The 103,149-nt window shown below is 40.9% G+C and overlaps 4 protein-coding genes across 5 annotated transcripts; 1 reads left to right on the top strand and 3 right to left on the bottom strand.

The window, feature by feature from the left end:
• Positions 1-305: 305 nt before the first annotated feature.
• LOC126564483 (T-complex protein 1 subunit beta) lies at positions 306-2,093 on the top strand. Its single transcript, XM_050221542.1, has one exon. The coding sequence runs from the start codon at positions 410-412 to the stop codon at positions 2,012-2,014; it is 1,605 nt and encodes a 534-aa protein (XP_050077499.1). The 5' UTR covers positions 306-409; the 3' UTR covers positions 2,015-2,093.
• Positions 2,094-3,513: 1,420 nt separating this feature from the next.
• LOC126565893 (lysosomal thioesterase PPT2 homolog) lies at positions 3,514-4,515 on the bottom strand. The gene is made up of 3 exons (XM_050223103.1): positions 4,377-4,515; positions 4,058-4,310; positions 3,514-3,986 (listed from the first exon to the last, which is right to left on the bottom strand). The coding sequence occupies exons 1-3, from the start codon at positions 4,509-4,511 to the stop codon at positions 3,514-3,516; spliced, it is 861 nt and encodes a 286-aa protein (XP_050079060.1). The 5' UTR covers positions 4,512-4,515.
• A 12,271-nt stretch (positions 4,516-16,786) lies between these two features.
• Positions 16,787-102,708, bottom strand: LOC126564195 (pseudouridylate synthase RPUSD2-like). 2 transcript variants are annotated; one of them, XM_050221164.1, is made up of 11 exons: positions 102,017-102,708; positions 41,401-41,490; positions 37,318-37,405; positions 36,937-37,159; positions 31,882-31,969; positions 27,271-27,491; positions 25,481-25,671; positions 25,123-25,329; positions 24,737-24,990; positions 19,071-19,226; positions 16,787-16,874 (listed from the first exon to the last, which is right to left on the bottom strand). In XM_050221164.1, exons 1-11 carry the CDS (start codon positions 102,602-102,604, stop codon positions 16,800-16,802), a joined length of 2,181 nt encoding a protein of 726 aa, XP_050077121.1. In that variant the 5' UTR covers positions 102,605-102,708; the 3' UTR covers positions 16,787-16,799. The 2 variants fall into 2 exon arrangements, with proteins under 2 accessions (XP_050077121.1, XP_050077120.1); XM_050221163.1 differs by lacking the exon at positions 31,882-31,969 and adding an exon at positions 35,336-35,423 and having other exon boundaries at positions 102,017-102,706.
• LOC126565334 (uncharacterized) lies at positions 68,787-69,556 on the bottom strand. Its single transcript, XM_050222507.1, has 2 exons — positions 69,512-69,556; positions 68,787-69,446 (listed from the first exon to the last, which is right to left on the bottom strand). The coding sequence occupies exons 1-2, from the start codon at positions 69,554-69,556 to the stop codon at positions 68,787-68,789; spliced, it is 705 nt and encodes a 234-aa protein (XP_050078464.1).
• Positions 102,709-103,149: the final 441 nt, after the last annotated feature.

Raw genomic sequence — 103,149 nt, 5'->3', positions numbered from 1 at the left:
TTTGAACATTTTTGTGTTTTGTTTTTTTTTGTAAGACCTTGAGCTCATAGAGCTTTACCAGCATCCTACCGCTAGTAAATAAGATAAGTTATGTCGTTTTATATCCTTAACATTACGATTTTCTCTTAAGTTTCATGTAAATATACGTTATTTGCATAAAATCTAATAATATATAGAAATTCAAATTCCACCGTGCATGTTCGAAACGTTTCCAACCCATACTTCACGTCTATTGTGTCCACTTCAATACTTCCCGTCACGCTGTTCGAACCGCATTTGACAGCCGCCGTCAAATTCGCCGCATTGCTTTTTGCTAGCCTTTTTTTTCTTTCTCGCAACAACCCCTTGTGATTCAGACGAGGAAGCGTGTTTTCTGGCAAATTCCGGCTGTAATTTTACTGTTCGTACAATGGTGTCTCTCAATCCCGTTCGCATTCTGAAGCATGAAGCCGAGGAGGAAAAGGGTGAAATTGCCCGTTTATCGTCGTTTGTCGGCGCGATTGCGATCGGTGACCTGGTAAAAAGCACCCTCGGTCCGAAGGGTATGGACAAGATACTGGTCGCCCACGGACGGAATTCGGGCCAGATCGAGGTAACGAACGATGGGGCAACCATTCTGCGGGCGGTCGGTGTGGACAATCCGGCAGCGAAAATTCTCGTCGACATGTCGCGGGTGCAGGACGACGAGGTCGGCGACGGTACCACATCCGTCACGGTGTTCGCTTCCGAGCTGATCCGCGAGGCGGAGAAGCTGGTGGAACAAAAGCTCCACCCACAGACGATTGTGGCCGGGTGGCGTCAGGCGACGGAAGTGGCCCGTACCGCACTGCAGGGTGCTGCTGCGGATAATTCAGCCAACCAGGAACGTTTCCGGGAGGATTTGCTGAACATTGCCCGTACAACGCTTAGCTCGAAGATTTTGTCCCAACACAAGGAACACTTTGCCAAACTAGCGGTTGATGCGGTGCTGCGTCTGAAGGGATCTGGCTCACTGACCGCGATCCAGCGCATCAAGAAGCTGGGTGGTTGTTTGGAAGAATCGTTCCTGGATGAAGGATTCCTGCTGGACAAAAAGCCCGGCGTTCATCAGCCGAATTCGGTGAAGAACGCTAACATCCTGATCGCCAACACACCGATGGACACGGACAAAATCAAGGTGTTCGGTTCGTCGATCAAGGTCGATTCGATGTCGAAGATTGCCGAGCTGGAGGTGGCTGAGAAGGAAAAGATGAAGGAAAAGGTGGACAAGATTCTGTCGCACAACATCAACGTGTTTATCAACCGTCAGCTGATCTACAACTACCCGGAACAGCTGTTTGCCGATGCGGGCGTGATGGCGATCGAACATGCCGATTTTGATGGTATCGAGCGTTTGGCGCTTGTTACCGGTGGTGAAATTGTGTCCACCTTCGATAATCCCGATCTGGTGAAGCTGGGCAAATGTGATCTGATCGAGCAGGTGATGATTGGCGAAGACACACTGTTGCGGTTCTCGGGCGTCCCATTGGGTGAGGCTTGTACGGTGGTGATCCGTGGTGCAACGCAGCAAATCATCGATGAAGCGGAACGTTCGCTGCACGACGCGCTGTGTGTGCTGGCGGCAACCGTGAAGGAATCGCGTGTCGTCTACGGAGGCGGTTGTTCCGAGACGCTGATGGCAACGGCCGTCTTCAAACTGGCCTCCGAAACAGCGGGCAAGGAAGCGATGGCTATTGAATCGTTTGGCCGTGCCCTGATGCAGCTCCCGATCATTATTGCCGACAATGCTGGGTACGATTCGGCACAGCTCATATCGGAATTGCGTGCTGCTCATTCCCAGGGCAAGCACACGATGGGACTGGACATGAACAACGGTAAGGTAGGCTGCATGAAGGAGTTGGGCATTACGGAATCGTTTGCAGTTAAGCGACAGGTGCTTTTGTCCGCTGCTGAGGCGGCCGAGATGATACTGCGTGTGGACAACATCTTGAAGAGTGCTCCACGCCGTCGTGTACCGGATCGTGGCTACTGCTAAGTTCGATATCATCGTATCGGAATCTTCGTGCATTTTAGTTTTTCCTCTCTTCATTTCACAAACATACATCTTGCTCTTTGTGTGGTCGGCTCCTTCCTTCCCTTCGTCGTAAGGATGGATTCATTATTTGCATCGCTTGATTAACGCTCTCATCTGTTTTGCACACGTATCGTATCGTATTAACAGCAGTTCCAATTACGTGAACTCGCTTCAATTGCCTTCATCTCGAGAAAAGAGGCGTTTATAACACTTACACTATGTTTGTGTCCCTTTGAGGGATCCGTATCTGCGTAAAGGAAATTTGTATCTAACGCAATGGAAACGAATAAAATCACTTAATTACTATCCATTTGGTATGATCTTTGGGATGGAATGAAACTAGAAAGAAACCTTCTTTTCGCATTCTGATACAGGAAACAAAAATTTAAATGAACATTTTTCCTATGTCACCTTCCCTCCACACCAGAGCAGTACGAGTGTCTTCCATGACACACGTGAGGCCTCGTTAGTTACCGCGTAGAAGGTTCCCGGTCGCACGAAGAAGATCTACAGGAGGCCCCCTTTTTAACGGAATAACTGGGTGGGGTGGTGTGAGTGGATCGAGCTGCAATGTTCCACAAAAAGATGCGCGGCCCAAAGACGCACCCAACGGTATCCGGAACGCCCCAATCGGACCAAAAATGAGTGAGTTATTGCCGGTTTTCCACGGGATTGCTACTGGCAGAATTTTCTGGCAGTTTCTGGGACCACATTAGCCCGCAGAAAATCAGCGATAACTCGCTCAGTTTTGATCCGATCGGAGCGCTCCGCATATGGTTGGGTGCGTCTTTAATTCGCGGGTCAGGTTGTAACTCCTCGCCCCGATTCATCCACCCTCGTCTAGTTATTCCACGAAAAAGGGTTTTTCTATTTAAAATCATCGGTAGCGGCGGCGCTCATTTTTGGTCTAATCAAGGCGTGCAGCATACCGTGGGAAATCGGCGATAACTCGCTTATTCTTCTTAATTTTTTGACAATAAATCCAACTTAGAAATGAAAAATTTGTTTCTTTCTTTATGTACAGTAATTAAGTAAAGACGATTTTAATAGAATTTGATTACTCACCTTGATCGTTGATTACTTTGCTCTTTTTTTTTCGGCGAGAATAACTTTATTTTTTACTTAGTTTATGTGTTACAATTCGGCGCCGTATTTTTATCCCTTTTTGGTCCTTGGAAATGGTAAATCGGCTATGATATGATATGGGACGTAGTCGCAGGTGAATTATCATATTTATTGTCCTGGACAAGTGAATGTCATGTCACTAGTGGTAGCAAGGTATTGGTCTTACTATTTAAAATCATTAAATAATCAGCCTTAAATTAATTGCACCTTTAAAGCTCAATAATCCTCTTCCTTATTCCAATTTTGTCAAATGTAATATCAAAACTTTAGGCATCTAAATCGCTAATAACCGATAACTTTAGTTATTTAAAAAAAAAACAATCTCTGCACGCTCATTAGTCTAGATAAGGCAGAATAATGCTATCGATTATATCATTCGTCCGATGCCACTGATAGTGATGTACGTTTTCCCGCACAATTATATGCAATCGACCGCTTTCTTCCAGCGTTTTCAGTCCTATTAAATCCTCCGTATAAATTTCACTCTCATGCAACGGTACCACATCGTAAGAGGTGTTATAAAAGCTAAAATGACTAGATTCCCACGGTGTAATGACACCATCGTCAGGTCCACCGATCAACACCAACTGCTCCAGACGCATCAGTGTGTCTCGGAATTGGGTAGAGTTTATGGATAAAATGCGATTATTCACATACGGCAGAAAGATGCTAAACTCTTCGAACAGATCCTGATGGTGCGGATCGTTCCAGTAGTTGCCAACCGAGGTATGCTGCCCGACGTAGGTGTAGAATAGTTGGTACGCCGTTTTAGCGACCAGCGAAGGGAAAATTAAATGCAAAAAGTCATCTGAAATGAGAAATTGGCGTAAAGCTGATGTATATTTGGAGAATAAATTATTAAGTCCAGCAACGACTTGCCTCCAAATTGGCCAGCTTGTGGTGAGCTGAGCGAGATAAATGTTTTAACACAATGATCCGGATATGTTTGCAGCACCGCACGTCCCAGTAGACCGCCCTGAGAATAACCGATCATATTTATTCCCTCGTCCGGGTGCAGCTCACAGACTGCTCTTAGGTTAGTCTGGGCCTCAAGCACCTGATGCCAAGCATTTTCCAAGCTGGACCAGCCTCCGAATCGTTGAAAGTTGTATACCACGGTGCCGGGATGAACCTGTGAGGGAAATCATTTCATTAGCAAAAGTAAAAAGCAGCGATTTCGCTCACGAATCGTGCCTACCTCTTGAATCCTGTTAACTAAATGATTCATACTTTCAGCACCGGTGAGAATGCCATGGTAGATAAACACTGGACGATATGCTGTTGCGAGACTGATTTTGAGAATCAATACAGCTACACTCAGTCTAGCGAACATGTTCCGAGATTACACTATACGATGATACAGCAGCTATACACCGAATGGTGTTTTTAATCAGTTAGCTACAACAACAAAAAATTATCAAATTGAATAATAGAACAACAATCTTTCCCTAATGTACTTACACAACAAACGATTGATGATTCACGGGTGGTATTTCCTTTTTGTGCCGAGTTTGTTGGTTTTTGTTCTTTGGTTGTGGTTTATGCACACCAAGTGTTAACTGTTTAAGCGCAATTTGATTAAATTATACTCGATTCACAACACTAAATTGCTTGAATATTGTTCCATTGCTATGTAGCACCTGCAAAAGCCTTTGTTTTGGTTTGTTTGGTCAATGTGTGAGTTTCGCATTATGCATCTGTTTAATAGTACCAATCCAAGAGTTCCAAAACACACGGCGACGAACAATTTGAAATAAAAATAATTTCATGAAAGATTTCACGTGAAATATTTCAAACTTTTAACGGTCTGTACAGGACGAACCCTTCAAGCACGTGCGCTGTTGTATTTAAATGCATTTTTCTGTAATGTTGTAATGTAAATAAATAATGCTATGCGATTAGATAACACCAACATGCGTGTATATAACCATTTAACCACAATTCTTTCCGAACAAACAAATAGAATCCCTGCTTGTGCAGATATGTTATTTTATTTCAGTTATTTTCCAAAAGTTACAAAATATCCCCTTTCCCTCACGAACGCTTGTGTGGTTGATACAATCCAACAATCTCCAACGTACGGCAATCGGCTCAGCTTTTTTCCTTCATTAACAATTATTGTAGCAGCTTGGTTTGCGGGATTCATCCGTACACCTTTTACACTGTCGTAATAAAACAATGTATTTTTGTAATAACTGCTCACGAATAATATCTCGAATCGAACAGTGTACACGATGCACACATCATAATGAGTAAATTATGAAGCTTTTAATCATTCCTGCTTCACCCTCATCCCTCATCAGACCTTATCCATGTTGTTACATATTACGCATTTGAAATTTTCTGTGCAATTCCCACCAAACCACAGTTCTTCTACGTATCGTTTGTTGCAAAGTTTGTAGCTTTCACTAGTGGTAGCATTGCGAATCCTTCTGTTGTGTTCTATTTACATCTTGCTATCACTATAACATCTACAAATTGCCTGAACCTCCTTTAAAGTAGTATTTATGTAAACATTTTTTCCCTTTTCTTTGTGGCTATACTATAAAAAAGACACACTACTTTATAGGATTTATAATTTAATGTTTCTATACTTTTTTTTGTTTGTTTGTTTGGGTTTTTGCGGTTCACGAAGAGTACATATTTTTAATTCCATTTTCTTCTCTTTTATGTAAATCTCTTACAATCTCTCTACAGTTGTTAGGTTTTATTATAAGATTTATTACTTTTTTTACTTATATTTTGTTTTTTTGTTGTTGTTTTACGTTAGTAGTTTCCATAATAAACCGGATTGTACGATTAGTAGTGTTCTTGTGAGATAACATAAATAACTACACTTTCAAGTAGAACACGAACTTTCAAAATAAAAGCTAAAATATGTAAATCAAACCCTAATTTTGCGATTCTTTGAAAAAAATTTTCACATACTCTTTTTCTCAAAACATTGAAACGATACCGAAATGCTTCTAAAAATTGAACAAACAAAAAAAGTTTGAACAATTAATTGTGTTTAAAAAATAGGTAAATTTTTAACTACCTTTCTCGTTAGTTTAATTATTTTGCTTTTTACTTTAAATGTTTAGAACCTCACGAGCTACAGAGAGTGTTGAAAACGTGCCCTTCAAGCGATAAACAGCCAATCGCCAATTCGTATTACATTTTAAAAAGCTCGATGAGTAATGATTAGTTTGAATGTTGTTGGTAAGTAACGGTGTAAATGCACAATAATATATTTTATTTTTGTAGTTTGATCCTGTTAGTTACCGTTTCGATTGGCAAAATGTAGCATTAGTCAGTAGACAGTACGCATCGTTTTTTTTGTTTTGTTACTTCATTTAAATAATAAAAGAATCTATCTCTTGAAAGTGCTATGGTTTATTTATTTTTATCTTTCATGAACTTTTCATTGTATGCTTTGTTGTTTGATTTATATTCGATTTGTTGTTGTTAAAGCTTTTGATGATTATTTTTCGAGCTACGCTTTTTTTAACATAGCTTTTGTTATGAAAAGCACCTCACGCTTTTGTAAGGTTGATATTATCGTTCCGTTTCAGTGAGTAAAAAAGATCGATGTTATAGACAATTCAGGAGCAAAGGAAAGAAATACTGAACAATAAAATTTTGTTGACAACATTGTTTGATAAAATAATTGTTGAAATTTACAAGCAAATTTATTAGAAAAAGGAGTATTGATGGCCGTGATGAATAACGTAGATCCATTACTTAGTAGATGATTAAAAGAAGTTCTACTTAGGATTCTAATAAGGACAATATTACTTAGCAAAACAATTAGATCTCAGCATCTTAAGCACACAAAAATTAAAAAAAATATTTAAATGTTGTAAAAGCTTCTGAAAAAAAAAAACCGTAAGAAGATTGAAATTCATCACCTTTATTCGAAACAATCAATCTGTGGTACGTAGTTTAGGTTACTTATTTTCGTATTTAATTATTACATTTCATAGTCGCTATGCTAATGTTGGATGATAGTTTGAAGATGAAACACTTTAGTTTAATTTGTAACTGTTTTCAAACCCGACTTTTGATTCTGACCTTTGACATTTTCTATTTCTCCTTTCGTTATCCATTTACTGTGCTTTTGCTTCGACTGTTTAGTGTTGTGTGTTTTATGCTTTCATTTACTCGTTCGTTTATTGTTTTCGTTTCGTAGTTTATCCATTTTTATCATCAATTTTTAGTTATTAGTACTTATGCTTGGTTGCTGATAGATGAAAACAGAAATTATTTTACTTTGCTTTAAATGTTCTACATCATTTTATAAACTTACACTTTTACTCATTAGAAACGGGAAGCTAATATATTGTTGAGAAATATATGCAACAATCGTTATGATGAGCCGGCTCAATAATATAGTTTATGAGTGGATAACGAATGGAAACGGTCGCCTTGTTGGGCCAAAGCGTTGAGAAACTGCTCGTTGCGGCGATTATTATATATTTTGAGTTGGAAGCGCAACACGCTTCCACACACGACTTTATTGTACACTTGGGTTTTTCCCTCGTTTTCCATCTTTCTATTTATTTTATTGTACAAACAACTGCACGTTCGGCACCGAAGAGAAGATACCGGTACTGGTGTGCTTTCCCTAACCCTGACACATTTTGATGATACGTTCACTGTTATAGTTTTGTATTGTTTTTGTTTTGTTGATTAAATTCTCTGCTTATGCTTTTACTTTACTTTCCACTTCACTTACTAATTTATTCTCTTTCTTACTGAAACGATTTCCTTCTTCGAGTGTGCTTACTACTAATGTTTGGAAAATTTTAATCGTTATAAACCTTCTTACTTCTAAGCGTTACTGCGTACTCCTGATTTCCCGCTCGTACGTTTGCCCTTTTCCCTACACTTTCACAACTTTTCCCCCACTATCTTTGCTTTGCTACAGAAAAGGCACAGATCAATTTTCTTTCTACTTTCATCCCCACACACCGCTTTGTAGTGTTTGATTCCATTGGGCATTATTTAATTGCGTTTTTACACGATTTGTTTGTTAAACTCTCTCGGTTGCTTTATGGCAACGCTGTTAACGAAATTACCAGGAAAATGGTAACCAAAAAAATGCCTCAAAATTAAGAATCATGGTTGACGACTTTTACAAAAGACAGGCAGGCAAATCTTATCAAACCATCGAAAATTCGCTGTTCCGGTGATTCGTCCGATAAAGCTCGCCGGTAACTTTTTTTAGACACAAACCTCGGACTCCTGACTCTCGTGCAAAAAAAAAAACGTCAGTGTCATTGGGTTCAAGAAGAAAAGCTATTCCTCGCTCTCTTTTTAAGCGACCAAATATTAATCAATCTTTCAACGTATTGGCCTGTCTTCGATTTTCGCGTGATGTGAGTATTTTTTTTTTTTCATTCTGGTTCAAATTTTTAGACGGAAATAGCACCTCGAACGATACGAGCACATACAATCACACACACAAACGGAACAATTTTCCGATGTCCTGACGTTCCTGATGATAATCGCTTTTCAATTTCCTGTGCGCCTGTGTCCTGTAACATTGAGGATGAAGCCCGAGGAACCACGGCACGCAAACGGCCATCAAGGCGAAGTGGAATGGAAGAAACACAATAAAAAAAAATGCAAACAAACAAACCTTCCCATCGTGGTGATTCCGTCAAAATGTCCGAAACGGTGAAGCCTGAAGGTGTCACCACACGAATTTTGCGCAAACACTGCAAAAATCCTATTGCCATCGGAAACGGATTTCCTCCCTTCCCCTAGTGCCCCTTGCCCTTTCCCGGAGGCTACGAAACGGAAAAGCAAGATGAACTAGTCCCCTGTCCAAGCGCTGATGTCGTCTGGTCTTATGAAGTTGAAGGGATTATATTTGAGTGGATTAAAATGGTGGGAAAATGGAGCCTTCCACAGGGTGGTAACGCAAAATGGTAATGGAAAATTAAAATCGATAGGTAAATCGTGATCAACAAATTTTTATACATTTGCTTATGTCCGTTTGATACAGAATTATGATTATTTCATCCAGTACAATAGATTTTTTTTGTTTTGATCTATAACATAGAGAGGAATTAGTCTACCATTTCTGGCAGACACATTTTTAAACAATAGGCTGGTTTGCTGACTAAATTAAACGGCCTGAAGTCTCTTCGTATAATAAAAAAACATTATTAGAAGGTACCAGAGATGACAGCAAATGATCACGATCATGCACCAGGATCGTGACCTCAGATCTAAGTATGAGCTTAATATTCGTCATGACTTCATTTCATGCTAATCATGACTTCATTTTTGCCAATTGAAAAATTGTTGGTTCTGGGGCAGCCAAACAATACACAAAATGATCGCCAAATTGACGGAAAATGGTCGAACGTTTCTAATTGCTGTTCCTCGGGTTTTCAAAGGGTGGCTTCTAATAATGATTGGGAGGCCACAGCTTGGAAACTTCCGTTAGTCTCGAAAGCTTTAGAGAAATTTCTTGTCACGAACTTTGAACAACTCTAAGAAAATGATCATCGTTACGATAATCCAACTACCGATGCAGATCGTCAATTCAGGCCACCTGTTTATGAGAGTGTCCTTTGTACTAAGAAACCCTTTCGAAGATACAGCTTCTTGATAGATAAAACCGCTCGGACGACAAGAAGCCTCATCGATCACAAGAAGCTTGAACTATATTTCCTTTCTTCCTCTGTAGACTCTGAGAAATCTTTGGGAATTCACAACTTGGACGACTAACCGCCCTCGAAAACGAGTTTTTTTTTTGTAGATGAATCCTCTTGGATGAGTCCTCCGACATCTCTAGGACCCCGAGATTACTTGGAAGACAAGGCTTCTTGACGCCAAGAATGACAAAGACCACTCAAGCATGAGGCGAGGTACAATTAAAACGACAGTTGTTCAGATCTGGTGCTGGGACTATGTGACGGATTTCCTAACGAAGAAAAATTTTCCTACATGCTGCCCTTTTTCGTATCTGTAAGATTTTCTTTTAGCCCTTCCTAATTTGACGATTTCTGATTCAAAACTGTTGAACTGTATTCTATTCCATGTGTAACTTCAATTTAAATGGATATGGGAAGATAAAAAAAAATATTTAAAACATTTTTCACATACGGATCTCTACTGCTCAGGCTCCATTATCCTCAAGAATTTGGTGGACGTCAAGTTATGAATATTATCTACACCGTGTCACCCTGTTCTAGGATACAACTTATCCATCCTTGCTTCTCAAAAAATGGCCTTTAGATCGCGACTTACACGGTCAAATCAATGAATCTCCTTTTGCTGAAGTCATCTCTCGGCAAAAGGAAGCCATATCCCGGGCTTAGCTCATTGACCTCGCGATCGGCTGACATGGCAAATGAGTGGGAGAGAAAGAGCATCAAAAAAGGACCCACCAACTAAAGTGGATTATCCTGGTAAGAAGGATGTACCGTGGAAAAGGTATGGTTTATTTTGTGGGAAAACGAAAAAAAAAACATCCCCTTCCCTTCCCCCCCAAAGCCACGCGTAAGAACCGGAAGCAACAATGAACGGAAAACTGGCAAACATTCACACACAAACATAAAAGGAAATGCCTGATAATTGAATAATTGAGAAAGGAATTTTCGGATGCTCGTGGAAGATGGTGGGTGAGTGGTGTAGTGATGCTATCCAGAAAGGAATGCCACACTAAGTCATTGGACGGGAAAGCGAGGAGGCGAGGGAACGAGGAAAACCAACTGAAAAGAAAACATGCGGGAAAGTAGTACGATGATCCCAGGCCTTCTGGTCGGTCGTTTTCGATCGATTGATTGTTGCGTTTTGTGTCCTGTTGTCTATTATCAAACCAACCACAAAAAAAGGAGAGAAGAACGAAAGAAAACAAAGGGCAACAGAAGGAGAAGAAAAAAAACGGAACTACGGAAAACTGGCAACAAAAATTATACCAATCCAATCACCGCCATCATCAACTTTACCATCAATTTTGGGATGATGCTCTTCCTGCCTGTTTTTTTTTTTTTTTTTTTTTGGTGCTTGTTGAACACGCCGATTCGTCGGTGTGCAAGATCGGAATGGAAACGGAATCTTCAACGCAGGATAAACATTTCGATGTAAGGCCATCCCGTCGCACCCTTGGCAAAAAGGGCCGGCCTGGATTGTTCTGGATTGTTAATTGAAAATTCCACAAGCCCAATTCTTTATCCATTTTGCTATTTTGCCAGCTCGCACTAGCACCAAATCCTTTGATTATACCAATCACGGAGGCTCAGTTTGTGCGTGCGTGTGCGTGTGGTTAAGTTTTATGGGCTCGTATACGGAGGTCGGGGTTTTTTTATTCTTCGAGGGGAGAGTGCTCGTTTTTTAAAGTTTCAAACGCCATCCCTACAGTTGTACTGTGTAGTGACCGAGAATTAATTGCCTTACTGTGGCGGAGGATTGATGTTTAAAGGCTGGATAGCTGTTTTTCTTTAACATCACACTCAGTCCACGCAGTCATCATTTTTCACTGTGGTTTATGGTCGGAATGTGTGTGTGTGTTTATGGTGATCGTTTGTTTTTGTTTTTTTTGTTCTCACATTTTTATTCATTCGATATCGATAAAGCAACAAAATTACAAAAAAATTAAATACGAATTACTATTTTTAAATTAAAATACGTTACGCAAAAATAAAACTATAGTTCTAGACATGGTGGCACGGAAAATAAAATAGGAAAGCATAAGGATAATGTAATAAGGAAGGTTGTTTGGATGGGCAAAGTTGTTTAATAATAATAAAACAAAACGAAAAATCGTAAACAGTCAATACAGGAACTAATTTCAAATTGTACAAATTAATTGTGAAATGAACGAAAGCAAAAACTAAACCAATTATGATATACTTTTCGAATCTTAATGTATAACTTATTGAACGAAGGATAAAATAATTGCAAATAAAAGATCAAACGAAAAACTTTGCTTTTTAAATAAACTAAACGGGTATTTCCGTATCTGCTTCTACTATTTTGAACTTGTTTTGAATGCCTTTTTTTTGCTAATGATTGCTACGCGATGAGAGTTAAGAACTGTAAACACCAGAGAAAAACTAAATAAAATTTCATTAAATAATATATAATCGGTATCCTAACAGCAACTTAAATAAACATGTCTCTATCGTTCCCCAGTGGAGGACTCTTACTATGGTCACCATTCGGCATCGATTCACAACACAAAGAAAAATAAACACAGAACAAGAAGAGGTATTGAACAAGCTAAACATTAACACATTAATGCAAACGAAGAACATCGTTACTATTATAACTAAGAAGAACTGAAGTAGAGATGGAGCTAAGAAAAATCTTAATTTCTTTAGAAGAAACATTACAAAAACACTAACAGTTAATACACGAGAAGGAAATATAATAAATTGGTATGATTAGAAAATGTGTCTTTTGTCGTTTACATGATCCTTCTCCTGCTATTACTACTTCCCATCTTCCCATCTCTTGCGGTCGAAAATATTGAAACTTCAAACAGAACGAAGTAGAAGTAGAACATAACATTAACATCAAATCAAATTTGGTTTGAAAAATCTTTCTCCTTTAACTAATATATTGTTTCTCTCGATTTTCTCCAAAAACTTCGTTCAGCTGTGTTGTGTGTGCGCCCAAGAACACGAACAAATATAATTCCCCGTCGATCGTTTCCGGTTTTCAAATCATGATTTTCAAATAACTTTGCGATTTCGTTAGTAAATTTAACCGAGATAGAGAGAGGGAGAGATGATTCGTTTTTTCTTCATTTCATCCTGCACAGAAACTTTCTCACATGGCGTAATAGACAATCAACTGGCACGGGGGCGCCGTGAACCAGCACAAAAATGAACTGCGGATAGGAATTTTCATTTCCTTTGCATGCATTTGCAAACGCAGACTTCCGATCCGAAGACCGCCATTGCTACTGCCACCAACCGACCTTCCGAGCCGATGATGGATAGTTTTCTTACTTCCTACTGCGCCTTTGTCTGCCACGAAAAATACGCTCCAAGTCAAAAACGGGTAGTTCGCGCGGGTTTTTTGTTGGTTTTGTTCAACCATTTTCCTCTTTTCGATGCTCTGTTAGATTGCCATTGGCTTCCTGTTTGTTCCTACTGCCGTTGCTAGTGCTGCTGCTACTGCTGCTGCCGGGGAGGTTTTGTGAATTAATCGCACTCTGCTTCTCCCGTTTACTACACACATACAGCTTTCAACACACCATTTATGTCTTTTTATGAGTCTCAACTTGATTGCTCAGTAGAAGAACATTATCTTGAAACCTGCTGCCATTACACTTTTTCCTACGTATATTTATGCTACATTTGATTTTAAACTTTCGACTTTTTCCTACTGTTTCCAACTCCCCATTTTCTTTTCTGCTACAAAATCGCACGCCGAGAGTGGTTCGTTCCTCACCAAAAAAAAAAACAGCGATTCAAAAGCATCTTGCGTCTGTTGTGAGAAAGTAACTGCTCATCAAAGAAGTAAAGAAAGAAATAAAACGAATAACGTTGCCTTCCCCATTCATATGTGTGTCTCAAGCGGCGAAACCTTGTCCTTGTACTGCAGAAGAGTTTTTGTATCACTTCGTCATCGCTTTCTCTCTTTGCTTTTATTAGCAGCACAGTGCAGGTTCTCGCCAGGTGAAAAAGTTAATTTTCCACAAAGCGTCTTTTTACGGGAAACTTTTTCGCAGCTCCCGAATTACCAGGGACAACTTCCTGAGCGTGAATCTTCCCTTGTGAAAAAAGTATTTTCAATCCCGACGCAAACCTAAACCTCCTCCTTAAAGTCACGTTGAGTTGAATTCATTCCAATCAGAAACACCAAAATTGTCCCCTATGCAGGCAAAACCAAACCCACTAGGTTGGTGCGCATGTCGTTGGTGTTTTATTTACGTTTTGAGTTTCGGAAAAATTCCAATGGTTCTGTCCCGACCACCAATTACTTACAGTGGGGATGGGAGAAGAAAAAAACGAACCAAAAACCACGATGCGCTCCTTATCACCCACCGGGGGTAAAGGGCAGCAGCACATTTTGCTGGATCAATCGAAAACCCGAAATGGTTGGTCAGGTGAGGAAACGCCAAAATCAAGAATACCTGTGTGAGTTTGTGGTCGTTGATTGAATGACGGTGACGACTCTGCTTCTGGTGGTTGCGTGCGGTTTTGTTGCAGTTGTTTTCATCCGGTTCTAGAAAATTTTCATCCCACTCTATGGATCGCAGGCAGCCAACAGTCCCATTCGCCAAAGACAAATAAAAGCAATCAAATTATAGCAACATCAACTACCACTCCTAACGGAAACTAGAGCAAAGTTGTTGTCGTTTTTTTTTTGTTGGCGCTGGAGAGATTGGCGTAGAGCATGGCTTCTATTCGACGAATTTCCAATCGCTTCTGTTGTGTTGTGGTGCTTTTTTGTTATTTATTTTTGAAAATAAAGTGCTGATCAGTTGGATGCGTATTGTAATCGATTGAAAAGGATTTTTGGAATTTGTTTATAATATGAAAAAATAATCAAAATTTGGATGTTTTATTTTAATGTTAAAGATGCATTCTACGTATGTTTAGCTCTTTAAACTTTAATCAAAAACTGTTAAATATTAACATAACAAATATATTGAGAATACTTGTAACGGAAATTGTTGCGTCTGATACTCTCAAGTCAAAGGTTCAACGCCTGGGAAGCATGTCAAAAAAGAGAAAAATCCATAAAACACCATTGGTATAAACACATTAGAAATATGATCAGTTTATCAGTAACAATCGGGATGAAATTATTCGAACAAATGCCACGCTCAACGTCATTTTTTTCTATTTGCTAGATTACATCAAAGAAATCATGGTTAGTTAACGATAGTAAAAATATACGTTTTTCGTGTCTACTAGAGTAATTTGCGATCGATAGCGCGGACGTAAAAACACATAACATAAAATTAATTTTACCGACTAAAAGATACGCTACAATAGCGAATGTGTCAATAGCAATTTAAATTGCTGTTCGTCTTTTGTTTTATGATAAGTTTTACTTTACGATAACTGTAATTGTTTTTTTTTGTTCCTTAAACTAAAACGTCTCCCTTTCTGGTCGCTCTATTTTGATTGCACCTTTTCGTACAAAAATCAAAACATTTCGTATTTTTTTCGTCTTCGTTCGCTTACTAATGGACCTATAAGAGCGAATTGCGCTGTATCGTTCGTTGCTGAAACGTAACAAAATTGAAAACGATGGAAATAAACTTATTTGGTATCGTGAGAAGAGCAATATGGGTTTCCGTTATGTTGTTTGTTTGCGTGTTTAAACTCGCAAATTGCTCGCGCTTGATGTCGTCTGTATTGTCTGATTGGCAAACTGCAATTTGATTCCATTTAATTCATCACGAATTCATTCACACGCACACCACAGTATGAGCGATAAACGAGCGATATTGATATCGCTATATGGGAACGAATATATTGTAATATTGTTTCAATAATAGAATCAAATTTTATAGGAGTTTTAAATGCATATGAAAAATTGGAAAAAGAAAATGTTTAAAATACTAATTTAAAACATCATTACAAAACGACATGTAAAAACCGAAACAGAAACACGTGTCACATACGAACAATTCGTTACAATTTGAATAGAAGAATTAGCTTTTTTTTCGAACAACATTATAGAATTTTCATAACATTTGCACAAGTAATAATAGTTCAAAACACTCATGCAACGTCGTCTTAGCTTAGCAATGCGACACTTTGTAACATATACGCTTATGGGACATTTTACTCATGTACCATTTACGGCGGCCAAATTTGTGTCTTCGTTTGCTACAATATTTTAATAAAATATAACGTTAACTGCAGCATTATTATCCACAGCGCCGGAAGATCATTACAGCTATTTCCTCTGTGTGTGCGTGGTTCAGACATCTGCTCTTACGCTTTGTCATTGCCGGCCATTCCACCCTGCAAAACTTATTCTACTTCGGCTACATTTGCTTGACATACATGATTCATATTGTAAAAAAAAGTGTTAAATTACATACCCCGCGCAATTGGGTAGATAGCAAATCCATTCGATTCCTTTTACATGCTACCAGACGCGTTCGTGTGTATCACCGTACGCGGCAGTCTTGCACCGTATCGCGCTGCAGCTTCAATGAACGTTTGGTAGTATCGTATGTAAATATGAATCCCCACATGTCGTTCTTCTAGTTTTGATTTATGTTTTTTTTTTTGCTAAGACATTCTTGTCTATCTGTCGATGTTTTTCTTTCTTTCTTCGCCTTCTTTCATTTGCGTTTGGTTCCAGTTGTGTGTAATTTTGTTTTTCTCTTGAACATTCTTAACAAAAATATCCCTTACTATTTGAAGCTTACGTTAAGTCTTCCGCGCGCTACGCTACAGGGTGCATAGTTTGATCCATTCGGTTTTATGTCTTTTTTGTGTGTGATTTATGGTTATAAGTCCGCGAATGACTTACTTTACGTAGAACACAATGTTAAATCACATTTGTGTTTTGGTCACAGTTTTCTCTTGCACTAGCCCACCGGGTTCTCTCGTACGGCTTGCTACTTTTACGTCGCTTGTTTTTGAGCTCTGCATTGCAAATTGGAAACTAAAGCTATTGGTGTTCAGAATCTTTGTTTTTTTTTTTACTCAAACTCATTATCGTGCCAATCAACCCTGGCCCATTCCGGTAATTCCGTTTCATACTCCCAACCAGGACCCTGTAAAGGAATGAGAACAAAAGGAGAATAAATTTAATGCTTTTTAATAATCGTCTAACAATTGTTGTTATAGTGTTGAATACAGTGAATCCCATGGTTTCATGACCGTTTTCCAGGTTCGTGTCGTTTCCCAGTTTTTGGTTAATTTTTAGGACGAGGTCTGGTAAGCCATATAACACCAGGATTCTTCCCAAGATTCGATCATGTTCGTTCATGTTTTAGCAGAAAAAATAGCTCACTAGAATGTCCTGAAAGTTTTGGTGTAAAAATTCTTCACCACTAAGAGCAGTAGTCATCATGAATAACGACATCCGACGACCGAACGGGAACTGAGTACTTCATATACTCTGAAATAAGTGTTAAAGTCGAAGTATAATTTTCACACCACGTGTATGAAGAGTCCTAGCGATGAACGTCGAATCCTCTAGACGTTGACATTCTCGAGAAGAAGTATCACACAAAGAATGATGTGAGCTTTTGATCAACCAAAGGGGCTCGATAAGGATCGCCTACTCCACGAGTATCCCATCAAGGTTGGATAAATGAACGAATTTGGAGGAACTTCAAATGAAGAATGGACAAAAGTTATCGCAAATTGATGATTCTTTTACTTATCCAGAAGATATCCAGAACAAATATTATGGATACCTTGCATAACCCAATGCAAAAATTTGGGGAAATGGTACTAAAATTTATCATCAAGATTTACATGACAAGGCATTGTCCAACAATAGGATCACATAATTCATTATTTTTTTCATCGTCGAACTTGTATGGCGCGCGAACAAACAATCACACGTTTTACTAATCACCGCAGGAGTTTGGAACAAAAATATTACTTCCCACAATTGCTGACAATTACAACTGGTGTTCCATTGCGGTACGATTTATCATGCTAAACACACACACACACGCGTTAGGCTATTTGTATTTGACCGGTCAGAAAAGGATTAGCGGAACCCATCTTGTTTTTGTTTTCAACTTAGTCATCAACATGCTCCAACCGAAACAGCTTGGTTCTAACCAATGCAGTGCCACCATCCGGGGCGTTGGACATTAAAAGTGTGCTAGAGAGCGTGGCGATTAAGCGAGCTATAAAAAAAAACTTGTATGGATATGCTTATGACAGAATCCAACCCGCTGAATCCTTTTTGGATTTTCCGCTATGTGACCACACATAAACAAAAGTATGGAAATGATAATTTCCTGTGCTATTGCGGCAGCTTATACAACTCGGCACAAATCGTTTACCACCACCACGCTCCTCGGCTACACATTACGTGGCGCAAAATGAGTGGAAACTAAAAGACATCGAAGTGTACGGGGAAGGTAAAAGAAAAAAAAAACCCAACGAAACACATTTGTAGAACGAAGCCATGGGAAACCACAAAGTTGGTCATCAACTGGGCATTCGTGGGCCGAATGTGAAACATGCGTTCAACCTGCCTGCGAAGTGTGTGTCATGATGCATACACACGGTAGCCACTGAGTGATGATAAGCGAACACAATTCCGAATGTCGAGCACGAGCGGCGTGTTATCCTTTCACATATTCACGACAGACGCGCACGTCATCTGCGTGACACGCGAATGTGTCGCCGTGGTGTCCGAGAGCTTTGGTGTGCTTAATTTCTCACTACTTTTTTTTTTTAATTTGTACACCTTCCCACACACCGACCCATGTGTCCAAGGAGTGTAAATGGAGAATTTAAATCATCATTGTGCATGGTTGTTGATTTAATAAATTTATTTTTCTTCACTCTTCCATGGACACGCCGTATATGTGTTCCGGATGATAATGCGGAAATGAAGGCGCGCATTGTCCTACACAGCTGGTGAACAATGTGGCTTGTGTATTGCTGAGGACTCCACTTTTTTTTACCACACTATTGAATAGAAAAATAGGAAATTGTGAAACCGGGCGCGTTCATACTTAATCTACCAATCCATTAACTTTTTTTGTCTACACCGGTCTTGTGTGTACATAAGAATTAAATTATTTATTAAACAGGAGGATAAAGAAATCGTCACTGACGATGATTCTTGCACGAACACAAGAGCATTATTGAACCAGAAAATCAGCATTTCATTAAGCCTTCAATTATTATTCCCAACAATCCACAAATGGCAAATGCTAATAGCCAATAGTGGTGTGTCATTATCATTAATGTCATTAAAATCTACAATTCACACTTACCTTGTACTTCCAAGCGTGCAAATACATGACCAAATCCTGTGGCTTCGGATCGCGGTAGCGTACTTTGCATTCGTAGCAGTGCTTGTCGGTTGTCATTTTATCTGGATTAAAGGCTAAGTCGGGCGATTCGTGTCCTGTTTGGGTGGCGACGGTAACCTGGTGTGTCGGCAAAGAAAACAAAAACGATAAAACGATAAAGAATGTATGAAAAGCCACCCGGCGAGACATGCTAAAGTTACAATCAAAGAAAAAAAAAAGGCACACACATTTTGCTCCGTTGGAACCATATCATGGGTACGGGAGGATAAAAACCAAGCTGGAAATCTTACTCATATAAACACACTCACGCTAATCCAAATATATACAAACACACAAAAACACACACGCACACGGGTAGTACAACATTCCTAGCTGGGAGGGTCAACTTGTTTGATTTGATGCTGGTCATACATATGTGTGAACAAAGGGATACACTCTCTACTACAAGCCACACTTGTTGTTAATGCGATGCTGTAGCTGACCGTAATCTACGATAAGATTAGGGGATTTTGCAATGGCAAACAAGCATTCACAATAACCGACGGCGGTACAACGGCGTATTAGTGAAGACCGGACACGACACTCGACTACTATACTAGGTGGGATGTAAGTACGCAAGACGATGCTTTCCGCCAAGGAAGTAGGACGCAATCAATAATTGGATTCGGTGATTATATGGTTCAACAACTAGCATGAAAGATTAGATACCAGACAGGGGGAGCGAGGTGGAAGCAATTTTGGTTAATGCATTTTTAAACTTCATAATTCGCCGCTGCTTCTCGACGGATTCAGACTCGGGATGGTTTGCTTAATCCAATGATGCTCGTCGTTAGCGCATTAAGATAGGATGGGCATGGTAGTAGTAATAGTAATATCGCACTAAATGAAGGGGCCAGAACCATTGCTATACATGGTGGTAGGCCTGTCAGGAGGCGTATGACAAGGGCAATGCGTTGTTTGGGGTGGTTACAGGGTAAGCAATCTATGTATACGTAGGAGAAAACAGTCGAAACACTTTGGTGCAACCTAGCTGAAACTCACATTCGCACCAGAAGCATCAACGGCCACAGCAGTACCACCGGCAGCAGCAGCGACAGCAGTAGAAGTAGTACCACCAACATCAGAGGTACCAGTGGCAACACTGGTTGCCAGTTTGTTGCACTCTTCAAATGCAACCGTTTCTGCATCGTCAACCTGAGCGGTGGGTGCAATTGCGGCGGTTGGGGACGGAGTAGTGGCACGCTTAGTGCATTCCCAAGCTGATTTTGGTTTCCGCTGTGAACATATACACAAATTTCATTATGAAAATCCATGGTCTAACAACCAAGCGGGGCGGTTTCTTTGGCTTTCTAACGTTGAGTTAAGAAGTCCTGAACGGATTACACGAAATGGGGAGCATTTTCTAAGCAACGAGTGATGAAATTTATTTTACAAATAGTTCGCATTTTTTGGGTTTGATGTTTTCGCAAACGCATGTTATGTGTTTCGTCTGAAGTTTGCTTTTGAATAGCTAATAGTGCAACACACTGTGTAGATCATCCTTTTATTTGGTTTGCGTTCTTTAAACGAACAAACCACGACAATGTGGTCCGGTGTACGAATTCGAGCAAACATTGCAAACGGAGTGCATGTCCACAAACTCCCCAGAAACGAAATGTACACCAATGCCGTTGTTGCACGACCAACCAACCAAACCAAATCGGTGAAAATTAGTATAAATAACCACTAAGTCGTGGTTATACCTTGGTACCCCTGTTAACCTTTAGTCTTTCGGTACTCGTCCGCCCTACACCGTACGGCCGAGTGTACCGAGTCATAATGGTCACATTTAGTTCAGTTTGTTTCACTTTTCCACTTGCACAACCACACAAACACACGCCATAGACACGTGTGTGAAAACCAAAAGCACTCGAAAGCCCCCGAATATCGAGATTTCACCGAACCCTAGAAAGGGTAGAGCACAAACCAATGCAACTGTTCGCTGTCTGTATGCACTTTTCCACGATTTAAATTGAATATTCCGAACCGGTACACCCATACCAGGGTGTCCCCAAATGGCTCATAAATCCCTCAACGAGAAGCAAAGCCGAACGCGGTACAGCGGAAAAAGGATGTGCTGCAGCTGGGACCCCGGGGTTGAATTTGGAGCGTATGACCAGCACAAACCTGGCCTCCCTGCTCCCCTTGTACCCAGTGTACAAACAAGGTATCAAGGTTTATAAAGGGATGTGGGCCGGATTGTCAGTATCTATTTATAATGAGATACTAATCAGGTTATGTGTAGTAGCGAAATAATATCGCAGCAAATTGCCCAAAATGCAATAAACCCTCTTTAATATTAGATTTTCGGTTGTAAACGGGTGGTTTTTCCTTTTTTGGTTTCCATCGTTTGTAGTTTAGCCAGAAGGTCAGCAAAACATTTGGTTCCGCTTACTGGCGGGGGAGCGATCAACCTTCCGATGCAGTGGCACACCCAGAAACAACGCGGAAGTTATGGGGCCAATGTTACAAAAGCGTCCATTTATACCATTTGGACGGACACACATTCTCCATTCAGTCCGGCGAGACATTACAAAAGCGATGCTTAAATCCGTTGCACATTGGTGAAAAGTTCAAATGGAACAACATCCCGGACGCCTGACCATTGCTAATGAATGGGGCAATCGAATTAGTAATGCCACCAGGAATATCATTAAGCAAACAAATTATCTTTGCCGTTATCAATGTACGGTGAATGGAACGGGAACATAAATAGGTAGCATAAACAAGGAGGTATTGTTGTACGGAAGCATACGCTTCGATACTAATTCAAATTTCCTTTTAGCACACACTTTAAGCGAGATTAATGGAACTGGGGATTAATTATGTGTTGGCGAGATTTTATGATGCTCAGTAAATTTGAACGTACGTTGTGCATGATGCAACTGGAAGAAACTTTCTCCTCGTCGATTAGATACATTTGCGTAACAGTGGGTTGTTGAAATGTTTGCCTCGAACGAGGAAAATGTCCCCGTATCGCATTCAGTATTAGTGCTTCTCTCATGCACATCAATTCGAGAAAGATTAATACGATGCTTATCGGTGGAATTATCATAAACGAGGGCGGACATTTTGGCGTCTCATAAGCCTCATTAGGTTATTGACTGAAGGATAATAGGGTATTTAGGTTAAACTGTTTAGCTTTGTTTTGAAAATGTCTCCGTGTCAGCGTCCAATCCAATCAAGATCACCAATATCAGATCATCGGTATGGTCTTTCAAGACACTTAGCCATCCTCTTTACATATCCAGCTGGTACTTCACATATTCTGCTTCCAACTTCAAGTTGTTACAGCTGTGTTGAGAATCAAAGGTTATTAAGCATGAAGGATGTTGCAAAACTATCGCTAACCAACGTAAGAGAGATCCTAATTTACGTCTAATTAACATCAATGATTTCACTTTTCTGGCTCAGTCCTATTTGCCCAAGCTGAATAAACATCATTATAATTCGAGCGTTTGACGCCTGTGGGAGAGATAAGAAATACCCATCCATGTTCCGAATGCGTTTCCCTGTTGTTTGGTACCGGTGTTATGGATGTCGGTTGGTTGCAGCTTTCTTAAAGCCACATTACGGAAGATACGTACGACGGAGGCGTGAGCTAACCCGTTTGAGTAGCCTGAAGACAAATATCTGAGGGCTTCTAGCGATACACCTAGTCTTGCTCGGAACGTAAGTGAACAAATCAAAATCACTACGCTCCTTATCATTGCTGCATGTTATCACAGGCAGTGTTACTTTATGGACAGCAAATGGTAGAGGCATCAAGTCATTCGAATTCAAATGACTTGATGTATGCATTTAAGACTCTGGCATCAATTTAAATATTTAAACTATTGTGGAGCTATTACATTTGATGCGAAAACTAAACGATAAAACGTTTCAACAGTTAGCGCATTGCTTTCACGAAGCAATTTGTAATAACATAGCCTATTGGTTGGTTGGTTTGTCGCGAACCGGTGTGACAGTTACAAAGGCTAAGGAATTAATTTTCTCGCATTGTTTCCCAGAAATCAACATCAGTTTTGTCTTCTCAGAAGTTGTCCTACACCAACAAACATGTTAAACGAATTTAACTACATTGGAATGCTTCTGTCTTTATCTAAGAGGGATGGCACAAACGCTTATCTAACATTCTGTGTGGGTAGTTCTGAACGTGGCGTTCGCTTTCGCGAAAAAAAAAGGATTCTTAATGTCAAACAGCCATTCCCAGCGTATTATTTTATGTTTGCTCGTTTATTCCGATAAGATATTACTCCGCAATCATAAATGGTGATGGCATTTCTAGATCATTATCATTGAAATAGTTCTCTGTTCTGGCTTCGTAGGTATGGTAAGCGCATCGTGTAGCGCGGTAGAGCTTTCAACAGGTTGAACATGACAAGGGCTGGCATCTTATCGGGCCGTAGCGCGAGTGTCAGTGCCAGAACTAGGCAGCAGAATAAAGCACCAAACCATTGCGAATTTCTGTTGAGTATCATAGGCGAATCGTACCGAGCACCGGGCAGAAGCGAAGTGTGATACTGCTGGTATTTAATTTAATTTCCTTCGTTCTATCACCGGCAACTAAATGAAATGCCAGACGATGAAGGCGTACGTAAACGAACGAGAAGAATAGGCGAAAAGATTCATTTATAACTGGGCTGGTCTTCGAGGATGGTCAGTGACAAGGCTTTCTACCGCTGCAAAAAAAAGCGAGTAAAAACCTTCATAATACTATAAATAAAATAAATGTTATAGGTCACAGTCTCGCAAGCATCAACATAAGACAGCCTTGCAAAATGCACTCGAGTCACCTTGAGCGTCGAGGTGGAATAAATGATGCTACAGTTTTAGCTGTTCAACTAGCACGGCGGTAATTTTAAGACACTGTCTAACTTTAAAACCAATCCCGAATAATAACTGGTGTTCAAAACTGAACCACAAAAGCTTCAAGACCAAGAATTTTCTACTTAATCTGTGGGATATTTTTATCTTTTGCCTTTTTCCTCTCTTCAGCTCCGAAAGAAGCATCGTTCGCAAGGAAAACGAATGATTATCTTCGTATCGCGATAACAAGAAGTTTTTCCATTCGTGCCCGGAGCTGATAGCACGATTAGATTTTGCTGGGACATACGACAAGAAGCGTCGGGCAAAGTTTTTAATGAACCTCGAAAATCGAATTACTCCTATTATTTAAAATTAAATGAGCAAATCTGACAAGTGCGTCACCGTGCATCGCTCGCCCAGCATCGCGTTTTGTGGAGGTTTTGTGTTTGTGTTTAGAATTTGGCGTGATTATCACCTTCTGCTGCTTCTGGGCAACATATATTAAAGTGCTTTAGCATCGTCGGCAAATAATCAATGTTTTCGCAGAACAACCAAATGCTTATGTAAAGGAAGTTTTGATTAAGACACCGTACATGGTGGCAGAAATCGAAGTTTAAATATTTGCGGTTTTCTGTAAATTTGCAAGTGATACGTACGTACGTACAAAACTTGCAAGCAATTTAAATTCAAATACACTTGCGGCAATGTTCTTTAGTAAATTCAAGTGAATGACGGAAACATAATGACAGTTGAAGTTAACATGTGCATATTTGAATTACCTTTTGGGACTGCATCCGGCTGCACAAAATGGTGTTAGTTCCCATTGTGTTGACGGCACTGTTGCTGTTGCCGGTACTAGCGTTCGTGCCAATACCGGTGCTACTAACCGCGCTCAGTGTATTAGGGACTAGCATCGAGGCGCACATATTCTCGTGGGGGCTTTCGCTGCCGAGCGATACGGGTCGTGGACTTTCCGAGCAGGGCGATGCCTCACGGGAAACACTTTCCGAGTCATCGTCCGATAGAATTTGTCCTGTAGGCAGAAATAGTACACGTTGATGCAATCAGTGGATGATGTTCACAGTGATCCATTATCCTACCGGACACAATGGTTGGTGGTTCTGGATCTGGTAAGCAAATAAAAAGAAACTACACCCTCACTTACCTTTCACATCGTCCAGATCGTTTTTCATCGGTTTAAACATTGACAGTTCGGAGTCACCATCGATGCCAAGCCAATTTTCTGCATTGTGAATATTGATCAGATCCTTCACCAGCTGCTCGTCACTTTTGCCACCAATATCGCCACCACGGCCCTTGGCCGGACCGAACACATCGTGGTTGTACAGAGGATCGTTCACTACCGGATATCCTAATGGTGGAAAGCGGGCAAGACGAGAACGAGAAAAGGGCACATGAGATAAAGCCGTATGGAGTAGGAGCTTGAAGTGGCCGACTTGCCGAATGAAATTGATTCATGCCGTGCAAACAAGCACTGCCGAGGGGATAAGGGAAGTACCTACCAAGATATTGCAGATGCACCCTAATCTGGTGCATCCGACCGGTGAGGGGTTTGCACAGGACGACACTGCTGCTGCCGTTGAAACCGAGCTTCTGGAATGTGGTCGTACATTCCTTCCCCTTGGGAGAAACCTTGCACACACCGATCTTGTAGCTGACTACCTCGATGGGCTCCTTGCATTCGATAATGCCACTTAAAAAAAAACGAAGAAAATAATGGTGGATATGTGATACGGGGGGATAGGATGAAAGTCAAACTAAAACTGAATCAATTCCATCCGTCCATCCGGACGTCCGGTCAGCACTCTAGCCGAGCTACAACCTTACATCGCTCAGGCAAACACACAGCAGGAATTGAAGGTCCGCCTAATCTTGTCCGCTTTGCCAACTTCCTTCACCTTCACGCGACTGGTACTGCCATGAACCATTGATCAGCTGATGTCATAGTCACGCAGAAAAGACCACAACGGGTGGTCGATTCGTTCTTCTTTTCAGCCACTCGCCATTGGTTTCAATCAAACGCACAACCCTCCTCCCACAACGCATCGCGCACACTTGGTCGATGTGCTGTGGCAACACTAAAATGACACAATTTTCCACCGCCCGGAAGATTCGCCCGATGTCCTAAGACTTGCCCCGCTTACTCTCTAGACTGGATATGCGTTCGTGTTGCGCTGAACGTCGCCAGCATCCATTAGCGTTTGTCTCGCTCGATGAAGCATAGTGTGTTTCGTTCGAGGGACTTACTGTGGCGGAGTTGAATGCTTTCAGCAGCGTAAGCATTCAGTCCATGTTAGTGTTTCTACTATCAGTTAACTCACATAATTGGAATCCTTATGAGTTGAACAAAAAAAAAAAAAAAAATGCTTCCACCGGATCGAGGTCGAGGCTTGACTGCGGCTTACATTACAAGACCACCTATGGGGAATCTACTACGGTGCTGTAAGGATTGCGGTTGAATCGTATTTACGTTGAACGATGCAGACAACTTTTGGCTAATTTAATCTTACTATATTTTGGCGCAAAAATGAATGCGATTCACGTGGGAAAGCAATTCACAACTTTAATTTAATTTTAATCACCATACCGTCATCACAATCCCCAATTGGGTACGATTTAAAATACTGCCTCTGTTACTGCTACTTTAAGGACTCAACGCCAGATCGCCCGGATGTGATACTATTAAATTAATTTAAGCAATAAAGATAATTACCGAGCATAATGCAAGCATTGCTCATTATTCAGTTACAGCATGATCATGTGAACGATTTAAGTTTAGATTTTTTTTGCTACACAAAACAATGTGCACCATATCTGGAAATAAAACAATTACTAGTGATGACATTCATATTAATGATGTGAATTGTTCAAATGTAACTTTCCCCACAAAAAGTCACTATCAAAGTTAAAACAAAAACAAAAGCTGAAAACGAATTCGATTTCGATGAAATTGAAAATCGGATTTATTTCCGGCTTAGTTTACAGCTCCAAGGCTCTTCGTTCGGATTAGTTATCAATCAGGATTTTAAATCACAGCATCGATATGCTGCAACAAGCGAGCTAATTCACTTCGCATGTAATCACAGACACATACGAAGGTCTGTTCACACATACACGCTCAATAACTGCATCTGAACCGTTCATCCGATTAGCAGAAGACGATTGATTGAAACGGACGACGGACGGTATGCATGAGATTGCAATCAATTTGCATCCTTCTTGTGCTGTGGCTCAATGTGTTCTCTTATCGTAAATTCTTCCCCGATGCTGAAGCCGATGGTGCAATACTTACTCAGGAAATTCGCCTTCCACCCGGCAGATGTACTCCTTCTGCACCTGGCGGTTCCGAATCTGGTGCTCCATTTGGCGGGCCTTCTTGGGACTGCGCCCAAACAACAGCAGTCCGGAGGTGAGCCGGTCCAACCGATGGATGGTGCGGAGATTTTTCAAATTATATTCCTTCGCCAGGATGAAAACGACCGTATTGTGACGGTAGCGTCCACAGGGATGTACCTTAAGGTGTGGTGCGAGGCAAGTGTAAAGTTTAGTAATGAGTTGCGTACGAGTTGCATTTTGAAGTTGGATTTTTTTGTTTGTTCTTGACTGCCAATGGGCATTAAAACGAGCGAATGAAGGTTTGGAAAGAGAACAGTGTAAAGTAAGGGGAGAGGAAGTAACTATCAAACAAATGCATTAAATGCGATGACAAAGTATTATGCGTTTCTACAAATTTTTGTTAGACAATCTCAAAATTTAGCGTTGTAAAGGAGTAATAGTAGTATTGCAAAAAAATATTATAGTTATAGAAAAACAAATTAGAAACACGCAAAGGGAAAAAACAGAATAAAAAACGACATTAGTTGGATTAGGTTTTGAATTATAACAGAAGGAACTCAAAACGTACTCATGTGTTTGATTTGATTTCAGTTGGTATATTATGTGGCTTTATTATAATATAATTGAAAAGCGACACATAGCTCTATTTTCTCATCTAATTAACTAGATTATCACAGCTAAGCTTTATGTTATTTACGCATAAAATGCATAGTGTTGTTACAAATCTTTAACAATTTCTTCTAACCAGAAAAAGGCAATTGCATCGTGGTAGTCCCATACTAAACAAGTGCTGCATTTTAACTCATTAAACTTACTAATTAGGTCAAATCTATCCGTACACGCAAACAAATGTCGGAGGCAAAGAAAAGTAATGGTTTGGGATTGGTTTTTATTTGCAAAAATTATGAGACACGAAACACCCATAAAAAATGTTAATGCAACCGGGTGCAGTGTCCAGTGCACCTGACAAAATACTAATGGCGTGAAAATTCCTTAGAGCAATCATAGTTCGGTAGAATCCTGTGGCATTCACACAACACAGCAACTGACTTTACGGGAAACGCTATCACGAGCATCGTTATCCGTTTTTACCATCCAGACAGTCCACAAGAGCAACTGCGTCCGTAGGGTTTCCCCATGCAGGTGAGGTGTTGTTGATGTGGCGTACGATTGTACTGTTCGTGTAACAAACCATTTCGCTTTTCGAACGAAGCCTTTTGCATCGGGTGTGTTGACTCAGAATGCTTCATTACCGTTGGGTTTCATTTGAGTGTAAAGACGATACATTCGCTGGACCTGCTATTCATACGAAATTGGAGCTAAATTATGATAGGGCAACAACATGCAACCACATATTTACTGCTTCATTTTGCTCAACTAGAAACAGACAAGACAGTAAGCTGATGCCGTGGATAGATCGGCTCTTTCTACGAGCAAACAGTGTGAGAATTGTTGAGTCACTAAATATCTGCAACGGGTGAGTGAGCAAGTTCGGGGAAAAGGTAACGATTAATTCTCTTGAACACAAAAGTTGAACTAATAATAAAAAAAAAACAAACCTGACTTGTAGACGCCATATTGCAATCGTTTACACGTGTATGTGTTTGATTCTTCATCATTGAAGTCATATTAAAGTCAACCCCTCTCGCCCTAAATTGGCACTGTGCTGCTTCGACTAATTTGCTAACTGGAAGATAAATTGCTGAATAGTCATTTTCTGAATTAAGCTCATCATTTTATCTATTCAATTGGCAGATAGCAAAGTTGCTGCTCAAAACTCAACATGAAAAACCGACAATTTCCTTTTCGAGCTATCACAACAAAAAAACAACATTTTATCTTCTGCTGAATCTCACTAATCGTTATAAATACTTTGCACATGTGTTCGTTTACAAGGCAAGCATTACAGGGCACCAAAGTATGTAATCATCGTTTGGGACAGTAATCCTATTAGCACCCTTTTTCTCAGGTCCTTAGAGTCAAAACCAACAAATCAAGCTGAAATTTGCCGGACACCGTTCTGTGCCGTTTGGTGGCCTCCATAAATCGACTAAAATTTATTGCTTGTCCCAAGGATACACCTACAAGTATCCAGCAAAATATACCGACCGCACGGCGGTTTGATACGCGAAATACAATCTCCGGCAGCGTGTGTGTGTGTGTGCAATAGCTTTAGCGAGGACGACTACAAAGTGATCCTAGGCGAAAAGTGATACCTTTCGCATTTAAATTTTCCCCATTATTGCTAGCGCGTACCTTGTGCGTGTACAAACGTGCCACCACGTACGGTTCGAGAGCACAAACGATACTGAAACGCTTCACCCCCAGTATCGTTATTTGTGCGAGAAGCTCATGGGATTGAATTTATTTTAACGCAAAAGTGCCCCCGCTGTAATGAATCCCAAAGTCTGGCTTATCGGTATCCAAACAAAAGGGATAATCTTCTTAATATGAAAAGAAAAACTGATGCAGGTTTAAGGATGTTTTTTATGGGTCCGCTGAGCATTAGAGAAGTCCCGTAGTGGATAGGGTATGGGGACTGGTTACGAGCGAAAAACAGGACACTAAGGGCTAACGATAAAAAGGGGCTACGATTTTTGTGCTACGTGCTGCTGATAAATATCTTCATGTTAATTACTGGCACAAAGAAAACTTGTCCCCAAACTGATAAGGGATAACAGCTAAGGAATGGAGTGCTTAGGATAAAATTAAGTTAATTTGTGTGATTTATTGCTAACGGTAAGTACATTATTGACCAAGTCCGAAGACTGAAGCGCTGCAGTTACTTTACATTTTGCACAGCTTAATGGATGTTCGTCTATTTTGCTGCCCTGAAAGGATTATCTGTTGTTTTATATTATCGGTTTGTTATAGTCAATAAATTACATCACCTGAGATGTCTTGCTTAGAGGCGAGATTGACAGAGGCTTTATTGAAAGTGGCAAAATTGGTTCCTTTACGAAAGCATTTCGTAAAGGAACAAGCGTTTATCAAAATACTATATACGGGACATCGCTTTTCTGCACCAGCTAAACAATGCTCACAATTTCCTTATGCGCTTCCTAAAATTGCCAGTTCAAACGCACCCATTTCCCAAACCACTTTTACGTAGAAATGATCGCTCTCAATAAAATGCGAACAAAATCATTAAACACCCCAAAACCGGATACAGCCTCTTCCATCGAGAGGAAACTTTTACACAGCTTTGCTTCGGATCCGTTTGACTGTCACAACTGGATTCGACTCGATTGCTACAGGCAAAGCAGTTGTGGTGCCTAACTTTTTCTAGCATTCCCATCATCACAACGCGCAAAACTCGACAGACAGTGTAAGCATCGATCCGATTGGTGAGGGTTCTTCAATTTGAAAAGATGCTTCCGTTACTCGCTCCTTGATAGCTCCGCATGCTATCCGCAGTGAATCGTTATGGAGCTACTAAAGGACTAACTTTTTTTTCCAAAACCTCTCCAACCCGCCGCTTTCAAATCTTACCGGCCTGTCTGGTGGGAAGAAAGTGGAACTCGAATGGATGGGCTCTAAATTTCACTTCGTTACCAAACACACACGCGTACACACACGGAAGATGTGAAATCGAAAACGAATAAAGATGAAAATTTATCTAAGAAGTAGGTCTCTGACAAAGCTCGCTCGAATGGTCGCCAAGGGAATGATTGGGCAAACGGCAATTCTTGGCCCGCGAAACTACCGGAGGTTTCGTACTGGGAAAACAATTTTCTTCTCACAACTGCTGGAACTAAAAGTGTTGCCAAGTGGATGATGATAGTGTACGGCAAGAAATAGCCGTAAAGTTGATAACATTCAATAATGTTGCGATGCTGCGTATATGGGACACATTTGGTGTGGTTGCGTGAGAACAAACTCTTTTATGACACATTACGATCTTTATTTCATCGTTTATTAATGCTTTAGAGTGTAGTGTACGTCTGTAGTTTCTTTGCCAAACTGTCTTATAAAACTAAGGTCGAATAAGCTTTTGGAGAGCATGCTTGACAATGTTAAAATGAGTTACTTAGCACTTAACGGTAGTGGTTAGTGTAAAAAGGTTCTTTTCACCCACTAGTTGCGCATGAAATATCATCAATTATGTGTTCTATATTAGTTAAACTCAGCTTTCAAGCGTGCATACCATAGATAATAGTAATAATTCTTGCAGGCCATTTGCCATCAAATGGTCAGTCTCAGGATGACTTTTTACAGAAAAATACTGCGACCAATTCCATTGGTTTTTTTTCTTCTGCTGGTAATGTTCGTCCGTGGCTGAAGAGTCATGAGACTTTCCCCTTGCTTGAGGAGTTCCGTAACATACAGATCCCAGCATCGTAATGTGGGCTTTCGAACAGTTGCCACCGCCGATCAATTGCTGTAATGCAGATTGCAGATCGGCGCAAAGTGTGCGACTTCAACCAAACAACACAGTGACTAAGGTGAACCGAAGACACACATAACAGGCGTTCGGGGGAGAAAAAGGCGTGAGGGTGGGAGGAGGTCGATAAACGCTCGCCAATCTTCGGGGCGCAGTGGTTTTCGGCACTACTACTTTACTCACCGGCAGCGAACATGGTTTGTCCAGCACTACGAGATCATTATCGACATAGATTATTTTTATTGAATGATCTAGCACGGGTGTCTCGTGTCTGTTGCGGCCGGGTACGAGCGAAACATAGTCAACATTAAGAAAAGACACACAGAACAGCGTCAAGGTGCCGATGAAGAGAGAGAGAGAGATACAAAAAGAGAGCATTTTCCGGATTGTTTCCGAACAACCGTGGTGGGATTTTAGCGCATCAGCAACCAGCATCCGGTGTTTAGGGTTGCGCAGGGAGCAGGGACGGCAGGTTCGCATGTGTGACGCGATTCATTAGCAACATGATGACGGCGGCGGTGGGGGGATCATTACCACGAGTCACAGAATCCGATCGGCGTCCAGGTGCAGCCACCGGTACACACGCACACATACACACCCGGGCAAAGTAATAGTTCAGTGTTACTACAAAATGGTCTTTGTATCATACAGCCACGTTTATAGCTGTCATTTGTTTTGTTTTGTTTTTTTTTTTGTTAAAGGCATTAATTATTATGCTACAGTTGGTGAGAGCTGTGTTGAAGGGGAAGATCATTTATGCATGGAGTCCGTGGACAGAGAAAAAAAAACCGCAACATTCTTATGATTATTTATAGTGCAATAACAGAAAGAAAAGGGAAGAAATGTATGATCCCGAGCAATATTATTCGTTTGCTAACTTGTACGTTCGTTCCTATTTTCTTTTCAAAAAGCTTTATTAAGCGTATCAATACCATTGAAGGGTCTTGCAGTATGGTTTAGTAGCATTCTTTCATTCTAACAAATCTATCAATTTTTCAAAAATATCAAAATTTTAAATCAAGCTTAGGCGTTTTCGTAGTTTATTAAAGTGCCCCGATTATAAGCACAATGTGAATGTCGCTGATATGGTGTTTACCTGTGTATCTGTATTGTGTAAAGATTTGTTTAAAAGTTGTTGGCAACGCCACAGTCACAATGAATCGTGCATTAAAGCAAAGGATTGCAAACGGATTATTGGTGTGGAGTATGAATTCAACGGCAACAGCATTGATATTGTTTAACCGTTTTCCTTCGTATGTTGAAAACGACCATGCGCCTCCAATATCAATGTCAAACGGTTTTGAGGAGCGTAACACTTTGTTAGTTAGTTTTTAGTACAAAAATCGTCATTATACACGAACACACACAAAATACACACATGAAAAATCACAAAAGCAACAACGAAAAAACCCCTTTTTCAATATTTTCAATTTATTGCTTAGTCGACGCATTGCAGGAATCACAAGGTGATGGTGTACGGCAGACAATCCTATTAAACCGTTCACTCACATACTGCTGCTCCACTCATATGGTGCGTCAGTCTTATCGCACATAATGGTGGAAAACAAAAACACAAATGGCATGTCACCTCAACGTACATGAGTCATTCGGTGGAAATCTTCATCTTCAAAAGCGAGTAAACAAACTTCAGACAAATAAGTATAAATCTTCTCTTCTCCCTCGGCACGAAGGCTGATAGTGAAACCACTTTGAACAAAGCAGTAATGCAGAGTTATTAAGTTTCTTTTTTTATGGGAAAACAGTCATTGATGGACTGAAAATCGCTGCTGAACGCAGGGAGAGTGATGGTAAATAACAAAAAAAAAAAGTCCAAAGCACATAAAGCTTACACTGATGACACTTTATGCTGTCCTCGGAGGATACAAAAAAAAAAAAAAATGCTCGCAGGATTGCGGTTCGAAGCGGTACACTTTTGTGCCATTTTCCATAACCCTCCCATATCCTTATCTCTTGTGACACATACACACAACAAAGCAGTGATTTTTATATTGATTTTACTCGATGTATGTTTAGTAAATGTTTGTGAGAGTTTATGTCTGATTCATGCACACACGCATAAGAATATCAAACGCATTGGCACACTGAAAATAAAAACCAACACGGATGTGATTTGCAATATATTATTAGATTAAACGTCAAATAAAATTGTTGACGTAGAGGCGACACATACATGGAAGGAGAGATTATAATTTTATCTTCCATTTCACTTCATATCTCCGTTCGGTATTTAACTTTTCCGGTGTATGATAACGCGATGAAATTGGTGTTTGGCGTAACTGTTATGCAAAAAGTTGTAATGTTCTTTTATTTTTGCCCCGGACAGTAAACGAATTGCACAATTTTGTACCGCTTGTGTGAACGATTTGCTGAAAATCTGGTCACAATTTAATTCATCCTAGCAACTTTAACAGAAATAAGCTTTCTACAAAAGAGGTTGCATTATTATACTTTAAAGCTCAAACCGCTGACAAAATAAAATATATTAACAATCATTCCCATTACAAATTGTTCGTCCAATCACGTACCTAAGAGCGTTTATTCCCTAGTGAAAAATATTTCGAAAGTAGAGATAACTCGCTAATACACAATAGGAATCGTTAGCAGTGATGGCTATTCCCCTACCGTCGTAGATTTCAAAATTAAACTGACAGTAACCGCTTCATTATTTTCTTTTTTCCGAAATCAACCAGCTCAGTTGATCCTCCGATACTTGGCGTTTCCTGAAGGAGAGTACCAAAGAACAGCTCAAAACGAAACTTTAATCCGTTCTTTGTGGAATGAAATCTAGTGATTGATTTAATAATATCTCTGAATGATCCATTTTTGTATTGTGTGACGCTAAAACGAAAACGAAGAGCGGTTTCTGCAAATATTGATGAAGTTACTAGCATTAATATAAATTTCGTAAATTTTAAGCTGTATTTAACGAGTTCAGTAAAGAACGCGAACAGGAAATATTCAACTTTAAAATGTATAAAATGTTATGTTTTTATTTCATCTAGTAAAATATAACGAAGAACAACAATGTAAGAATAATACTAACTAGCTAGCCTTTTCTTTGCTTCGCTGAAGCTCTTGGCAGTGCAAAATATTTGAAGACACAACAGTAGTGGAAGTTGAGTAACGAAATGTCAAATTTCATTTCAACACCTCATTTTTAACCACGCACAATACAATGTAAGCGTTTCTTTGTTCTTTTCAACATTTTATTTACGTCTCTTTTGCACTGCAAATTTCATCATTGAGTCATAGAAAACAATAACCTAAAAAAATCTATTCATCATCACTGAGCGCCTTAAATTTAATATTTCGTTTCAGGCCAAGTAGTTTCAGGAATAGAAATGCACATAAAGTTATTCTCCATAGGTAAAAAAAAGCATGAAACTCTCTTTCTCTCTTCCAAAGTACATTTAAACAACAAAACATTAGTTAATGAAAGTTTAAGTATGCAATATAAAGCCATTTTTGTAACAAGATTTACACGATAACTGTTAATCAAATCAAACATAAGCATGAGCATTTTAGTGTTATCAGCGTAACAAGCACTACGAATTAATGCAAAGAAGAAAACTATTCGAATGAAGTAAAGAAAATGGCGGTCATTTAAGCCACTTACTGGTATAGATGCCGGTTTGTTCACAACCACAATATCGTCGTCCATGTGCACTATTGTGATTGGCTGACTAGTTACTGGAACTTCATGTCTGGAAAATACAACACTCATATGTAGATGATTTTTGGTAAGGGTTTTTTTTGTTGGAAGTATAGTCAACAATGTATGAAATCAACTTATCAAGCGATACACAAAATAACACAAAGAGGAAAACATGTTGTTTGGCAAACAAAATCATATTTCAAACGTTAATCATCAACTGCCGGAGTAGATGTTTGATGCCGATGAAGTTTGTATTTGATTTTGATTAAATTATGTTGTGTGTAGTATTTCTAAAGAATGAAAGAAGAAAGTGCACGACGGGTTGGATAATTTTGTAAAGAAGTAACTTTTGAACAGAAATATAGTGACTTTAAGGATGTTTTGAAAGGTTATACAAATTTTCTTTGTAAGCTTAGCAAAAACAACTAACACACAGTAGTATGTATTAGTACAGCATCACCATAGAGAGGGTGAACAGAACTTTTGCTACGATTATCATAAAATGTTATGGATCTTTTTATAGTGGTAGGGAAAGTTACATCATAACGTTTTGACTGTCTTGTATAAATTCTCCTTATCTAGCACACAGCACTTTAAAGTTACTGATATGTTTTTTTTTTAAAGCGATAACTCATCCTGAATGTTTTATTCGATAAGAACGATTATACGTCGCACGAAGTTGATGCACTTTCTTCTTTCAGACAATGGGATGGCAAGATGATTAGGAACCGAAAGAACTCGAAGGAATGGCCAAAGCACAGGATAATGTAAAAGCATGAATGTAGATAGTATGTAGTGACAGTAAGGTATGTACGTTTATAGCATGTTTCGGGAATTCTACTGTCAATTAAAAGATTAAGTTGAAAAAAGGTATGCTTTTTGCAATACATATTTACAGATGAGTGCAAATTCATAACTTTGAGAGTATGTGTGTTCGTCGTTGATTTTCGCCTCGACGGAAAATCACATTGAATTATGATCGCTTTTTTTCCTATTCAACACAGTTAAACACATACTCTCGCCACATTATTTGTATCGAAATAATGTCTAGTTACTTTGCAATCAAGAGACTGAAAATTCGAGAATCAATGTTCTCTCCATCAAATGTTTTCAAGCACCTAACGAAAGAACGAACGGACATCTATTAACGAAAATATTTGCTCAATTTATGAGCCGTTTCAGCTGATATGATGTGGAAAAGTTTGTTACTTAAGTGAACTGTACATCTTGCTTTAAATTTATGGAAACGTGGAAACAGATTTCAAAACACAATGATAGAAGCATGATATTTCTTATTTAAAAAAGGTCTTATTTATACAATCATGATACAAAATCGATCACAGTTTACTTTAAACAAGGTTTGGAGTCTGATGGAAAGATGTATGCTTGGAGGGAGGAAATACAAAAACTGGATCTTTCATTTTCAAAGTAATGGGACACGAATCAACATATAAAATATGACAACATAAATTTAAGTTTTTAAACATAAGAATGTACTTTTAACAAATTATTATTTCATGTACGGTTTGTTTAACGGTTTGATAATTGAGTGATTGAATTACCTGTGTACGATGTTCGCTAGGAGATCGTTATGTTTTAACCTATAGTCAGTTGGCACTTTTTCGTAGTTCACGGTTAGAGTACCTGCCTTAATGCATCGTTCGTACTCCTCTGCTGGATGTGCTCGAAACTCTCTGGCAAACACGTCTAGAATTTTTTCACCAACCCAGCGGCCTTTGGTAAACGTTGTGAAAGTGAAATAGTAGGGATAAACCTTTCGCAGGCCTGTTAAAGAAATTAAATTACATATTAATGCACCATCGGAAATGAAAATTATTTTAATTTGCTTACGTGAAAAACCGATTAAAACCCAATTCAACTCATTTCTATTTCAACTTTTGGAAAAGTAATTTTTATTACAGTTGATGAATGCTTTCACTCACCATTTTCAATATAGTACGATGTTTCATGGTACCGTTCATCAGTGAAACCGGGTCGTTTTGCCTTTAGAGCCTTTGTTTCCAGCTTAGCCTACAAAAAGAAGGAAAAAAAAAACAATGAAAAACGATCAACATTTTTGCACGATACATCAAATATTGCTCTGCGCTAGAAGCATCGTGTCCTTCAAAGACAAATCGAATCTTTTAGTAACCCATTTTGAGTAAATGTTTACATATTAGTGTTTGTACTCGAGATGTTAAGGTCCACAGATATTGGATTCATTTTGATGCTTTTTTTTTCTTTTGCATTCTCAGAATGACAGCAATAGAGTTTGATAAAGGATGGCTCTAATCATACACCAATATTTCCTGGAGCGAAACGCTTTTATCGATATCTGCATTTGACAGGCCCTTCCTGATACTGGTCACCAGTGATTTCGGAACGTGGGACAGAGTAGCTCCTATTTATAGACAATGTCGTCCCCTGTCAGTGGTTTTAAATGAATTGTTCGTGATCAAACGATGTCAAATGGAAGGGACCAGAGTGAGTTCGGACAAGTTTGTAGGCAGGATATGGATGTTATTAATTACAATAATTACAGTGAGATACATGTTTCAATATCTGTCTTGATCTTTTTGTAGGTTGAACGAACAACATACAACAATAATGTCAAGATTTAATGGCAAACTGCAACAAGGGATAGACTGATACTTTATCCTTTCTCCGTATAGGATTCGTTACCAGTCGTCGTCTTGTGAAAAGCGTACTGCCTTCGGTGGACAGCATTAAAAAGGGTCTTTTTTTACATAAACTACAAAGCATAATTTTAGAATGTATGATTTGTTATTTTATGTAATGCAAACATTTGATATTCTACTACACAAAAATAATCAAATCCTGGGACGTGTACGGTAAACTCGTTCATATCTCCAGGCTTATAAACAAAACACAATGGAGTAATAACTTTGTTTATCATCGTCCTTTCCATACTAGAATGAAGAAGAAGAAAATGTGTAATGGTAAACCTGCATGCACTGCAACGCATGACAAAAAAAAAAAAAAAACAACACGATGCAGTGAAAGAATATTGTGAAACATGTCACGCTTCTTTTCCTGCACGACATAACTCGCACTGGAAAGTTTTCCTAGTTCGTATGCATGTCGGGCAAGACGCATCGCTTTGTAGTTGTGAAGAAAGCGGAATAGTTTGTTATGCAAAAATTATACTTGCTTTGAACGAGTTTCTTGCCGTGGAAGTTTATCCATAGCCGCCGGATGTAAACCACAGCCAACTACTAGGAAACTACAATGATAAACTCCTGCCCATGCTTTGCGAGTTTTTGTGCAAGCATATTCATTTCCCGGGTTTCCATCTGCTCGCCTGGAAACGAACCATACTTACATACGTTCATTATATTTGCACTTGCTATCCATACGGTATGGCGATGTTGCCAAACGGAGCAGCGTGCATTGTGCAAATGCTTGAGCTGGAAAATGTCCATCCAATTCGGTGTTGCAGTGCCTTCTGCCGAAACTGAGCCCATATGCTATTCTCCTGTATCACACGCCCGTTCAAAGCATTTCATTAGACATCGTTTTGGTGGAAAAACTTTCAGCTCAATATGCTTGTTTTTAGAATTAATTCACTTTTTCCTTGTATTTCACTTAGATCGTAATTCCAGCTAAAAAAGATGGACTTCATATCAATTCAAGGAAAACATGTAAACAAAAATTACAGCTCCCATTACAGACCTTTGTACGATTGTGTACTACAATTTGTGAGATGTAATGACATTTTTCAGACCACAATTCGAAAGGAGAGGTGGGAAGGGTTTAGTTAAAATTTTGCAACTGAAGGAATATCTGCACAAGTAACCATGCACACTAAACGAACACTTCATTTCAAGGACTTGACATTATTCGTTCAACTGTTACACATGCAGTATTAATTCACCTTTGTAGCACTGCTCCAAGCTCTAGATTTAGCTTCGATATTAGCATTAGATGCCTCTGTTTTTTTAAATTTATTTACCAGTATTGTACGTTACGTACTGTTGAAATCATAAACAGTTTAAAGGTGTTAGTGAAACCTCATTCCAAATATTTTCCAACGTTTATAATATATTTTCTCTCCGCTCCAGCTATTCGCTATTGTACGGGAAGAAATCAATATTACCACCAACAGACAAGTTGGCCTATCATTTAGCACACCAGAAGCACCAAGATTCTTCGGCTAATGCCATTTTTCCCGCCTTTTTTTTTCACTTCACATTCCACTCGGAAGGGGCAGTACTTTAATAAACCATTTGCAGTGTTTTTGCCCACGTTTTCCGTTTCGCAATCTTCCGCCGCCGCCGATGCGAAACCATATTTTCCCAAGCCAGACAACATTCATTGTTGTCATAAACAATAACCTTCCCCTAGATCGGGTGGGCCTTTTATTAGGCCCATCTCGGATCGGCGACGGCGAGGATATGGCCGGTCCGCCAGTCTTACACCACCAGCCGAACGAGCGATAAGGCCAACGTTTTTTCTTTGTTTGCCTGACTGTTGCTCGATGCCCATCGTATTGCCTGTTTTTTCCCTTCACATCTTTAGTATTTACGTCGATGACCGAACCCCCATCCGTTACGCGGGGGAAATTTGCATTCGGTTCGTTCTGGTTCTTTACAAAAAAAAAAAAAAGTCCGGGGGTGATTTTCCGCGACCGGTAGGAACGCACTCACACGCAGCATAGCGGCGCGCTGTCATACTTTTTCATTACAGCTTGTTTAATAACGCACACTGCTTCGCTGTAGTATAAATTAGCGTTTTCAATTTCATCCTTCGTAGCCGCACTGGCGATATTTACTTAATCACGCGCATCCTGCCAACGTTTGGGGTTTTGCATTCAACCGCGGCTAACCGCTTGGAATCGTGCGCGTTGAGCCTGGCTATAATTTAAAATATGCTTCTGGTTGAATTTCACGGTGGCCAGTACGACTCGGAAGTTCTTTTTCGTGAGCTTCCTGTTTTGGTTTTGCAGAAGAGCGTAAGAAAATTTATCACACCGGGAATTTTGTAAACATAAGATTCATTAACTAGTGAGAATGATGATAATAACAGACTAAATTGATTCTTTGGACTCTTTTTCTTCGTAGATCCTAAGTACAAGAGATGTTGGGCTGCCATTTTTAACTTCTTTGGCTTTAAATCGGTTAAGCTGATTCTGTGCGTCCGAAAGGCACAATCCGGATGAGACTTAAGACTTTAGTTAAATAGCAAACAATAGATGCCAGTTAGCCTTACACTTTCGTTTCGATAGTTAAATGATTTGAATACCGTTCGGTACAATCATAACGTTACGAAACGATTAGCAATAAAACCGTTCCTCGTACAGTAACTTGCTCCAACTGAAATGAAATTGAAAAAAAAAACTACAACAATAAAAATAAATCAACCACCAGCATCCCGTGAATGGTGGCACCCTTTTTTGGGGCTGGCGTCAAAAAACCAAGTACAACCATTATCTTGATTGCTGCTGCCGCACACATCCATCGCGTGATGATGGTGTTTAATTAAAACGTGATCCAATATCCGATACGTGACAAAACACGCTCGATCGTTAATCGATTTACAGCACGCACGACCCGCACAGTTTACCTGATGACGGGGATAAACCAATCGGGTTTGGTAGACACGGCAGATCGTCAACCGTGCATGTAAAACACTCGCCCACGGAACACGGTCTTTTCTTTTGATCTGGATCCAAAAACAAGCTCCAGGGAATAATTCAGCAAAGAGGCAGGTGTTGGCGAAAAGGAAAAAAAAAAAAAAGGTAACGATAACAGTACACGAATGAAGGACGCACTTGCTCGTGATCCGAAAAACTACTTTAGAATGTATTATTCGTTCAAGAAGCAGCAAACAAGCACATCATCGGATCGGACCAGCCGGATGGGGCGGTTCCCTTTATGGCCCACCGTTTGGATTGACGGTGACGCTTTAAAAAGTACACAAGAATATATCGCAAAAAACATACATACATACACACACATATAACACGATTCACATCTAAGCCGCAGCATCCTACGGTTTGTACGTACCTTTTTCAAATCCTTGACCGGTTCGCTTTCGTCCGCTTTTCGCTTCTCGGTTGAGACCAGTTTCGTTTTTTCCTTTTCCGTCATGATAATCTGCGTAATGGGAATGGTGAGTGTGAGTGCGAGCGAGAGTTGACGGGAACCGGAAGCGGCGGGAGTGATGATGGTACGGGTACGCGAATTAGATGGCCGGGGATGGGATTGGAGGCAAAAAAGAAAAACAAGAAAGAAAATGCAAAATTAATCAAAACGAAACTTGGGACAGTTTTTTTTTCTTCTCTGTGCTGTCGTTGCGTCGCGTAGCCCATTTCCCGAACTACGAACTCTTGTACCGATCCCGCTGCACGATGAACTGCGGATGGTTTATTGGGAGGGAAGCTTTACAAGACACGAATGGCTTTGACGACCAAAGCTATTGCAAGGCGAGCGGTGATTTTATTTTCAATTTTAAATATTTATATGTGGAAGTATCTCTATTGTGCTTACAAAATTGTTTTCCTCCTTACACAAGGGACAACAAAATTGAATGAATAAGCATTCAAAAGGAAAAGAATGTTTTGAAACACGGATCTTCCCTTTTTTTTGCTATAAAATATGCAAATTGCTATAATGTTGCACAAAGTATAAACTGTATCATCATACATTTGTTTTTTTCCTGCTCATCATAAATCTTCGCAAACATTCCAAGCAGGATGCGTGCAAAGAGAACCTTACTGTTCTACTGAACGCCAATTACCTTGCGAACATGTTTGTGTTATAACAAACGAACGTTTTCTTATCCCACGTGCATACAAATCGACTCCGACGAGCTCCCAAAACAAACTCTCAGCAAACTAGTTCAAAGTTATTCCACTGTACTCTTGAACGTTTCCAAAACGTGGCCACTGAATGCATCCTCAAAAAGGCTTGATTTAGTTAAAACAAGCGTTCTTCTTCCATCGCCCCATGCCAAAGCTTTCAATTATTCTGCCATTTTCCGGTTCTTTCCGACAACTATTTGCCGTCGAAAGACTTTCGACAGTATTTTTCCCACTATCTTTTGCACAGACACACACACACTGACACAAATAAAACGAACCGAACAAAATGAATGCAAGAATCAACTAGGAAAGGGAACGAAACGTAAGTCAAACAGCATCTCGATTGCAACACCCTTTCCCTTTTTGCAATAGGAGACTGGTTGGTTCTACGCGCGAAGAAAAGTTATTCTATACTGTTTGCCAGAGAAATAAGACGTTAGCTCCTTCCCAAAAATCCGTAACCGTAAGACCGAGGTGACTGTACCGAGCAGCTGGTCGAACAGGGAAGTTTGTTGACCGAAGGTATTAGGCCACCATAAGGTTCGGGTTAGGTAGTCCAAGATTTTTGACCGAAATGTGATTTGCCAATGGTGTTGGGAAAAGTGGAAGGGAGAAACTAAATTCTACCCATCCTTGCGCTTATTGCTGAACAAGATTGCGAAGAGCTTTTTTTTGGACAGAATTACTGGAAGATTAAATTAAGCACAAAACAGAGTAGATGGTTCATTCAGTGCAGACAAAAATATTAGTTTGTTGGTACAGATTATAGAATTATGGACAGAGTTGTTTTCAATAGTTGAATGACTGAATGCCATTGACAGCAGAGGGCTTAAAGGTGAGATATCTGCTGGAGCCAGAAGGTAGGAACCTCCCTTTATACCTAGCGGATGGCACTGCTTGGAAACTGCAACTATTGTCTATTTAATCCCTCATAAGAACAAAAATATGTAAGGCAATGGATTTAACATATTGTTTTATTTTATATCAACATAATTTTAATTCAGCCTAGTAGATGAATTATACGTATATTTAACATATTTCAACTTCCTTCCTTCGTGGCAAATAATAAATTGGTTGACCCATTTCAGCAAACAACGCATATCGCTGCCACGCAAATCAAACAATCAAGCAAATGGAGAGCGTTCTGCTCATAACCAGAAATCAAACTACTGCGAAGGGTTTAAGGTCACCTAGCGCTAAAACCCAAATTGCATATATGTTGTCATGTGCGAAACTATGCGGTTGCCGTTGCCGGTTGCCGTTTCATCAGCATTCGTTACCGTGACATTTTCGCTTGCAGCCATGAATAAGCTACCGCGACGTAATGCAAATTATCCCTCTACCTTGCTTACTGCGACTTCAGACTGACCACATTCTTCTGGCTGAATTCCATTTGACGATCGGTATCGATTTGAACAATGCTCTCATCTTGGATGCACCGATGTGCGGCCACAAAATGCAATTACGATACACAAATAGCATCATAATTTACGCTCACGATTATCAGCTCTCGACTATTTCTGGCTGATGATTGTGTGCCGTGATCGGGATTCTCATGTGCGACTGCTTTCGGGGAGCAGATTTAAGCAGCTTGATTAGTATTTGTGGTTTTGGGTAATAACTAGAACTTCCGAGACGCAACAGCACGTGGAGATACGTATATGTAAGCGACATTTCGAAAACATGAACAAGCTAAATTGTTCTGTAATATTCTTTTACTCTAAGGTAAATTTAATCTTTTTTCCAATAGCATAAAGTGGATTCCAAACTGTATCTTAGCAAAAATGCAAAACAAGCGGTATGTAAACCGAACAATATTCTAGTCGGCCTTCTATAGGTCACGCCGGCCTTCTAAAGCCTTACTAGAATTATTGGTGCCACGTAGTTGGATAATAAGTCCTCACTACGTTGGAACGATCCAGATGGGAGTTAAGCCCAGGCCCTGTAGTGTGAAGAATATCTAGTAATTAGTAAATTGATTCTTGGTTTGGAATATTCCTGTAATGATAAGAGTCTTTGTTCGGTAAATTTAGGGGTCAACTATGACCACGTTAGTTGTTGAAGCATCCGACGAAAGATAAGAATTTTAAGCAGCCAATAATTAAATCGCCATCTTCAAGATGAAACACCTGTAGTAAATAACACATAAACGTAGTTCTGCTTTTATTGAATTAGTTCACGAAGTATGGATTAGCTCGTGCTCAAACAAAAAAACTTCCAAGTAACGAGAACAAACAAATGAATGTAATTGAGCGACTGCAGTATTTAATACTTCACACAATACCAGACAAAAAAAAAAACACATCCACAAATAGACCAAAATGCGCAGGTTATGATTTGCTTTCGTGCCCCTTCTTCGTTCGATTCGCTTTATGCCAATGCAGTAGCAATCAAAAAATCGGCCTCCTTTTTGCGATGGCCAAGGAAACTAATTTATGACGAGGCAAATTTTATTGCTCCGTTGTCGCCACCACTCAAACACCGTTGGTGGCGTCGTTTACCCGTCCAACTTTGGATCCTGCGTGTATCCAGAAGGGCCCCCTCTCCTTAATGGAAAAAGCAGCCTGGCAGCTTAATGGTGAAAAAGCGATAAAAGTATTGATTTTTATTGTTTCAACGGCTCTCCGGCACTTGATTGACGTCGAAATTAGTACCTAAAACTTCAGGAGTCAATACCTATGACAACGGTAGCGGGCAGTGCATGAAGTGGAGTGCATGTTTGCCGAAATGGCTAAATACGTTTGACCCGAAAACAAACAACTTAGCAACGACTAATGCTAAGGGAAGGCGCGTTTGTGCTGGATAATAACAGCAATCGTTGTTGTTTGACGCAATTGTTGGAGTTCGTTCGTTTTTTTTCTTTGCTTACTGCCTTCTGCAAACTCAAACAGCAAACTAATGTATGCAAGCGAGTGTTATTGAAAAACAAACTTCTTTCTTAGCGCCCGATTTATACATCCAAAACATGCTAATGTGAACACTTTGATTGGTCCTGATAGTTTTAAATTCTACTTCCATTTCAGGTGTATTGCAGTACTCCTTCTGCCCTCTTTAAATGTCTCGAATAACCAACTTTGCGTCTAGCGAACTCTTAATCCACAAGGATTGGTTGCCAGTGAGGAAGTATTATTTTTGTTTCAACAAAACAGAGTACAAGCTAACTTTTTTTTAAACTCCATGCGAATGTTTCTATGACCTTTTTTTTTTGTTTCTTTGTGCTGATTTAGGATAAGCAAAAGTTTCAGTAACGGCGAAATCCGAGCTAGTTAAGAAAAGGAAAGCCTATCTCTGTGGTGGTGGTGCAGGATGTAGGATGGAACCAGCAGTCGGCAAGGGCTACAGAGCGACGTAAGATTTATGGAGCTATATTTTATGAAATTATAATTATGTAGACAGAGTCAGATAAACTTCCCACCAGTCCTTAGCTCTTAGTTGGTTCGGTAACCCCCCAGAGGAAAAGCACGAGCGAAGAGTTTCTTCAGGGACAATTCCTGTGCCTTGTATAAGGACGCCCTACGGTGAAGTAACACCTCGTCAGGCCAACGACTTCTTCATTCGTAAAAGTTGGCGCGGCGTGCCGTGACACTAATTTTGGCTGAGCAACCTTTTTTCATATGAATTTAAAGTTGTAATTAAATAACCGTCTATTGCACTTTGGTCAAACTCATTTTCCATTTCATGCATGATGAAACGATTGCACTGCAGGGTACAGAAAGCCAATCGAGAGGTCTGTCAGCTAAATGTCCGAATCTTTTTAGTGAAAATTCAAAGAAAATTCATTTTGTACAATTTTAACGAGGCTTTGTTAGTGGAAAATTTTTGGTAGTTGGTAAGGAGTATTCCTCAACATCATTCTTTGTTTAGTAACACTACACTCCACTGCTTAATGACAATCTAGAAATTGATATAATTCTTTTGTTGTTGTAATATGTCTAAATCATTGGGTTCCAACTAGCAAAAATGACTTTGTTCATTGGGTTCTGGCATTGGAATAGATTACAACGAACATGCTCTTCCTGAAGATGTGGAATAACGACAACTGCTAGGAATACGAATAAGTAATTGTGGAAAGCAAGATATTTCATGAAACCGCCTAATCCATGTTACTTTCTTTTGGGATTCATGACACAAAAATAGTTTGTTTATTCGCAGCCTAGGCTGGCATATCCGGTTGGGTCCTTCTTCGCCGGTGGCTCTTTTCAACCACCAGAAGCCTAGCATGCGCCCCAGAGCAAACAGTTAAAACACATGGGTGTCGCTATAGACACACACAAACGAGCACACGATCATCCAACACTGACATCCTTTGCTCCAGCTCTGACTACGTGCCTCAGTGCGCACTGGTGAGCAAATAGAGCAGTGCAGCGTGCACCGTACAATCGGCATGACCAGATTCACTCCTAGTATGAGGTGTGCCAGGGCGTTAAGAAGCAGCAAAATTCAATTTAAAATAAATTTAATTTCATTGTAAACTTCTAGGCCCCAAAAGGTGCAGCCATGACCTACGAGTTTGCTTGCTGATGTGTGTACTCTCTTGAGATGATAAGAAAGCGTAAGGAAAGCTTTGAATACCAGTGGTTTGAATAATGCTAAAGAAAGCCAAACATTTTGTTACACTTTCCTGCCGTTTCGTTGTCCTGAGCCGGCTGAGTCGTGTCAGTGCAAACAGCAGCATAACCGCCTGACACAGGATTCAATTGTACACACAAGGCACGGCGAAAGGGTGATGGAACACAGCCAGGCGTACGGTGTTGTGGCAACAATCTTTGTTGAGAGTTTTTTCGAGCCAATATTTGTGCCAACAAATGTACCTATGCTACAAGTTGCAGTCGTGACCAGCGCCTGTGGCAATTTAGTCAATAGTCCAAGAAAAGCTAGAATGTTGTTTATTTAATGTCGCATTTGTATTGCTTTCCCTCAGTAAGCAGTTTGGTGAACACTTTTCAAGTTTTAAAAAGATTTGTAAAAATAGAAATAAATTTTAGCAATGATTTTGCTAAATTTTCAAATAAAGATAAATAAAGATTTCAAATAAATGCACTGTTTTAAACAACAAAGGAACAAATAATTAAGATATTATAATGTATATCGACAATTTGCTTGTTCTTGATTAAAATTTGCATTCCATCCTATACATCAGGATCGACAGATCTACCATCAGTCAATGAGGACCATTAAGCATAAGGAATATAAGGGTTTTTGTAACATCCAAAAGATTTCAGCTACTGTAGCAACAAATTGTTTGTACCGACAACAGCGTCACATCAAAACAAGATTTTAAAAACTGTATTTCAAGTATTATTCTTAGTGTTATGGAATAGAGCACAGGCGTACTACGGTGCTTGTGATGCATATCAATGTATGACGTTATATTTACTACATTGCAGCTGTGCGAAACGAACCATCATTCAAAATCTTTGCGAGCCCCCGGTGAATGATAGTGACTTCATGCGGCATAACAGACACGCGAAAGACTCCAATAAGTAAAAGCGCCTGTCGCTCACCTGCAACCGAAGGCAACCGTGCATGTCGAATACTTAAAGGATGTCATGTTCCCCGCCCGTCTCTCTCCATCCCCTTTTCTACCAAATGATGTCCCTTTTACAACGGCCCAGCAGTTCTTCCCTATCAAGAAAAGCATCGACAGGCTTTGCATCGGCAGCAACATTTCAATGATGGCTTTTGAGGTAAACCGCTTCCAAGGAACAACACGAGCATGATGGTGCACATCGATCTAGCATTTGCGCATCAACACCCACCAAAACGATTTCACCAAACTTTAATGTTACGTCGCCTTCTTGCTATACCTGCTAGCCATGGAAAATCATACGGCGTTCATCTTTTTCTTGCTGCCTGCTTGTCAACGTCGGACGCGGGAGCAAAGGGGGGGAGGGGGGGGGAGCACACGGGAGCAGCAAAATGAAATATGCAAAGCCGTTTTCATTCTGCCTTAACACGTAAAATATTAGAAACCATTGGACGGTTTAGCGAAGCAGACGGGCTACGGTGCCAACCCTTTACCACTTCAGAAAACCGTACGCCGGTTTGGATTTAGTGAACAAAGTCGCACGGATCCGGTGGGAGGAAAAATGAACACACATCGAGATATCATAGGTGGATCTATACCATCCGGGAAAGGTTCATATTTTAACACGACGATGGAATACGCTAAGATAATTTAAACGGCTCCTGCTCTGCCATAAACTGGATGCGTTAGGTAAGAAGGAAGAAAAATGTACTGTAACAAAATGACAAAAGACCCGATAACATTGGACGACTTGGAACTAGCATTTTCTTGTTCAGAAAGGATGACAATTGTGCAGCGGTAACGTTATGCATCAAATTAGAATAGAAGGGTTTCTTTTATGAAGTTTAGTTCTAAAAATTTATATCACACTTCTCTTTTAAGTTTTTTTAAATTTTTCTAACCAAGAAATTTGCTTAATATTATTGAGCTGGAAAATGTTGCAGGGAATGTAAATCTGTTATTCAAATAATCCTTGACGAAGCGTCGGTACAATATGGCTTGATCTTTATCTAAGATTTATCTGTTACCAATACCAATGTAGATAAAATTTTCTCGTTTCCCCAACTTTTTACGTCCTTCAAAATTATTCGTATGCATTTTCTCACCTGAAAATAAAAGAAGAAAAAATATTTTTTTAGTTTTACATTGTAATAGTCACATCCAATTTTTATCTAGAAAATATTTTTCCAATTTTTGATTTTAGTTATTATTTCATTAGAAATTATTTGCCTCAATCGAACGGCAAAACTTTCGTTCAGATGCTTCCTAATTTTTAAGCATTTAAATGTGTTTTGTTCAACAATAGATCACGGTTCGCTGCTCGTGTTTATTTAATTTTCGTAATGAGCCTTTGGCAGTCAGGAATTCATGAACATGGTCCACCACATTTCGTTTTTTTTTTTTTCGTTTTCAAATCCACGGGTGTAATTAATTTTCAAACTTCAACAAATCACCCCGGGAGCAGAAAATCGAAAATAAAACAAACGATCGGCTAGAAGAGCAAGGGTGCGAATGGAAGAATAAAACCCAAATGAACCTATAAAAAATACGGCCAGGCACACACACACACGCGCGCACACACACAGAATTGAAATTTCGGACGAAAACGAAAAGAATGTTTAAACAATACGGAAAACGAGACACAAAAGCTGACAGAACCATTAGACAACAGTGGAAAATGGTGCGCACACACACACACACACACACACGCGTGCGTCCGTTTGCTCAGCATCCAACAGGAAACCATTCACGCAATCGGTCGTGTCCGTTTCGACAACCGCAAACCGGTCGTGTAGGTTGCGTCGATTCGTTTATTTTTAGCCGTTTCTAAACGGGGCCGGCCGGGGTCTCTTCTTTTACATACGCTCTGAGGTTGCTAATGCAGTCCCTGAGTAAAAGCAGTAAAAAAAAACGAAAACTAAGCGACCCGGAGGCTAGCTGGCAAGGGCAGAGATGAAAGTAAAAGAATAACAACAACAATATAAAAAACCGCAGCTAAAAAAACAAAGAGAAAAACGCACAAAACTTTGCCCGAATTTTGAATGGAGCAGCATGGTGGTTTACTACATGGTATGGTGAACGCGTCACGCTAACCAACATAGACGGCGGGGCAAAGAATGAGAACAACACCAATTTTACTTGGAAAACAGTTCGGGCACAACGCACCTCGTAATCGTTCACTGGACCACAACCGAAACTGGATGAGTTTCGAGAATTAGCGAACAACGTTGCAATCGTCTGTGCCTTAAAAATAGTTTCTGATTAAAAGAAAAGATGATTTTTAAATATATTGCTCTTGATCCCTAGACCAGAGACGTGGCAATAACGATATTCTATTGATTTATGCAATGGAGTTCTCTGTAATTTAAAAAAATCGTTCTCTTGGTAATATTACCTTAACAGGTTATTGTGGAGTTCCTCAAATTTATGATCTGTTTGACTAAATTTTGCTGAAGATGCATAGTTATGTCTAAGTACGGAGGAACGATCAAAATAGTTTTTCAAAGCAAATTGTAATGAAACTTCCATTTCCATTAAAAAAAATACATATAACAATTAAGGGTTACATAACACAGCAAAACATTATTAAATTTGAAGCATAAAATAAGGCCCTTAAGATAACTTTTCTAACATGACTAGGAAATATACGAAGATTTATTAAGCATCCAGCTAAGAGATTACAGTTTTTCTAACCAAAAACCATTTTACTATCTAAATCATAGCAAACATTTTGTAAGCTATGACGTACGGCAAACGTGCTCCTGCCTCGATGATCACACGCACGAAAGGTGCGAAACGAATCGGCCCATAACCAAACGATATCCTACGGAAAATATTACATTTATCTGCACACCCAGGGAAACCGGAGAAAGGTTTTTTGTGACCCGTTATGGATTTTGTTTTCCATCCAGATGGAAAATCGACAAAAACAAAGTTCCGTCGGCTGAATAGATGTCTGAGCCATTCTGTCGTGTGGCCGTATCGTAGAATAGATATCAAGATAAATTGTATTAAATATATTTTTCTGATTTATGAGCCATGAGTGTGTAACAGCACACGATTCGAATGGACCTACGAGCACTACAGCATTATGGGGCCAGGTAGACAGTTCTTTTCTGCCATCTACCATCATCCCTTTTTTTAGTTTTTCCGTGCCGATATGGGAAGAAAGCAAAGCTCGGTTCATGAAAAGACCGTATGATTTTCAGCTTTGGGGCATCAATTTCCAAAGATAAAAAATGATAAAGCTTCTCTCTGTGTCTTCGGTTTATTTGATGCCAGCCTGACGATGCAGTTCGGGTTAAAATCATAGAATTTAGGCTAATAGTATTTGAAACATACGTATATACCTTCAAAATGTTTAGTTTCAATGTACTATCAGTAAACTTATGCATTAATTGCTAATTTGTTCCTTAACATTTAAAACATCTTCCTCTAACATGATTTTAAAGGAAACATTCACCTAAAACACTGCCAAGAAAAATCGTATCCGAAATAAATTTTCTACAAACAACTAAAACACTTGGCAAACCTCTAGCCCCTACTTCAAACGATAATTTGACTGCAAAAACATTTGATACTACGATGCAGCAGAGCGGGCAAAACTAAGACGATCTGATACGGGTACAGCGTCTTTCTCGGTAGTGCAACATGTTGCCCAATTTTGTGGATATAATCGTTAACTTTTAAAATCTCGTTTCATTTATCCGAATGCCTTTTTCGGGCAAAGAACATCAATTTCTCCACCCTGTCGATTAAGCACTCAATCGAGGGAGGGCAACCAAGTCAAGATCGTAACATTTTATTGAATGATCCCAGAATGATTTGAAACCTATCGTTCAGTGTACTTAGGGAGAAAACGTGTAGCGAGCTGCGGTTGTGTGGGATTGGTCATACGAAACCGGGCTGAAATGGACTGAATCAGAGCAAATATAAAACTCGTTTGGAAAATTCTCCCACAGCGCAGATGATAGTAATGGGGCAATTGGATAACGATGATGACGTTTGGTGAAGAAGCGAGTTGAAAATTTGATTTTTTAGTTCAAACTAGTTGTGGCATAACTCACTTAAGGATTTGTAGTGATAAGCGCAATTCTTTGTAAATGTTTTTTAAGAGTTTTAGTACTGCCTTTCGTGTAACTATTTTGTACATAATTGGGTAGATTTTAGTGCTCTCAGTTCGGATATTTTAAACAGAGCAGATAACTTTAACTGAACACGAAAAGTGATGCGAAGTGATCAACGTCAATGCCGTGGTCAATTAGACAAGCTATGATAACTACTGAGCAAAACGGTGGTAAATATTGATGCAATCGATAAAAATATTAATAACAAGAATGGTGGTAGTCGTTTGTAGCGTTTGCTTAAATTAATGTACCCCAATCAGCAGCCGCTTCGTATGGCCGAAATGCTTCATAAAAACCAGCCAACAAGAAGCTATTGTAATGGGTTTCAATTTATCGGTCCCATAAAATTCATTTTTACGATTTAATTGCGCACAAAATGAAATTTCTTTAGAAGCACGCCAACGCATCAAGAGAAAATCGTTCATATTTAATGCTCATGTTCCGTACAACTACAACACGAGCATTTAATGAAAAATAAAAAAACTCTTTCTAAAGCGTTTAAAAAAAGGAAAGTTTAGTTCGTGAAGGAATTTAGGAAGAAAAATAATCAATCTTACTTATGCTTGGATACAACTGAAGTTTACACTAACAGCGTAGTGTGTTGAAGAGCTAAATTTCTTTAAAGCAAAATTTTCCTTTCCCTTGCAAAAGACGTATATATTTACTAACAATCTCTTGTGTTTTCCAGGATCGATGTTGATTGCGCACCAGTGTCGTAAAAGAGGAAAGGCAGTAATTCCAAAACCCGGCGAGCAATCGTTTTGAATTTTTATGTTCGTTTGCGTCCGCCCGGCGCATAATGATGTGACTCATCGTAGACATTGTTGATATGTCGGCTATGTGCACGTATTTTGACAGCCAATTGAAAGCAACCATCGTTCCCGACGAGGAGACGTTGATAATGTTGCGTTATTAAAATGGGTTCCAACGCTTTGCAAGCAAAACAAGAAAGAAACACATCAAAATGGCTTTGTGCGTGGTGCCGACAAAGCGGTGATTAGAAAGTTCACTTTACCAGCACAGATAATCAGAAGATCCGATGCGCGCCGATTTCACCCCCATGGAAAGCGTAGGGTAGAATTTTTTAAAGGAAGTACCTTGTTCAACAGCCACCACCACCGTGTACGTCTACGGCTTCTACACGAAACTCGCCTCTTGTTTACTCGAGCACCACATTCGACGCCCTCGCACATGGGTATTGGTTATGGGGCGGGCTTGCGATACTTCCATTTGGCTCAGCTGCAGACATATCAAAGCCTCGGAATCGGGCGAAATGCGTTACGCGAAGCACGATACATCAACAGCTACAACCGGAAATCGTGGCAATATATTCACATCCTTACGAAGGAAATCAGGGCTCCTTTTGGAAGAATTCGTTCTGGCAGCACCGTTTTAGCACCAAGCCCGCTGTTTCGTTATCGATTCGGCTTTCGAGCCAGAAGGCTTTGGAAAATTCGCTATTCTTATTATCATTTCCAGCTAACGACACATCGAGTACGATACAGAGCCGGCCTTTTTTTGTCTGCCGTTGATGTGCTTCGCATTCCCTGCAGAGACATTCGCGCAAGGAATTATGTGTTGAGTGTGTATTCTATTTCATTTTGCAATTTTTATTTCGCCCATACTGTGCGCTTTCCTTACAAATAAATTTGCATGTGTCCCATTTGCACAATAAGCAGCCATCAAAATTTGTTTTGCGCCCCCGTTTTTAAGCGACGCTAGAGCATTATCGAACCGCAGAAAGTCGGTGGAAAGGATTATAAGGATCCTCCTGGGAAAGGCAACATTAACGATGAGAATGCATTGTCATTCTGTCGCCGCTAACGAAGCGCAATACATTCTGCTTTTCGTTTTTGTTTTACGGCACTTGTTTCCTTTAACTGTGCAATGAAAAATAACGATCGCTTAAATCAAAAAGGAAGTATTATTCAAACGCTGGGGCACGAAATTTATGCCACGAGAAATGCCATCCAAATGCCCCGTGTCTCTGGCTGAACGATGGGAAAGAGAGCAATGCGATTACGATCCTTCGTGGTAAATCGTTACAAGTTTGGCGGTTCAAAGAGGGAACAGCAACAATTAGACTGCATTTAAAGGGCCCCGAATTCGACTGTTTCGAACCGGTTCCTTTTAAAGTCACATACATTTGGCATCCGAAAAGTACGAACCCACACCTGCCGTGCCCGCGAACTGAAGGTCTGAAGGTCAATTATCTGTGATGAATCGGTGGACCTAACGTTATCAACGCGGGAAAGGTGAATCACGCAAACATCACCCCATTAAAGAAGTGCCTACCCTCTGGCACTCATACGAAGCCTGAAAGCACGTGTAAGAACTTGAAGGAAGGAATGTAGAATAAGTTGAACAAGAGAGGAGAGCAAACAAAAAACTTGATGGTTCACGCAAAACTTTCTTGAATACGACAACCACCAACAAGGGTTTTAACTTCATTGGAGTCGTTAGATGGATGCAAGTGTCATGGTCCCTTTACATGGAGCTTTTCTTCTAAGGCGAAAATGTCTTAAATGCAATAAAATTCTCTTGTTGAATAAAGTACTAAAAAAGGTTACAACGAGCAGGGGGGGAGAGAGAAAAAAAAACAACAAACAACCAGGTAAGTGGGATTTATCCCAAACCAAGGGGTTGAGTTGATCCTTGCGTTACGACAGGTTTTCTAGGGAAACAGAAGAAAAAACACACGGTTAACGGAGCCACTACTGCTCGTTGAGAGAGAAAGGAATTTAATGATGCAACTGAAGTGCGTTCCTCGCCGATAAGACAGCTGTGATTTCGAATGCTTTTTTTCTTCATCATTTTTATTCGCCTTCCGTTCGCGCAAAGTTCTGCCAGTCGGAAGAGGAGAGGCGATAAATTCAGCAAAGAACGCCAAAGAAGTGAAGCGCGATCTCTACCGCTGTGCTTCAGCAAACACCTTACCTCGTGTAGTCCGTTTTTAACCGGTCCGTATCATCCGAATGCCCTTGGCCGGGAAAAAAAGGTAACCTCGCGACTCAAGCATAGCTGTCGAGCAAACAAGAACCGTCCTCCCCAAGATAGAACGGGTTCTTACGGGATCGCACTCACCAAAAAAAAAAAAAAAAAAAAGAAAACTCGTCTGTAAAAGACGGTTACGGTAGTGTCCCTGTGCGCCCCGAAGGAGTCGATCTGCTTGACGGAGATAGAGACAATGCTCATTAGAACCGAGCATAACGCAAACGAAGAGGAACCACTAACGGTGCTGAATTGCCACAAAAAAGGAATACGTTTTCCGTTGGGTTTGAAGTGAAACATTTGTGTCAGGTTGAAGGAAAGGATGGAAAGGAAATCATTGTGAAATCCCTAGAGGTAACGCGATCGGACCAGACGAAGGAAAGCTTATTTCATAATTTTATTTTTTGCGACAATTTTTTTTGTTATCTCTTACAAAGTACTAGTGCGTACATGAGTTATAGAGTTTGGTGGAGGACTAGAGCAGTAATTTTCTAGTTTAAATGCACATAATACATAGTAACGATATGGAATATTGAAAAAGCTAAATTGGAATTGACGACATCGAGTATAACCGCTATGGTAGGCGAAAAACTTAAAATAGATACCGATCGGACCCGTATCTTGACTTGTTCGGTCAACTTTATTCCGACCAAGTGTCCCAATATGGAATCATTGTTCTTGCGCCTTGCCATGATAGTGGAGTCTATCTATTTCAGCGCAATCAGAAGAATGTAATTCCTGTGCCATTTGGCATACGGGTGGGCATGAAAAAAAGTACCGGATTCTGCAAATAGTTGCGTATATTAAACTGTGACCATCCCCGATGACGACGACGACGATGCACCATTAACGTGCGCATCGGCGACGAGTATGTTGCTCGGAAATTCTTACATCAACTGTTTCGCAATAAACGTGCAGGCAATGCTTCGGTGGGCAAATTAATCCGACTAGCACAGACAGATATAAAACCTTACCCTATGGCCGTAATAGCCAAACAGGTTGTCTGGAAGCACTCATCTGCTCATCCAACTGATCCAACAGAGCAACAGCCACATCACGCAAGTGAAGTGATGCGTGTACCGATGCGTGCGGCCATCATAATAAGACAGCTTCCTTTACACGGAAGGACACAATAATTGTGTTCGGCTCTTGTTATTACAAACGATCCATCGTCAGTTTTATTACGCGTCTACGCGCAGGATTTGAAAGTTGTCCGCTTTGCGATACCGACACCGAACGGAGTGGTTCTAGCGAGAATGCATTCTACGCCAGATACGTACGAAGCAAAACGCGATCTTTAAAAAACCATCAAGACAAAATGTACGCCTGGATCACCGCATCACGATCGAAGACGGTTCGAGTAAATTTGATCCGATTGGTAATCGAATTAACGGCTAAAGCTGAACATAATTTTAAACGGGCACAATCATCGTAAACTTATTTCGAAATTGCTATTGAAGATACGTTTGGTGAGGGCAGAAAATTTTATAAGACGAAAAGAACGATGAAGAAAGAGATGATAAAAATATTTTTCAGTTAAAATCAGTCAGAAATAAATATTTTGTTTAAAGTTCAATGTAATGCAATGTAATGTAAGTTAATGCAACAACGATGCCGGTCTTCACACGGCAGGGTTGGAAATAAAATTCCATCCGGACCGTTTCCCCATGGTGAGGACTGACTTGACTATCGAAGTATGTGATATCAGCAAGTCTAGTAAGTTATCTTAAACAAGAAGAAGATTACAGCCTCAAACATAAAATAATTATCTAAAATGATTTAAAATCGCCTCAACACATCCTTTAAGATCTGATAGGATGGTAAAATTGTTTCCATTTCCCTTGTTGTTTCCAGAATACCTTAAAAAACTCCAATTCAACACATACGCATCGTTTTCGATCAATTGTTTGAAACTGTGCAATCTCAGTTAATTGCAGTTGCAATAAACACAACAGCGAAATAAAAACAGTTCATTACCGTAACTTATTTACTCCGAAAACACTGGCAAAGGGCCTATTGAACCTCACTGATGAGGTGCATGACACAAACGAAACGTGATGATTCGACAAAAACAAAATCATGAATAAAGCAAAGTATGAATGAAGTAAAAAGAGAGCAATCGTTGGTTAAATGGTGTTAATGAGTCGAAAACCAATAAAGGCAATATGAAACATTATGCAGGGAGATTATTATGCTTGTAGAGCGAGCGAGAACTGGAGGAGAGTTTAAGACTATAAACAGGATATGATAAATTTATGAGCGAAAAGAAGCAGATTTTTCCAACAATATACTAACTGAGGTGTTGTGAGAAGTAAAAGTATTAAAATAAGCGTAAATTATTTAAAAATGCGCCAAACAGAAACCCTAGTTTTAAATAAATACTACCTTTCCCACTTTGACGCTAGAAATTTTTGGACATAGAAGTTATACCAAAAATAAGTCGAGAATTCAAGAGACCACGAAATAAATTTTTACACACATGGGCTTAAAGTAAGTTACAATGGTTTAAAAAAAGTTTAACCGAAACCGACTGTTAAGCAACTGTTTCGTACCGTTTGTCACGGATATGCCTGCAACATTATTCCGTTTGCCTAATCCGGAGCAAAATTCTACAACATTTTTTACTTCCACCACTCCATTAAACGACCAGACTAGCATAAATCATACTTTTATGAGACCTTTCCCGCACCGACTCCGAAACCGGTTCCCACACTTTTTCATTCCCGATAGCTGTGAGCTGGATGGTACGTATACTTATTAGGAAAAAAAAAGTAAAGACAGTGCAAAACGAAGAAAAGCGTTCTATAGCATTACAGAAAAAGGTCAACCAATCGAACAAATCGCTACCGTTCGAGTAGGTCGGCTTTCAAGTAGCTCATTCGGCGGATGAGGTACCTCCAGTGATTCCAAAAAGGTCATAAATTACTGCCACACGGCAACCGATTTGATCTCCCTGCGTCCCGAGTGTTTTTATCACCAACTTCCCCCGAAAACGACGCACTTTCTCGGGCACAGCAGCACGTCAGGTCCTTGCGAAAGAAGCTAAAGCCACGCCAGTTATCCATATCGCACCATCCGCCCCACACACACGACGAGCAAGAAGCTCACGCTCTCCCTAAACGTCATTGAGACAATCGCATGGATCGCACACTTCATGAACTCTGCCAATGGGCTGTGGCAATACGTACCGCTTATCAGGCGGCTAGGCCTTACTCCGGTGCACAATGCTTGCCCTTTGCTGGCGCAGCTTGCTTGGCACCGTTGAAGATAAGTTTGTTCTAGCTGGTCAACCGAATCCAATAACAGAAGAAAAGCGAGCAAACTCCCAAACTCTACCCACTTCGTTCAGAGGATTGCGGTGGACAAACGTTTAAGTACCAACCGGTTTGCGGAGGTCGTTGGCGTTCTTGGGAAATGTGCGTTTGCCTATCTTCCAATTGGGCCTATTCGCTGCCTGTGTTTAAAGCACGTTGGACACCACTGCTGAAAATTTGGCTCGGTCCGCTAAGAGCTTTGACCGGTTACCGGTGATTTTGTTGATGCTGTGGGCTTGATGCGAAAACGAAAAACAAACCCAAAAATCATAACACATGTTGCGGCAGAATCTTATGCATAATTTAAAGGAACAACGGTGGTGCGAAGGAAGAGAGACAGAAATGTTGATAACTAGTTTCATCCGACCCGTTCACTTCACTTTCCCTACGTTTGACCGTTATGCATTTGCAAACTTGTGCGGTCAGCACGCAAACTGCCCAAAGTTACGTAGGCGTGAAAAGTAACTGTTTCTATGTCAGGCAAACTGTACGCGGGTTGGATCGTTGCTTTTTCGTAACTACCATGCTTCAAAAACCGAGCCCTTTTTGGCCAAACGAACCACATACCAAGTATGTGGTTAATCGGAAAACGGAAGCGGCTCCGGGGTAACCCACAAGAAGATTTTTCATTACGAGCATTTCCGAATTATTTTGCTTGCGAAGTATCGGTACTTACGGAAGGGTAGCCCAAATGAAGATGAGAAAAGTTTAGACAATCATCCCTTATCATCTATGCTCATTAGGAGCCACCACAGCTATACTGGAAGGGTTTTTTTTGGTAGGTTTGTACTAAAAGATTATCTGGGGAAATGTTGCCGAACCAACGACTAACAAGTCAAAATTAGGATACATTAGTAAAAACAGTTTCAAGCAACATGAAACCATTTGTTTTACTCGGAATAACTGAGCATGAATTTTGTTTTACTTGCAAATTATTGGGCCCCTCGCTCGCCGATGTTAAGGAAGTGGATATGCGACACGTTGAATAGAACGTTGATGATGCCATTCAACAAACGAGTTGTGTACATCGGTGAATACCACACAAATAAAGAATCCCTGGGCTTGAGTCATGGGCAGTGGTATGTCAAGCCACCAGAGTCTGAGTTCAACGGGTAGAGTATAACAATAAATCGCGACTCATCCTCAACCAGACACGTAATAAATGAGCGGATCTTGAGTTTTTGAGATTGTCGACTGTATATGGTCCTCCCTACACGAAACACACGAAGCGCTTCCTATCCGCGCTAGTCTTCACCGCGTTTGCCAACCGAGCAAGATAGCGATCTTTATTGGATGGCGGATAGGGAAATGGTCAGTCGTGATGTTGTACGTACGCTGGCCTATAGGTCGTGCAGATAAAACAGGTAAAGATGGCTGTTGATAGATGATGGAGTTATTGTATATAAGACACTAAGATCGTGTTGGAGAATAGAATGTGAAGTCAAAACAAGAGTAGAAAATGATCTTTTAAACAACAATGTTGAAAATGACTACCATATAAAAGTTTTTAATAATATCCTTAACTACAGTAGGCGTTCTTTGGTAGAGTAACTCATCCGTATACACAAGCAGTTTTATCCTGGAACTTTAGTAAAATCCTGGCTCTACGTATGACGTTTAACCCAGCTCTCAATTATTAATGCAAATGACAAACAGCTAAAATGGCGTTATGGCATGTGTCCTGCGTAAAGCTGTACCTCCTGAAGCACCAAGAGGCCATCAGACTGTGGACTTCTAGTTTGCATCTGTAACTCACTCGCTAGTAACCGTGACCCCGAGTGATCGTCGTTTCAACTGACAGTCAATCCTGCATATCAATAAACGATTCTGACTGACTGCTGCACGATAAGCTCGTCTCAAGATAATTATTCACAAGTTATATTCCCTGTTCTGAACGTAGCAACGAATAACACTATCATGCTTTGGTTTGTAACCTTCGACGTGCTGGAAGCAAACTGTTGGAAGTAATTATTTTAAACATTTAAACCTTCCAGCATAAAACGTCATGCATGCATAGCCTGCAAGCGGGAGCTCTCTGTTTCTTCAGCACAACACTAACCGCTGGGGGATACAAAAAATATGCATATACGCACCGTGATGGAATCGTATTAAGTAATTTCTATACAATTTTTTCTTCTGATATTATTTTTTTCTGCCAACTGTCCCAATGACAGTTGGTTTGATGGACACGCAATCGTGTTGCGTGATAAAATTTGCTCTGTACCGATTGATCTTTCGATGCCGTCGCTGGATGGATACATTTCATCAACCAGAATTATGTGCTAAAAGTACGTTTGTAAATAATAAACATATGTCTTTTGAAGATGGCAAGAGAAAAATTAAAAACATAGAAATCATTAATCGTTGTCGTGCAAAAAAAACCTGAGACAAGACCTTTGTCCTATAACTGTAGAAACATAAACATACTGTCAAGGGAAACTAACTGAGGATTGAAAAACAAAGATAAAAATATGTTTATGCTGTGCTCTACATCCCGTGTACGTTACAGAATGCTACTTTATTAAAGAAATGTCTGTCCCGTGTAACACATCAAGTGTATCTAATGTTTGAACAGCACTGCAGCAGCACTGTGGCATGTCTACCTTTCGAAGCAAACATTTCCGTCACCTTGCGATGAGATCCACCAGTTCAAGGGCTGCCTGCATTGGAAACACACAAGAGTATCACCTGCACAGCCGTTAAAGTAATGTACGCCCCGGGTGAAAGAACAAAAAATGGCACTTCTTGATTGATGAATCCACAGGTGGTTCCCGACTCATTTTGTTCGGTGGAATCAGTTACCCTACAGATTATTCTCGGGGGTGATTGATTGGAAATTATTATTCATTGCAAAACGATGACGCTGAGCTCCGTTAGAATCCTAATTACATTTTATGAGCATGGAAAAAAGGGAACTATAAAAGCCCACTTTGCAAACATGCATTAACGAATGACCGTAAATATAATTGAAATTTCTCCGCAACATTTTCTGTTTTTTATTTTGCTAAGTTTTATGTATATTGTTTTATCATAATAAAGTAGAAATTAATGATTTACATAACAACAAACGAACTATTGTTATTATGATATTGAAGAAACAGAAATTTCCCATTGCAAGTTTATTGAACTTTCATAAACCCGCTCGTTCTGTAAGATGCAAGACGCAAGATGTTACTTGAAAACAAAATAGGAAATTATACGCGAACCATCAATTGGAAAATTAAAGGCAACCCATCAACAACCACGCTACACTCAAAACAGATGCAGATACGAGGGGCGAAAAGGTGTTGGGTTGGGTGTAGCTGCCCACTTCCGTCCAATATTTCAATCTTTATTGTTTCTCACTTTCGTTATTTCTCTGGTTCTGAGAACCATTTCTTCCCCGCACCGGAAGCAGCTGAAATCGGCCAGATTGTTGCGCCCAGCTGGTGAAGTCATTTTCTACTAATCTTTCCCGAGCCGGCGCCGTGTGCTTATTGAAATGAAAGCAAGCTTTGTTACGATTCAGATAGAGAACCAGAACGGAACGGATTCGAATATATCTCACCAAGAAAGGTGAGGTTTAATAGTAACAAAACAGCCCGTGGGTTCAATTGCTCACTGTCCGTGTACATTCTGGGGCTATTAGCAACGGTGGTATTTGCTAGCTGCCAAAAAGAGAAACAAAGGGGGCAGTAAGACAAATGAAATTATCAACATGATTATGCAACAGCATTCGGGAGCTCCCGCACAACAGCTGTTATTTATTGGAGTTTAATTGTTGTAATTAATTTTTGCGCTGCGCTTGTTATTATCTATTGATTCGCTGGTTCGAACTGGATTTTGAAGTCCGTGTGCGATGGTTGTATGCTACAATATTTTTGCATTGAGCTCTTAAATTCACTCCCAAACCAAACTAAATAACTATACATATTAAAAATAATAAAAAAATAAAACTAAAATCAGCTTTAAGAACAAACTTTCAATATTAGTCGAATAACAAACTGTTTTTGTGTATTTTGCATATTGAAAGAAAATAATTAAACCCTCGAATTTTGCAAGTAACAGCTATAATAAGATGAGAAACAGATATGTAACCTTCAATATGTGAAATCAGTCAGTTAGTGATCTACCAAAAAAACTAAAGAAGTTTGATTAATGAGCTAATCATTATCAAGTTTCAACAATACTTTATTTGCTTGCAAAAATACATCAGAGAAAAAAGTAATGCATTGCTGCGATTCAGAGGAAAGAATAAAAAACCAGCAAAAATAAAAAATAAAAATATTTTAAATACAAACTTAACCTATTATTGAGATGGTGCAGATTATTGATGTGCTTAAAGAATTATTTGCCAACAAATTGAATTATCTTTCAAGCGTAAGTCTTAAATTGTCTTTACAAATTTTGCGCTAAAAGTGTCCCATATCAAACACACAAACATTTTAACAAAATATACAACATTTCATGAATCAATAGTTCCGAAACACATTCGCTTAGCTAAGAAAAATCTATTCAAATAGCAACAAAAGACCAGCATGAATAAATACCACCATTTACAATAGGATTAGGCTTAGCAATACTTAGGCAAAGTGTCTCTGGATTGTAGTGTGCCTGGACTGCTGAAGTAATGATATTTGCTTTCCCATTATACTATTGTGTCGGTTGGATTGGGCCGTATTTCGCCTATGCTATACCCTTCAACGGTAGCCATAAACTAAGCCCAGCGGGAGAATAACGCCACTGCATGCCGAACCAGCCAATGAAATCATATTTCCTTATTACCCCTACCTTGCGCTGCACCGCTATACCTGGATAGCACAATAGCCCGAAGCACATCGGTAGGCATTATTTACGAAAAACTGTCGAAGCGAGATTCTACGTGTGAAATGTGGTCGCCATCGAAAGTGGAGCATTGAACAGCGGCAGGAAGACACCAAACACATTCATTATGTGCAAATCTTTATTGATTTTTGACGCCGGTAACATGGAACGATCTACCATAGAAGAAGTTAAATTGGAGCTATTGTGAAGGATTCTCATGCGATTGCAGACACTCGACTTGAGATATTTCATGTTTCGTAATTGTAGTTTTGTAAGAATTTTAATGCTTGGTAGTGACAATATCGAAAGAATATGTTAGAGCAAAATTTTGAACTGCTATTACTCTGTCTAATTGCACCCTTTCAAACACCGGTATTACAACGAAACACAGGCCTTTTCACTGATGTACGTGTAACGCACACATATCTCACTGAAAAATAAAGGTCAGAAAAGTTCTCCAGCACAATTTACTTAAGTCACGCTTCACGCAATACCGCGCTAGCGCTGGTTAGCCAATGTATCCCATATTCCAGCGACAGCAACACCGACAACGAGGGTGACGAGAGTGAAGTCGAAATAAATTGCTTCCACCGAAGATCAGAAGTCAATTGCCTGCTAGAATTAAACGATCTTTCTTGCCTCACCGAGTCACGTCGGTGCCATTAAACAAATTTCAACCATCGGAACCACTTGTAACTTGTGATGATACAACATTTGACCTTCGATAAATCATGTGTTTTACCGATGTGTGTGCGACACACGCATTGATTGGTAAAAATAAAAATAATCACATTGACAGTTTAAATAACATAATACTTTTAATAAATTTTTTAGTAGTTTATAAACTTGTGACAGTGTAATGTTGGGGTAGCTAACAAAATATAAAAAATCATATGAAAATAAAATGGCTGACCTTGAACGCAATCAACCACAATTATCGTGATAATCGACATCATCATTAAAGCAAGCAATAGGATTAATTTTAAAGCAGTTTAAGCAGGACATTTTGCGCTGAACCACACCGTCCGCATCCCAAAACTGCCTTCGGTTTCGATTTACTTATGCAATATTATCAGCTTAAATCAATAAATAACTCTTAAAAGCAAACAATACTATGCTTCCCGTTTCCGGCGGCGATAAATTATAGCATCTGTTCGATTGCTTTTGCAAATGGCGTCCCATCTGCTTTGAATATGTGGCTCGCAAATGGTGCTATGGCAAAAATGATTATGTGCCCATGCATCAGCTTTAGAACGTCGATTGAATTAATATAAAATTATTTCAAATCATGAAATAATCATGAGTTAAAGCTTAATTGAATCCATAGTTAAAATATTCAGAAACAAATAATTTATCATCAATATTGCGTTTGCATCTTTACACACCACCACCATGTATGAGTTGAGATGTTAAACACGTTAATAAGCATGTAAAAATATAGTTGCAAGTAAACGACTTTCGTCATTATCCCAAAGTAGTGCCATTTCTTCGTTTTTTTTCATATTGTAATTGAACCATGTTGAACAACAAAGCAGCTAGAAGGTAACGATCAATGCAAGAGCATCATGGAGAGGAAATAGCACAACCAAGCAGGTCAAGAGATTACATCCTAAGTGTTCAAACAGATACGGGGCGAGTAGCGTAGTATAGTGGGTTAGGTGCAATGTCATCAGTTATGCTAATGGTCGGTCCTTCGTTAGGTTTTACGGGCTACTGATCTTTAGGTTTTATTTTCTCCCCTCTTTCTTAAGCCAGTCCCGAGACGCTTTGTTTTCTTCTGCTTGGACGTTTTGTTGCTTTATAATGCGAATGAGGACATGCTTAGTTGCAAATAAAACCAAAACTGTCGTGCTATTAAATTTAACTGGTTACGAGAAGTAAAAAAAACAGAAAACATCAAAAGAAACGAATAGTACTGTACTTAAGGCTATCCGTCTATTTTGCAGCGTGCTCTTTTCATGTGATCCACGACATTTAACTATACCAAACCGACCTCATAATAACAGTTTCCTGACATCATACAAATTTGTTGTTATGTGAAAACACTACGTATTGATAACATTGACCGCTGAAAATACATTAAGCTTAAAACACTCTAAACAGGTTAACGTTTTTCAGGTCAACGACGCATCCAAACGTATGTTCCTTTCTCGCACCAGAGCAAAAATTCAACTGACGTTCATTTTCCAGCAGAGAACGTAATTTACCAGCACCAACAAGCAACATCGCGTGACTTTCTAACGAACTCAGCTCATGCTGACGATAGTCCAGTAGGCAGGTCGATGATGATGGTCTCCACCCTGATATGTGCCGCCGTACGCGACGCCGACGTAATGAAATTTTGTTTATTATCTAATAAATAACTTCTCACCAACTGTTCAGCTCTGTCCACTGACCAAATGAGCGTACGAAGAAGGGAACCATTTCGGAGACAGTCAGACAGATATCGTCCCCGACAGCTAGACGGTCAGCCGGCCTGTCACCCATCGTACCGAGAACGGTCAAGCCATGGTTTCCTCTGCTGTACACACCATCGCATAGGCGAGCCAAAAACGACACTTATGATGTGTATGTAAGCGCCACCGGCAATAAGCCACCTTCGCGCCCATTGGGCCAAGCAGATTGGGTAGATTATTCTCCCTGCCCAGCTGGACGGAAGTGGAAGCGTGGCGAATTTTCTCACTTCCTGACATACGCGTTGAAGCGCACCAATATATGCCCACACACATGCACCGAGCAGTGGTCGAACTGTCGCACACGCTTGCTTGCTTACGCTCACGGTTGGTTAGGTTTTTCATTCATCCGCTATAATTTACGGACTCGATGATGGGAAACTACACGTTCCAAAAACTGTCACCCAAACCACGGCAACCGGCACATCGTGATTGAGTGAGCGTCTTACGGTTGACCTTTTGGGTGTTTCTAAATTACAGTAATGCAAGATTGCAGTAGTGCGCATGCTACGACCATGTCCAAGATAACCTAAAAACTGAAGGACGTCTAAAGAAACGTCTGATTTAACACGTACACACATACATACAGCGGAACCGCCCGCAAAATTATCATGTCGTGCCAAACCGATAACCATTTCGTTACTCCAGTTCGGGCTCACTTAACGGATAATAGGCATCAAATAATGAGCCGAACGTGAGCCACATTATGTAACATAGAACGAGATAACATCTGAATGAAGTATTCGATGACGTATTTGCATTGCTAGTACGAAACACATTCCCGCATTGAAAACAAGTGGTGAATTATTGGGCGTTTTACTTAAAACTTTAAGAAAAATCAGCTGGTTTTGAAGTGGAAATGACTGCACCATTCTTTCATTGAAGAAATCATTCGTCTGTATATGTTAAAACAAACAGTATATTATTTAGCCGACTCGTCGTTAATACATATCTTACTGCGAGCAGAAGAACAGCGTGTCACGGATGACACGGCCGTAGTTGTTGAAACGCTCAACACCGCGCTCAACGCAGGTTACGATCTCTGGCAACAGATTATCATCCAGATCGAAAATAGCTTGCAGAGTGCGCTCCAGGTTTGCCTGGGTGATACGGGAGAAATAATCGTACTTGTCTTGAATTTGACCACCGACAATAGCCGAGATCTGCTCAGTGTAGTCAATCGCGTTCCAGTCAATGAATCCACGAACAACGATGTTCTGCAGCTCCGTCGACGCCACCTGGGCAGTTTCCAAGGCAGCATGAACGTCGGCAGTGCGGGAGGTGATCTCAACGTTGGCACGACTGGCGCAACGCGACAGAGCCTGTCCGACCCATTCGATCTCAATGGCCCAGTTGGCAGTAGCCACATCAACGCAGCTAGCAGGAGCAGTCGTTTCTCCGACGAATGCTTCCGTATCTTCACGGATCTGTTCGACTTCCTCGAGGGCTTCGTTCATACGGGTAATCAACTGACGGTTCAGTTCGACCAGCTGGTCACTCATCGAGAAGCGAACATTGTCGAACGTTCCCTCCATCAACTGGTGGATAGCTTCTGCCTGATATTGGATCTCCAACAGGTACTCCACGAACTCCTCTTGGCTTTGAGCCAGAGACTACACGAAACGAAACAATCAAACAAACAAAAAACCCATATAATCACGATTGTGTTATGAAGAACCAATCCTTTAAGGGACACTCACTTGACCGGCCAGGGCCAGCAGCAAACAAACGATCAAACTCTTCATTATTACTGGTTTTCTTGTATTGCCTTTTCAGCGATTAGTTCCACCTCCGAGAGCGACTGCTTTCAAACTAATCCAAAACCACGTCGCCCAATGTGGTTTAAAGGCTGTTACCGCTGACCGGATATCGTTTGAAACTGACCGATACAATCGCGCGTACCGTCTTATCACCGGCACCAGCAATTGTGGAGCATTTTTATGAATTTTGTTGACCCTCCAATTTGAGCTCTTAATTTAATCTCTTCATCAACTGCCGCCTTTTCCCTTCTTCCTGCTCATGTGGTTCACACATCGGACTTGTTCACATCCAAGCACGTTTATCGCCATCTGCTTTTCGGAACAGCCTCATTCCTTCGAATCCTTCCGATCTGCCTTAATCATATCGAACACCCGCAGTTGATTAGGAAATGGTTACCTTTGTATTGGTGTGTGGTCCGCTTGTCTAATCATTCCCACATAATTGGCAGATAGTACCAGAAACACACCGCGAAAGGTGCAGATAAATAAAGTAATATAAGGTTGGCATTAAGATAATTGTGCCTTATCGGCAGAAATACTAATGACGAGACAATTTTCGTTTCCTCGTGTGCCTGCGAGAACAAGCGCACAAGCGAGAAGTTGAAATCACTGTTCTTCTCTTTCTACGTCGCCAAATGGGAGGTAAACCAGCGCCAAGGAATCTTACATTTTTCCCGAAAATCACGAGATTAATATTGCGTCAATGAGATGATAACCTTCCGGAAAGAAAAAAAAAAGCTTACGTAACGAACATTGTTAATCCGGAATCAGCCGATTTATGTACTTCTCTAAATCTTCACAAAGAGCAAGGTAACCGAATTGGGAAGAATTGTGCTAAAGGGAGAATCTGTACGATTGAGCAAATTGAACTCACGATTCGATCAGAGTTCAGGGCGGTTTGAAGGTAAACCAATCGAGGGCAGGGCAATTTAAGGGAACTGAAGCCACGCAGATAGTAATGGGTTCTACATACGTATGTCTGTATTTTGCGGAGGAAGTTTGCATTACGTGGCTGTCCGAATATTGCGTTATTGCTGGAAAAAAAATGGCAATATCATCAAGTCTCAAGTATTTCGTTTAAATGAACAGTTTAAACCTCGATAATGAGACATTGATATTCGTTCCTTAATACTCATAAATAAACAAGCGCCAGGGGGTAAGGCTGCCTAAAGAACAAAAAAGAAGTTAAATATGCGATGCCACGTCAGCTTCTTACCAATTACAGATGTTTTGCTGGTAATCTCTTGTGAACAGTTTTATTACTTCCTCAATACTGACGCAACAGATAAGGGATTTGAGTAGATTGGATTAGGTTATACAACTGTTTAAGGAATTGTTGAACGTTCTTGAAGGAATTGTTGAATGAAGATACTGTTGAAGAACCAACCGCTTTCGGTAGATTACTGAAACACTGCTGGAGAACAAACCTTTCTTGGACTAACCAGAATATGATTTGAAAACTTGCAACTCATGCGAACAAATTACGTGATATAAATAGTATAGCACACTTGAATAACGATGCGTTGTGTAATTTAAAAGAAGTAAACCTTTGTTTTTGCGGGTTTAATTTACACAAAAAACATGCAGAAAGCACCAACAAGAAAGAAGTGCTACTTATTGCGAGCAGAAGAACAGCGTGTCACGGATAACCTGTCCGTAGTTTCTGAAACGCTCAACACCACGATCGACGCAGGTCACGATCTCCGGTAACAGATTGTCATCCAGATCGGCAACCGTTTCCAGCACGCGCTCCAGGTTAGGGTGGGTAATTCTGTGGAAGTAGTCTTCCCTGTCGTCGATCTGAGCTCCAACAATGTCCGACAGCTCTTCGGTGTAGTCAATCGCGTTCCAGTCAATGAATCCACGAACAACGATGTTCTGCAGCTCCGTCGACGCAACCTGAGCAGCTTCCAAGGCAGCATGAACGTTGGCGGTGCGGGAAGTGATCTCAATGTTAGCACGACTGGCACAGTTCGACAGAGCCCGTCCTGCCCACTCGATCTCATTGGCCCAGTTGGCAACGGCCACATCCACGCACGCACCAGGTGCCGACGATTCACCAACGAATTCTTCCGTTTCCTCGCGCACATCTTCAATCTGCTCGAGAGCTTCGTTCATGTGGGCAATCAACTGACGGTTCAGCTCAACCAGCTGGTCGCTCATCTGGAAGCGAATATCGTCGAACGTATCTTCCATCATCTGGTGAACTTCTTCGGCACGGCTCTGTATTTCCATCAAGTACTCCAAGAAATCATTTTGGCTTTGAGCTAGAGACTGAATATCATTTTTCGTTAGTTAATTATCCATTTTCGATCACGAGTTGCACACGGGATCCTTACCTGGCCAGCCAACGCCAGTAGCAAGCAAACGAACAAACTCTTCATTTTGGTAGCAATTGTTTAAGGATACCAGCAGTCGTATGCCAGTCGCACGCACTCTACACGAAACTAATGCTGCGGTTAGCCCGCGTTAATCAATTTATCGATTCGTTGGATTGACTTCCAACAAGATTTGTTATCAAATGATTAAGTTTTTGCTTGCCATTCAAAACTTTTTCTGTTTTATTGCACCATCGTCAGTGCCGGAGAGGTCAAGATTATAAAGCCCACCAAACATTCAACGCAGATAAGGCCATCCGTTGAAAAATGTTTACGTTCAAAAGTCTTACGTGTGTGCAGCACCACATTACGTACGTACAAACCAACCGTATTTATCATATTTCATTATTGGCTGCAATTCGGAACTTGCTACCGTGGATAAGCAACGGCCTCGTGAAACAAGATTAGTTAAAACCTTGCGTTCGTATCGCTCTACCGTACTGTACACTCTAGCAGGTGGTCAGGAAATGGAAAGCGTACACCTATCTTATCGCCTCCCGGACCGACCTATAGAGGCAAAGCCTAATTTATCAACCGATGGAGCAACGTTTAACCATACGCAGGTAATTGATTAATTGATTGATTTTCAACTGATCATCGCCGGGTCAAGTGTGCTACGCAATGATGCATCAATATTCAAGTACCAAAGTATACGATTGGCGTGCGAAACCAAACGAAACCACCACCGGTCTGTTATGCGGAAAATGTGAAAGTAATGCGCTGTCTGAGTCTGATTCAAGTTTAGTTTAACTTTCGCAAACCTGTTTTAGTGTATTGTTATTACGATGCGTCAGCGTGTTACGTCATTCAAGGGGTCTACGCATAACCTTGACACTGAGAAGGGTGATCTTCCAGTTACAGGAACGTAACCTGTCTGTTAAAGTGCATTCCCACCACTCCACTTCGTGCAACGTAAATTGTGACCACACGCGGTATACGTGTTAATCGGTGTTTTGCAGTTAACACGATTGTATTCAACGTTATTAGTGGCCACACAAAGGCCAAATCTGCACGCTCGCATACCGTACGGCAAGACACTTTAGCACATCAGTTGGTTGGCCACCCTTTTCCTGTGTGGCCATACACTCCATGCTTGACATCCATTTATTCACGGCTACTGCATAAGATTTGCATTCATTAAGGCCAACTCGGCTGGTAAAAATGTCGCTGTCCAAGGAAGCACGGACACTATCGCTGCCCAAACCATCCTCTGGGACGGACGGACTTCTAATACGGGGTCGGTTGATCGCATGGCAAGCACATCGGTTACTGGACTAGTGCATCGGCTTTGGCCGGATCCTGGCAAGAGCAACTAAACTGATGAAAGATGAAGATCATGATACACTTTATGGGGGGGTAATTAAAATTTTATACGTTAGTGCCACATTTTTTATCGGCTAATTATAGACAATCTGCAACGTACAGCACCGCAGCCAAGTCAAATAAATGCATTTTAATAGCAATGTTCGATTGAATGCAATTCGATATTATTTATGTGGTTTTAAGATCGCTTTAATACGCACATGAAATAATTACAAATTATATTTAGAAAATATTTAAGTGTAAATTGAAAATCGATGTTGGAATATCCATCCATAACACATAAAAACGTCAATAATAAACACACAAAATCGTGGAAAAAATGCAATATTTTCTTATGTTTCGTTGTTTTTCCTATATCAAGCTAATATTCAAATGTTTTACACACGTCACGTGATGTGTTAACATATTACGATAGCTTTTGTTTTTATTTGTAATCGAGCAGCTGTAGAATTACTTTCCAGCACGAAACGATCATTTGCATAATTATGCCACACTGGCTTTTACCACTCGCTTTACGCTTGATCGTGCTTCAGTGTGTTGAATTGCTGGCAGACCCAGAACGTATTCCAATACTCATTCTCGCGTAATTCGATTTTTGTTTTATGCTAATTTTGGACGAAAGGGGCCGCGAAAAATGAACGCGATGATAGTTATGTTTGTCTTCTTGTTCAACAGTTGGATGCTGTGAAGCGAGCGCGAATAGATTGACGAGTGTTGTGAATGGATTGAGAGTATAAACGGAAACGTAATTAATAAAGATACATACTTTTTTTTCGCTCTCTCCCGCTCACCCTTTCTCTAATGCTTCTATACCTTTGACTTTCGAAAGGCAACAGACCAGAAAACGATGGTGATTCTAACGATGTGATGTGGGACAGCTTTATAGCTTCCAAGTGACAAGAATAACGATTATGATTGGCGTAGCAATCAACAAACCGGATTGAACGGCGACAAGCGAGTTAACAAAGACTGTTGCCTATGTTTGGTCGATTGATGAAGCCATTACTGAGCCGTTCATCATGTCTTTTAGCACATGCGGAGGGGCAAACAAATTGTGCATGAAGATTAGAAGCGCAATGACGATAAATCAACAAGCAGCTATTACAGCAAACAAACAATCTCGTTTGACTTTCTTCAAAAATGTAATAATTTATTGGTTAAATTTTACAACTCACTATGAAATTTAGAAGAAATACGACGAACGACGAAAACAACGAACTGAGTAACTAACTCTACCTAACTACGATGATTGCATGCCTTCCTTGATTCCACACCACTATTGCGTTCCGATATCAAGAACTCAAAGGATAGAACCGCCGGAAAAGGGATTAGTTCGAGTTTTCTGCTTATTCTGACGGGCAATGCGTATGCCATTTCGCACGGCACAAACTTTCCGTTTGTTCCACCCTAAAAGCTGCAGGCCGGTTCGCCGATCCATTGTTGATGAAAGGATCATCGCCCCGAGGGGTTTGTGGAAAACTCCTGCTTTTACTATGCGATCGCAGAAGGGCACACAAGTTTAGCGTGGCTCGCAGGTTACAATCTACACTTCCCAGCCAGTCAAGCACGGGGTCGGTATTCGAAACAGCGGAATGTGCCTGCACACGCTGCCAAATGCGAAATAACTCGTGATTCCTTAAGTATGCGGCGTTCGTCATGAGAAAACGCCACATAAGCGGAGGTAGTGAAATTTTTCACATAACACCGCCAAAAACTGCTGGCGCTGCTAGCACCGTGGACTGAGAGCTTGCCACCCAGGGAGTGGCACTAGTCAACCGACCGCCAAACTTTGAAGCTACCCTGGCACAAATCATGGACACAACTTTAGCTTCGGGTTATTTGGTCGAAGAAATTTGCCGTCCCACAACCCGGATTGAATTTAACTTCCGTTCAAATATTAATCCAAAGCACGGCTGAAGAGATGGAGCGGTACAGTGTTGGCCGTGTGTGTTGGTAACACGGCCGGACTGATGAGAAATCTCATTGAGAGCGGCTACGGACGCACAGCAAGCAATAATTATCCATCAGCAAGTTGATTAACACAAGCAAGCCTCATATATTTACAGGCTGCAGTGCCAAAATAGTATAATATAAATCTACTAATAAGATGCTGGAATGTGTTCTTTTAATTGTTTACAAAATGACTTACTGCAGCGTAGAATGTGCATTGCAATCACAGATGATAGGCGGCGTTGGGTTGTAAAATTTACCTGTGAAATAGAAGAATGAAAATTTGGGATTTAAATTAAAAGTGAATTCTCCAATTTAATACTCTTAATTATGTGCTATGCTTTATTTAAGTAATCAGACGTAAGAACTTTTTATTTCACAGCACAATATGCTTCTTCAATGTGACTGAACAATATGCCGGGAAACAGTATCTTAAATTTAAATTAATCTTTATATTATCTCCGACTCACTAACACCAAATTTCACGCCATGTTTCAGTATAATCGCTCTGAGATTCTATTGTTTCCATGTTCGAAACTCATTCACGTGAGCAAAATTGAAAGGTCACCACGGATTCAATTGAAAGCCACAATCATCCACTGAGTGCTGTTGGAGCCAATCCAGCTCATGCACTTGTTTGAACACATTTACGAGCTCGGTTGCATTTCGACTGTATCGCAGTGTCCAGTCGGGCGCAAGGATAACACTCTACGGTGTTTATTTGTGCACGTGTGTTTAGTTGTTTGTTTGTATAAATTATCAATTTATGCGCATTAAAGGTCAGAGACTATGAAACCATTCTACGTGCTTCAGTAGACCCAACCCGCAAAGTTAAAGGCAAGTATTACGGAAATGAGCATAGATATAAAACAACGAATCGTTGCTGCAAATAAGAAGAATTGTGTAGGCTTTGGGAAATATTCAAAGTAGACCATCCCGGCCCATACTACTACACGGTCCACATTGGCAACAACCCTCGCTGTACGCGATACGTCCTAAAGCCTGTTTTGTTCGCAAGCATGGTTGGTTGGGATGCGGTCAAAATGAATATTTAATAGCATTTTCAATAGTCCGGATAAGTGTTAGCCGGTTGAACGGACCCAGCGAACTAGCTTTCACTTCGTTCGCCAGGGCGCGCGAACCAATCATAATCCATTGGAAAAACATTCTCGTTTTACTGTTTTCTTTGGCAGACCTGCAGCTCTGCAAATCGCTCTGCTGTTTACAAAAGAGTTGATTTTTATCAAACCAATAACGTTCTTGCCTTTAGGACCCTGCCGGCTAGCAATACGGTTAGGATCTTTTTCAATGCGAATAAATGAACGTGCCTGTCTGAGGATATCAAATTGATCATCGCGCTTTATGAAATAAATAAAATTATTCAACATCTCTGCTTCATTTGTGCCGAGTAGACTAATTTTGAGACTTCAATTGAGTACAAAGGCCAATTTTTTAAAAAGAAATTTCTTCATTTTCTTGGCATAATGACCTAGAAGGTCACCAAAAACCATGCAAGTTGAATAGTCAGTCCTCAACTACGGTGGGACGGTACGGATGGGGTGTGAACCCCGGGCCTGCAGTTTGAAGACCGGTGCCGCTGTCGCCTACACCACCGGCCCACCCCAATATAAGAGCATTCATTACTATAAAAATGCAAAGAAGAATACGTAGGAAGTAAACATTTTTATATGAAACCAAAAGGCTTTAATAACCTTGGTCTAGTAACTCCTATACAAATACATCACTAAAATGTGCTTATTTGTGTCAGAACACTGTCTGAAATTAATCTACCGGAAAAACGTGTTTGATATCGATTCAAGAACTTTTTCTACTCCATCCACTAGAACAAGCGGGCAAATTTCTTGCACGTACAGCCCAACTACAAGGCATTATACAGGCGCCTGAAATGGGTAAATAAAACACACCAGACAAACGATTTCTCAAAACACCAATTGTTCTATATGAACCATTCGACACGGTATGGCGCTGGGCCGACAGCAACAACCGAACAGAAAACAAGTGAAAGTAAAAATAATTTATCGCTCCGTTGCCATAAATATCTGCTTCAAGCAAACACTGAAATCAAGCTTAACCATACACGGCAAACCGTATCAAACTTCCAACTTCCCATCCTGCAACGGGACTGTTTCTACCCGTCAGCGATATTGGCGATAATTCGCGTTCTAGATCTTACCGAAATCAGCTGCACAGCTCGGAAGTGGAGAAACGCCGAATTCATGTCGATATGAACGCTATCAGACACACACGCCCGCACATGTTCCAGCGAACGCACCAAAAAGGAAAGTTCACGGAAGTTTAATTTCCCTTCATGACAACCTTCTGACCCCGTACATCCGCTTTTCTTCGCGTAGAAATCACCCACGGGGAAAGATTAATGTAGTGCACCATCACCGCCACTTCCACGTGCTATTTATTGTACAGTCGAAACTACCGAGGTGTGTTAATTAGCTGACGAGGAGCACAACCGATCCTAGCACCGTTGGCTATGGATTACTGAAAATCTAAAATCCATAATACCATTATGCTCTAGCTTGCTTCTTGTGCTTGTGCTTGTTTCTTTGTAGTTTGATCACCATTATACTATCGACCAAATCGTTTCAACGCAATATGAAAGCACCAGCCATAATAATTAGTGCGACAAAATGTAAAGGATGGTATGCTCATTTAGTCAGCACCATGTACAAAACAGATGTTGAGATATACTTAGTTGAGAGATAGATTCTGGCTCCTAACAGACTGGGACCGAATAACCTCCTTATAAAGTCAGTTCTCATAAACACCTCTGAGCGACTGAGGATACTGAGGAGTGACTAGTAAGCCTAGTAAGCCATTATATGAAAGGCGTGACCTTTTAGAAGGTCGTTAAGCCAAGCAGAAGAAAATAATCAATAATTCGTGCAAATGATTTAGACTCAAAAATTGTGCAAATGATTTAGACTAGCCATGTCAGGAGAATGAAGCTGACATGGCCAACAACCTAAAGACGCTCCATCCCTAAAGAACTAAGACTGCATTGATGCGTTCTTCAAAAAATGCTGCGCCATATGAACGGCGCTAGATAGTGAACGAAGTTTCTAAATTTACTAGTAAAATAAATTTCTTTAAAACCAATCGATGATAATAAGTAGGCAGATACGCACTGAAACCTTTAAACACATGAGTTTCATGTCAAATGATACAAATCATATCTCCGTTCAATGCTCAGCAACGAACAGCAGCACTGCAATGAATTTGCTATTTGTTCCAAATGAGCTAACAGCATAAATCCAAATCACGTCATTTGCGATCGGTGCGAGCGCGGCGCTGACGATAATTAAAAGTAAATCAAGCAATTATACTGCTACAGGCAAACGCCTTTGAAAGTTCGCCACCGAAACACCACCGAAACCGAAACTGCGGGATTATTAATCAATTATCGTCTGACGATCGGTTACGTTGTCGGTGTGCAAATTTTCACAACCCAATCAACCTCGAGGAGTGAAATGCTCTGATCTTCCCAGACTGCCGAAAAGTATAAACGAAACAAACACACACACACACAGCACAGTAGCAGATTTTTCACGATTCACGGAACGCCCAAAACCGAAATCTACGTTACCACCGCGCCCCATCCACGCAGCGGAACGAGTCGTGAAACGAAGCGTCAAACGCTTGGTGCCTCGCCGTTGGCTCCGGTGAGCGTTAAATGAGTATAAACAATCCACTGGGGGATAATTTAAATCCGTTTCGTAAACCCCGCGGTGCGGTGTGGCTCACAAACGAAGCTTGCAGCGGAGCGGCGGGTAGCTCGATTTAATAAACGTTTGCTGCGTGTCGTTTTGCGTTCAAGATTTACATTTTGCGTAAAACATGCAGAACGAATCGTGGCTTAGCTTGTAGCGTTAAACATACAGAGACTTCTGATGGAATGATTATGCAAGTGAAGAAGATTTAACCTGAAAGGTTGTGAACGAATGGATGAGAAATGCAAACTTCAATCCGGCAAAAACAAAAACGTTGAAAATAATTCTGTGACATGAAAACGTTTAAAAAGAATTTAAAGTTTATAAAAGTATGTCATTCAACAACAAACAAAAAAATAAGTAAATAAAACAAACAACTTCACATATAAACATATTTTAAATATGTTACAATACAAACACAACACGATTCTTTAACACCATTGCCAACACCATGTGCAAACCTTACCAAAGATAACATTCCGATCTTTTCAAACGTATCCCCCCTAAGGTGCTAAAAACACACACATACACGCTGGAATTTAAACTAAACAAGCCGGAGCTGTTTTGATACTTCTCTATTAGCAAACGACCGATAGCTGTCAAAGCAATGCTTTATTAATGCTTAAAGCTATGATTTATTTTCTACTTCCCGCACCCGAAGCACCATAATCGATTTATTTGACATGGAAGCAAAATATTTGAACGAAGGAAGAAAAGAAAAACACACTAAAGGCACGATAACTAACCCATGGCCTAATATGTCTCCCTCGGGAAAACCGCAACCAACCGAGATTAACAACTCTATTATTCAAAACGCGAAGACCTTTAGCTCGCCTACGGAAGCCAGCACCAGGCCGGAGGCAGTGGAAAAGAATCTGCTAATAGTGCAGCGTGAAAATCATCTGCCAACCGTTTGTGACACTTTGAGCGGCGTGGAACCGACCAAAGATCATTCGAGAGAGCCAGGGCCGAGCAGCGACAGAGTGGCCGAACGGTTGAAAGAAAATCTATGCATCAATTAATGTTTAACCTTATTGAGCGTCACCTTGCATGATTTGTTGGTCAAATAATGTTGTCTTGGATGATCACAGAGGCAAAGTGTGATAGTTGAAGTAGAACATTTTCATTAGAAAGTATATTTACTTTCTTTATTGTTTTTTTTTTAGCATGAAATTTTAAAAACATTTATGAACGTGACTTCATGCATATATCATTAACATAACGTTAATATTCTCGATAATTTCACGGAAGGCATAGTTTGCTTAACTCTAAAAAAACCTTGTGTACCTTCCCATAATAGCAGATTACTGAAACTGTTTGCGTGATCAGCGGCATGAAAAACAAAACGGGTGCATTTTATTTACAAACGGGTTTTACGCGTCATCATTTTCTGACCGGTTCCAATTTTACACCCAAACGAGCACTGCTTTGAAGGCGGATCTCGTTGCATTAATAATTACAGGGTTTTGGGGGCTTGGGAGTCGGCTTTCCGGACCACACATGGTAGCGTTACGGTTCAGATGCACATCGATCGTTGTCATACGATGTCACATACGGTCTGGTTGCATGAATGCTGGCCCATACGCTAAAGTCATTGGTAGAAATGAAAATTATTACTTGGAATTTGGTACGTTTCGTAATGAGGGATGGTTTGGATTTCGTTAGCTTTTAACTTTTAATGTGTTCTGCACGATGCCATTGCTCGCTGTCGTTTGCTAGCTATAGTCGGTATTCTGAATGCGTTGTATTGAATCGCTCTACTACTAACTACGCATAGTTCATCTATCGTGTGAAGCGTGTTGCCTATCTCAAGGCGCAACAAATATTCTACCGTGTTATGTTTGGAAAGCAAAGTTTTATTTTCATTTTACATTATTTTACGATGCATTTAGGCATAATGTAATCATATAAATTACCGTCAAAAATTTACACGAACAAACTTTACAAAGAACCGTGAAATACTTGATGCGTGTATAATGCCACCACATTGAAATTAATTCCTTTTCCCCTCGAGAACTCTAACAAACATTCAATTTCAAGTAGAACGGTGATTTGTTTTCTCCACAAAGTTGTATTGTTAAGCTTTTGAATTGTTTATTCCGCCTAGTTGAATTTTAATGACGGTAAATCAATGCTAAAAATTGATATTTTATCAGCACCCGGCTAGCACTTGAGAAGGAAATACGTAATTATTCTTGCGCCCCATAATACTATTGCATTTGCTTCTTCCGGTGTGAACCTTTGGAAATTCTGAAAAATCAGTTATAAATTTAAAATCCAATCATCCGAATGCAAGAACATTTACGACCATCTATAATGTAGGCCCGTTCTTCACGGAACACAATAAATCGATGCAATCCTTTGTCTAGAATGACTTAATTTACAGTCAATTTCGCACCCCATTAGTGCCGTTACAACCGAAAACATTTGACTTTGCGTCTAATCAAAATGTTCCACGATGTCACAGCGCTCTCTACTCGTTTACGAAACGGCAACAATAAATCACGCAACGAAAATTATTTGCACCTTACTCGCTGTGCTGTTTCATTAAATTTTCATTTTAGATTCTCGCATCGCACAGCAGCTTCTGTATCGTGTAATCACAAAACTGACACCAACAGCAGCACAAAAAATAAAACAGAAATTTCTATTATTCGTCTCAAATAACTCCCGGGCCCCACTTTTGCACCGGAGAATTGAATTGAACTCAAAGTCTCATTCCGTTTTCAGTGGAAAATGAATGCCACAGTCAGCCCACTTTCGGATTGATTTATTTTTAAACCACTCAATATTCCTGGGACAGCGAGATCAACATACCTCCCCAACCCCTAGCAGGAGTGTCATCGTTGACAGCGAATCTTTGCCGTGACTGGTGGTGAATGTATGCGGTGACGGGAGAACATGCATGAAACGACAAAACTCGAGTTGTGATAAAAAAGCTAACAAAAACATCCCAAAACTTCCACGGCCCATCGTTACATTGTGCATGGTATTTTGAATTCCAACTGCGCCGGAAACGGTGACAAGAGGCGAAGGGAGGAAAGCGTCCAGCTTTTGGGTGATTTCACCCACCGTGATCGAATTGCAATTTACAGCATATTCCACACGGACAATTAATCATTTTCAAGTGTCATCAAGATGGTTCTGGTTCCTATTTTCTTTGCCGTATCTGTGTGTGCGTTTTTTTTTTGTGTGTGTTGTAGCTCGTTTTATATTACCTAACAGCCCACTTGTCGGGATACCGTTTCTCATTTTCACGCGTAGACAATGCGCGTTAATGTCACCTCAACAACAAAACACCAGCCCCCCCCCCCCCCCTCCCCATTCACAGTCCATGCAAAAATCATCGAAACAACGAACCATTAGTCAGATTGGATTGTTTTCTCTTTTTGTGGTTTATGTGAAATCAAATTTTGGTTTTTACTTCTCCTTTTTACGCGTGTGACCGAGAGAAGGACCGAAATGTATTATTTTCCTTTCAAGTTTCAGTGTTGCTTTACGGTCGACACGGGTCAAGCATTTCCACACGTGAAATGATTTATTTTTCATACAATATTTCGTATCACACGTACTCTACGACGGAAGCGATCCTAGGAGGGGTAAAATGATCAATTAAATCTACAATTTCAGAATTATTGTTTTCTGAAATGGAATAAAGGTTGTGCTGGCAGTCGTGTAGGCATCAAACAACTTTATCACTCTGCTACTTCCGGGTGAACGATCAATTGTATAAATCGTCGCACCATGGAGCAAAACGTTCCAATACGCAGGCGATACGATTTTATAAGAAGTTTTTTCATACAGTTTAGCATATCGTATCATGCAGAATTATGTCAACCGACCCCAAACAGCCCCCCGACAGTATTTTGTTATTTGTTTATTTGCATTATTACGGCCCGATGCCGTATTGTCAACATTCCGTGTGTTGATTAATTACAACTTTCAGGTTAAAAGTGATATTTTATTTGAAAAAAAAATCCATATAGAAACGATGTCGATATATTAAAGTTTTTCAATTGGAATAGGAAAGAACAATTTTAACAAATACCATTTTATATTGCTGCTTTCCTTGAACTATGAATCTGCTGGTTTGATAGCATTTTCATGGTAAATATCTGGAATCTGATAATTGGTAAGATGTTCAATGCTCATTTGGCTTCAAGTAACCAGATATTTATAAAATAAATGACATGGACACGCATGTTAATCTGTAAGTTTTTGGTATGTATTGCAGGAATTTCTTCAAACAAGAGTTTCATATGATATGTATATGATGTAATTTTCGCAAACCCTCATGCACAGGAATACATTTTCTCACGTATACAATCTAACGAAATTAAAATTAACAACAAAAACCCGTCTCACACTGCTCTGGGACGGTATTTAACGCATTTTCGAACCGAATGGAATAAAGTTATACAAAGAAATGCTCCTGTGGCACATCATAAAGCGGAACAGTCAGGGCATATATTGTTTTGCTACTGGGAAAAAAAGGGTCAGCCAAGGTTGTGTGCAATGGATGTTAAATTTTTATCACTCTCCAAGGAAATGTGCAAAGCCAAAGCAATACCCACAGATATTGCTGACGAACGCTTCCAAAGGTAGGGGCGTCATTCATGTATTAAGAGAACGTGAAAGTGAAATGAAGCTCCTAGCGACACGCACCACTTGTGTTGTGTCCAAATAAAAAGAGCGTCACAGAAGTGGACCGGTGTCATAAACGGTGCAAAGGATCCTTCATGAAAGCCCGGTCGGCAATAGGGCGCACATACAGCACACCAACGTAGCCCCTGATGCTGTCGCTTTCCACTGCTTCTGTGTGAATATGCTTAGCAATAAATTTAGTCGACCGAGCCAGGTGCTGAAGTGAACGAAACTAAGAAACATATAAACTTAAAAGAAAACTAAGAAGAAGAAGACAACGACACTGGTAGGAACCAATCCAGCAGACCAGTTTGTATTCCAAATATTTATGAGTGAAGCATTTTCCCGATGTCCTTTAGCAGTAAGTCATGAAAATTCATACGAAACGATTCACTATTCAGACTTAGCACTAAGGTCCTTAAGTTTGTGTGTTTCCCTGGTGAGAAATGCTGTGTGGAAATTTTGCAATTTAATATACCTCATTCATTCAAAGCCGCATTTTGCAGACGAGTTCGTAATTGTTGTAAAACATATAAAATACACAAAAATTTAATTACAATTTTGTTTGCTTGCTTTTAAACAATATTCCAGCTGCTGCACCAGCATTCCAGCTGCTTGTTGAATGCCAATCAACCAACAAACTACGACACACAGTTATCATTTGCTATGCCTTTTTAAGCAAATCCTATCCACAAGCAGTATTAGTTCAATTTGAATTTTAAATGTCCCAAAAAAACACTTGCTGTTTCCACTTTTCGGGCCGCTTTATGTCGCATTCAAACGCCATCCTCGCCAACGTCAAACGACACATCCATTTTTGCCTTGCCCAAAGCAAAAAACAAAGAGCGCAAAGTGCAGAGGAACAAAACAAGTAATTGTCAATTTACAGTGATGCCTAATCGTCTTTCCTGCCGATTTGTTCTCGCGCCCTGCTTCTTATCTCAATCATATCCAAACGCATACCTATCGGCAGCCATCTTCTATTGGTGTCGTGATTTTTTTGTTCGGTTTCATCCTGTATTGGATTTTCGCTTATTTTCCGTCCAATTTTATCACAAACGCAAGCTGCCTGCTCCGATAATCCAGTGGAGGATGTACTGCGGTACGGCGCACGGCATCGAATCTAGTAGCGCACGGCGGTTCTAGTAACGACGACCATACTATCTCGCGGGTAGGTATGAAATCCGAAGCTTGTTTGCTGCGAGCCGGCATGAACAGGCGGGATGCGAAATTAATGGTGGGAAGCCACATTTACGAAGGTCGAATTTAATCTCCATGAAATGATAATTTTGTTAACGAACAAACGTTTCAAGTAACAAGCCAATTTTCTGCATGATTAGCTATCGAAATTTACTTTCACAGGTGACTGAAAATTTTACAAGCACTCGAGAAGGCATTCTTCCTACCGGGTTATGAATAGAATTGGATCAACAGATACAAAACCAGAAGCGATTGGGAAGCTGCAGAGAAATCACCTTTTGATGACCTTTCTTATCGATTGACATGGTTTTTGTGGTAATGTTAAGCCTTGTTAGCGAGGTTTCTTTTGGTTTTTGATTATTTTAAGCGAGGATTTGGGACATTGTACCACGATACTATCTGTTTACTTTTATTCATTTAGTCACATATAACATATCATCAAGATTTTTTAAATCTCAATTTAAAATAAAATTAAAAGTCCTGTTTGAGTCAGTTACTTTTCGTCGAGGATCCAGCAATGAAAATGCATTACAGGCTACTGTCCTAAGTTAAAGTGGTGAGAAGATGTTGCTGCTGTGAATATTAAAAACGATTGACACTTCATTGCAGCCACCGAAGTGACATTGAACCAATGCTCATTTACGTTGCAACGCTATCACTTCTGTCGAAGTTTGAGCAGGTCAACCTCAAGTACAGTCGACATCGAAACTGTTCACCACGAAACATGGTTAACTCATCACCCGTCGGTCAGTCCCAATCGAATAAATGTCACCAGTTCTCGCCGGCAGTGCTAGAGGCAAATATGCTGGCACAAACCGCACACGGTATGATTGCAAATTTCTCGAATAAATCGTCTTTATGAAGGCCAATACGAGCGTTTACCGTTAGCATCGTCCTTTTTACACTCCATATGGGTATCAAACGGTTGATGCTAAAGTCTGCATCTTGTCGACGACAGCTCCAAAATTCCGCGACTTGCTCTTTCCATCGGCACCCATGATTGTACGTAATATGCTGCTTCACCGCATCAATATACGCTAGTTTCCACCACACAACAACTAGGACTGTTTGGTTGCGAGAAAATTTATCACCAACGAACATTAGTGGCACTTAAAAGGGCATTCTAGTTCGTTTGCTCGCAGCCAGCGAGGGTAGCGGTTATTTGAAACGGATTAGCCATCTCGTGTGTAGAAAATTACCGCCGTCCAACGAAAGTTACGCTAAAAACGAGGACATTTTATGCCGTTTTGTGAGAATCTTTTGCAAAGGAAGGACGGCTGTGAGGGTTGAAATTTGGTGCATGGAGCATTGGTCCATGGACACGAAATCACATTAAAAATCGCATGAAATATGCATCCACATTGCCACTGGTAGCGTACTAATTCAATCATTAAAATTATATTACCCACTCATGTTCCAACCGCTCTGTGAACCTTTTTATCTCATGGCTTTCGCAGGGCAACCACATTTCGTCTATCAGTATTATGTGCCTCTGATACTTTCGAATTGTTTTCTTACTACAAGTAACTTGAATAATATTTCACAGCTTCTGCAGGGTATCAATCCATTATTAACCTACATTTCTAAATAACAAAGCAAAGACAGTAAGACAGGAAAGTAAAAATTACCCTAGGAAAATTCTCAACAAACGTACCTTACATTCTGTAAAAAAGAAACAACTATTATCGCTAGGAATGACGCAAGACGCGGCAATAGGGTTTTTGTTATGTGAGTCTCATAAAAATATGGAATTGCACTTACACAACGTGGCGGTGCTAAGTGCATCGCAACGCCAATATTTGTTTTATCGACCAAACAAACCAAGCCTCAAGTGCCTTCCATAACACACCATTCCGTGCTAGAATCGGTCACCCTTGAGAAAGATTTTAGCAAACAGTGCGAAAAATGAATACGCCCGGTGACTAGAATGATATGGACGATTTCAGCCATAAACAGTAAATGGAATACCATGTAAACTATTTCTACAAATATTTGAAAACCTCTTAGCACCTTAGCATCGATCGTAGAGAGAAAAGAAGGTTTTTTGTATTAATAAAAAAAGATTGCTTTTGTCATTGATTTTTCACATTGCTTGTATCGTCCATTAATTAAAAGCATTCTTCGTCTTGGCTTAGCATCCCTATTAAGTCACGTCGGCCATCAGGAACGGGCCGGTCGGGAACGGTCCGGATTTGTTTTCAACCCAAGTCCTGTCGTGTGAAGAATCGCGCCGCAGTAGCCCTTACCACGGCACTACCTCTAAACAAATAGTTTAGATTTCTAAAGCAGGTCCATTATATCATAAAACATGCATTCCAACAGCTTTCCATTCGGCGGAACGCCAAACACCAATCAATACACCCCCAATTGTGCTATGCTATGTAAGTCTACCGAGGCATCAAATAATTTATTACATTTCGTAAAAGCTACCACTGATGTGTTTGATTGATTTTCATAGGCTCATAAATAAACGAAATGTGCGTGCATGGTTCGACTAAAGGTGTGCAGGGCAATGATATTCGACCGCGAAGTGTTTCGAAGTTTATTTTATTCCGTAAGAAAAGCACATACGCAAGAACAAATAAAAAATAAAATCAAAAAACCCCAACCAGCGCCAGAAAGCACACTTAGCCTGTTGATATGAACGCTACTACGCTGCTCCAATTGTGCTACACAGCATTCGATCGTTCGCTGTAAAATGTCATAAAACCCCAAAGCATCCAGGTCTTATTTTTTTTTGCTCCTTATCTTTACAAAGAAACAGTGGCGGGAAAGAAAGATTCCAAAGAACGATGTTCAATTACGGCCACCAAGCGGGGTACTGGCACTAAATTTCCGTTTCCGATGGAGTATCCACACCACACCCTTTGCATTTTGTGTTTCGGTTCAGTGGCTGCATCGGAAATGGGACACATTTTTCTCGCTGAGCGCACATAAATTTTTCCATCGAGTAAATAATGGTATTTTCAAACAAAACCGAAGGACACAATACTGAACGTACAACGCAAAAAAAATTCTAAAGATATTTGTTTTTGTCTTTTTTCATACCCTTTCTGGAGGCTGAACAACCTCCAATATTCCCAGCTAAAGTGGGAGATGATACATTGAAGTGCTTTAAACTGAAAGGCAACGGCGTGTCCTGTAAGAACGCTCCCGAGCACGAGCAACACGTGTTACGGATCAATGGTTTTGGGGAAATACGGAACAAAAGGATCAATACTAAATTTCATGTGAAATGGATATTGCATGATCACAACCTAAATTTTTACTTTTTGTAATTTTTTTAAAGATTTGTTATTTTATTTTACGTAAAAAAAAAACATTAAAACAACTTAAACTTAAACAATCATGTATGAATGACCTTTTAACAGCAACTGATGAAGCATTTTTTCTCATTGTACCCACCAACACTTCCAGAACGTGAATCAATTAGAGAACAACCTTTACATTTTAAGATGCCTCCAGCTGAACTTCATCCTCCACGCTGCTCTTTCGAACGCTCAATGCTTTGTCCTCCTCTTCATTAGCTTAATTAATTTCTCTTTTCCTGCCTCCCATTTCCACCAGCTGACCAATGGTTTCAACCAGTGGCCGACGGCCAGTCTCTTGCCGTGTGTATCCATAACAGCGACCGATTGATTTCCGAAAAGAGACAAACGAGTAAATGAAATTGAAAACAAGTAGCGTAAAAGCAAGCCAGAAAGACTCAAAGTAGCAAAAGCAAAAAAAACTGAAAGCATAATAATAATACCTTTAATTACGGTAAATGATCCCTTTTTAACGGCTTCGTGATTTCAACCACGCAGCAGCGCTGCTTCCGTTATGGTCCCGCCGACAGTCAGGGTTTGCCTTTAATTGCTCTGTCACGCCGCTTATGTGTGTCTCCAAAATGAAGTTTAATAGCACCGGCAGTTAGTTCTAAAGTAACACCGCTATTCAAGGTCATCTTTATCAGTTTCATCTTCCACAATATAATCCTTGCTCGGTACTACCAACCTCAGGCAGGATCTCAGGATGATTATGGTTGAAATGTACGTAATTCCGCACTTTATATTTCAATAATTACTCCACATAAATTCAAAAATCTTTTTCTGTTGCTCGTATGGATTGAGATATGCACGCTCTTTCAATCATTCAGTCACTTACGCTAGTACACTGGCACTGCGGTTCATAAACTTGTGTTTGTGGTCGGATTGTAAATGACAAATACTGATTGTCAAATGCAATCAATTTATCTAAAACCGCATCATCAACCCTTCAACATTTTTGACGCTAGTTTGCTGTATCGTGAACTTGATTGACAGCTTAACCACATTCAACCACCAAGGCTTATGGTAAGCGTATGATGGAACTAATTGAAATGTTGTAACAGTAATGATTGTTGTATCTCATTATAGCTTTTTGCATGTGAACTTGCGTGTTTGCGATTGCAATAAAGTAATCAAAAAAAGAAAATTATTTAAATAAATGAATCTCTTTACTAAACACATGCATTGCAACATGTTAAGAGGGCGTTCGATTGTATTTTCTCAGCAAGTTTTATTAGCAATAAATTATATCTAAATTTAATGATTCTTTAAGTGAGAAGATACAATTAATCCACCCAATGTGCTGCCGTCACTCTTGCAAACCAGTTTGCAGCGAAATGATTTTTATTTTTTGTCTTTTTGCTTCAACTTCAACTGCCCTATCACTCCGGCACGTGTACGCTGTGACTATCACGTAACGGTAGGAGCAGCACCAGCGGCGTGAACAACAACAGCAACCCAATAATAAATGGCAATACCGACACCAACGACATAGCAGCTAGCTTTGCGTCACGTCGCCGAGCAAGAGCCACCGGGTTTTCGCGAGATGTTTTGTGCGAAAGAGAAATCTACGCGACGTATACGACGGAACGCGCGCGCTCGAAGAGTCTTCCAGCGATCGCAGCAGTAGCGTTGCATCGTCGAATTGCATCGCCTCGTTACACTTGAGCACTTCATCTCAACGCCACAATGCTAACAATGGCCTCGTCTAGAGAGCCCAGAAAGATGATGTTTACGCTGGTTGCGCGTAATTCGACACGCATATTCCGTATCCCACGGCAAACCACCCATTTCACAAAGGGGTGAGATACGATTTCAATCTAGACTAAACTAGATTATTACTTCCTTTCGAACGCAGAGGAGCGCAAGTACAGCGTGCAGCTCGTGTTGTCATACCGGGTTCACGATTCTCTTACGAATTCTCTATGACAATTCGTGCAGCTTTTCCAACCTATAATTAGTCATTCGAAAACAATAGATGTTTCTGCACTGATCGCTAAATTCAATCACGAAAAAAAACCCAACATAAGAAACGATCGCTACTTTTCTGCCCCGCTGTTCACTTTTGCACAATAGCCGGTAAGATTCCCAGTGGGCACCCACTAGTATGCCAAAATAGATCTTTCTGCTGCGTAACAATACTGATGATCGTTATTGTGCCCGCGCGTGTAACACGCATATCCCAACAGCTTAAGCAAAACGCAATATTAAAGATTTTTACTAAAGCTAGCTGCCGATGGCGGTGAGGTAGTTGCGCAGGGTTTCCTGTAACATTCAACAAAGCAGTAATAATAACCTTTCAGGCGCAACACCACAGCACTAAGAGCTTGTTCTTCCAATCCTTCCTACCATGTTGACCAGGTGAAGGACGGCTGGCCAAAAATTATCTACACGACGTCTGTGACTATAGCAAACATGAGCAGTTAATTGTGTGGACTGTCGGACCCGATTGAGCCGGCTTTTCTGGACATGTTTGTTTTTCTCTTGCACACAGGCAGAGACAGTCGGGAGACCGCAAACACACGCGAACAATGCTCCGACCGGTGACCGTGAAAAGGAAAGGAAATGTTCGGACGGCGTTGCTACTGTTTAAGTTTGAAGGGCATTACTTAATATCCGGTGGCTTAAGGTTGTATCGCCACACGCATGGGCGGATTAGTGATCAAATATGACTGGCTTTATGATGCAATAGCTCAAAGGAAAAATCCATCCCAATGTCTAAGACGCTTTGATGTGTACAAACGATATCAAGCGTCAAGCTGTGTTAAGCACAAGAAGATATCTAATGGATACGATGCAGCAACAATATAATAACTTCACCTTGACTCACTAACTAGCTTATGGCTTGTGTTAATGCTATGGACTGCATGATTCAAGGTTAGTTGAAATGTATAGGACACCATACATACCAACACCAAGTCCGTGTTATTCGAAGCGAAATTTTGATGCAACGTACCTGCAAAGAAAGTAATACAATAACGATTAGAAAATGCGGTAAAACGACAAAAATACATAATATGAACATTTAGTCAAATTGACGCTTCTGCTCCATTTCCCAGCTAAATGTGAAGATAATTGCTAACACTAAGCCCGCCGGAGCCCGGAGTCGAAGCTTAAACTGCCGATGATTAGCAAAAAAAAAGGCGATTTTCTAACTGATCATCACCCGGAGTATTAGTATTACAGTTCATTCTCGGGATCTCATCACCTGTAACGAACAGTACCGATGCCGCACGTCGCTTTGTGACCGATTCGCTGCATCCCAACGTGACGCACTAACTGGTGCACCATCCGATAACGGGGTAATAAATTCATTTTCTGAATAATTAACTTTTGAATATTCATTACCGCTGCCACACCCGCTTTGCTGCTTTTCATTTCACTACACAGCTTCGGCTGCCACTGTTGATTAATTGCCAGTCGGTTGTGGGTGTGGAGCAAGATAGCAAACGCGAGACATCGACAATTGGAGCGTTACAAAGGCAACAAGTTACAGATATGTTTGTCAAAGCTAAGAAGCGTTCAACACATACACGGTGAAAAAATACTTGATGAAAATACGATTTATTTTGCTTTATAACGCCGGTCAGAAATGAACGAATGTTTTGCGACTAGACTTTTTTCGTACGTTAATTCATATCGATTTCAAAAATTCCCTTTTACATTCAATACAAAGCCCCTGCCAAGCTCATCACCCTCTAGCTTAAACGATTTTAAACGAGTGCACTATTTTATAACCTTTGCGACGTACGCTTATTATCGCACTGGATTAGATTTCAATAAGTGGCAATTTGTCTGAGTAGTACTTCACATAAAAATATCTCACACGAACGAAAATCTATCAATCGTCACACCCGGAAGGGCAGCACTGGAATGACCGAATGCTCGTAAAATAAAAATAAAACGATCAAACATCGATATCCGATGGCACAACGCAAACTGTTTTCTTCGGAGCGAAGGGTTGAGAGCAAAGCCGGAAAAGACAACTAGCAACTGCTTGAAGTCCTCTTCAAAGAAAGCACCGTGAAGACACCTCACGGATCTCTTCAACATTAGTCCTTTCTCTTTGCTTCAACCCTGATGCTCAGACACTGATACCGATATCCTTAATATTCCATGTCCCTTTCGATTTCGTATGTTTAAAGGAAAGAAACAGTACAACAGCACGACGACGACGACGACGTGCCAAATGTCCTGCGAACGTATGGGATTGCTCCCTGCCCTTCTTGTCACAACAATCAAACCCTGGCAGCAACAATCTGGCACACCGAAAAGTGCCTTTCAACCGGAAAAGAACCCACCAGAAGATGTACACATGGCACGCACGTAAAGCTTGAAAGGGTCTCTGAATGCATGAAAGGATATACAATTTTTTTTACTACCTTAACATTACGACACAAAACGGGATAAACAAGCCTTGCGTGAGGGAGCGCGGGGGGGTGTGGTTGCTGAAGATATCGATTTCTTTTATTAGCACCAGGTCACGTTCCGGCCTGGGTACGGCGAAAGACCCAGCGCACCCACCAAGCACCAAAAGCGTACAACGGAAGCACTGACATTTTCCCACCACAACGTCGGCCATGGCATGATAGAGCAGCGACCAGAATGGACCAGGAGAGTGGACCTTTCTTTTTAGATACAGCACATAAAATGGGCGTCATCGTTTGCCGAAATACAAACACACAACCCGTGGCAAAGGAGCGACATGACCTCAATGTCCGAGACTGGCCTTAAGAAAAACAGGACAACGCCTATGGGATGTCACAGTGCGAAGCGAACGTAAGGACATTAGCAAAAATCGATTTCAGGTTAAGATAACGATGAGTTTGCTCCACCGTAGGATCGTAGCCAGCAACGTTAAGGCTCAAACGACCAATCCCGCTTTGGAAGGAGGATTCCCACTCGTCTGTAGTGGGTGTCTGGTAATGGTCCGAAGTACGAAATTACATCGTGAAACTGAATTTACACGAGGATTAGTGAGCATATTTGGCAGAAAGTTTATTCAATTATCTCAACGGCTAGTGAAGCTACAGGTTAATAACAACAGTTCCATCTGTAGGGAAACTATTGCCCGTGTCCTGATTGCTCTAATTGTACTTCGGTATCGATGTAGTGAGTGTTTTTTGCTTATTACTTTGGATCGGTGGCTGATGATGAGAAGCAACAAGTGACAACTATTAACTAAATATTTTTCTGATCGATTTTGGAGTACAAATTGAACTGCGTAAACAGCCCACAATTTTTAATTCTTATCAATATTAGAGGATCCAAACTTAAAAAAACTAATCTGGTAACATTCGATAAGTTTATGTAAAATTGAAAGGCCTCTATTGAAGGGACCTATGCCCGGCCATGCACGACTTGCATGAAAACAAAAATAAAACGCATTACACACACAAAAACACCATCGATATGTCACATCTGGTGCGAGACACATGGCACACCAAGTCCTCGATGGACTAACGCCGTTTCTTAAATGGCTTTATTCCGTGCGCTCGCAAAAACCCTTCACACCACCACCCATCAATGGTATTGGCCGCGACTAGTTGTCTCACTTGAGAAATGACGCCAACCGTACAGCATCATAGATTTGCCACCCGAGTTTCACCCGGTGCCAGCAGCAAAAGACCACGGCCAAACGCTGGTGTGTGCCACGAATACAGCTGAAGCTTGAGCTATTACCTACACTCAATCCGGCGGTTACCGATGTTGCACCGCGGCGACTCAGACTCCAAGCCCTTCCACCAGTGGCCCAGACGTGGATATCTGCTCATCCTCCACACCATGGCATGCCAGCCAAGCCAAGCGCTATTTGCTGACATTAAAGTGCTAACCTCCCCCTTCCGTCGCTAGCCGGCGATCAACCGATGATCTCTAGTGTGTTGCGTTTGTCTTTCGAGTGTCTTGTTCTACCCGTGCCGCAACATTACTGCGACGAGCTGCCGGGGAGCTGAAGAACAAAAATAGATTCCCCAACAGTTCAGATGGCATCGACAACCAAAACAGACACCACCAGTTTATTCCACGGTACAGTCGCGTACGGACTTGCCATATCTGCTCTATGGAGGGTGGGATTCCGCAGCAGGAGGGAACCTCGTAATGGTTGTGCCGGCAGCGAGCGAGACACAAAAGTGCACGCGATTTGGATTAGAGATTTTGAAAGCTAACCAAATTGAAGAGAGCGAGAGAGAGAGGGAAAAAACTAACAAGCAAGAATAGAAAACTAAAACCTTTTGCCCTCAAGACACAAGCACATGGCATGGGAAATGCTGCCAAAACGGTAGTTTGTCTAGTACGCGGCTAGCTCGTCGGTCGGACCAGCTGGCATTCATATACAGTAGCGTCAGTCCAACAGACGAATGGCCCTAGTAAGCACAGCTATAATTGTAAAAATAGCAGATATACCAGGTCGAGGTAATTAAACATCGGAGAGGAAACAACTTTTTTCTGAAATTCAGTGTAATCGTTGTTAGTACACACAGCAGACAATAAACTCATACATTAAATTGAAGTGTTTTGTGATAGAAAGACACTGCGTTTGAATTATTTTTAATATTTTAAGAAAATGGTGAAAAACAATTCAACTTAATTTATTTTCTACGGTGATGCTTATCAACATCTCACAGAAGAAAAAACAAATTCGACAGCCCAAAACCACGCTACAAGTTGTAAAATGAAGTGAATAGATTGTACGGCATGTGCTCGGGTTTACAAATCGCACAAAACCTCAGAGCGAACTGAAAGCCTGAATTTAACGACACATTGCAATCGCTCCAAGCCAAATTTGAAATGATACCAGAGCAGAGACCGACCATCTATGCCGAACCGAGTCCATCCACGCACATCAAGCTAGTGTAAATTGGCAAATGGTGGCTAGCCTGCCGAAAAACCCTACGAACTTTAACAGCTTCCCTACGGGTTGCGATCGTTCCACAACGGAAGACACTACCGTACGTCCGGCCATTTCAACCGCTAAGGCCATTCCAAGAAGATAATTGGCTTTGTCAGCACACAGCCGTTGGATAGGAGTCGACCAATAGTTGCTTTTTCGTAAAAGTGTCAGAAAGAGATAAATAAAACTCATTTATCTAGTCACTCCATGTCTGCTCGTTCCCCGTTTTACCACACGTTGCTCTGCACGTAGGGATGAAGTAACACTATGGGGCAAAGTTTAAGGAATAAAAAGTCACACGCATTAACCCCACAGGAAACGCATGACATTTTGACCCACAAAAAGAGTAGACGAACGTTAGATACGTTAGATTAAGGGAACATTACCCAAAAGCTCCCTCAGTGCGCTACGAAATAACATCGAAATGGTCACACCACGTGAAAGGGCTGAAGCGAGCACCACATCGAAACGCGAAACGCTTCAACTGGTTCGCATAGCGATTGGGATGAGTTTAAAGCCAAAAGTAGGACGAAGATGCTGTACGCTTTCGGCTACGATGGCTGCGAATTGTTTGTGGAAAAGTAGAAGCGCTTTTGGATGGGTACCAAATCGTAGAACAAAGCACATTTGCCTTCGAGCGTACAGGCCGTTAGACGGGTGTGCAACGGATGCGACATAATTTATACGATGCAATCAGCAATCGGAACGATCATCGATGCCATCCAGAGCGGTCCCGTCATACTGTCGCTTAAAGATGATGTTATTTTGGATGTCTTCCAGCACATTGTAGTGTCTAGTGTGCTTGACGTAGGAAGAGTGCCGACTGAAAAGCATTTCGTGTCATTACAAGCCGGCGTAATGGGAAAATTTGTAATAATGGTTAAATAATTTTCTAATTTATACTAACCACCAGCAAACATTACCATGCTGTTACGTCAGCGTTTTTGGGTACACATAAAATAAGCAATGGTGTAGGAATATACAGAGCGGAAATTATTCAGGAATCGCTTTAAAATCGCTTTGCAACCATTATCCTACATCACTCTTAGAAAGTTTTCTGAAGGAAGGAACTTGTTGGCTTGTAAATGCTTAAAAATATTAAATCCTAAGTACACATGCATATTTTCTCAATTTTACGAGTTGTTTAAATATTTTCAATAACATTCTTAAAGAATTCCAAAGAATCCTTTTTCCTTCTTGCCTTATTTCCGGCCAAACACAATTCTTCAAGTCTTTATATACCTGCAAACATTATCGGTAAGACTACTACAAAGCACTTCACCACAGTCTCACACTACGCAAGGCATATAGCAATAAACACGCGTGGCGATACGATGGAATCCATCGGAGGTCCATAAAATCGAAACCTTCCATGTCCTGATCGTGCGCCGCTCACGCGAAGCTATTATTTAGCTCCATGTTGGCATGGTGTTAGGATTAGTGTGAATAGTTGTTTATTTGTTTTGTTTTTTTTTATTTTTTGTTTCCTCTTGTTACGGTTCTGCAGAGAGACACAGTTGCCATTGCCTATTTGAGCCAGTTTGCTGAAAGTGACGCGCTCTAGCTTGACAAGGTGCCACAACGGGCTTTGCATGCTAAGGAGCGCAAAGAGTGCAGAAGGTATATTGTGATGTTAGCCAGTTTACTCAACAGTGTCGGGTGCTACCGACTGACTGCTGCTGTATAACCTCCAGGGCAATATCCCGGGGCAGCCAGGGACAAATGGACATCGAAATAGTTCCACCGTCAATCGATTTTCTCTTTCTCCAGGACCAGTTCAGGTGGTCCGCCACCAATGCAGTCAATTTCTCAACGTAGCAAGCAAGTGGTAAGGCAGTTTGTTTCACAACACTGCGGTGCTCTGGTATGTAATGAATATGAAACAGTTTATCCATTTTTGCCACGATTCCGATCTAAATCCACCCTGACCCCGGCCGATGGCACAGTAAGCACTGGTAAGGGATTTTCGCGCACGGTAGTCGAATCCAATCCAACTGAATACAATTCCTTTCCGATGGCACAATTAGACCTCGGCACGAATCATTCTTGACGACCGGCGAGACCCCGAACCTCACGAGCTGTTCTGCAATTTATTCGCGTCGTATAGTGTAACCAACCGATGGCGCATTGATCCAACGATTATGCCGTACGCGAACGCGATACACCGAAGCGTTCTTGGCGGAATCTTATAATTATTTTCAGCGCATCGTGCCCCACAAGAATAGTGATTCTTGTCGTGTGTTGCTGAAAAAAAAACACACACACAAATGCACCTCTTTTTCCAAGCATTCAATACCACTCTACAGCAGACCGTTTGTGTGCTTAACAGATCGTTAAGATCGTTGCACAAACCCACGGCACCTTTTTATTTACCAGTTTTCCTTTGCAACTCCTTTTAAGTACACTGCGCGAAGACGTAACTAATTTAACGAAAGTTTTATTCCAACAACGAAGCGGCGAATCACTTTGGTCACTTCCTTGTAAGGTACCAGCAATGGTAGGACAGATCGCTGGCGGTGCTAAAGAATGAAAACTTTTTGTCCAGTGTTACCGATGTAACCCCTCACGGAGTGGTTGCGATGATGGTCCACAACTTTGAAGCATGAAACATCATTATCATTACTTTAGGGCGAGTTTGTTCGATTGCTCCGTACGCCCCAATATCGCATCATCGTTAGCTGCTACGTCACGTACGTGACTTTATGCTGGTGAGTAAAGATGGCAATCAACACTTTGCAACCTTACTCGCCCACTCAGCACCCGACACGTGTGGTCCCTTAAGGATATGTGGCGTGTATGTATAAGCGGAGGAAAAAAAAACAAAGGATGACCAACTAACAACAAAATGGCTGGCAATGGATAAATAAATAGACACGCGGTACAGTTGTTGCTGACCGTCATTGATCAAGCGAAAAATGCTTTTAAAAAAGTTTAAGTTAAACCATTATTTTTATTGTTAATAGTGCAACTTTCTTAAGAACAAAACAATGATTGGTAATTAGATTTTCTAGCTCACCACTCAAAGTTCAATATCCGGAAAGCGACAAAAAACTACAAACGACAAAAAGCCGCATTTTGAATAAACAAATTGATTAGCGGGGCATTAATTGTATTGATTAAAAAGTTCCACGGATTCCAGTTAATCTTCAAATGCCATTAGAATAAAAAAGTATATCCAAATGTTGCACTATTCGTCCTTATCCCAGGTCAATAGCCTTTAGGTCAATAATTATACACATAATCAAGCACTGCGGTTCAGGTTCGACAATACGGTTACGGCTAATCGGATTTAATAACAAATCAGTCAATTACTCAAACACCAAAACTGCCATTCATTTCCTGTAGATTTGCCTCTCAAATCAATCTAAATTTCGCGGCCCGAAGACGCAACCCGAAAGAAAGAAAGGCGAAAACAGTCTACAAAAACCTTCAATTAGTGCGATTCAACCATTCTTGTTGCAGGGGAAATAGGGATGCCTAATTAGTTTTGACTGATTGGACGCGATGGTTGAAAACTGGAAATTTGGCTCGGCGCATCAGCAAAAGGGCAACAGGAAGAGTGTAAAAGAATAGTGTCGAGACGTAATGCGGGGGGACCATTGGAGACAGCAAGAAGTAAAGCGGTTTCGAGACATCATCGATTTTTATCTCGTTTCACCCGATATTTTAGCAGCTTCCGGGCGACCCAGTCAAAAATCAGGATTGATGAACGCAAGAAACGGTTCCCGCTTGATGGGAGAGGGAGGTTGGGGCTAGGGGAGGTTTGAGAGGGAGGGGGAGAAGAATCCGTTCCAACCGAAACGAACTCTCGTTTCGCTTTTGCAAGAATTTGTTCCTCCCAGCCCATCCCGCAGCCACGGTATCTCGTGGCGCCAAAGCAAACTTTCATCCATCAACTAACCAGCGGGTAAGAGAGCGGCATTTGGCCCTATCTCTTTCGCCTAATTCCTAGCAGTTACAGAAGTGGTAGAGACAGACATCCACATTTTGGTAACATTTGTCGAAGTGATTTATCACGCCAGCTAGATCTGGGCAACCGGAAACTGGGGCTAAGAATATCACCAGACCAGCAGCGGCAGGATGCAGAGACTCGAGCGTGCGTTAAAACCAAATCAACAGAAGCGTAAAAAGTTTATAAATGCGTTCGAAATCTCGTTCTATTGTAAACGTGGTGCCCTTTTGTGAGCGCAGAAACCTTACAAAACTGATACGTGAAGTATAATTTATGGTCCGAGGGCAGTTAAATTGCTGCTTATGCTTAAATTACGTCTAAAACTGATGTTTTGAGCAAATCCATACAACTTTATGACCTTGAGTATTCATGGAATCAAAATTTGGAAAAATAATGTGGAAAACATAATTCTTTAAATGCACAAATAAATAACACACTTAATAATTTTGCCAATTTAGGTCTCAATCCACCTCCATCCACGACTACATCCGATCTCCAACAGGTTAGACTCCACTTGATCCAGCCAATGAGCTCGCTGTGCTCCTCTACGCCTCGTGCCGAACGGGACGCTCACGAGCACCTTCTTGGTGGGGCATTCTCATTACGTACCCCCGTCGCGTATCCTGACAACCTTCAGACTCAGCTCCTTCACCACACGCCCTGCTCGCACACACAGCCTAAGGTAGTCCTTAGCACCCGCCGTTCTAAAATAGCGAGTGCGTTGGCGTCCTCCGTTAGCATAGCCCCCGACTCGTACTCGTACAGGACTAGCAGACGTATCAATGTGCGGTAGATCGTGCATTTCGTGTGTTGTTGGAGTCTTCTGAATCGCAATCGAAGTCCGTAGTAGGCATGATTCCCCTGAACAATGTGCCATCGGATATCGCTGCTTACGTTTTTGTCCGAAGTTACGATCGTACAAGGGTAGCAGGCATCCTATACCACCTCGAGATCGTTGCCGTCGACTGATACTATTCTTCCGAGTCGTACTCTATCACGGTCAAAGCCTCCGGCAAGCAGGCATTTTGTCTTTGTCGCACATTGACATCACAGATGTCCGTCCGATGACGTCAATGTCATCCGCAAAGCCAAGGAATTGGAGAGATCGGATGAAAATCGTGCCTCGGATATCGAAGCAAAGTTGAAGTAAATTTCCATGCTTCATAATGTTTCATTGCTGCCTTAAATTATCGTCGTCACCATGCTAGTCGCAACATCGTTAGAGTTCAACCGAAGCGAAAGAAGGCTATTACAGCGAAGAAGGCTATTACAACAAAAAACTATTTTAATTAGCCTAATTTATGTTTCTCACCATAAGTGAAACATTAAGGACAAACATACAACAGCAAAAAATTAGGTTCAACCAACAAAAAGAAATCGTCAAGTTCATTGTTTTAGGATAATTTATAAACAAGTGTTGCAAACTGAACATCATTAAAGTGAGAAAGCAACTGATTTGTTGATAGGGGAACAACTTGACTAATTGTATGTACGCTACACAAAGTTGTGTGTGTTTGTGTTGATTTGTTTTCCCCTCCAAGAACACATAATTAAACAATCGTAAACATTTTAGATCCCTCATTGCTTGCATTTTCTATGCTCCGCATCATAAAAATGTAAGTAAATATCGCCTACACAAAATGCCACCCACCAGCATACGGGAATAAGAAGTCAATTAAAACTTCACTAAAGTAATTAATCCGCTCGTCATCCCGTCACTGTACGTTCCCGGCTAAACGGCTAACCGGAACAAACGGGTCCGATAAACACAGACACTCACATCCCGAATGCGGTGCCACATAGTGCAGAAGGAAAGCAAACGAGGACGAAAGTCATCCCCTATAAATAGAACCCGGCAAAAATGGTGAAAAACCGGGAGACTGAGGCGCATCATAAAAAAATAATAAAGCCAGCTAGAAAGCTTCCGATCTTCTCCACGGATACGGTGACAAAGCTTTCACTTTTCTTTCCGTCCAGGCGCGGTCAGCCTGCAAGCCGCAGGATATGACGCCACTATCATGACAGCAAGCAAGATGATACGGCGTCGGTCTGGTGATGATAGTAGCGGCGGTGGACGTTAGGCATGTCGGCTTTGCGTTGTTCGTTGACGGAATTATTATTTTATTTAGCTGAGCTCTCTTCCTTACCGTCGGGTGTATGTGAGTCCTCCCCGTCCACACGTATTGCGCGTTTTAATCCCTTAAGGTCAGGACTTTAGCACATTGCCAGATAGGGAAATGGAAACATTCTCCATCTAGCATGGCATCTAGCAAGCAAACTGGAACGGTTGGTGTTTAAAAATCCACCCAGTGCTTTGTAAAGCTAAACGGGGCTCTCGGGAATGATGTTTAAACTGCAAGTTTCGAGCTTTCCAGGATCCCTAATGTACAGCTACACCACGCTGCACTGTTGCGAATTATCTACCGCTTTCTGCAACAGAAAAACCATCCCGAGGATTTACAAAAAGATGGCTGAACGATGACATTCGGTGCCATGATTAAGCCACACGGTTGGATATATGTCACGAACCTATTTCACGCGATTCCTTCCTGTCCTAGTGAGACTTATCTCCAAAGAAAAGTACACTAAATGGTCAAGCGGAAAGGTGCAAAAATGTTAGCTATTTTAAGGGTGCACTGAAATACGCTTCAAACAATTCACACGCCTTGCCATCCCAAACGACCGTGATTAATTCTACAATTTATCTTTAAAATAATAAAGTTAACGCCACAGGCAAACGGTCCATACTTCGCAAGGGATTTGAGTGAAGGAAGCAATGCTTGGGTAAGCACACGAATGTTTCTCCGGCAGAGGGTCCAAAGGGCAGGGGGGTTCGGATGAGGCCACAAATGGGCCGTAAACGAGGCAAGACCACTCACTTGCCGGTCCTGCGCTCAAGTGGACTGAATGCTGCCGATTCTCAGACACTGCCAACCGTAATGGTCTACGGTGACCGAGCAAGAACACTAACTGTTCGCTAACTGTTTTAATTTATGGCACATTTGGGAGGACACAAGCTGTGAAGAAGCAATTTTCTTAGCGGGTATAGACAGCGCTCATGATCTAATTATTAGGATGTTTCAGCTAAAAATATGGCTCTATCATCTACTATATTTTATGCAACAAATAATGAACTATTAGCATTGCTTGAGAGCGAATGCACAAATTTCGTATGAGTTCATCATTGAAAACACATCACAACACACGACGCAGTTCGTTTAATTTTAGGGAACCACAGACCTAAGATGCGCAATATAGTCACGAAAAGTAAACAGACTCATTTTTCGCGTATTCGATCGTAAGCGAGTACACGACACATAACGCAAATTGTTTTAAAAATAATCTAAACGCATTTAAGACACCCATAAGAGTCTTTGGTTCGGCAGTACCATAAGATTTGAACAGGACAGCACCGAAGAAGTCTGAAAACCACTAAAATCAAAATGCCACAGCATTTTGCCCAGCGCCTCTTCAAACATCCATCTGAAGCATCATCTTCCACGTTATGCAAATGTAACCGCAGTGCATTCTGTCACCGATTCAGAAACCGACCAACTAAAAACTCCCGGCTCGATTACTTCCAGCACCATGTTGGTGTAGCTTGTCAACGCGTTGATCTGGCATTGTTTCTTAAATGCTGCTTAAGATTAAACGCAAGATTTGAGGGTCGTAAAAGTTGACTTTTATTGTGGCGGTGTGAAACACGCACTATCAGGACGAAGCAAAGAAACGGTCTGCCGGCTCCCAGGCTCGGATCACGCACAAGTCGTAAGAACCACCTTGCCAAATTGCTTGGCAAAAGGCTCGGGCACCTTTTGTCTCGACGGGGCGTGTTGGCGGTTTATTTGATTTTTTAGCATCTCATACGCGTGCCGGGCGGCCAAGCCCCGACGGCTCCATTCTTGCTTACGTGGAAGTGCAGAAAAGTGCGGTAGGAAATGGGAGCCTCTTGGGCAAGCAAGAGAATGCTGCCATTTGGATCGTTCCTCCGTCCCGATCACAGCACCACCGGCGACCATCGCGTGGCTCGGCCGTCGGGGCCAGTCGGTCGCAATGATTCGATGTGACGGCTGGTGTCGTTGGCTATTATAATTATACGCGGTAGCCTACGAGCTAGACGTGCTCAAGTCACACACAATAGGGATCCCTCAGAGCACCGGCAATATAGGCAAAACCACATCTCGGACGGTTTCGTGATGCGGCAGTGCTATTTTTGGCCCAGCTCCTATATTTACCCAAAGCGTTCCCCCCATCCACAGCATCGAGGAAATCATTGCCTTCGCCGGGAATAAACGGAACGGTACCGGCTTCGTTCGGCAAGAGGAATTGGATCTAGTTCTGCAACTCGGCGCCTTTGGGGAACCATAGACTTGATGAGGCAAGACAGTGCGTAAGAACCGAACTAGTTTAATTAGAGTTGCTTCTTGTAACACGAAACGCACTCCGAATCAACCAGGGAGTAGAGAAAAATCTAACGACGGAAACGATTGTACCGACATTTCTGCCATTCTGTCAGCTAATTTAGGACTGCGTCATACGCGATTGCTCCGGTTGGCTGTGCGGCACGAAAAAAGAACATTTATATCGATTATCGTAAGTTGGTAGATCTTTTAATGTATGAGCACACAGATGATTTATTAACCACCTTCTAATGAATATGAAGCACGTCAATAAGACTGCGTTTTAGTGGATTCTTTATTTATCCTCATAAGGAATCAGTTTCCATTCAGAAGGGTTCAAAATTACCTTCTCATGAGTAATTTACCCACTACACTACAAATTTAATTTAATGTAGACTCCTAAAGTCTTGTAAAAATTCTCTAAAAGATTGAGTTAAACCTAGACATACTGGATTTCGAAAGAATTCAATGATTTCACTGGAGAACGTACTCTGTTTTAATGTCAAGAATCGTTCATGTAATACAAGGAACTGAATCATTCACTCAAATCCCATAGTAAATTGAATGGAAAATCATTTAGTAGAATAAACAAAAATAAATATTTCAATCTGTCTTCTCACGCATTTGATTTCTTGTATTTGCAAGCATCGTAAATATCAACGAGAAAAACTTCCTTTACATGGAAAAATCTCTCTACTTGCAGGCTTTCCTGCGATGCACTACTTCTGGCACAATTCTACCGAACGAATGCATTCATTTCTTATCGCGCAATCAGTGGGAAGAAAAATATTCAATTTGAATTTCATTCCACCCTCTTGCCAACCGCTGGCAACTCCATAGGTAGGATCCCCGAGCAAGAGATGGGAACGAGTTGACAAACACTGTTTCATTTCCAATCAAAACTTCTGCAGTCTAACGATGCAGAAGCATTTTCCGTATCGAACCGAACGAAACGGTATCCTGCAGCTCTCGGCAAGAGATTACATGCAAACATGCGTCACAAACAGGTCCACCCTATGCCACGTATGTCGTGTCCTTCCCCCTCGCTACGTACCTTTCTCATCGGCATGATAAGTGTGTTCGACGGGACGCTGACCGGGGCCGTCTTCTGGCGCACTGGAACGACACCAACGCTGTTCAGATTGATGGTGGTTAGCTGCGACTGGGTTTGGTTCGCTGCGAGTTGCGGCTGCTGAGGTTGCTGGGCGGTAGCCATCGGTTGCTGGCCCAGATTCAGATGCGGATGTGTGACGAAGCTTCGCAGCGTCAGCGGTGTGAACATGGCCGCTGCAGCCGCCGGATGCAGCGGCTGATGCTGATGTTGATGCGGATGTTGGTGCTGATGTTGGTGCTGGTGCTGATGCTGATGCATTGCAGCTGCGGCGGCTACGGCGGCCGTGTTATGCAGCGCAGCGGCCGGATGATGCAGCGGATGCTGATATGCGGCCTGCTGGGTGGCGGCAGCCTGCTGTACCTGTGGGTTCTGCACCTGCTGTACGGTCGGAGGCTGTACGGCTGCTGCCGCTATCTGTGGCTGGTGGAAACCGGCCGTCGCTGGATTGAACGGCACGGCCAGCATCTTTTGCAACCCCATTCCTGGGACGCCCCATGGAATGTACCACGAACCTGGATGATGCTGCATCTTCACTGCAAGGCTTACAGGCGTGATGGCCAGTGATGAGGTAGTCAAGGTAACCGAAAACCCACCACTACTGACACGAACACAAAGGCTCAGAAAACAAATCAGAAGCAAACCGGGATTTGCCTCGCAGGTTACGCGACACTTCAAACACCTTGCAAGCGAATCGGCCCCGCTTAATGGCTTTCTACGGTGAGAATGGAGATGACTTTTCCCTCGTGGACACTCTTACTCCCGCATTCTTCCCGCAAATCAAAGCTAAAAGCCTAGCCGATATTGCACGTTTCACACCACACATACAACAAATTTCCCTACTGCTACCCGTCACTCACTTCTCACTCACTGGGCCACTCCAAGTATTTCAACCGCAGCCGAAAATGAAAGATCCTATCACACTGCCGCCAGTCGCATGGCAGCATTCACAGCAAGGCTTCGCTTGTCTCGGTGCACTTTCTTCCTGCTGCCCACTGGGAAACGATTGCACACAAGAACAATAGTCTGTTGAAGGAGGAAAACTCCTCTATACTCCAGATTTCGCTGCTCGTTCT

The sequence above is a fragment of the Anopheles maculipalpis genome, chromosome 3RL, assembly GCF_943734695.1.
Source record: "Anopheles maculipalpis chromosome 3RL, idAnoMacuDA_375_x, whole genome shotgun sequence".
Lineage (NCBI taxonomy): Eukaryota > Metazoa > Arthropoda > Insecta > Diptera > Culicidae > Anopheles > Anopheles maculipalpis.
Note: the sequence above shows the minus strand (reverse complement) of the source record. Positions and strands in the feature narration are given on the sequence as shown.

Bases quoted from the DNA above. Each gene is read 5' to 3' on its own strand.
- LOC126564483 (XM_050221542.1), top strand. From the start codon at position 410: ATGGTGTCTCTCAATCCCGTTCGCATTCTGAAGCATGAAGCCGAGGAG.
- LOC126565893 (XM_050223103.1), bottom strand. From the start codon at position 4,511: ATGTTCGCTAGACTGAGTGTAGCTGTATTGATTCTCAAAATCAGTCTC. The intron at 4,311-4,376 runs GTAGGCACGATT...TTTCCCTCACAG, and splicing joins TAGTTAACAGGATTCAAGAG to GTTCATCCCGGCACCGTGGT. The intron at 3,987-4,057 runs GCAAGTCGTTGC...TTCTCATTTCAG, and splicing joins ACAAGCTGGCCAATTTGGAG to ATGACTTTTTGCATTTAATT.
- LOC126565334 (XM_050222507.1), bottom strand. From the start codon at position 69,556: ATGAAGAGTTTGTTCGTTTGCTTGCTACTGGCGTTGGCTGGCCAG. The intron at 69,447-69,511 runs GTAAGGATCCCG...AATGATATTCAG, and splicing joins TACTGGCGTTGGCTGGCCAG to TCTCTAGCTCAAAGCCAAAA.
- LOC126564195 (XM_050221164.1), bottom strand. From the start codon at position 102,604: ATGCAGCATCATCCAGGTTCGTGGTACATTCCATGGGGCGTCCCAGGA. The intron at 25,330-25,480 runs GTAGGTACTTCC...TTCCACCATTAG, and splicing joins GGTGCATCTGCAATATCTTG to GATATCCGGTAGTGAACGAT. The intron at 24,991-25,122 runs GTAAGTGAGGGT...TTCTGCCTACAG, and splicing joins CGATCTGGACGATGTGAAAG to GACAAATTCTATCGGACGAT.